The following is a 144,179-nucleotide window of genomic DNA, read 5'->3' as shown; positions in this document are numbered from 1 at the left end:
GCACCAGGGTCAAATGAACTCAGATATGCTGTGTAACCGCTCTGTTCTGGTTTCCTCATCTGCAAAATGTAGAAGTTAATAATGTAATAATAATAACATAAAATATAGAAAATAATAATAATGTCTACCTCACACACTTATTGTGACAATTAACTAAGTTAATATACATAAAGTACTTAGAACATTCTGTAATATATTTGGCATTATATAAATATTAGTTACTCTTGTTATTGAAGAAGGTATTCCAATGTTATTTAAATATTTCATGCTATTGAAAAGTTCCTCACTGAAATAATTAAAATGTGATTATGATAAGACAAAATAGAAAACTGGACCAATAGACCAGTTTAAATAAGAAAGATTAATTTTACTTACAAATAGAGCTACAAAATTCTAAGTATACTATTACCAAGGCAAATCCAGCATACTAGCAATAAGCACACATTATTACAAAATATGACTTATTCTAGGAAGGCAAGAATGGGCTTATATCCACAAATATAATTAATCTTATCAATGGATTAAAGAAAGAAATCCTTATGAATATAAAAATAAATACCTAAAATAATTTGATCAAATTTAGCTGTCATTCTTAATTTTAAGATCTGAAATTAAAAGAAACTGATTAAATATAAAATATAGATTGATTTCACAGAAACAACAATCATCTAAATAGTGAAATTCTATATCCTAAAACTAGAAACAAATAGGGATTTTTCCTGTTACCATTGTTTTCAGCCCACCCACAACATTGTCCATGCCTCTCCATGTTTTATTTTTATTGTTAACCCTTAAAAATATGTAACAGTGTATATATGACTTATTTTTCTGGGTTCTTATCCGTGTCATATCAATCTACAGAGTGTAACCTCTACAAGCAGAGAGGTTTTTGTTTAGTTCTCTGCTATTTCCTCCCAGCTTTGAACAGTGCCTGGAATAAGAATTAAGAAAGTAGAATTAAATAAATGAAGAATTAAGCAATTTATTCTGTATACTTTTGAGGTAATAACTAATGCAATAAGATAAGAAAATTGGGTTAGAAGGGATAAAATTACTTTTTAATCTTACTGAATACATATATCAAGAAAACCTAAGGTTTAAAATATAAAAATAAATAAAACTTCTAGAAATAATGAGCAATTTGGTAAGGAGTTAGATTCTTCCTCCCAGGAATTTAAATCTAGAGGGGAACTTAAATCTCCACAGAGTAAGAGGCAACTGTAATTGATTCATAGGCCCTTCCTCCTGAGATCCCGGGAGCTCCCCTAATTCATGTTTCTCAAGTATAAGAAATCAGCAGCAAATTTATGTTTCTCTGGCTTAAGTTAATCGAAGTCAGGTTTTGTCAACTGATATCAATACATTCTACCTGGTGCAATAGCTAAAACTTGTTTTTTATGCTTTTCATTAATTAATTTATTGATTTTTTAAAATTATACTTTAAGTTCTGGGATACATGTGTAGAACATTCAGGTTTGTTACACGGGTATACATGTGCCATGGTGGTTTGCTGCACCCATCAACCTGTCATCTACATTAGGTATTTCTCCTAATGCTATCCCTCCCCTAGCACCCTACCCCCTGACAGGCCCCAGTGTATGACGTTCCCCTACCTGTGCATGTTTTCTCATTGTTCAACACCCACTTACGAGGGAGAACGTGCTGTGTTTCGTTTTCTGTTCTTGTGTTAATTTGCTGAGAATAATGGTTTCCAGCTTCATCCATGTCTCTGCAAAGGACATGAACATCCTTTTTTATGGTTGCGTAGTATTCCGTGGTGTATATGTGCCACATTTTCTTTATCCAGTCTATCACTGATGGACATTTGGGTTGGTTCCAAGTCTTTGCTATTGTGAACAGTGCTGCAATAAACATACGTGTGCATGTGTCTTTATAGTAGAATGATTTGTAATCCTTTGGGTATATACCCAGTAATGGGATTGCTGGGTCAAATGGTATTTCTGGTTCTAGATCCTTGAGGAATCGCCACACTGTCTTCCACAATGGTTGAACTAATTGACACTCCCATCGACAGTGTAAAACAGTTCCTATTTCTCCACATCCTCTCTAGCATCTGTTGTTTCCTTGCTTTTTAATGATTGCCATTCTAACTGGTGTGAGATGGTATCTCATTGTAGTTTTGATTTGCATTTCTCTAATAACCTGTGATGATGAGCATTTTTTTCATATGTTTGTTGGCCACATAAATTTCTCCTTTGGAGAAGCGTCTGTTCATATCCTTCGCTCACTTTTTGATGGGGTTGTTTGTTTTTTTCTTGTGATTTTTTTTTAGCTATTTGTAGATTCTGGATATTATCCCTTTGTCAGATGGACAGATTGCAAAATTTTTCTCCCATTCTGTAAGTTACCTGTTCTCTGATGATATCACTCTCATGATAGTTTATTTTGCTTTGCAGAAGCTCTTTAGTTTAATTAGATTCCACTTGTCAATTTTGGCTTCTGTTGTCCTTGCTTTTGGTGATTTAGTCATGAAGTCTTTGCCCATGCCTATGTCCTAAATGGTATTGCCTAGGTTTTCTTCTAGGGTTTTTATGGCTTTACATCTAATGTTTAAGTCTTTAATCCATCTTTAGTTAATATTTGTATAAAGTGTAAGGAAGGGGTCCAGTTTCAGTTTTCTGCATATGGCTAGCCAGTTTTCCCAACACCATTTATTAAATAGGGAATCCTTAATAAATGGTGCTGGGAAAACTGGCTAGCCATATGTAGAAAGCTGAAATTGGATCCCTTTCTTACATCTTATACAAAAATTAATTCAAGATGAATTAAAGACTTAAATGTTAGACCTAAAACCATAAAAACCCTAGAAGAAAACCTAGGCAATACCCTTCAGGACATAGGCATGGGCAAGGACTTCATGACTAAAACACCAAAAGCAATGGCAACAAAAGCCAAAATTGACAAATGCGATCTAATTAAACTAAAGAGCTTCTGCACAGCAAAAGAAACTACCATCAGAGTGAACAGGCAACCTACAGAATGGGAGAAAATTTTTACAATCTACCCATCTGACAAAGGGCTAACATCCAGAATCTACAAAGAACTTAAACAAATTTACAAGAAAAAATCAAACAACCCCATCAACAAGTGGGCAAAGGATATGAACAGACACTTCTTTTTTATTATTATTATACTTTAAGTTCTAGGGTACATGTGTACAACGTGCAGGTTTGTTACATATGTATACCTGTGCCATGTTGCTGTGTTGCACCCATTAACTCATCATTTACATTAGGTATATCTCCTAATGCTATCCCCGCACCCCCCAACCCCACAACAGGCCCTGGTGTATGATGTTCCCCTTCCTGTGTTCAAGTGTCCTCATTGTTCAATTCCCACCTATGAGTGAGAACATGCAGTGTTTGGTTTTCTGTCCTTGCAATAGTTTGCTCAGAATGATGGTTTCCAGCTTCATCCATGTCCCTACAAAGGACATGAACTCATCATTTTTTATGTCTGCATAGTATTCCATGGTGTATATGTGCCACATTTTCTTAATCCAATCTATCATTGATGGACATTTGAGTTGGTTTCAAGTCTTTGCTATTGTGAATAGTGCCGCAATAAACATATGTGGGCATGTGTCTTTATGGCAGCATGATTTGTAATCTTTTGGGTATCTGCCCAGTAATGGGATGGCTGAGTCAAATGGTATTTCTAGTTCTAGATCCTTGAGGAATCGCCACACTGTCTTCCACAATGGTTGAACTAGTTTACAGTTCCACCAACAATGTAAAAGCGTTCCTATTTCTCCACATCCTCTCCAGCACCTGTTGTTTCCTGACTTTTTAATGATCGCCATTCTAACTGGTGTGAGATGGTATCTCATTGTGGTTTTGATTTGCATTTCTCTGATGGCCAGTGATGATGAGCATTTTCTCATGTGTCTGTTGGCTGCATAAATGTCTTCTTTTGAGAAGTATCTTTTCATATCCTTTGCCCACATTTTGATGGGGTTGTTTGTTTTTTTCTTGTAAATTTGTTTGTGTTTTTTGTAGAGTCTGGATATTCGCCCTTTGTCAGATGGGTAGATTGCAAAAATTTTCTCCCATTCTGTAGGTTGCCTGTTCACTCCGATGGTAGTTTCCTTTGCTGTGCAGAAGCTCTTTAGTTTAATTAGACCCCATTTGTCAATTTTGGCTTTTGTTACCATTGCTTTTGGTGTTTTAGACATGAAGTCCTTGCCCATGCCTATTGGCATGCCCTGAGTGGTATTGCCTAGATTTTCTTCTAGGGTTTTTATGGTTTTAGATCTAACATTTAAGTCTTCAATCCATCTTGAATTAATTTTTGTATAAGGTGTAAGGAAGGAATCCAGTTACAGCTTTCTACATATGGCTAGCCAGTTTTCCCAACACCATTTATTAAATAGGGAATCCTTTCCCCATTGCTTGTTTTTGTCAGGTTTGTGAAAGATCAGATGGTTGTAGATGTGTGGTATTATTTCTGAGGGTTCTTTTCTGTTCCATTGGGCTATATCTCTGTTTTGGTACCAGTGCCATGTTGTTTTGGTTACTGTAGCCTTGTAGTACAGTTTGAAGTCAGGTAGCGTGATGCCTCCAGCTTTGTTCTTTTGGCTTACTATTGTCTTGGCAATGCAGGCTCTTTTTTGGTTCCATATGAACTTTAAAGTAGTTTTTTCCAATTCTGTGAAGAAAGTCATTGGTAGCTTGATGGGGATGGCATTGAATCTATAAATTACCTTGGGCAGTATGGCCATTTTCATGATATTGGTTCTTCCTATCTGTGAGCATGCAATGTTCTTCCATTTGTTTGTGTCCTCTTTTATTTTGTTGAGCAGTGGTTTGTAGTTCTCTTTGAAGAGGTCCTTCACATCCCTTGTAAGTTGGATTCCTAGGTATTTTATTCTCTTTGAAGCAATTGTGAATGGGAGTTCACTCATGATTTGGCTCTCTTTTTGTCTGTTATTGGTGCATAAGAATGCTTGTGATTTTTGCACATTGATTTTGTATCCTGAGACTTTGCTGAAGTTGCTTATCAGCTTAAGGAGATTTTGGGCTGAGATGATGGGGTTTTCTAAATATGCAATCATATCATCTGAAACAGAGACAATTTGACTTCCTTTTTTCCTAATTGAATACCCTTTATTTCTTTCTCCTGTCTGATTGCCCTGGCCAGAACTTCCAACACTATGTTGAATAGGAGTGGTGAGAGAGGGCATCCCTGTCTTGTGCCAGTTTTCAAAGGGAATGCTTCCAGTTTTTGCCCATTCAGTATGATATTGGCTGTGGGTTTGTCATAAATTGCTCTTATTATTTTGCGATATGTCCCATCAATACCGAATTTATTGACAGTTTTTAGCATGAAGGGCTGTTGAATTTTGTCAAAGGCCTTTTCTGCATCTATTGAGATAATCATGTGGTTTTTGTCTTTGGTTCTGTTTATTGATGATGTTTATTGATTTGCTGGATGACGTTTATTGATTTGCGTATGTTGAACCAGCCTTGCATCCCAGGGATGAAGCCCACTTGATCATGGTAGATAAGCTTTTTGATGTGCTGCTGGATTCGGTTTGCCACTACGTTATTGAGGATTTTTGCATCGATGTTGATCAGGGATATTGGTCTAAAATTCTGTTTTTTTGTTGTGTCTCTGCCAGGATTTGGTATCAGGATGATGTCGGCCTCATAAAATGAGTTAGGGAGGATTCCCTCTTTTTCTATTGATTTGAATAGCTTCAGAAGGAATGGTACCAGTTCCTCCTTGTACCTCTGGTAGAATTTGGCTGTGAATCCATCTGGTCCTTGACTTTTTTTGGTTGGTAGGCTTTTAATTATTGCCTCAATTTCAGAGCCTGTTATTTGTCAATTCAGGGATTCAACTTCTTCCTGGTTTAGTCTTGGGAGGGTGTATGTGTCCAGGAATTTATCCATTTCTTCTAGGTTTTCTAGTTTATTTGTGTAGAGATGTTTATAGTATTCTCTGATGGTAGTTTGCATTTCTGTGGGATCAGTGGTGATATCCCCTTTATCATTTTTTATTCTGTCTATTTGATTCTTCTCTCTTTCTTCTTTATTAGTCTTGCTAGCAGTCTATCAATTTTGTTGTTCTTTTCAGAAAACCAGCTCCTGGATTCATTGATTTTTTTGAAGGGTTTTCTGTGTCTCTGTTTCCTTCAGTTCTGCTCTGATCTTAGTTATTTCTTGCCTTCTGCTAGCTTTTGAATGTGTTTGCTCTTGCTTCTCTAGTTCTTTTAATTGTGATGTTAGGTGTCAATTTTAGATCTTTCCTGCTTTCTCTTGTGGGCATTTAGTGCTATAAATTTCCCTCTACACACTGCTTTAAATGTGTCCCAGAGATTCTGGTATGTTGTGTCTTTGTTCTCATTGGTTTCAAAGAACATCTTTATTTCTGCCTTCATTTCGTTATGAACCCAGTAGTTATTCAGGAGCAGGTTGTTCAGTTTCCATGTAGTTGAGCTGTTTTGAGTGAGTTTCTTAATCCTGAGTTCTAGTTTGATTGCACTGTGGTCTGAGAGACAGTTTGTTATAATTTCTATTTTTTACATTTGCTGAGGAGTGCTTTACTTCCAACTATGTGATCAATTTAAGTGCGATGTGGTGCTGAGAAGAATGTACATTGTGTTGATTTGGGGTGGAGAGTTCTGTAGATGTAGAGGTCTGCTTGGTGCAGAGCTGAATTCATTTCCTGGATATCCTTGTTAACTTTCTCTCTCATTGATCTGTCTAATGTTGACAGTAGGGTGTTAAAGTCTCCGATTATTATTGTGTGGGAGTCTAAGTCTCTTTGTAAGTCTCTAAGGACTTGCTTTATGAATCTGGGTGCTCCTGTATTGGGTGCATATATATTTAGGATAGTTAGCTCTTCTTGTTGAATTGATCCCTTTACCATTATGTAATGGCCTTCTTTGTCTCTTTTGACCTTTGTTGGTTTAAAGTCTGTTTTTCAGAGACTAGGGTTGCAATCCCTGCCTTTTTTTGTTTTCCATTTGCTTGGTAGATCTTCCTCCACCCCTTTATTTTGAGCCTATGTGTGTCTCTGCATGTGAGATGGGTCTCCTGAATACAGCACACTGATGAGTCTTGACTCTTTATCCAATTTGCCAGTCTGCATCTTTTAATTGGAGCATTTAGCCCATTTACCTTTAAGGTTAATATAGTTATGTTTGAATTTGATCCTGTCATTATGATGTTAGCTGGTTATTTTGCTCATTAGTTGATGTAGTTTGTTCCTAGCATCGATGGTGAACAGACACTTCTCAAAAGAAGACATTTATGCAGCCAACAGACACATGAAAAAATGCTCATCATTACTGGCCATCAGAGAAATGAAAATCAAAACCACAGTGAGATACGATCTCACAGCAGTTAGAATGGTGATCATTGAAAAGTCAGGAAAAAACAAGTGCTGGAGAGGATGCGGAACACTTTTACACTGTTGGTGGGACTGTAAACTAGTTCAACCATTGTGGAAGACAGTGTGGCGATTCTTCAAGGATCTAGAACTAGAAATACCATTTGACCCAGCCATCCCATTACTGGGCATATACCCAAAAGATTATAAATCATGCTGCCATAAAGACACATGCACACATACGTTTATTGTGGCACTATTCACAATAGCAAAGACTTGAAACCAACCCAAATGTCCATCAATGATAGATTGGATTAAGAAAATGTGGCACATATACACCATGGAATACTATGCAGCCATAAAAAATGATGAGTTCTTGTCCTTTGTAGGGACATGGATGAAGCTGGAAACCATCATTCTGAGCAAACTATCACAAGGACAGAAAACCAAACACTGCACGCTCTCACTCATAGGTGGGAATTGAACAATGAGAACAATTGGACACAGGGTGGGGGACATCACACACTGGGGCGTGTTTTGGGGTGGGGGGGATGGAGGAGGGATAGCATTAGGAGATATACCTAATGTAAATGATGAGTTAATGGGTGCAGCACACCAACATGGCACATGTATACATATGTAACAAACCTGCACATTGTGCACATGCACCCTAGAACTTAAAATGTAATAATAAAAAACAATAAAAATAAATAGGGAATTCTTTCCCCATTGCCTGTTTTTGCCAGGTTTCTCAAAGATCAGGTGGTTGTAGATGTGTGGTGTTATTTCAGAGGCCTCTGTTCTGTTCCATTGGTCTATATATCTGTTTTGCTACCATTACCATGCTGTTTTGGTTACTGTAGCCTTGTAGTATAGTTTGACATCAGGTAGTGTGATGCCTCTAGCTTCGTTCTTTTGGCTTAGGATTGTGTTGGCTATATAGGCTCTTTTTTGGTTCCATATAAACTTTACAGTAGTTTTCTCTAATTCTGTGAAGAAAGTCAATGCTAGCTTGATGGGAATAGCATTGAATTTATAAATTACTTTGGGCAGTATGGCCATTTTCACAATATCGATTCTTCCTATCCATGAGCTTGAAATGTTTTTCCATTTGTTTGTGTCCTCTCTTATTTCCTTGAGCAGTGGTTTGTAGTTTTCTTTGAAGAGGTCCTTCACATCCCTTGTAAGTTGCATTCCTAGGTATTTTATTCTCTTTGTAGCAATTGCGAATGGGATTTCACTCATGATTTGGCTCTCTGTTTGTCTATCATTAGTGTATAGGAATGTGTGTGATTTTTGCACACTGATTTTGTATCCTGAGTCTTTGCTAAAGTTGCTTATCAGCTTAAGGAGAATGTGGGCTGAGATGATGGGGTTTTCTAAATATACAATCATGTCATCTGCAAACAGAGACAATTTGACTTCCTCTTTTCCCATTTGAATACCCTTTATTTCTTTCTCTTGCCTGATTGCCCTGGCCAGAACTTCCAATACTATGTTGAATAGGAGTGGTGAGAGAGGGCATACTTGTCTTGTATGTTTTCAAGGGGAATGCTGTCAGCTTTTGGCCATTCAGTATGATATTGTCTGTGGGTTTGTCATTAATAGCTCTTATTTTGAGACACGTTCCATCATTATCTACTTTATTGAGTTTTTAGCATGAAGGGGTGTTGACTTTCATTGAAGGTCTTTTCTGCATCTATTGAGATAATCATGTGATTTTTGTCGTTAGTTCTGTTTATGTGATGGATTGTTTATTGATTTGCATGTGTTGAATCAGCCTTGAACCCCAGGGATGAAGCCGACTTAGTCATGGTAGATAAGCTTTTTGATGTGCTTCTGGACTCAGTTTACCAGTATTTTACTGAGAATTTTCCCATCTATGTCCATCAGGGATATTGGCCTGAAATTTTCTTTTTTGTTGTTGTTGTATCTCTGCACGTTTTGGTATCAGGATGATGCGGGCCTCATAAAATGAATTAGGGAGGAGTTCCTTTTATTCTATTGTTTGGAATAGTTTCTGAAGGAATGGTACCAGCTCCTTTTTGTACCTCTGGTAGAATTCGGTTGTGAATCCATCTGATCCTGGGTTTTTTTTTTTTTTTTTGGTTGGTAGGCTATTAATTACTGCCTTAGTTTCAGAACTTGTTATTGATCTATTCAGGGATTTCACTTCTTCCTGGTTTAGTCTTGGGAGGGTGTATGTGTCCAGGAATTTATCCATTTCTTCTAGATTTTCTAGTTTATTTGTGTAGAGGTGTTTACAGTATTCTCTGATGGTAGTTTGTATTTCTGTGGGATCAGTGGTGATATCCCCTTTATCATTTTTTATTGTGTCTATTTGATTCTTCTCTTTCTTCTTTATTAGTCTGACTAGTGGTCTATCTATTTTGTTCATTTTTTTTCAAAAAATCATCTCCTGGATTTATTGATTTTTTAAGGGTTTTTTTTTTTGTCTCCTTCAGTTCTGCTCTGATATTAGTTATTTCTTGTCTTCTGCTAGCTTTTGAATTTGTTTGGTCTTTTAATTGTGATGTTAGAGTGTTGATTTTAGATCTTTCCTGCTTTCTCCTGTGGGCATTTACTGCTGTAAATTTCCCTCTGAACACTTCTTTAGCTGTGTCCTAGAGATTCTAGTATGTTGTGTCTTTGTTCTCATTGGTTTCAAATAACTTATTTATTTCTGCCTTAATTTTGTTTTTTACCCAGTAGTCATTCAGGAGCAGGTTGTTCAGTTTCTATGTAGTTGTGCAGTTTCGAGTGAGTTTCTTAATCCTGAGTTCTAATTTGATTGCACTGTGGTCTGAGAGACTGTTTGTTATGATTTCTGTTCTTTCACATTTGCTGAGGAGTGTTTTACTTCTAATTATGTGGTCGGTTTTAGAATAAGTTTGATGTGGTGCTGAAAAGAATGTATATTCTGTTGATTTGGGGTGGAGAGTTTTGTAGATATCTATTAGATCTGCTTGGTCCAGATGTTCAAGTCCTGAATATCCTTGTTACTTTTCTGTCTCGTTGATCTGTTTAATATTCACAGGGGGGTGTTAGTCTCCCACTATTATTGTGTGGGAGTCTAAGTCTCTTTGTAGGTCTCTAACAACTTGCTTTATGAATCTGTGTCCTCCTGTATTGGGTATATATATTTAGGATAGTTGGCTCTTCTTGTTGCATTGATCCCTTTACCTTTATGTACTGTGGTTCTTTGTGTTTTTTGATCTTTGTTGGTTTAAAGTCTGTTTTATCAGAGACTAGGATTGCAATCCCTGCTTTTTTTTTTTTTTTTTTGCTATTTATTTGCGTGGTAAATATTCCTCTCCCTTTATTTTGAGCCTATGTGTGTCTTTGCATTTGAGATGCGTCTCCTGAATACAGCACACTGATGAGTCTTGACTCTTTATCCAATTTGCCAGTCTGTGTATTTTAATTGGGGTATTTAGCCTGTTTACATTTAAGGTTAATATTGTTATGTAAATTTGATCCTGCCCTTACAATGCAAGCTGGTTGTTTTGCCCATTAGTTGATGCAGATCCTTTGTAGTGTCAATGGTCTTTACAATTTGGTTTGTTTTTGCAGTGGCTGGTACCAGTTTTTCCTTTCTGTATTTAGTGCTTCCTTCAGGAGCTCTTGTAAGGAAGGCCTGGTGGTGACAAAATCTCTAAGCGTTTGTTGTCTGTAAAGGTTTTTATTTCTCCTTCCTTTAAGAAGCTTAGTTTGGCTGGACATGAAATTCTGGGTTGAAAATTCTTTTCTTTAACAACGTTGAATATTGGCCCCCACTCTCTTCTGGCTTGTAGGGTTTCCTGAAGAGGGATCCGCTGTTGATCTGATGGGCTTCCCTTTGTGGGTAACTCAACCTTTCTTTCTGGCTGCCCTTAACATTTTTTTCTTCATTTCAACCTTGGTGAATCTGATGATTATGTGTCTTGGGGTTGCTCTTCTCAAGTAGTATCTTTGTGGGTGTTCTCTGTGTTTCCTGAATTTGAATGTTGGCCTGTCTTGCTAGGTTAGAGAAGTTCTCCTGGATAATATCTGGAGGAGTGTTTTGCAACTTGGTTCCATTCTCCCCATCATTTTCAGGTACACCAATCAAATGTATGTTTGGTCTTTTCACATAGTCCCATATTTCTTGAAGGCTTTGTTTGTTCCTTTTCATTATTTTTTCTCTAATTTTGTCTTCATGCTTTATTTCATTAAGATGATTTTCAATCTCTGATATCCTTTCTTCCACTTGATCGATTCAGCTATTGATACTTGTGTATGCTTCAGGAAGTTCTCATGCTGTGTTTTTCAGCTCCATCAGGTCATTTATATTCTTCTCTAAACTGGTTATTCTAGTTAGCAATTCCTCTAACTTTTTTTCAAGGTTCTTAGCTTCCTTGCATTGGGTTAGAACATGCTTCTTTAGCTTGGAGGAGTTTGTTATTACCCACCTTATGAAGCCTACTTCTGTCAATTCATCAAACTCATTCTCTGTCCAGTTTTGTTCCCTTGCTGGTGAAGATTTGTGATCCTTTGGAGGAGAAGAGGTGTTCTGGTTTTTGGAATTTTCATCCTTTTTGCACTGTTTTATCCTTATTGTCTTGGTTTTATCCACCTTTGGTCTTCAATGTTGGTGACCTTTGGATGGGGTTTCTGTGTGGACGTCCTTTTTGTTGATGTTGATGATATTGCTTTCTGTTTGTTTGTTTTCTTTCTAGCAGTCAGGCTATTCTGCTACAGGTCTGCTGCAGTTTGCTGGAGGTCCCCTGCAGACCCTGTTTGCCTTCTTATCATCAGTGGAAGCTGCAGAACAGGAAAGATTGCTGCCTGTTCTTTCCTCTGGAAGTTTCTTCCCAGAGGGGCACAGCCAGATGCCAGCTGGAGCTCTCTTGTATGAGTGGTCTGTCGACCCCTGCTGGAAGGTGTCTCCCAGTCAGGAGGCATGGGGGTCAGGGACCCACTTGAAGAGGCAGTCTGTCCCTTAGCAGAGCTCAAGTGCTGTACTAGGAGATCCACTGCTCTCTTCAGAACTGGCAGGCAGGAACGTTTAAGTTTGCTGAAGTTGCTCTCACAGCCGCCCCCTCCCCCAGGTGCTCTGTCTCAGGGAGATGGGAGCTATATCTATAAGCCCCTGACTGGGGCTGCTGCCATTTATTCAGAGATGCCCTGCCTAGAAAGGAGGAATCTAGAGTGGCAGTCTGGCTACAGTGGCTTTGTGGAGCCGCGGTGGGCTCCGCCCAGTTGAACTTCCCAGTGGCTTTGTTTACACTGCAAGGGGAAAACTGCCTACTCAAGCCTTAGTAATGGTGGACCTCCCTCCCCCCACCAAGCCAGAGTGTTCCTCGTCAACTTCTGACTGCTGTGCTGGAAGTGAGAATTTCAAGCCAGTGGGTTTTAGCTTGCTGGGCTCCATGAGGGTGGGATCCACTGAACTAGACCACTTGGCTCCCTGGCTTCAGCCCCCTTTCCAGGGGAGCGAGTGGTTCTGTCTCGCTGTCATTCCAGATGCCACTGGGGTATGAAAAAAAAGCTCCTGCAGCTAGTTTGGTGTCTGCCCAAATGACCGCCCAGTTTTGTGCTTGAAATCCAGGGCCCTGGCCTAGGCACCCAAGGGAATCTCTTGGTCTGCGGGTTGCAATGACCATGGGAAAAGCATACTATCTGGGGCCGGAGTGCACCATCCTTCATGGCACAGTCCCTCAAGGATTTCCTTGGCTAGGGGAGGGAGTTCCCTGACCCTTTGCACTTCCCGGATGAAGCAACATCCCACGCTGCTTCAGCTTGCCCTCTGTGGGCTGAACCCACTGTCTAACCAGTTCCAACGAGATGAGCTGGGTACCTCAGTTGGAAATGCAGAAATCAGCTGCCTTCTGTGTTCATCTTGCTGGGAGGTGCAGACTGGAGCTGTTCCTATTCGGCCATCTTGCCAGTGACAACTACATGATCTTCTTTAATTTAAAAACCAGTAATATAGACACGTTTGGCAAGTGTAACCAAAAAAATACAAAGAAAGCACAAAAATAAAACATAGGAAATGAAAAAGGAGCATCACAGCAAAAATAGCATCCACATTAGTATCATAATTGACTGGAATTCTTAGAAAAGCAGATGTTCTGGTTAATTTAATTTTCTTATTAACTGACAAAAAGAAGCTCCCAACTCTTGAGAAAATCTTTATAACAAGCATTTCTTCATGTGTTGTTTTAATAACCAATGTGAAGGGCATAATATACTGTTTCTTTGGTGATTCCAGCTTTATATTTCCATCTTACCTCATTCTGACCATTACTGAATGTTGTTATAACAATATTCTATTTTTAATCTATGTTTTTATAAATTGCCTTTTTATGTTATTAAGTTATTGAAGTTTTAGTATTTTTTTAAATCACTTATTAGTAACTATTAAAGTAATTAATCTTTGTAGCAATCTTCTACTACTTGTTATTTGCCTTTTAATTCTCTGATTTTTTTTTTAAACAAATGAGGTTTCTGTAAAAAAATCTTTTATGTAGTCAAACACGTCAATACATTCTTTCATGATGTCTTCACCTACTTTTATGCTTAAATGCAGCAGTCCCAATCTTTTTGGCACCAGGGACCAGTTTTGTGGAAGATAATTTTTCCATGGACCGGGCTGAGGAATGGTTTCAGGATGATTCAAACACATTACATTTATTGTATACTTTATTTCTATTATTATTACATTGTAATATATAATGAAATAATTATGTTACTCACCATAATGTAGAATCAGTGGGAGCCCTGAGCTTGTTTTCCTGCAACTACTTGGTCCCACCTGGGGGTGATGGGAGACAGTGACAGATCATCAGGTATTAGATTCTCATAAGGAGTGTGCAACCTATATCCCTCACATGGGGGGTTTACAACACGTTCGAGCTCCTATGAAAATCTAATGCTGCAACTGATCTGACAGGAGGGCAGAGCCCAGGCAGTAATGCAAATGATAGGGAACAGCTGTAAATAGAGATGAAGCTTCACTCACTTGCACATTGCTCACCTCCTGCTGTGCAGCCTGCTTCCTAAAAGACCACGGACTGGTACTAGTCCATGGCCTGAGGGATGAGAACCCCTGCTTAAATGGTTTTGATTATTCAGGTATTCTGACATATTTTATTCTAGCCCTAATTTCTTCTATGTTTTAGTGTTAACGTTTGATACACCTAAAATTTATTTTGATTTTGGGAATGAGCTGTGGTTCTAAGTTGATTATTTTAAAATAAAACATATTTTATAGATTAACTCCTCCATTCCTGATATGTAGTATTATCTTTATCACATATTAAATTCTCATGTCTACAGGGTTTGTCAATGGCTATCTGATTTATCCATGTATTCTTGCATCTGTAACACACTAATTTTCTTATCTTTTCTTGTTCATTTACTTTTCTGAATAAAATTTAGAATAGTTTTTGTATACCTGCTATCAAAAATAAATAAATCACTGCCATGTTTTAGTTGGAATGAAACTAAAACAACAAAAAGGGAGGAAGGGGTGAACATTTTTATGATATGCTGTTCAATATATATTTATTATATAATATTTCAAGGTCTGAGAAGTTGAATAAGATATAATCCCTGATATCGAGAAACTTATGTTCAACAAAATTTGCTAATTGTTAAGAGAGATAAGTATCCTTTGATGTAATGAGATAACAAAACTGATATGTTGGCCAAACAAAGGATCTTGGAAATCTTCTGCAATCTTCTGAGTTGACCAATTTTTTAAGTAAAAATGTTATGCAAGTACGTGTTGATGATTAAGTAGAGCAGAGATAATTTCATATCAAATAATTTAGGAGATGAGTTGAATCACTGATCAAGTTGTAACACTTGAGAATGAAATTGAGTTTATGTTTTCTAGCATGAGAGTAGAAAATAAATTTAGCAAACTGATATAGTACCCTACCACATTTAAATGTCAGAAAAAGTGGCATAAAATGTAAACACACACATACATACACAAACATACATACTTTTCTTTCTTTATCCATCCTTTTTCGACGATAAATATTATGAGTTAACTTTTTGGGTATAATAATTTAAGAAAGTATAGGCCGGGTGCAGTGGCTCACGCCTGTAATCCCAGCACTTTGGGAGGTCGAGGCAGGTGGATCATGAGATCAGGAGATCGAGACCATCCTGGCTAACATGGTGAAACCCCGTCTCTACTAAAAATACAAAAAAATATTTAGCCGGGCGTGGTGGTGGGTGCCTGTAGTCCCAGCTACTCAGGAGGCTGAGGCAGGAGAATGGCGTGAACCTGGGAGGCAGAGCTTGCTTGCATTGAGCCCAAATCGCGCCACTGCCCTCCGGCCTGGGCGACAGAGCAAGACTCCGTCTCAAAAAAAAAAAAAAAAAAAAAAAGAAAAGAAAGTATAAACAAGTATGAACTAAAAGTGAAAACGATGATTATGTCATCTAAAGATGATACAACCATGTACCCTATCTGCATCTGTATCTGTGTCTTTTGTATCTATATGTGTATTTCTATCTATCTCTTCATCAATATCAATATTGAGATCTTAGTAAATATTCTGTTTATTAGCTTGAATTTTTACTTGAGAAACTATCCCCATGTTTTCAAATATTCTTCAAAAACAAGATTTTAATACGTACATAGTATCCTAGAATATGAATGTATTGTGAAGGTCTTTGCATTAAAATTAGTATAAATAATTTTTCTAATAATTGTTTTGAGAAAATTATAATTTTCTTTATTTTGATGAATCATATATTCACCCACTATAATTCTGATTATTATTTACTATGCTAAGCAATTACTTCTAGTAATAGCTCACCAATAAACTAAGCTGCTTCTTAAGACTGCTGGTATTCAAAGACAATAATAGTATCCATTCATTCTATGTTTGTGCTAATTATGTAGGAGAAACCCAAATACTTATCATGTAAAACCAAATGACATACACACACATATAAGCCTATACATTAAATAACTCTCTGTAGAGTTCCCATTCTCTGGAGGAAATCTAGTTCTCCTTTTAGTTGGTTTTTAAGAAACTGATGAATAAATTCTTTGGAGAATCTAGAAAGCTTCTGACATCTGCTCATAATTTTAGATTTACAGAGCCATCTCTTGAAAGCATCAGTCACTGTACTACAAGGTAGAGGCAGAAGTGGACTTTCTGATAGAAAGTCACTGAAGTAAGCCAGTGGCTGATGCTTCAATGGCCTATGTGATGGCATTATTTTCTTGAAAAAGAAAACACTTTAATTAGTATTCCAGACTTGATTAGATTCAGGGATGGTGACTGTGTTATGTTAAATTATAAGAAATGAAAAATTCTGAAACACAATTCACATTTCAAAATTAAAATGAGAAATAAAACTTTATAGCTGACCATTTCATTTATTCCTCTTAGGAAAACATCTAGGGAAACAGGTCTATTACTTGGGTAGCTTGTCATATGTCATGTCCTGATTTATAATACTTTCAAGATATGATTTCATTTCTTTTATTTCTAGATTATTAGAGGAAAACCATCTTAACTATCATCCTTAGATGGCACCCAGCTATTTCCCTTTACAGATGTATACGTCTCTGCACATTCACCCTCAGCCTCCAATCTCTGTATTTGGGAATGAATCATTATAGAACATCGATTTTGCCTTCTTTAGCATGACTACAATGAAACAAATTTTATCCCTACTCTTTTATTCTGCATGTAGAAAATAAGAAAGTAGAACTAAATGGGAGATTTGGCCCCAAGAAAGTATTTCACTAAGAGTAACTGAAAAGACTTCTAGTCTTCACATGTTCTGTATTATAGAATTATTTAGAAAGTTGTGTGACTCTGGCACATGTATACATATGTGACTTACCTGCACGTTGCGCACATGTACCATAGAGCCTAAAGTATAATAATAATAATAATAAAAAGAAAAAAAATTAGCAAACCAAATCTTGAAAAAAAAAAAAAAAAGAAAGTTGTGTGACTCACAGAACATGAGTTATAAAGGTGTATTCTCATTAAATCAGTGTAAAATTCTCATGGTAAATTAAGTTGTGATTATTAGTAGCTAAAGATCTGATGAAAAAGATATTCTTGTTTATTTCTATAAATACATTTGCTAATTGTACTAATTTCTGGGTTCAAATATTTTCCCCAAATGGTTGTATTTTGTCTGTAGAAGAAAAATCTTTAAAGTTAAAGGCTTTTATGTGAATTTCAGATAAAGCATATATCTATTTGTTAGTCACAAAACAATATGAAACAAGATAATATTGCATTAATGCTTGGCAAAATAATGTAGTGCCTTTCAAGAACTTGCAAAAAAAAGTTTCTTTAGTAGGTTATCCTGTATAATACATGTTAATATACATGAAGTTATACTCGATTCTGGCAGAGATATGTAAAATCATCTTAATAGATCCAAAATAATCACAGCCAAATGCTGCTATACATTCAAATCATTCAACTTGTGCCTCCCTGTGATTGAAGGCCACAAACACCTTTCTGGTAATTGACATTGCGTGTAATTAATATATAGGGAGAAAATGTGCTAGTCAAATAGAGGAAAGTATCTGGTACCCTTAACAACTTTAATTAGTCGTTGTAAATTATTAAGTTCATGCTTTGGCTTTATACATCAGTGTTTATGAACTCTGGCAGTGTGTGACAATATTGGATTCTTATTAATTTTGGTAAACTGACACATCAAGATTCCTGGCCTGTAAATATGAAGGGTTAGGATCCATCTATCATATCTGATCTTATTGACAAGATCCTGGGCACAAAATATATAATACAGTTTTTTAACAACAATTACATCGGCAACAAAAACTCATTTTACAAACATTTTACTAGCAAAAAGCATGCTTCGGTCAAATTTACCAGAGGTTTTATGACAACTTGACCTGGTAAAACCTTGAAGGATTTAAGACATGTCAGCTATGTACAAACAATAAGTATATGAGATTGTTTGACTTTGGCTTCTCACAGCAGATGGCAACTGAAAATACAGTGAAGCTAAATCTCCTCTGATGTCTCTACACTAAGCTGTCCCCCAATTTTTTGCACCAGGAATAGATATGTTCATTAATTTCACCTACACCATAGTATATGATGGTAGTTACTAGGAAATCAAAAAGTAGAAGAAGAAACAGCGGGTGGAATCCAGGAGCTAGGAGGAATGGAGTTCATGAGGAATGGAGAAGTTTTCATGGCCACTAACTAAATAATGAGCAATTATTTTACAGACATTCCCTCTCTTCTCTCTCTCTTTTGTGCATGTGCATGCGCGCACGCGCGAGCACACACACACACACACACACACACACACACACACACACAGAGATAATCTCACATATAAGCCAAAAAAACTATGTGTTCAAGAAATGGTCTTTAACTTTGAAGCACGATATGGTCATTCAAAATCAATCACAGTGTCATTTGACTTTGAAAGAAAGAAAACAAATGAAACAAAGGTATAATAGTATCAGATTTTAGTCTAGGAAAAAAATTAGGACAGTAAGTTTATTAGCTTTAGAAACATCAAAGGCTAAGATAAATTTTTCATTAAAATTGCAAGAATAAGGAATTTATTCTTAAATTTATCTCAGAAGTAACAAGTGCTGCATTATACATAACAGTTGAGTATTCTTTTTTGTAGTTTCCAGATATTATGGAATATAAAAACACACAAAATGTCTATACAGTCAAGATAACCTGTGGAAAAATAATGAAGACAGCGGAGGAAAAGGCAAAATGTCAAAGAAGAGAAGAGAGAGAAACAAAATAATCATTTTCCAGGCTACCTAAAATAATAACTTGGACTTTCATAAAACTGGCATATCTTCTGCTTTACATGGAAATTATTTTATCTTAAGTTTCCATTTAGATGATTAAAAATAGGGTTATGAATGTTAAGTAAGTGATGATTTATTGCAAAGGAAATATATTTTGAAAGGTCGAAAAATGTCTGTAACAATAAAAGGCAAACTAAATGATTTTCTCTTTTAAATCCTTTGATGAATAGTTAGATTAAGTAAGACCTATATTATGCTTTCTTTTTTATACTCATATCTAAATAATGCTTATGACCAACTGAACTCACACTTTTCAGATCCCTGCCCAACTTGACCTCTAGAAACACTTTTTTTCCCCTTGACATAATCTGAATCTTTGCCTTTCAAATCCTTGGCTCATGTGTAATGGTAGGATCTGGTTCACTGTGATGACTTCATACTGTTTTTATATCATAACCTATTTGGACTCTGTCAGTATAAGAAAGTGTTAAATAAACATAGATTCCAGCTGTATAACACATGTGAAATTCAAATATATGCCTGACATTTAAGCAGCATTATTTGCACAGGGATGCTAATAGACTTGATGAAGACAGGGCAGAGTGGTAATGGAATGCCAAGTCAGTATTATAGTATATTTTCAACTATCTTTCATTAGCAAAAATAATGCCTCTTGCTTCCTAATTTATAAATACATTTTCATGTATTATCTCAATTTAGCATTCCATTTCTGTGATTTAGACAAATAGATATTTTTCACGTAACCGAAACTTGGAGAGGCTGGAGTGACTTGACCAAATTTACAGAGTTAGGCATAGGAATACAGCACTGAACTAAAACCTGTTGAGCTGAACTGATTAGCAAATCCCAAACCATTCTCATGTTTATTTTTCAGTTTAAGCAATAATTGTATGTTTATTTTGAAGACCATAAGAAAAGAGTGTGAAAAAACTTAAGTGAGGAAATTGAAAAGTTCAGTGGACTCACACCCCTTATCCTGGCACCTGATCAAACCACATCTGTGGCAGAAATGACACTATGTGTTTACCAGTGTCTTTCCACCTTAAACACACAGATTACATCTGCAAGCCTCCCCTCTCCCAGTAAGTGAGAACATGTGACTGAGTTCTGGCAAATACAATATGAGAAATTCAGAAATTATACATACTATTTGTTTGTATGGTCCCTAAAAATACACCCATGTGATTCTTTATTCTTACATTCTTTTACTTCTTGCTTGCCAGATGTAATAAATTAACCCGCGATCTTCAAGACACTAGGAATAATGAAACCTCTAGGTTAAGGAAGACTGACTCCATGAATTACTGCATGGTGCAGAGGCTTCACTGCCTACTTGCATTCTACTGAGGAGTCAGCAGGAAATAAATCTTTACTATGCTAAACCACTGAAATTTGACTGTTGTTTCTTATAGCAGTTAATCTAGTTTGTGTATAAGAACAGTCACAAAATCTTTTGTTTTGACTTGAATTGAGATTTTTCTCTCCTCTGTCTGCCTCTGCCTTGTGTCTTCTGTGACATTATTTCTATTTCAGCAGTCTGACAAAACTAGTAGTGTCCCAGAGCATGGGTAGCAATCCTGCTGTCTCCTTAGTCCAGCACTTCTAGAGTAAATAAAAAGAATTTAGAATCAGTTTTAATTTTTTGACATATACAATTTCTACCATGGCGTCATTGTATTTGTAATTTTTAAAACATTATCTGATTTGATTTTTACAGCAGCCATATGAACTGGATATTGTTATCCTAATTTCATAAATGAGAACATTAAGGCACAGAGACATTAAATAATCTACCCAATGTGTCACTTATAGATTGGATAGACCCAGCATTTAAATTCAGTTCAGTAAGGACCCGACACTCTTCAAAATGGATTGCAGTGGGTTCCAGCTTTCTTTAAGCACCACCCTCCCTTACCTAGGAGGAGGAAGAAGTCTTAGTATCAGGTTACAACTTCATCCTACTTCTGGAGTTATAATGTGACCCTTTTTGGAATGCATAAAAGCAGAAGATGGTTGCATATAAAAAGAATATAATCTCTCCCATTGATATTTGCAGCATCTGATTCTATGGGAACACTTAAAAGACCAATGTATTCTTAATCTATTCAACCATTTAACAATAGCAAAATATTTTCTGATTTTTGCATGACGTCTGGTCGATGTTCCAGGACAAGAAAATTGGAAAGCAATCAGTCATAACCTCTCCTTCATCCTGGACATTCCCTACCACTAAACAAGATAGAGTTAATTCAGTAAATGTCAGGTTACTGAAGAAATGTTGTCTTGTTCTGTACACATGCATTTTGTTGACTGACAAAATACTTTATTGAGTTTTCAGAGTACAGTTATATTTTAATATTCATAAGAAATACATAATACATAAATCTTTATTTCTATTGAAATTCAAGGAATATACACTACTAAAATTAACGATAGGTTGTCTAGTTTTCTCTTCTTTAACTGAATCTCCAAATTATGTATTCCATAGAAAAATATCCAGGTGATGTAGTGTTGAAAATTATGCAACTGCTAATTTACCAGATTTCAAATAAAAAATTGCCAAAAAGATGTCCAATTTACAAAACTGATAATTCTTTTTCAATAATTATTGATAATTTTAAATATTTATTTTTCTAAGGAAAAACAGAAAACCTTATTTAAACTTATTTTTAGATATCTTGAAAATAAGGCTTTATTGAATTGTTCATAATATATAATAAAAGTTGTTATTTTCATATAAAAAAATACCCTTGAGATGTCATAGTAAGCTGTAAGTCTAAAAATGCTACAATGGCACTCTAGGTAAATGCTCCACCCTCTCTTTCTATTTCAATTTCCTGGAGTTGATAGTTAAAATATTTTTAAAATATACATGATTACACTCAAAAATGAGAAAGATATCTCTTTTTAGTATGGCAACTATGAGAAAATTTGGAAGACTCAATTCAGACTGCATTCGTTGGCAATAGAAAAGCTTATTCAAAGCAAAATGACACAGAAATATTGGAGTAATAAAAAAATGAAAACAAATAAGCCAGTAAATTGTTAAAAAGTATAGTAATGTTAATATTAGACCATTTAGAATTTACAGTAAACAGCCTTAAAGGGACAGAAATAGATATTTTATATTGACTTAATATAACGTAGGAATTTTAACAGTATATTGCAGTAATGGTTCTTTATGTACCAATCAATATAGTTACAAAATACATAAGGTGAAACTAAGAAATATAAAAAAGAAGGATAAATCCACAATCATAGTGAGAAACTTTAAAACTTACTATTAGAAACTATTGATTTCATGAGTTTGAAATAGAAATACATAATAAATAATGATATAAACCATTTGTGTAACACAAGGAGCTTGATCTAATAGATATACATAGAATTTTTTAGAAGTTTATTTTCAACAGAGGATTTAGCACAAAAGAGAGATCAAAAGAAATGAGAAACAAATGACCATGTACTAATAAACTACAAAGAGACCTCAAAAAAGCCACTGAAAACAGACCTCACGAACAGGTTTTATTCACTGAAGGTATTGCAAGAAAACAAGAAATTAATCACAAAAAATAGCTCTGCTTTAGGTTCCCTTCAAATCTATAAAACTACCAAGTAAAGAAGATGCTTCTAAATAATAATTTATTAAGAAGAAAAGATACACTAATTATAAGCTATTTTCAAAGGATATTTATCAAAATGTATACTCCATGCTCATAATAGAATTCAGAGAAAAATTTATGCACCTAAAGGCATTTTTATAAAATAATAAAGATAAAATTAAAGCATAGAACTTAGAAAAACCAGGAAGAAATTAATAAAAATGAAACATATATTAATAAAATGAAAATGAAACAGCAAAAATATTTCTAAAGTTATTTAACAGAAATCAAAAGCTAGCTTTTTAGAGATATTAATAATAAAAAAATTGGAAAATATGATTATGAAAAAAGGTAAAAGAGAAACGCATTATGAATTCCAAAATTGACAATGGAACTGAGTAACATTTAAAATATCAGAGAATGAGTAATTATATGCCATCAATTTTAAAACCTACATAAAACCTACATAAAATGTATACACTTCTAGGAAAGTATGCATTTCTAAGTCTGTTCATGTGATAGTAGAATAACTGAATTTAACATTTAACCCTAGAAGAAATTGAAGCAGTACCAGGTCCAGATACTTTTTACCCAGATAGTGAGTTCTGCCAACTCTTTACAAAATAAACAATTTCCCATCTTGTACAAAGATTTTCATAACAAAGAAAATGAGATGAAGCTACCTAACTCATTTTATGAAGCTAGTGTATTCAACAGGTACCAAAATGAACACACACGCGCGTGCATGCAGACACACACACACACACCCCCCAATATGCCAATTATAAAATAAATGCAAAAACATAAAGTATTAACAAGTCAAATTTGAGTAGCATATTTTTAAAAGGAATAATTAAATAGCATTTCTCTGGAAAAAGTAAATTCCCATATTAGAATACCTATTAATATCTATTAACAATGAAACATTATTTGTTCATTTCAATGAGTAGTGACAAACATTTGCTGGAAATAGATACTCATTAGTAATAAAGACATTTAGTAAAAGAAGTCCAAAATAGAGTGTTCTTAACTCAATAAAGTACCAGAAATTTAAGTGAACATCAGATCTAATGGTGAAACATTATAAATCTTTCTAATTTGAGTTGATATTGAGATGAAGATACCCTCTATTGTTGCTATTCTTCAACATTATGCTAGAAGTCCAACTAATGAAATAATGAAAATAAAATGATATATACAGTTAAAGGGAAGAAGCAACTCTATCTTTCGTATATAATTTCAAGACAGTCTATCATTATTGCTACATGATTTCAAATTTTATGACAATCAGCAAACAAACTTTTAAAACAACTAAGAAATTAAAGTAAGTTGAATGGGAAAATACAAGATGAATATGCAAGCTTTTTCACAAATGAAGGACCATTAACAACCAATTAGAAAATATAGTAAAATGTAGTAGTTGCCATTAAGAAAACTACAGAACTATAATATTCAAGTAATAAACAGGAAGAAATACATGACCTGAACGTAGAAAATTGTGAAACTTTAATAAGATATTAAAAAAAGTAAGTTCAAGAATAAGGACAACTGTTATTGCAAAAAAACATTTAAAAGTTAATAGCAAAGTCTTTGCAATACCCATCCATATACCACTAAGATTTTTTGTGGAACCTGAAACATTGATTCTAAAATATATATGAAAGTTGAGACTTCCATATCTGGTGATATACTTAGGCTTAAATGTTCAGATTGACCTCTGGCATTCCGGAATTCTTCACAGTGAAAACAACTAAAAACATTGGATATATACGAAAAAATTTGAAAGGATATTGCAAATTGCATCTTCCAGAGAGTGACAATGGTATCTTTCATCCTACAGATCTTCTATAACGTGATCTGACATTGCTGTGAGAATTCCAAAACATTCTGAGAGGTTAAACACAGGTCCTCCTGTCAACAGTTCCACCTAAATACAACTAAGCTTTCATCTTATCATAACCCAGGTAGCAGACAATTATGCAGAAAAGCTTAAAGATGATTCCAACTGCCAGCCATTTAAGTCATTCCCCAGCATTTAGGGTGTCCCAGCTGAGACCCCAGATATTATGGAACAAATACTTTCTGCTGAATCCTGTCCAGATTCTTGAACCACAAGATTTTTGATATGAGAAAATTATTGTTGTTTTATACCACTGATTCATGGTGGTGTGTTATGCAATAAGTGTTCATTGGATCAGTTGTATTTCCACTAGTAGCAGGAACAGTAAACTTGTTTATGTCCTGAGGGTGTATGTCACAGCTGAAAACTTCAGTGATTTTCACAGCCTTCAGTGCTTTTGACAACCAGAGCTCACTCAAGTTGGAAAACACAGTAAGAATCTCTCAAACATTGAGTTGGAAACCTTAATATAAGGAGGAAGCAAAAATGCAAAAATAAATATGTTCATTCCTGTCATCAAAGGACTATGGTTGCCCTGACTCTGAGCAGAGAAAGGAAAAAAAAAATCCCTGAGAAGTGGTACCCATAAGCAAGTTTTCAAATGTTTGCAGTTCAAAACTTGAGGTCCATACACTTCAATTAAGTTTAAAGTGGACTTTATTCTTACTGCTGTCACATGCTTATAGTGGCAGTACAAATCCTCTGGTTACAAATGAAACATCCTCCTAGACCCTCCAAATTATGATAAATAATTTTCAAATACAAATTGAGCAGCTCAAAACTTCTGCTCCCAGCCATGATGAACTAACAGAAATTGGATTTAAACTTCAGCTGAAATCACTAAAAATTTGGACAACATCTATTAAACAATGGTTTTCAGGCACTGGGCATCAAGTATCATGGGACAAAAATCCCAAAGGGGGAGTAAACAAATGCATAAGGGCTATGAATGCCTGTGATTAGAGCCAAAGTTTCCAGGCCACAGCACATGGAGAGGAGACCCAGGTAAAGCCTGGTGGTATGCCTGAGTTAAGAAGATGTAGTTGGGAGTCTGGCAAAGTCAAAGCAGCTACAATTCACAGGGAAAGGTGTCAGACAGAAGACAACTACAGAGTAAGAGCTCTGGATAGATAGAATGCATTCCTCTCGAAAATTCAACTGAGTACTGATTGATGAATGAATATGAGGAAATAATCTGCATTTGAGAAATGAATCACCTGGAAAAGCAGAGAGAAAATTCCATAAGACTAACACATAGTCAGAAATAGTTTGTATTTATTCCAGCAAAAATGGAAATACAACATAGTTCCAAGAGCAATGGCTAGAACTAGGTCAATAGTAAGACAAAATTCAGAGACTAAATGCTGCTCTGTTTCTGCCTAACAAAACTTAAATCTCAAAAGGATTACACTGTTTCTACATGACAATTGTACTTCAAAAGAAAGCTCAAGAATATTTGTAGGAACACACAAAAATATCCAGAACCCAACAAGGTAAAATTAAAAATGTCTAGCATTCAATAAAAAAAGTTCAGGTATGAAAACAAATAAGAAAATATGCTCCACATAATGAAAACAAAGTTCAATCAATAGTAATAGACTAAGAAGTAATATAGATAATATAGTTAGTAGAAAAGGATGATAAGCAGTTATAACTATCTTCCCAATGATCAGGAGGGTAGAGAAAAGGATAAGTATGTTAAGGAAAGATATAGATGGTATTAAAAAGTACCAATTTAAACTTCTAAATAGAGGGGAAAATGTCTGATTAAAAATGTACTAGATGGAATTAATATTGGAAATTATGAGTGAACTTGAATATATAGCTATGAAGCAAAAAAATCGATTTGAAATTATATACAGAGAGAAAAAAAGAGAAAAGTATGAACATACCAAGTAGCCTAATGCATATGTATTTGAAGTTCCTTTAAAGTAGTGAACATCATTAAAGTACTGAAATGAAAAATGTTGACTTAGAATTCTATACCCAGCAACAATATCATTCAAAAATAAATGAAACATAAAGACTTATTTAGACATACAAAAGGTGAAAGACTTCATCACCAGAAAGCACACTTCATACAAAATGCTCAAGAAAGTTTTTTAAGTAAAGAGAAAATAATACCAGATGGCAACATGGATCCACACAAACGAACAAAGAGCACTGGAAATGGTAAATATGTGGGTAAATATAAATTTTTTCACATTTTAAAAATCTCTTTAAGAGAATATTGAATTGTTACAGCAAAAATAATCACATGTATTGTTGGGTTTATAATATATAGAGAGATAAAATACATGACAATAGCACAAAGACTGTAGAAATGGAAATATACTGCATCAAGCTTCTTTAACTATATGTGAAATAACATAATATTTCTTAAAGATAGATGGTGGTAAGTTAAACAGTTATATTATAAGCCACAAAAAAACATTAAAAAGTTACAGCTATGAAGTCAGCAAAGGAAATTAAACGGAATCATAAAAGTATTCTATAATTCCAAAATAGAAAGCAAAAGAAAAGAGAACAAAGAAGGGATTGAACGTATAGAAAATAAACAGCAAGATGGTGCATTTAAACCGAATTATATCAGCAATCACAGTAACATAAATGGTCTAACACCTCAATTACAAGGCAGATGTTGTCAAATTAGATTTTAAAAAACAAGACTCAACTACATGTTGTCTACAAAAAAGAGAACACTTGAAAATATAAAGACACAAATTGGTTAAAAGACTGGAAAATAAAACCATGTTAACACTGACCAAAAGAAAGCTGACATGATTATATTAATATCACACAAAGTAGATTTCAGAGCAAAGAACATTACCAGGGATGAAAAATGTCATTTCATAATGACGAAGGAGTCAGTTAATCTTAGAGGACATAACATATGCACATAATGACAAAGCTTTAAAATACATGAAAACTGATAAAACTTCAAGGAGAAATGCACAAATTCATAATTATAGTAGGAGAGTTAAACACCTTTCTCAAGTAATTATTAAAACAAGTAGACATAATCAGTAGAGATATACAAAATCTGAACAACTCTATTAACCAACTAGAAATAACTGAAATTTATAGAATGCTATTGAAGTAAAGCAGAATGTGCATTCTTTTCAAGTGTACATGGAATATTTACCAAGAAAACCTATATAATAAAATAAGTTTCTATACATCTTAAGTAATGAAAGTCATAGAAAGTATATTCTCTAACCGCAACAGAATTAAATAGTAAATTACTGACAGGAAATTATCTGGATAATCTCCAAATATTTGGAAAGTAAATAACATATTCTAAGTAACCCATTAGTCATATCAGAAATCAAAATTAAATGAGAAGTTTTTTTTAAATAAATGAAAATTTAAAAATGTTAAAATTCATGGGATGAAGCTTAAGTATGGATTAGAGGGGAATTTATATCATTTATCTCCTATATTAGAAAAGACAGAAAATTCTCTAATCAATGGCTTCAATGTCTACCTAAAGTAACTAAAACAAGAAGAGCAAATTAAATCCAAAGTTAGCAGAAAAATGAAATAAAGATAAAAATAGAAATCAATGAAATAAGAATCTGAAAAACAGTAGAAAAAAATAAAAATAAAAGCTGGTTCTTTAAGAAAGGTAATAAAATTAAAGCTCTAGCCAAGGAGATCAGAAAAATAAGACAAACTGCCCCTACCAGAAATATGAGACGTGAGGTCACCACAATTCTCCAGAAATAAAAATGAATATAAGCAATATTATGAACAAGTTTATCTCAATAAATTTGCCAGTGTATATAATGTGTTCAAATTCTTTGCAGTATACAAACTACTAATGGTCACTAAAGAAGTAGAGAGTTTGAATAGTCCCACATCTACTTTAAAAATTGTATTTGTATTAAAAATTATCCGACAAAAAATCTAGGCTTTGGTGGCTTCCTCAGAGATTTCTACACAAAAATTAAGAAAGTAACACTGGCAATTCACACAAATTCTTCTAGACAATGAAGAGAAGTGAATACTTTCAAACTTTTTCTATGAGGCCAGCATATCTCTGGGACCAAAATTAAATCCTGGCTCCTCCAGCCTGTGGAAACTGGGGAGGCCATGAGAGCAGGCCCCCTGGGGGCAATACACCTTAAGCAACCAGGTATCCTTGATTGTGGGAGTTCCTTGGAACATGAGCAGAAGGTGAGCATCCCTAAGAGCCAGGCCTGCCAGAAATAGGACAGTAGAGGCAGATTCAGAGGAGAATGGAACCCTGAAACCAAAGCTGTCTTTCAGTTCTCTCCTCAGCTTCTGTGGAAAAAAATAGCTAGTTATTTCTGTCTTCTTTCTCTTTTTGATTCAAATCCAATTCTTGGTCCCAGCAAGGCCCTGCAGAAGACATAAGGCTGAAACTGGTAAGGTGCCCATGGATTCCATGGAACCTCCACATCCATTTACAAATCCCTCTAGGAAGACTGGGCTAGTTGCTTTCTTCAGCCTCAGTATTATGGGTCAAGTGGGTGAATGAGTCAGGGCCACTGGCCAGCATCAAGGTTGGGCTCAGGAAAGCCTGGATTACAGCCTGCAATAGATGAGATTCCCGGATGTGATGGAGCTCCTTCAACTCTTCTACCTTATGGTTCAGTCTTTGAGATCTATATCTAGATACTATCAGTCAATTAAGAACCTCTCCTGAGAAGAACTTCAGCAACAACCAAGCTTGAGTCTCCATACACCATCTATAGAATAATGAATTTCTTGTTTCAGGACTTATAGTCAAGATACCTTCCCTAAAAAAGGAGGTCATAAATCGTGGTTTTGTGTTGGTGTGGCCCTTTTGGAATGAGATGAGCTCATTGAAAAAGATTCAGACTGAAGAGCTTGGACTTCATTTTCTGTTAGATTGGTTTGAGGTGGGAGCTGTTGGATAAGGTACAAGGCTCACTCCGGAAGACTTTGTGCTGTCGTAGTTGGATGGTATAGAAGTTCTGGCCCTGCAGCTGGAAGCTGAGCCCATAGTCCAGGATGTCCAACAGCTGGTAGATGTAGAAGTGCTGTTTGTTACTGGGTATGTCCTTGCTGTCAGGGAAGTGCGCCTGTTTCAGGCTTTCCTGGCCAAAGAGCTCCATTTCTCTGATGTGGCCTCCAGCTAACTGTTGACAAGATGACAACCACGTGGGTTGCTGCTGTTGATGGCACAGGGATACCAGCCTGAAACGTAACTTGATCTTCAAGCACTTGATGTGGAGCTATTGAGCAGATCAGGCAGAAGAAACGGGTTGTCTGCACAGGGCAGGTTTGCAGCCAACAGCATGATATGGAGGAAGCGGTTACCCAAAGCTAGTGATGTCACAAGGTAAATATACCAAAGTGGTACAGTTTCAGAAAAGGGGTCCCAGACTCACGTACAGTGGTGATCATTTCAACTCCTCCTTCAGTAAAGAACAGAGTACTATAGGGAACGAGAATGTACTAGACCGGAATGTACTGTGCAGCTCAAATTTGGTAGCATCCTTCTGAGCTATTCCTTCTCCTTCTCCCACTTTGCAACAAAAATGTTATCCTTACTAATGTTTTCCTTACTCCCACTTTGCACCAAAAATTGTATCCTTACTGATCTTGACTCTGCAGAAGCTGGATCACCAAAGTCAACCTTTGTATATCTTCTAGTAGTGAAATGATATAAGCGCAAGCTGAATAATTTGTGCAGCCCAAGACAAAATGAAAGTGTATGGCCCATTGTTTAAAAAATAAAAAAATAAAAAAAGTAAAATGTGCCATCAAAGGCATAAGATAGAAAACGTTTTATTGCTTTCTTCCAAAGTCTCTCTCAAGTTATCATGGTGTTTTATACTTGCTATTTAACGCTGCTCTAAGTAGAGAAATTAAAATTTTTCATCATGTGTGATTGTTACTGTTCACCTTCATTTTGTGCAATTGCAGTTCTAAATGAAAATATAAGAACATTTACTGATATCCAGAATCACTGAAATTACGTAGTTCATATTTCATAGCTCATATATGCATATGTATATTGTTGTTACTGAACCAGTAGAAACTGCAAAAAATACCAGCTCAAAATTGTTCTTATTTCACTTCTTGATATGCACACATTCTACCAATACTCAATGGAAACGAATGACTTTGATAACAGGCTTACCTCACATTTGCTTTGAGTCTCGCTGAACTCTTACCTATGATGGTCCATCAGAATTCTGTGCTCACGAGGCACCATTAACTCTATGTGCAAGTGAGATCACAAGAAATGGTAGAGAACTTACTGTGAATATCTCTTCTGCTCATGCACACGCTTCATTATCCCATTAGACTGAACTTACAAAAAATAAGTTCAAAGATAAAATTATTAAAAATTTCAGGACAGCAATAGTAGATCATTAAACAAACAGGGGAACCTTCTGACCATGGGTGCTGTGGGCCTGTACGGTTCTCATACCATGAAGCTGGCCCTGAGTGACAGGTCTTGAAACACAGTAAAGATCAGCTGGAAGTTGTGGCTTTTGTTAAGGGCTCAGCACTGCTTAGCCTTCTACTTAGTGGGATTGGCCTTATCCACTCTTCTACTCCACTTTCCTGTGTTCTTGGCCCGGGTATGAAAGATAGTGTTGCTACCCTCCTGGATGGGGCCATGCCAAATGGCATAATGCCAAAGCAAGTAGCAAGTTGGAGCTGGGGAGAAAACTGGGGGGTGGTGTGAAGAAGGAGCATAGGGCATTACTCTTAGAACATAATATTAAATGGATGCAACATTGATGATTCTCAGCATAACAATATAAATTGTTAACTCTAGAATAACCACAAATAAAATAATAAAACAAATATAGCTAAAGAACCATTAGAAGAACAAACTGGAAGTCTAAACATTTTTGACTAAAGCTAATAAAAAAAGGAAAGTATAAATGGAGGAGAAAAGTAAAAATGAAAAATAAAAAATACAAAGAAAAATGATACACTTATACCCTCCATATTAATAACTATATTACATGGAAATTGAATAAATATTTTTTATAACAAATCAAAGATTGTCAGACTGGAAAAAATGCAAATTCAACAATATGTTGTATACAAGAGATAGAGCTATAAAGGCATAGATAGCTTAAATGTAAAGGCACGGAAATGGATCTAGTAGAAACAATAGGCATAATACATCTAATCTAAGATTATTAATATCAGGCAAATATTCTTCATGACCAAGTATAACCAGAGATAAAAAGATCAACATTGCATAATGACAAAAGGGTTGATTCATCAAGAAATCATAATAATTCTAGATGTGTATGAGCCTAGTAACAGAACTTCAAAATATATAATGAAAAAATTAATATATAATGAAAGAAAATATAGTTTGAAGTTGGATACCGTGATGCCTCTAGCTCTGTTCTCTTTGTTTAGGATTGTCTTGGCTGTATGAGCTCTTTTTTGGTTCCATATAAACTTTACAGTCGTTTTCTCTAATTCTGTGAAGACTGTCAATGGTAGTTTAATAGGAATACCATTGAATTTATAAATTACTTTGGGCAATATGGCCATTTTCAGGATATTGATTTTTCCTATTCATGAGCATGGAGATTGTTTTTCCATTTGTTTGTGTCCTCTCTGATTTCCTTGAGCAGTGGTTTGTAGTTCTCTTTGAAAAGGTCCTTCACATCCCTTGTTAGCTGTATATCTAGGTATTTTATTCTCTTCGTAGCAATTGTGAATGGAAGTTCATTCATGATTTAGCTTTCTGCTTGTCTATTGTTGGTGTATAAAATTGCATGTGATTTTTGCACATTGATGTTGTATCCTGAGACTTTGCTGATATTGTTTAGCAGCTTAAGAAGCTTTTGGGCTGAGACAATGGGGTTTTCTAGCTACAGGATCATGTTGTCTGCAAACAGAGACAGTTTGACTTCTCTCTTCCTATTTGAATACCCTTTATTTTTTTCTTTTGCCTGATTGCCCAGGCCATATCTTCCAATACCATGCTGAACAGGAGTGGTGAGAGAGGGCATCCGTGTCTTGTTCCCTTGTGTGTGTAACTTTAAACTATACTACAAGGCTACAGTAACCAAAGAAGCATGGTGTTGGTACAAAAACAGACACATAGACCAATGGAACAGATAGAGAACTCAGAAATAAGACCACACATCTACAACCATCTGATTTTTGACAAACATGAAAAAAACAAGCAATGGGGAAAGGATTCCCTATTTAATAAACAGTGCTGGAAAAACTGACTAGCCGTATGCAGAAAACTGAAACTAGACCCCGACCTTATACCTTACACAAAAAATAATTCAAGATGCATTAAAGACTTAAATGTAAAACCCAAAACTATAAAAACCCTGGAAGAAAATCTAGGCAGTACCATTCAGGACATAGACATGGGCAAAGGTTTCATGACAAAACATCAAAAGCAATTGCAACAAAAGCAAAAATTGAAAAATGAGACCTAATTAAACTAAAGAGCTTCTGCATAGCAAAAGGAACTATCATGAGTGAAAAGACAGCCTACAGAATGGGAGACAATTTTTGCAGTCTGTCCATCTGACAAAGGTCTAATATCTAGAATCTACAGGGAACTTAAACAAATTTACAAGAGAAAAACAACCCCATTGAAAAGTGGGCAAAAGACATGAACAGGTACATCTTAAAAGAAGTCATCTATGTGGCCAAGAAACATATGAAAAAAAGTTCAACATCACTGATCATTAGAGAAATGCAAATAAAAGCCATAATGAGATACCATCTCACACCAGTCAGAATGGCGATTATTAAAAAGTCAAGAAACAACAGATGCTGGTGAGGCTGTGGAGAAATAGGAACACTTTTACACTGTTGGTGGAAATGAAAATTAGTTCAACCATTGTGGAAGACAGTGTGGCAATTCCTTAAAGACCTAGAAGCAGAACTACCATTCCACTCAGCAATCTCATTGCTTGGTATATACCCAAAGGAATACAAATCATTCTATTAAAGATACATGCATGCGCATGTTCATTGCAGCACTATGCACCATAGCAAAGACATAGAATCAACACAAATGCCCATCAATGATAGACTGGATAAAGAAAATGTGGTACATATACACCATGGAATACTATGCAGCCATAAAAAGGAATTAGATCATGTCCTTTGCAGGAACATGAATGGAGCTGGAAGCCATTACCCTCAGCAAACTAATGTAAGAACAGAAAACCAAACACCAAATATTCTCACTTATAAGTGGGAGCTGAACAATGAGAACACATGGACACAGGGAGGGGAACAACATACACAGGGACCTGCTAGGGGAGGATTCGGAGAGGGAGAGCATCAGGATAAATAAGTAATGCGTGCTGGGCTTAATATCTAAGGGATGGGTTGATAGGTGCAGCAAACCACCATGGCACATGTTTACCTGTGTAACAAACCCACACATCCTGCAAATGTATCCTGGAACCTAAAATTTAAAAAAATTAATTTTTTTAAAAAGAAAATATAAACAAATGCACAAGCATAGTTGGAGATTTAACACCTTTCTTTCAGTAAGTGATAGAACATGCTTAAAAATGTTGGTAAGGATCACTACGGCATATGTATACCTAAGTAACAAATCTGCACATTCTGCACGTGTATCCCAGAACTTAAAGTAAAATGAAAAAATAAAATAAATAAATAAATAAAATGTTTTTAAAAGCAAAAAAAAAAACTGTCATAAGATATAGACTATAATAGACATTTAGAGAATACTGCATTCCACAATTTCAGAATACACATTTTTTTTCCAAATACACTGAGAACAGTCATAAAGATAAACCATATGTTGGGTTATAATATATGTGTCAATAATTTTCAAAAATTTGAAATCTTACAATATACATTTTCTAACTACAGTGGGATTAAAAGTTAATAACCGTAAGATATTAGACAACTCTCAAATACTTGGAAACACAGAAACACAATTCTAAATATGTAACCGAAAAAGAGCCCGTATAGCCAAGAAAATCCTAAGCAAAAAGAACAAAGAGGGGCATCATGTTACCTGACTTCATTCTATAGTACAGTAACCAAAACAGCATGGTACTGGTACCAAAACAGATATATAGACCAGTGGAACAGAACAGAGGCCTCACAAATAACACCACACATCTATAACCATCTGATCTTTGACAAACCTGACAAAAACAAGCAATGGGGAAAGGATTCCCTATTTAATAAATGGTGTTGGGAAAACTGGCTAGCTATATGCAGAAAACTGAAACTGGACCCCTTCCTTACACCTTATACAAATATTAACTCAAGATGAATGAAAGACTTAAACATAAGACCTAAAAGCATAAAATCCCTAGAAGAAAACCTAGGCAATATCATTCGGGACATAAGCATGGGCAAAGACTTATAACTAAAATTCCAAAAGCAGTTGCAACAAAAGCCAAAATTGACAAATGGGATCTAATTAAACTGAAGAGCTCCAGTATAGCTAATGAAATTATCATCAGAGTAAACAGGCAACCTACAGAATGGGAGAAACCTTTTGCAATCTATCCATCTGACAAAGGGCTAATATCCATAATCTACAAGGAACTTAAACAAATTTACAAGAAAAAAACAAACAACCGCATCAAAAAGTAGGTGAAGGATATGAACAGACACTTTTCAAAAGAACACATTTATGTGGCCAATAAGCATATAAAAAAAGCTCATTATCACTGGTCATTACAGAAATGCAAATGAAAACCACAATGAGATACCATTTCATGCCAGCTAGAATGGTGATCATCAAAACGGCAGGAAACAACAGATGCTGGAGAGGATGTGGAGAAATAGGAATGCATTTACACTGTTGGTGGGAGTGTCAATTAGTTCAACCATTGTAGAAGACAGTGTGGTGATACCTCAAGGATCTAGAACCAGAAATGCCATTTGACCCAGGAATCCCATTACTGGGTATATGCCCAAAGGATTATAAATCATGCTCCAATAAAGACACATGCAAAGTATGTTTATTGCAGCACTATTCACAATAGCAAAGACTTGGAACCAACCCAAATGCCCATCAATAATAGACTGGATAAAGAAAATGTGGCACATATATACCATAGAATACTATGCAGCCATAAAAAAGGATGAGTTCATGTTCGTTGCAGGGACATGGATGAAGCTGGAAACCATCATTCTCAGCAAACTAACACAGGAACAGAAAACCAAACATCCCATGTTCTCCCTCATAATTGGGAGTTGGACAATTAGAACACATGGACACAGGGAGGGGAACATCACACAGAAGGTCCTGTCAGGGGTGGGGGGCTAGGGGAGGGATAGCATTAAGAGAAATACCTGATGTAGATGATGGGTTGATGGGTGCAGCAAACCACCATGGCATGTGTGTACCTACGTAACAAATCTACATGTTCTGCACATGTATCCCAGAACTTAAAGTATAATTAAAAAAAAAAGAAAGAGAAATGGCTGGCAGTTACACATTTGAAATTATATCAATATATTTGCATATATGACTGACTCCATCTTTCTTCCACTTATGAAATAATTATCTACATAAGTTCTTATATCTGAAGAATATTTTGAGATAATATTTTTCTAGATTTCAGAGATAATCTTGAATTCAAATCTTCAAAAGGCAAACAAGCATTGAACTATGCATTTTATAATGTAGGTCCATTCTGTCTGAGGTAGGAGGCTGCACTAAACTCTGTAGGCGGTACTTCGAAACCAGACCAATCTGAGGACTAGCTAAAACAGTTTTAGGGCAGAAGCACCTCCCCATAAGACATGCACACCTGTGTGCCATGTGAGTTTACCATTGCCATAGCTACACCCAGAAGCTACTGCCCCTTTCCGTGGCAATGAACCTACAACCTGGAAGTTATCACCCTCATCCTAGAAATTTCTGCATAAACTACCACTTAATTTGCATATAATTAAAAGTGGGTATACATATGAGTGCAGAACTGCCTCTGAGGTGCTACTCCGAGCACACTGCCAAGCTGTACCTCTACTACCGATGTATACTCTTAGTTTAATAAGAGTTGCTATCACCATCAGCTAGCCCTTGAATTCTTTCTTGGCAAAGCCAAGAACATGCCCAGCCTAAGCCTCAATTTTGAGCTTGCTTGTCCTGCATCCTTTCCATGGAGTTCATTCTACATAAGTGCTATGTAACTATAAATTCAAATAATATACAAGTCAGTGAAAATGTTTTTATGTTTTATTACTTTTCTGAGTTTTCGAAAGGAAATTTTTCTATAAGAAAAGCAAACCCATTTTCTGGTTTTTATTAAGTGGTTTAAAATATAGTACTATAAGTTAAAACCAAAACTTTCAAGCATAGACTTTGGGGATCACAGGGCTTCCTTAAATGAACTTACACAAGAAATCATTGCTTAAAGTGTTTTAATCAAAATTTGCCCTAACTGCCTCCCTGATATTGTCCTAGGATGATTGAAAGGAAATAACAATATGTGTGTTTGATCTATTAAGCAATCCAAACTACTCAGAGAGTTAGATTGGATTATTTTGTCTTACAATTTAGGGTTTAGGGCAAAGGACTGCTGAATAAGATTAAATAATATGTGTCATTCACTTTTAACAGAATCATAATTTTGTTAAGATATTTGAGCTTCATGTTTCTAAAACAAATTTTTGCAAATGATTCAAATAGATTTTTGTTTCAAATTTCAAGCGATATGCATATTCATCTAGGACAAAGGTTTTAGCACATACAATTATTAGATTCTAGTTTATATTTCAACTTGCTAGAAATGTAAGTCAATAATATATGTCTTTATATGGTAAAGAAATAAGCATATAACATACATCTGGAGGTTTTAATTTTACATTAAGCTATTTACTTCTTGTTCAGTTTCCCTAAGATATAACTATTTATTGTATAAATTATGTTTGTTCTTCATACATTCTTCTAATACACATTTGGGCCTATGGAAGGATTTCAAATTAAACATGTTCCAAGGTTTATAGTAGAACATGAGGTAAAAAATAAATAATTGAAGTTTGAATAGCATGAGACTCTTCTACTCCAAAATTTACAATATATCTCTTCTATCTACATATCATTTGTAAAAGAAATAGCTGGCACTACACACTTGAAATTATGTTCTACTTGGGGGTATTAATTAGAAATATTTAGGAGTTTAATTATTTTGAAAAACACTTGAAAGACAACTTTACAATAGTTAAATTCATATAGAGTAAGTTGGCTAGTGCCCATTTTATAGATTAGTAAACTGTTTGTAGAACAATTAGCTAGGACAAATTCATCTCATAAAAATATGTTCACAAAAGAAATGCATTGGTAGAGACTCATTATTTGCTGTTCCATTCTTACTTCGAAACAATACATACAGTTTTAAAATGTATTCCTATGCATATGTAGAACATATTTTCTACTGGATGTTTAATTAGACACCAAGGTGTAAAGTTCCAGAAATTTGAGTGCATGCTTCAAACATCTGGAGCTATACATATGGGGAGTATACAGCTGTGTTTGTTTCAATTATTACACATTTACATGCATATAATACATTTATTTAAATGTATAATATCTTACACATGTGAGAATATTCAAACAAATGCATTTGCTGTACATCTTTAAATATGTAATGAAAATGCACTCAAGTACATTCACTTTTATTTAAATCTTACAGCATTTATTTATATACTTATTAATATATAATCATAACTCTTTCTTTTTAGTCTAAAACCAATTTTTTTTTTTTTGAGATGGAGTCCCACTCAGTCACCCAGGCTGGAGTGCAATGATGCAATCTCGGCTCACTGCAACCTCTGCCTCCCGGGCTCAAGCCATTCTCCTGCCTCAGCCTCCTGAGTAGCAGGGATTACAGGTGCCCGCCACCATGCCTGCCTAATTTTTGTATTTTTAGTAGAGACGGGTTTCACCATGTTGGCCAGGCTGGTCTGGAACTCCTGACCTCAGGCAATCTGTCCACCTCAGCCTCCCAAAGTGCTGGGATTACAGGCATGAACCACTACACCTGGCCAAACCAAATATTTTTAAAAGATTAAAGAAAATGGGGACTCTGAGTCATACAAATCAAGAAAGTTTTATAGAGAGTTATTCACATTTAGCGAGCTTTCAGAAGAATTTGGATATTCAGCAGGTCAAGAGTGTAAAATTATTTGTAATTGGAATGGGTTTCTTTTATTCCAACAATTGCATCACAGTATGATGAACATTTTAATTGAATCTCAAGGCATTTGTCCAGAGGTACTTTTTTTTTTTCTTTTTTCTTACTACAACCGTATCAGACAAGATAAACCCTTCTGGGTTTTGGTTTAATATGGAAGGAAAAAGAGTTTCACTATTTTAAAGCCACACAGATAAGTAATCTGGTTAAGTGTATTAGTATAATCTCATTTAACTCTACCTTTATTTCTGGGAGAGGAACTGGAGACCAGAAAATGATTTAGGAGGACAGAAAATAAAATTACATTTTGGATTCAATTCCTGGCCATAATATCCTGTGAGATTTCAGAAAGCCTTCTGGTTAGTCTATTTATACTTGTCTCATTTTTTTTTTTTTTTTTGTATGCTACTTTCTTTCTCAAGGGCTTTTGGAAAAAGATATGATGGGGCTGGCCTAGAGGAAGGTGACTTTTATGTGAGCAAGAGAAAAATTAAATTGGAGGTTGCATAATTTTTTGAAGGAATTTTAGATTTAGTTTATCACAATATTAAAAAATGATGGCTGCAGGCACTTAGATTTGTTGAATGATTGAATAAATCTAGCCTTTCCTAGACTGTGTTTCATTGTCCATAGGCTGTGGATAATACTCTTAGTGGGTTTTGTAAGGATTACATGAGTATAATTTATAAAGCATTCAATATTAGTACTTTTCCAATAACTAATATCTTAATATTTCATTCCCATTTTGTAGATGTGAAAATTGAGTACCTGAACATAGGCTCCTAAATCCTAATTGTCGGTCATGTTTTTGCCATCTTTCCTAAATTTATTAATCTCTGGTTAATGTTAATATAAAACGATTTCTTTTCTTTTTTGCTGTTTGAATGGGCAATGAATTGATTGTTTACACAGACAGTGCACCCTTCCACTTAGGGATGCTCCTTAGGGATGATCTTGTGAATTGGGGAGTGTGTGTCTGTGAGATGGGAGGGTTCAATAATCAAAATAACATATTTTTCCGTTTTATATTTGCTAAACAAGTCACAGTCTTTATTTTTAATTTCTACAGTCACCTCGTGAGACAGGTGTCAGAACTCCGGAGTGGCATCAAAATGAGGGAAAGGCCTCAGGGTCAGCCCCTTTGCGTCCTGGACAGGCGTAGAGGCGGGAGAAAGGCCGACCAATCCGAGAGCAGGCTGAGGCCTGGTCCCGCCCCTGGGGGCAGAGCCCCGCCTCTTTTCCGCCTCACCCTTTGGGAGTAGGGGTGTGCGGCTGGCTCGTCCCGCCCCTGCCCCTGAGTGACAGGACCGTGGACAGCAACATTTCCCACAGGACACGAAGTTTGTCGGCCCTTGCCTTGGCAGAGCTGAGGTGTGTGTCCGGCGAGTGCGAGGGGATTGGGGAGACCCTGCCCGGGAAGCTCGGGGTCCGGGAATGAAAACGGGCGCATCTCCTTAGAGAGCCCTAAAGCATTTAGGAGACGATCGTTCCGTCCCTGGGAGCGGCACTTGGGCGGGCTGGGCGGAGGGAGGCTCTGCAAGAGAAACCCGGAGTCCGGGAAACCCAGTAGGTACGGTGATCACTGAAGGACCCGTTCCCGTTGAGCAGGGCGCTGGCTGCGGGGTGGGGGATGGAGGGTGCTGGATTCGGTGGGCGTGGCCATTGCGGTTGCTAAGGAACGCGCGGTTCCCGCCCTGCCAGCGTGTCTGGCGCCAGCCGCTGGGCCCTGGACACGTTAGTCCCGCCCACCTCCCAAGGTCTTCCACGCGGCTCGGGATTGGCTCCTTTGTGCTGTCCGATTACTCGCGGCCGCTTACTTCTCTGTGCAGCTCTCTGGGTTCTGCAGTTCCCTTTTGGGGCCCCCTTTCCCATGGTACTCCTCTTCACTCTTTCTCCTGCTTCCTCTTATTAATGAACGAGTATTTGCATACCAAAACATTTGCAGAGAAGAGATTCAGACAGGACTAGGTGGCTTTATTGGTGGTGGTGAGGTTGTGGGGTGGGGGTATTTTTCTTGGAGCTTGGTGTATTCCTGAATCCATCAGATGTTGGTGTCCGCGTCGATGACTAGGAAAAGGGGATTGGAGATTAGGTTTCTTCTATTTGGAGTTCTCTGCTGCTTGTTTAAGCTTAATAAGCCTCCTGAAGAAGTTGAAACAATTTATTGCTAGAGGAGCCCCAATGTATAATCTCCCTTTCATTCTCTACTGTGGAGAGGTGTGCTAAACCTGTAGAGCTCTCTAATGAACTATATGGATACCTGTGGCAAAGTCCTAATTGTGGATTATAGTTTATTACCTATCCAGGTCCGTTTTGGACAAAGAAAAGCTGATTACTTTTAGTACATGTCACTGGAATATCATTACTTGATACTTAGAACTTTTTTTTTTTTATACTTAAGTGAATAATCTTTTATAACATTTTAATTTGTGGCTAAAAAGAATTGTGGTTGTTTTCACTGTGGCTCTTTTCCTGATTTCTATATTCATGTAGAAATCTGTAAATAGAGTTCATTATTTTCTTTGGTCTGATTCCCTATCTAGCTTTATCAATAAAAGTGGATATCAGTAGTAGATATAAAAAGTTGTTATTGGATAAGGAAAAACTTGAAGAGGTAAAGAGCTATTCCTTTTGTAAAATGCATAAATGTATATAGGAGTACCTGTTATTTCGTTAGTACTTGTAATTTTATTTGAACTGTTTGGTACTTGACTCTTTCTTTCTTTACTCAACTCTGTTCATTTCTGGTAGAGAAACAGGGATAAAGACAAATGGCTTAGAGAGAGCAAACTTTCCAGTCAAGTTAATTATCTATGTGGAAAAGGTTGAAGATTTTTCCTTTTTTTGAACAATATACTTGAGCATTATAATACATTGCCATCATTCACAGTGACTCAGTATAATATAGTACTGAATCTCTCTGGGCAGAGGAGGTATATCAGATTTTTTTTTCGGGATGGGAAGGTACAGTTTTAAAAAGAACCTCCCAGTTTCCGATTCTGCTTTGTCTGCGTTCCTAGGGAGTTCATTTTCTGCCTCCCCTCAACACCGTCCCCTTTATCGATAAATGGAAAACACTGGCTTATGTAGAAATTATCTGTACAGTTTTTTCAGTGCTAAAATATTCTGGATAAATTAACATTTGAAAATAAATCAAGTGAAACAAGACATCTCACAAAATCAAGGCAGAGGATATCAGTAGAAGACTCAGAGGCATACCTATGAATCTCTAAAAATAATTTTAAGCTAAGGAAGGAAGAACACTTCAGGGAGATATTTGCTGTCCAACACATTCAAGAATACATGGCTTCTATGGATAGGAGAACTTCGTGTAAAAATAACAGACAGTGATGAAGTGTCAGAGAGAAGATAGTAAGAGAAAACAAAATGAAGAGAAACTGAAAATATGAGAGCCGTATCAGTTTTCTGTTCCTCTTATAACACATTACCCCACATTTAGTGACTTAAAACAACACAAATTTAGTATCTGACAGTTCCGTGGTTCAGAAGTCTGATATAGGTCACTTTGGGCTGAAATCAAGGTCGAGACAGGGCTGCATTCCTTTCTGGAGGCTCTAGGAGAGATGGTTGGTTTCCTTGTCTTTTGTAGTTTCTGGAGGCTGCCCACATTCCTTGGCTTATGGCCCCCTTCTTCCAACGTCAAAGCCAGCAACATTGCAGCAATCTGACTTATTTTGTTGTCACATCTCCTGACCACACCTGGAAGGGTTATCTACTTTTGAAGACACATCCAGATAATTCAGGACAGTCTCTCCATTTTGAGGTTCTTCATTGAATCATGTCTGCAAAGTCCCTTCTGCAATCTAAGGTAACATATTTGTAGGTTATGGGAGTTAGGACTTGGACATTTTTGGATTGGGGGAACATTATCTTGCCTATCAAAAAAGCATTACAAAATCTATATTTGAGGCAGTAACAAATAGAATTGATGTCGTTGTACAAAGTTTAGTCAGTGTAGAGAATAGATTTGAGAGGTTATTTTAGTTAAAAAATTGGAAATCATAAAAGGATGATATATGGAGAATAAATAATAGAGTCCACTGTGTGGGTATTTGGAGTCTCTGAAAAAGAGACAAGAAGATAGATAGATAGATAGATAGATAGATAGACAAATAGTTGTTCCTGAAGAAGAGAACAGAGCATTTGAAAGAAAAATAATTTTAAAAATAAATAGGAGAGAAAACTTTCCTGAGCTGAAAAAGACCTATGAAGGAAGAAAGGGCCTTTTTTATGTAAGGCATGACAACTTAAAGAGATACAAAAATCACAAAATTGTCAAATTATGATGATAAAGAAAATAAATGTTTTCCATATCAAGAAAGAAAAGAAAAAACCATGTTATTAGGCTGGCCTCAGACTTCTTTTCTGTAGTACGAAATGCCAGAAAACAACAGAGCAACATGTTTATAGTTAAAAAACATTCCCAGGCAGTTTGTAATTCTTGTATGATGGCAACAGAAAACCACTCTTACGTATACAGTCCGTCCCTGATTTACGATGGTTTGACTTATGGTTTTTCAACTTCATGATGGGTTTATTGGTATGTAACCCTATCATAAGTTGAAAAGCATCTGGACTTAAGATGGTTTGATTCACAATATTTCAATTTTACTATGGGTTTATTGGGGTATTAAATGCATTTTCCATTTAAGATATTTTTGACCCACGGTAAGTTGAGGAGCATCTGTATAAAGGAATCTAAACTACTTCATGTTTCCTTTTGAGGAAAAGACCCTAAGATACCAGCTTATTATGAGATAATGCAATATCAACACAAAAGCCATTTTGTGTGTGTGTGTGTGTGTGTGTGTGTGTGTGTGTGTGTGTGTGTATGCATGTATATAACTGATGGTATACCCCAGGCTTTAAATAATTTTGTTAAATATAGCTAAAAATTGACTGCTAATATAAAACATTGTTTGCATGAGAAGATATATACTACACAGTTAATTCAATAAGAACGACCTAGATTTAAATAAAATTTTGTGAACTTCTGACTCATTTATGCCAGAGAGGAAACCTGATAATCCAAGAGTATGAATAGATTAAAAAGTATCCCCAAACCATTGATTAGCAAACTATGACCAGCAAGCCAGATCTGGCTCACCTTGTGTATCCTATGATCCGTGAACTTGTAATGGTTTGTACATATTTCAAAGGTTGAAAAAAATCAAAAGGATAATGTGGACATGTGGAAATTATGTAAAATGCAAATTTAATTGTTTATAAAGTTTTATTAGAAAACAATCACACTAATTTGTTTACATGTTGTCTATGGCTGCTTTTACAGTACAATACAATACAGCAGAGTTGTATAATTGCCACAGAGGTGCACATGAGGCACTTACATTGCCTTGCTCTGCATCTCAGCACACTAAAATCATAGTCACATTGTTATAATTTGATTTTCCCTCTTGACATCCAAAACCTATAATATTTGTATCTAGAAAGCAGAAGAAGTTTTCCAACTCCTGACCTGAATTGTAAGCCATAGTGTACTTTCCTTTTCAGTTCAAGGGACTCAGATTTATTCAATTTTTGCCCTTCAGTGTTCGACTTACCCCAGCGTCTCTTTGGTCTTATATGGGTTAAGGTTAACCTCAGGAATCTATTATTATTTGCATTTTATAATCTACATCTTCTCTTTTCCATCTCTATTCCATAAATGAAACAAAATTCATGTAAATATTTTACAGTTTTATTTCCAAAGATGAAAATCAGGTAATATCTCAATATTATAATAAGAAATAATGGATACTATTATATGCCAAAATTCTAGATGTTTATAGAGATAAGTATGTACAATATTTAATAAGTGAGTTACATATCAATCAGATAACCAAAGATTTGTCCAGCAGGTATAGGTGAATTGTACAGAGAAAGTACGTAATTGATTGAAATGGGGTCTTGAAGGGTGCCTATGAATTCAAGTTAGACAAGGCTAGGGCTGAGCAACATTGAAATAAGTATAACAAGATTTGTAAAGCTATTAAGCTGTCAATGGGTTCTTGTGATTGGAAAATCAAAAGAAGTTTAGTGATTGGGGCCTAATCTAGAGAAAAGTGGCTAGAGTTGAGGCAGTATGAACCTGCTGGCAAAGGCTGAGGAAGCTCTTATATGACATGCAAAACTATCTGCATCTTGGAGGCAATGAGGATCCATTTCAGGTTTTCAAATGGAGAGCAACATGATCAAATTGGTATTTTGAAATGGTTCTGAAGCTTTTTCAAATACTGTACCACACTTTCTAAAATTCTTTAATTCTATGATTATACTTTCATGGAATAAAAGTTGTATTGAGGTATACATAGGTTTTCCTTTAAGGGGGAATATATAAACAATCCCCTAGTTACCCTAGGAACTTACGTGGTAGGTAAACTTATGTGAGCAGGCTGTTAAATAAATGTAAATAATTAAACATTTTTAGAATATTAAGAAGTTACTTATAAAGTAAAAATGTAATCTGTTCTGGCTTCTCCTGAGTAGATAGAACTGCTTAAAGACAAAACATAATGTATATGCTTGCATACTGCACCACTTTTATATATGGCTTATAAAAACTTTATGAAAGTTTGAGATGATAGAAGTTTAGTTATAGACCACTTGAATATATTTAGATTTTCTTTGCTTAGATATTTAAAACCAATGTTTAAATTAATGCTTTGCATTTCTTCTAATAAAATTAATATGTTTGTTTGGAATGCCTTTGTAAAATTTAACTGAAAACATATCCCCTTTGAACCTTGATTTAGATATATAATGAAAATAGTTACTCAGATGATATTGTCTCATATTTACGTAGACCTTTATATTTGACACATTTTCATAAAAATACTTCATTTCATTCTTACTTCACATATATATGTGTATATATGTGTATCTGTGTGTGTATGTATACATAAATATACATATATTTTATGTACATACATTAATTTTATGTATACATACATGCATATGTATATTTATATACATACTTACATAATGTATATATGCTTATGTATACATGTATGTATACGTAAAAAGGCTCTTACTCCATTTTACAGAGGTAGAGTCTGTAGTTCTGGTGAGTGGTCTGAACATACTCTAATACATAGAGGAAAGAGAGTAAGCTCTATAATCAGATAGATTTGAGTTCTAATCTCTGCTCCTTTCCCTGTGAACTTTGCATGCTTGGGCAAGTCAGTTAATCATTAGGAAACTCAATTTCCTCAGTTGGGAAATTGTACCTGTCATACAGAAATGTTATGAAAATTTGTGATATGTGGTGTGCTTACTGCAGTGTTTGCCACAGTAGTTGCCAGTCAACAAATGCATAGCTGCTATTATTACTAATATTAACAATCATCATTAATAAGGCTCCCAACACCCATCACTTGCATTTTCAAAATCCAAAAGTTCTTGAAAATTAAACTTTGTCAAGTTTTTTACAAACTTAATTGAGACAAAAAACAGACTTGAAATGACATGGGACTATTTAGGTAATTAATTGGCATAAGATTTTTCTATGAAGTATTAATGTGCCTCCCCCACATCCTTTGAGGAGTGGTAATTATGGTAGATGAGATTTATTACATTTTTATAATCTAAAATCATTCAAGACGTATCTGGCCCAAACATTTTAGATAAGGACTGTAGAGTTGTATTTTTATGACACTTGTATTTTAATAACAGCTTTATTGAGCTATATTTCACAATCATAAAGTTTATCATTTTAAAGTGTATAACTCAGGAGTTTTTAGAATATTCCCAATATTGTGCAACTATCTAATTTCAGAATATTTTCATTATCTCAAATAGAAATTCTGTACCCATTATGTCAGTTCCCATCCCTTCTGCCTCTGCCCCCTTAAGCAACCACTAATCTATTTTCTTTCTCTATTGACCTTCCCATTCTGGACATTTCATATAAAGGGAACAATAGAAGTTATGTATTAAGTGGACTTTTGTGACTGACTTCTTTCACTTAGATACATGTTTACAAGTTCATCCATGTTGCAGCATTATCAATATTTCATTCTTTTTAATATTCCACCATATAGATATATACCACATTTATATACCTGTTCATCATGAGTTATTTCTACTTTTTGTCTGTTAGAATAATGCTGCTATGAACATTCGTATATAAGTTTCTGTGTGGAGATGTTTTCATTTTTCTTGGATATATACCTAAGAGTAAAATTGCTGGTCACGTGGTAACTCTGTGTTTGGATTTTTGAGGAGCTGCCAAACTTTTCAAAGTGTGGCTGTATCATTTTACATTTCTACCAGCAATGTATGAAGATTCCAATTTCTCCACATTCCTTATCTCCACTTGCATTTTTTTAAAATAGCCATCCTACTAGGAGTAAAATGGTATCTCATTGTGGTTTTTATTTGGATTTTCCTAATGACTAATGATGTTGAGCATCTTTTCATGTGCTTTTTGGCAATTTGTATGTCTTCTCTGGAAAATTGTTCAAATACTTTGCCCATTTAAAAATTGTATTATTTGATCTTTTATGTTGAGTTGTGAGAGTTCTTTATATATTCTGAATCTAAGACTTTTATTATATATATGGTGTGCAAGTATTTTCTTCTATTCTGTGGACTGTCTGCACTTTTTTGGTCATGTTCTTTAAAGCATAAAATTTTTATTTTAATGGAGTTCAATTTGTCTGTTTTTTATTTTATTGCTTGTGCTTTTCGTGTTGTATCTAAGAGACTATTTTCAAACTCAAAGTAATAAAGTTTTATTCCTACGTTTTCCTTTAAATGTTTTATAGTTTTAGTCTTTGCATTTAGTTCTGTGTTTCATCTTGAATTAAATTTTGTGTTTGGTGTGAGGAAGGGTCCAACTGTATTATTTTGTAGCACCTTTGTTAAAAAGGATTATTCTTTCATATTATTACTCTTGACTTGTATTGTTAACACTATTTAAAAGTAACCCAAAAATTGCTATTTTTAATTATCTCATTAGAATTAGTAAAGTAAAGCTTGTGTTCCCAAATAGTTGGGGTTAAATTTTGAGTTGGTATTATTACTAGACCCCAGTTTGGAAATATTTAAATTTTATACTCTTATCCATATGAGAGCAATTGCAGTGTAAAACTGACATAAGTTCATTGCCTGGCATTTAATAGGTATTCGGTAAGTATTCACTGAACAAAAATGAATAAATCATGCATTACCTGCTTATTATTCCATGTTGTTTTTAAAATGTGCATTTAGAAAGTAACATACACTTAAACATTTATGACTGAATAAATATAATTGTTTTTAAAGTCAACCTTGTGCAAATTAAAATAACAGAAAATAATTTTATATCAGTATCTTACATTTATGCTTGACTTTAGAAAACAGTGGAAGCATCTCCTGCTACTTTTCAAATAATTGTTTAAGACACACTGGGTCACATAAATTTAAATAGATTCTTCTGTTACAGTACTTCTCAGAGACTTCATAATAATATGAAAATGTGCCTTGTTAAAATGGGGCATAATATGCAACATTTTCCAATTATATTTGGCATAGAAATGTATTCAGATTGAATAAATAACAGAGTTAGCAAACCAAGAAACACCTTTTGGAAATGATTTCCCTGTGATTTAAATTTGTGGACAATCAGGGAACTGGAGATCATCCATTTACTATTTCTATATACTTTGTTTTGGATTTCAGTAAGAAAAATCACCAAGAATATTATTTTTGGTATTTGGAATTGAATTTGCCAGGAATGCAAGCACTGCTACCTAACTAAAGACCTTGGCTTTGGAAACATCTTACCCCTTGGCAGCTCTCCAGAGTTTAGACTTGGCAGCATCAAAGACACAACTCAAGGTGTGTTTATTTGATTTAACATTTTGCAAAAGGTGTTTTGATTTGTGGTTTGTTTTCTTTTACTTTGTACTTATTGCTTTGGGTTGTTTTCTTCTGGCAATGAACCTGGGTTCCAAGCATAGGTTTTTCTTATGGAAGGCAGTATTACAATAAGGAAATGTTTTTACTTGTATTTATTTTGTGATATTTCAGCAAATCCAAATAAATGAAGTAACATTTATAAAGGTATACATTTATAACTGATTTATTTGTTAAATGTTTAGTATTATCAATTGTCTATTAAAGATTTGTTGCTACATTAAATGCTTGGTCTGTCTTGATGTTCAGTATATTATTATACTTTGGTATATTGCAATATTTTGGTAATTATTTATTGGTTTTAGTCACTGTTCCTGCATATTAAGTAATAAACAGATTAATATCATCATAAAATATCATTTACTCAGCAATATTTCTTAGTAAATTGATACATCCATTTTTCTCATGTATTGTGGAGAGAGGAAATATGACATAAAATGGAAGAATATGGGCCTGTGTTTATCTCTGACCTCATCGCTTACTGTTCTTTCCCACTCCTCACTCTACTCAAAGCCTTTGAATAGCTCTCCATTTTACTCAACATCAAATCTAAATAAAGCTTTTAAACTGTTCTAAATGTCTCTACAGTACTTGAACCTTTGTTACTTCTCTAATTTCATGTCTAACTCTGCTCATCGTCATTCTCTTGCCCTGGGCATACTGCCTCCCTTTTTGTTCTCTGAACATGCCAGGCATTTTCTCATCTCAGAATTTTTGCACTTGCTATTTTTTCTACTGAATTGCTCTTCATCCATATATAGCAATTGTATGACCAATTTCCTTACTTTTCTTTTGGTCGTTATTAAAAGTTCACCTTCTAAATAGAGTCTTACCTGATGACCATCCAAAGCTTTATATTCTTTCTTTGCTCTATAATTTTTATCACTCTCTATTAAACTATATGTTTACACTTATTTGTCTTGCTTATTATCATTATCCTTCATAAGAATATAAGGCATATGAAGGCAGGAATTTTGGTTTGCTCTGTTTTCACTCTATCTCTGGTAACCGGAGTGGCCCCTGGCCCTTGATGAGTGAATGTATGAATGATCAATGAATCCAGTAAATGTGTTTTAACTACTTACTATGAGCTAGGCATTAACAGTTCCTACCTTCAGGAGTATAGTTTAACAAAGGAAATGGATAATTCCAGCAGCCATTTTACCATAGTATTGTGTTATAATAAAAGTGTGAATAGAATGCTGTCATCACTTGGAGAAGTAGCATTTAAATCAGACTATGTTGTACTTATGAAAGGCTTCTGGGGAAAAGTAACCCTTTGTATCAGTCAGAGGAGCTCAGGTTATGCTGTAGAAACAAGCAAGCCCAAATTTCAATGTCTTAACACAACACACAGACTGCATATCCAAAATGAGTTGGTAGGATGGTTCTGGACCCAAGATATTGAAGATTTTATCCAAATATACTTTCATGATCACTGCAGCAGTGGGAAGGGAGTGTGGCTTGTTATGCAATGGCATTTAGAGTTTCGTTGGTCAAAGCAAATTGCTAAATTTTGAATGGGGAACTATGAAGTGCAGTATTGCTTTCTATCCAGAGGGAAAGGGGAATTGTAAGATTAATGAGTTGATTTAATGACTGTCATACCTTTGTACTGATTTGAAGGAGTGTAAGATGTCCAGACAAAAGATATTTAAAAGCATTTTCAGATGATACACCTAGGTATAGTTTTTTTTGACATTTATCCTTTTTGGTGTTCTTTGAGCTTCTTGGATTTATGGTTTGGTGTCTGACATTTATTCTCAGTCATTATTGTTTCAAATATTTCTTCTGTTCTTATCTCTTTTTCTTCATCTTCTGATAGTCCCACTATGCATATGTTATACCTTTTAGAGTTGTACCACAATCTTTGGGTATTCTGTTCTCTCTCTCTGTCTCTCTGTGTGTGTGTGTGTGTGTGTGTGTGTGTGTGTGTGTGTGTGTGTGTTTTATCTTTGTTTTCTGGTTTTGGCGGTTTCTATTGATTTACCTCAAGCTTAGAGATCTTTCCTCAGCTAGTGTTCAATCTATGAATAAGCTCATCAAAGGCACTCTTCATTTCTGCTATTGTGATTTTGATCACCAGCATTTCTTTTGGTTCCTTCTTAAGATTTCCATCTCTTTGCTTACATTCTCCATCTGTTATTGCATGGTGTCTACTTTATCCATTAGAGCCCTTGGCATATTAATCATATTTATTTTAAGTTTCCAGTTTGATAATTTCAACATCCCTGCCATATCTGGTTCTGATGCTTGCGTATCTCTTCAGATTGTGGTTTTTTTTTCCCCTTTTAGTATGCCTTGTAATTTTTTCTTGATAGCCAGATATGATGTACTGGGTAAAAGGAACTGCTGTAAATAGGCCTCTAGCAACATGGTGGTAAAGTATGGAGCTATGTGGTACACTCTGTAGTCCTATTATTAGGTCTTAGTCATTTAGTGAGCATTGGCTTTTGGACTGTGAACTTCACATGTGTTTCTCAGTTTTTCCCCACCTTTAGTGAAGATGGGACGCCTGGAGTTGAGTATTTCTCTTCCTCCACATGGAAAGCTAGAGTCGGCTAGAGTTGGGGGTTTTCCTTTCCCCAGATCAGTTAGGCTCTGACAGTACCCAGGAAGTTAGCCTTGGATTAACTAGTTTCTCCTGAGGACAGATCTTGTTAAGAATGACAGAGTGCTTTAGTGTATTTCAAAATGGTTCCTTTTCCCCTCCCACTGGGATTTTTCTCAGGTATTTACTGTGAGAAGCTAGTCGAGCTCCTGGGGGTAAAACTCTCAGAGTGTGGGAGTCCTTCTCTGTCTTGGTTCCCCTAGAGTTTTTCATGCAGACTTTTTCATCCTGAGCCTCTAGCAATTTGTCAATTACAGTTCAGGTTTTTCTACCACAGCACTGGTTCCTGTGATGCTTTCCTCTCACGGGTTTCTGTCTGGTAAGCTGTGACTCTCTGCATTTGCCTATTTCTCCAACCTTGAGAGTCAGAATTGTGCTCTGTGTCCTCATTTTTCTTAAGAATCCAAAAAGGGTGCTGATTTTTCAGTCTGTTTAACTTTTTACTTGGAAAAGGGATGGAGTGGTGACTTCTAAGCTCCTTACATACAGAAATGGAAACTGGAAGCCTATGATAGATTTTTTGGATGATTGATTTTTTAGTAAAAATTTTCAGTTGACCCTCCATATCAAGGGGTTTTGCATCCATGAATTCAGGCAATTGCAGATCAAAATACTCAGGATAAAAAAAAAAACAATAAAATTAGCCATACAACAATAAAAAATAACAGAAAAATACAGTAAAACAATTGTCTACATAGCTTTTACATTGTGTTAAAAGTTATACATAATCTAAAGATGATTTAAGAATACAGGAGAATGTACAACATAGGTTAATGCAAATGCTACACCATTTTATGTAAAGGATTCCAGCACCTGTGGATTTTGGTTTCCACAGGAGTCCTGGAACCAATCCCTGATGGCTATAGAGGGAGACCTATATAATGTTATACTAAAGTTTAATATTCAAAAAGAAAATAGAAAAGTAGAATATTTATGGAAATTTTCTTAAAGGTTTTGGAAGATATTCGTTGGAATGTACTATGAGGGCTTTTCTAAAATTGTGTTTCTTGTTTGCTATTATGTGTTAGACCTAGGGTTACTTTAAATATTTGAGATGCTAAACTTATCATGGGAAATTAAAGGTTTGAGACTTTTACGGCAGAACCAGTTTTATCTAAAGTCAGGCTATTGCTCTAGTAAGAGGAACAGTATTAACCTGCACAATGCATGTAGTGGATATATGAAAGGAATTGTGACTTACAGACTTAGTAGAAAAAACATCAAGAAGTTTACAACTCCGGAAGAGAATACAGAATAAAGAATTGTGGAAGTGTCTACCTGAGAAATTTTTTCTTAGACTGAAGGATAATTTGCAAATTTCTACAACGATTAGAGATTAAGTTGCCAGCTTTAAAAATGGGGACTAGTGTGTAAGCCTTTTGTATGTACATACGTACATGCACTAAGTATGTAAATACATACATATTGTGAGGCTAGGTTCTCACAGTAAATATCTGACAAAAATCCCTGGGGGAGGGGAAAAAGAACCATTTTGAAATACACCACAGCACTCTGTTCTTAAAAAGGTCTCTCCTCAGGAGAAACTAGTGTATATAAAAAATTTACTTTCTAAATGTAACTGTTACTCTACTAATCCAGAGTTTCAAACATGTGTGAACAATAAGATAGCATACATAATTTGGCATTTTAAAAGTTATCCAAAGATACTTTTGTAGAAGCCACTTAGCTGATGATAGAAGATATTTAAAAGATCAAATAATACCAGAAATTGTACATTGTATATGTAATTAAGTTGATATAGGCTTAGTGTATTCTGAGAGCATTCTTATATCCTAAGAATCTTAAATAAATGGAGCTCAAAAATGAATGTGAGATCATCAAGTTTATATTTTTTTCTTTTTTCTTTCCTTCCTTCCTTCTTTCCTTCCTTCCTTCATTCCTTCATTCCTCCCTCCCTCCCTCCCTCCCTTCCTTCCTTCCTCCTCTTTTCTTTCTTTCTTTCCTTCCCTTTCCTTCCTTTCTTTCTTCCTTCTTTCTTTCTTTTTCTTCCTTGACTGCATACTACCTCAATAGTAATTGATTACATCAGCATCATGTAATGATGATGATAACATTTATTGAGCACTTACTGAGAAGCACTTAATATAAATTAACTATTTAATTTAACCATTACAACATAGCCATGTGAGATAGGTATTCTTACTGTACCTATTTTGAAAATGGAAAATAAGCCTATCTTAGTTAATCACCAAAAAGGATCAAAATCAGAAAGGAAACAAGTAGGGAAGAGTTAACCTACCCTTTATCAGGCTCAGATTCTCATAAAATATAGCATTAAAAGAAAAAACTTAGACAAATTAAATTTAACAAGTTTAATTGAGCAAAGAATAATTCTCTAATCAGGAAGCCTCCCAGGCCAGAATAGGCTCAGAGAGAGATTAGCATAACCACGTGGTGGAAGATTTATGGACAGAAAAAGGAAAGTTATGTAACAGGAAACAGAAATTAGGTTCAGAAACAGCCAGATTGGTTACAGCTTGGTGTTTGCCTCATTTGAGCCTGGTTTGAACAGTTGGCCACCTTTGGCCAAAACTCAGTGATTGGCACAAAAGTCGGTTGCAGTCTGTTTACACATGGAAAGGTTACAGTTTACTGTGCACAGAGAAACCATTAGGTCAAATTTAGAATATATAAGGAGGCAGCATTGGGCTAAACTTAACAATTGCTTATATTTGAAAACTCAAAGCATTTTCAATTAAGTTTACAATAATTAAACATCAAATATGTAAGTTTCAAATTAACATAATTGTCTTTTGGAGAATATTTACTCAAAAATGTCTACTGAGTATATACTATGTGCAGACATTGTCCTTATTGTTTGAGATTCTTCAGTGTACAAAACAAAGATCCCTTCATTCTTGTTCAGGGAAGTGAGGAAATAAACAGTGGACTAAATTTAATATGAAAAAAACTTTTAAATATTTTAAACTAGCTGATAGGTATAAGGTAAAACAACTTTTCTGTTGCAATGATATGATATTGATAATCATATTGTTGCAATGAATTCATTGTTGCAATGAAATGATAATCTCATTGTTCATTTCATTTCATAATATCTACATTAATCATGAAAAGGAAGAAATATTGATTGCTGTAAAATGATCATTTGTTTTAAATACTTAGAGATTAAATGTTGTTGACCATTACTGTGGCGAAATTTCTCTCTCTCCTTCCTGTTTACTGAAGATGCAGCATTCCAAGTAAGCAATTAAATGTCATTTGCCATTTGTAGAGCAACTTTGTTTTCTGTAATTACAGACCTAGGTGGTCCATAGCTAAAACAGAATAAAAGTGAATTAAAAAATAAAAAAGTGGTCCTAGGATGTATTTTTCCTATGAAGGACAAATTTAAGCATAATCTTTGTGCCTTTATTACAAATGCTCATGATTAAAAATTCAGTTTTGTTCTTTTTGTCTGCAGTATATGGGTGTGTTTTTATGTGTATGAGAAAAAGAATAAGGGAGAGAATGAATATGAAAAGGAGAATTAATTATGTCAGGGCTCCCTATGTGCATTTGTTTCAGTAGCCTTTCAGAATCCTATCATTGTAATTCAGGGAATTGACTAAACACATATATTTTTAAAATAGAAGACGCCATTTTTTTCCTGTCTTATTTTTCTTCTACCGTCCCTCAAGTCATCTCAGTGTTATTATATTTAATATTCCTTTACGTTAGATGTAACCATTATAACCCTCTGGACTGCTCTATTTGGTAAACCATCTTGTATTAATTCTTTCTTGTGAATATTTTAAAGAATTAAGTAATGGATGTAGTTTATGGGCTTCATTATTGAAATAGTAATGATGTGGTACAGTGAAAAAATTAAATGTTCAATCACAAGGATTAAAGAATGAAGAATAGTGAAGGGCAAAAGAAAAAAGAAGGCTTTTTTTTTTTTTTTTTTTTTTCCTGAGGCGGAGTTTCACTCTTACTGCCTGGGCTAGAATCCAATGGCGCAATCTCAGCTCACTGCAACCTCTGCCTCCTGTGTTCAAGTGATTCTCCTGCCTCAGCCTCCCGAGTAGCTGGGATTACAGGCGTCCACCACCCTGCCTAGCTAATTTTTTGCATTTTTAGTAGAGACAGGGTTTCCCCATATTGGCCAGGTTGGTCTCGAATTCCTGACCTCAGGTGATCCACTCACCTCAGCCTCCCAAACTGCTGGGATTACAGGCGTGAGCCACCGCGCCCGGCCACGAAAGAAGGCTTTAAGATAAAGTCCAAACTTAAGTGTACATATATATATAAACACTGTTGAGAGAGGCATAGGAAGGATTTTTGCAGAGGATAGAATCTGTATTAAAAGAAAAGTCCAGTCTCTTAATAACTAGATTTTTGTACTGTCAGAGATAACATGGAGGTCTTTAGAATAGGCTCTAAAAACCTTTTAGAAAAAGTAGAGGTGACACATGTAGTTAAAAAATAAATGAGCCGGGGGCGGTGGCTCACGCCTGTAATCCCAGCACTTTGGGAGGCCAAGGCGAGCGGATCACGAAGTCAGGAGATCGAGACCATCCTGGCTAACATGGTGCAACCCCGTCTCTACTAAAAATACAAAAACAAAAAATTAGCCGGGCGTGGTGGCGGGCGCCTGCGGTCCCAGCTACTCTGAGGCTGAGGCAGGAGAATGGCGTGAACCCGGGAGGCGGAGCTTGCAGTGAGCCGAGATTGCACCACTGTACTCCAGCCTGGGCGACAGAGCGAGACTCCGTCTCAAAAAAAAAGTAAAATAAAATAAAAAATAAAAAAAAATGGTAGAGAGTATGACACATAAAGGAAAAATATGGTTCAATCAGAGATTATTATTATGGCTACTAATGTGAAAAAATTAGAAAACAACACTTAAAAATATTAATTGCTTTAGGCAGTTTATTCATTGAATAAAAGTTGTTTGCTTTCAAAAAATCCCGTTTACTGATCTGAGCTAAATAGGGCAATTTTAAAGATAGGGGTTCAGAGTAGTTCATAGCCTTTTTATTACATTCATTTTTAAATGCCTTATTTGAAAGGGAATGTCCTGGTTTATGATTTTCATACTTTTTCCCTTTTAGAAAGAGGCAGATGGTATGAAAACTGGACTCCCTTATTTAAAGGGAATGTTGATATTTATAACCAAGCTTATCTCCAGCAAGATTTGTTTTTTGCAGCTGTTCCAGGTTGGAAAAAAATATTATATTAAAGCTCTGGCTTGTTTTTCTTTCCATATTTAGGGGGGGAAATCTTCAAAATGTGAAAAAATGATGTTTGATTTTAAACATGAATGCAATGTAAACTGTGATTTTTTCCGTCTATATGTGAATTTTCTGTTTGTATGCTGTGATATTACTCTTTTTGTTTCACTGATCTATTTCCTAGATATATCACACTTGAGAAATAATTTGCTCATTATTTTCTATATATCATCAAAGTATCCTAGGAAATGTAGTAGACTTCCATTAAGGCTTAGCCTTTGTTATTAAATAGACCACTTTCTAATTTTCCATTTTGATATTTTAGTCATTTTTTTTCTGCCCAGAGCATATTTTCACTGGGAAAGTAACTTTATTTTTAGTTCTTAGTTATATTATTTAAGATATATATTTTTCTTTTTATTTTCTATTCTTTGCTTCTATTTTTAATTAGAAATGCTGCTTTTTTTCTGGACGTGTTTTAGTACTTTTTAAAATAACTTAATTGATAATTAACTGTATTTTATATCCTAAATTGAATACATATAGCTACCTCTTGGGGCACATGCTAAAACTAGAATGAATATCCATGCCTGCACGTGCATATGATCTTTGAACAAATATGTATCTATATACATACCTATATGGTACATAAGGAGGAAAAAACAAATGTAAGTTGGTCACTAAGCTGTCCACGGCTGCACGAGCAAACACATCGACTCTTGCTTAGTCTTGTGAAGCATCTCCAGACAGGCCATACAGGACAAGTCAGTTAGATTGAGGAAGAAAAATAATTTATCTGCCAACATCTTCCTATCTCTCATTTCACATTGGTCAAAGCTCACCTTATGGTATGTTACTGTCCCTATACTTTCAGATTATGTCCCCTGACCCCAGTAGGCGGTTGTTGGGGAAGTTAGATCCTACACCATATGCTTTGTGGCTTCACTGGAATCTGGAGGTGGCAGGAGGAACTGAGTTTCCATGCGTCAGGGTGTAGATACTGCTGTAGCTGTGAAAGTGGTGATAGGGCTGTGCCTTCATCTTCACTACAGAGGAAGCCACATCAATCAGTGGTGTTGGAAAATGAGTTGAAGGTAATGGCCAGTGCTGTCCATTGGGCAAGTGACTGAAAGTCCAGTATGTAGTGAGTTGGGTGAGATACATAAATTGGGCCCAACATAGGATAATGGGTAATGATTGCATCTGGCCAGCTTCTTTAAAAATTATTTATCATATGTAAATATGCCTTTGACAGTACCTACACCACAGTTAGCACTCATTATCTATTTAATTTTTTTATTAACTTTGTTTTATTAAGATATAATAAATATACATATTTATAGGGTACAGTAAGATGTTTTAATACATGTATACATTGTGCAAAATCAAATCAGGGCATTTAGCCAGCATATCCATCACCTTATATATTTATCATTTCTTTGTGGTGAAAACATTCAAAATTCTCTTGTCTATCTATTTTAAAATATGCAATACAATATTGTTAACCTTAGTTATCCTAATCTACAATAGAACACCAGAATTTATTCCTTCTAACTGTAACTGTGTACTGTTAACCAAAATTTACCTGTACCCTCCTCCTTTTCCCTTGCTAGCCTCTGTTGACCACCGTTCTGCCTTCTACTTTTATGAGATCAACTTCTTTAGATTCCACATGTAAGTGAGATCATGCTGTAGCTGTCTTCCTGTGCCTGGCTTATTTCTCATAGCATAGTGTCCTCAAGATTTATCTATGTTGCCATGAGTGCCAGGATTTCATTCTTTTTTATGGCTGGATAGTATTTCATTCTATATATATGCTTCATTTTATTTATCCACTTATTTGTTTATAGACACTTTGGTTGATTTCATCTCTTGGCTATTGTGAATAGTACTGTTATAAACATTGGAGTGCTGATACCTCTTTGACAAACTGATTTTATTTGTTTTTGAATATATAAACAACAGTAGGATTGCTGGATCATATAGTAGTTCTATTTTTTTTTTTTTTGAGGAACCTTCATACTCTTTTCCATAATGGCTGTACTAATTTACATTCTCACGACAGTGTGTAAGAGTTTTCCTTTTCTCCACATGCACACCATTTGTTACTTTTTAATTATCTTTTTGATAATAGCCATTTTAACAGGTGTAAGTTGCTGTCTTGTTGTTTTGATTTGCATTTTCCTAATGATTAATGACATTTTCATATAACTGTTGGCCATTTGTATGTCTTCCTTTGAGAAATGCCTATTCAGGTCTTTTGCACATTTTCAAAATGGGATTATTTGGGGTTTTTTTTGTATTGAGTTGATCAACTTCCTAATATAGTCTGGATATTAACAGATGCGTAGTTTACAAATATTTTCTTCCGTTCTGTAGGTTCTCTCTTTACTCTACTGCTTGTTTCCTCTGCTTTTTCTTCTTCTAAAAAACTTCTAGCAGAATCCCATTCGTCTATTTTTTGCTTTTGTTGCCTGCACTTTTGGGATCTTACCCAAAAAAATCCTTGCTCATTCCAATGTGTGTCCAATATAGTGTTTTCCCTGTTTTCTCCCAGCAGTTTTATTGTTTCGGGTCTTACATTTAAGCCTTTAATTCATTTTGATTTAATTTTTGTATATGGCAAGAGATAGGAATCTAGCTTCATTCTTCTGTATGTGGATGTCCACTTTTCCCAGAACCATTTATTGAAGAGACTGCCCTTTTTCTATTCTGTGTTCTTGGCACCTTTGTTGAACATCAGTTGGCTGTAAGTGTATGGATTTATTTTAGGGTTCACTATTCTGTTTCATTGTCTCTCTGTCTGTTTTTATGCCAATGCCATGCTGTTTTGGTTACTGTAGCTTCATAGTGTATTTGAAAGTCAGGTAATGTGAGGCCTCTAGCTTTGTTCTTTTTTTACTCAAAATTGCTTTGGCTATTCAGGGTGTTTTCTGGGTCCATATGAATTTTAAGACAGTTTTTTTCTACTTCTATGAAGAATGTCATCGGGATTTTGACAGGAATTGCATTGAATCTGTAGATGATTTTGAGTAATATAGACTTTTTACAATAGTGATTCTTTCAATTAATAAACATGGAATACTTTTCCATTTATGTATGTCTTCAATTTTTTAATCAGTTTTTAAAAATAGTTTTCACTGCAGTGTTTTCACCTCCTTGGTTAAATTTATTACTAAGTGTCCCATTTTTTTTTTTTAGCTATTGTAAATAGGATTGTTGTCCTTATTTCATTTTTAGATAGTTTGCTTTTAGTATATATAAATACCACTGATTTTTGTCAGCCAAGCATAGTGGCTTATGCTTGTAATCCTAGCACTTTGGAAGGCTGAGGCAAGCAGACTGCCTGACCTCAGGAGTTCAACCAGCCTGAGCAACATGGTGAAGCTCTGTCTTTACTAAAATACAAAAAATTAGCTTGGTGTGGTGGCAGGCACCTTTAATCCCAGCTACTTGAGAGGCTGAGGTAGGAGAACTGCTCAAACCCCAGAGGCAGAGGTTGTAGTGAGCCAAGATTGTGCCACTGAACTCCAGCATGGGCAACAGCGCTATACTCTGTCTAAAAAAAAGAAGAAATACTACTGACTTCTGTATGTTGAATTCAAATCCTGCAGCTCTAGTGGAATCTTTAGTATATTCTCCATATAGGATAATGACATCTGCAAATGGGCACAATTTAAATTATTCCTTTCCAAGTTGGAGGCCTTTTAATTCTTTCTCTTGCCCAATTTCTCTGGCTAGGACTTCCAGTACAATGTTGAATAGAAGTGGTAAAAGTGAGCATCCTTGTCTTATTCCAGATCTTATAGGAAAGCTTTCAACTTTTCCACATTCAGTATATTAGCTGTGGGTTTGTCACATACGGCCTTGATTGTGTTGAGGTGCATACCTTCTATATCTAATTTGTTGAGAGTTTTTATCATAAGGGGATGTTGAATTTTGTCAAATGCTTTTTCTGCATCTGTTGAAAAGATCATGTGGATTTTGTCATTCATTCTGTTAATGTGATGTATAATATTTATTGATTTGCATACGTTGAACCATCCTTGCATCCTGGGGTGAATCTCACTTGATCATAATTAATTATATGGGCTCTTCCTAGTATTTTGTTGAGGATTTTTGCATCTATAATCATCAGAGTAGTTTTGTTTTTTTGTTCCATCCTTGTCTGATTGCATTATCAGAGTAATTATGGCCTCGTGGAATGAGTTTGGAAGTATTCCCTCCTCTTCAATTGTTTGGAATAATTTTAGTAAAATTAGTATTAGTTCTTTATTAAATGTTTGGTAGAATTCAACAGGGAAGCTATCATGCCCTGGGATTTTCATTGATGAGAGGCTCTATTACTAATTTAAGCTGGTTAATTATTATTGTTCTGTTCAGATTTTCTATTTCTTCATGATTCAATCTTGGTAGGTTGCATGTTTCTAGGAGCTTATCCATTTCTTCTACATTATCCAATTTGTTGTCATACACTTGTTCATAATTATCTCTTGTGACCTTTTGCATTTTTGTGATTTCAGTGCAATGCCTTCTTTTCCATCATTAATTTATTTGAGTCTTTTCTCTTTTTTTAAAATGTAGTTTGGCTAAGAGTTTGTTAATTTTGTTTCTCTTTGCAAAAAACAACTAACTCTTCATTTGTTGACTTTTTGTATTTTTTTAGTTTCTGTTTTATTTATTTCTGCTCTGATTTTTATTTCCTTCTTTCTATTGATATAAGTTTCATTTTTTCATTTTTCTAGTTCCTTGAGGTGCAATGTTATGTTGTTTATTTGAGATCTACTTTTTTGATGCTGGCATTTATTGCTCTAAACTTGTCTCTTAGAACTGCTTTTGCTGTATCTCATAGGTTTCGATGTGTTGTGTTTTTATTTGTCTCAATAAATTTTTAAATTTCCCTTTTGGCTGGGTGCAGTGGCTCATGCCTGTAATCCCAGAGCTTTGGGAAGCCAAGGTGGGCAGATCACCTGAGGTCAGAAGTTCAAGACCAGCCTGGCCAACAGGGAGGCTAAAATACAAAATAAATACTCCACTAAAATACAAAAATTAGCTGGGTATGGTGGCAGGCACCTGTCATCTCAGCTACTTAGGAGGCTGAGCCAGGAAAATTGCTTGAACCTAGGAGGCGGAGGTTGCAGTCAGCCAAGATCACACCACGGGACTTCAGCCTGGGTGACAGAATGAGACTCTGTCTCAAAATAAATAAATAAATAATAAATAAATTTCCCTTTTAATTTCTTCATTGACCCATTCATTTTTCAGAAGGATGTTGTTCAATTTCTATGTATTTGTAAAGTTTCTAAAGTTCTTCTTGTTATTGATTTCTAGTTTTATACCATTGTGGTCAGAAAGATACTTGATATTATTTTAGTTTTCTTAAATTTATTAAGACTAGTTTTGTGGTCTAACATGTGATCTATCCTGGGAAATGTTCCATGTGCAGTTGAGTAGAATGTATATTCTTCAGCAGTTGGTTGGAATATTCTGTAAACATCTGTTAGGTTCTTTTGGCCTAGAGTGCAGCTTAAATTCAATGTTTCTTTGTTAGTTTTCTGTCTGCATAATCTGTCCATTACTGTAAGTGGTGTGTTGAAGTCCTGTACTATTATTGTGTTGGAGTCAATTTCTCTCTTTATATCTACTAATATTTGCTTTATTTATTTGGGTGCTCCAATGTTTGGTGCATATATATTTACAAACATTACATCCTTTTGCTGGAAAAGCCCATTTATTATTATATAATGACCTTCTTTGTCTCTTTTATGGTTTTAAAATTTAAAGTCTATTTTATTTGATATAAGCATAGCTACTCCACTCTCGTTTGCTTTCCATTTGCATGCAATATCTTTTTGTGTTACTTCACTATCAGTTTGTTTGTGTCCCTGACAGTGAAGTGATTCTCTTGCAGACAGTATGCAGTTGGGTCTTTTTTTTTTTTTTTTTTTTTTTGATTAAATCTATTCAGCAACTCTAAGTCTTTTAATGGGAGAATTTAATCCATTTACATTTAAGGTGATTATTGATAGGTCTGTACATTTGAGAAGACAGCCCTCGCTTCTCACATTTACAGGAGTTCTTTGACAAGGATAGAATTTCATTATTTTGTCTAGCCTGTGATTCATGAAGGGTCAGCTGGTGATGACCCTGAAGAGAATTTATGTATTCTCTAGTTGGCTGGGCCACTACCTTTGCTGTAATGTCAGATAATGCTACTCTCTGGGTTCTGCTGACTGGTGAGACCACTGACCAGGCTCTCCTATTAGGTGGAGCTGCTGGCTGGGTACTGCAGCGGCTTCTGGTCAGCCCAGATATAAGACATATTCGTTGGCTGGGTAATTCTGCTATTTGGGATCTGCAGTTGGGCAAGGGTGCAGGCTGCAAGGTTAGGTGGAGTTGCTGCTCTGGACAGGTGGGACCTGAGGCTATGCTCCTTAGAAATGCATGATAAGGGTTTGCTTCCCTCTGGGTGTGGTACACTGGGATGGGCATTAGGCTGAATTGAGTGGCTGTTTGACCTCTCGGATCAAGCAGGACTAGTGCCTACATTTCTCCCGAATGCATAGAGGTGGGAATCTCTCTGCCTGAGTAGGGTTGTAGGGTGGGTTTGTTGGCTGCGTTGAGCCACACTGCTTGCCTTCCCAGGTCAAATAGGTATAGCCCCTTTGCTTCTCTGAGATCTGTGGAGGAGGGCATCTCTTTGCCTGGGGAGGTTATAGGGTGAGCTTTTTGTTTGTGTGGAGCCATTGCTTACCTTCCTGGGCAAAGCCAGCGTGGCTTCTTTCCTTCTCTGATATCCCTTCATGTCTCTGACATCCATGAAGCTGGGAGTCTTCCTGCCTTATGGAGTCATTGGGTAGGCATTTTGGCTGTGTGGAGCTGCTGTTTACCCTGCTGGCTCAAGCCATTCTATCCCCTTTGCTTCTCTCAAATTCACAAATAAAACAATTCTGTGAGCTCACACAGAGTGGGGAGATATTAAGGTTTGGACCACTCAGAATGGCATGTCTTCATAATCAACCAGGGCATTTAGTTGAGACCCCATTGGGGATAATGTTTTAGAAGTAGGCTGATCTATCCCTAGATTAAAGGTTGCTTAGATGCAACCTAGAAAAAACTTAAATAAAACCTGAGCATACTGATTTTAACTCTCTTTCTCCTCTCAACAAAAAGCCCCAAATGTTTTAAAAGAATAAAATAACATTTAGACATTAAACAATGTAACAGTTGCAGTTCCATTATCTGGTAAAAATTACTAGTCATGCCACAGAGCAGGAAAGTGTGATTTATAACCAAGAGAAAAACAGTCAATAGAAATAGATGTATAAATGATAGATTTGGTAGAACTACCAGCAAAAAATGTAATCAGTTATTATATTTTTAAATATTTAAAGAAAAACCTTAACATAAGAGGAAAATAGAAGATATTAGAAAGAATCAAAGGAACTTCTAGTGGTGAAAAGTATAATTTTTGAGTTACAAATTTCACTTTATGGTATTAACAGCAGATAGGACACTGCAGAAGACAAGTTCAGTGTGCTTGAAGATATTGCAGTAACATTGACCCAAAATGAAAGGCAGAGTAAATAATTGCCCCTCTCAACAAAAATTAACAGTGCCTCCATTAGTTATGAGACAATACATGGTCTCATATATGTGTAGATGTAGTCTCAGAATAGTGGCAGGGGCAGGGGAAGAAAGAAAAAGTATTTCAAGAAATCATGTCAGAAGTTTTTCCAAATTTGATGAAAATTACAAAACGATACATCTAAGAAGCTCAGAGAAGCCTGACCAGTATAAAAGTAGACAGACAGACACCAAAGCACATCAAAATTAAATTGGTGGAAACAATAATGCAAAAATCATTGAAAGTAGCAAGTATGGGTGAGGAATATAAACTAAAGACAAATTTAAAATGGTTGGTGATGGATGTGTTAGTTAATTTGATTGTAATAATCATTACAAATTGTGTACATATATCCAATCATGTTGTACACCTCGAATATATATATATATCTCAATTAAAAATTTTAAAATATAAAAAGGTAAACCTAAAGATAAGTTTGAAGACTGTTCCACAAAACTATCCCAGTCGGTAGACAAAGGAGTGTTAGCTTTCAAGTACTGTAAGAATAGTTGTGACCCTAGAACCCTAGAATTCTATTTGAGGAAAAATATTCTTCAAAAATTAAAGACAAAATAAAAGTTTTTGTCTCTAAACAAAAACTGAGAGAATTTGTTGCCCAAAGACTTGCACTGCAAGTAATGTTAATGGACTTCTTCAGAAAAAAGGAAAATGAAACATCACACAAGGAACAAAGAATATTGGAAATAGTAAATATGTAGGTAAATACAAAAGGCATTTTTATCATTTTTAAGGTTTTGAAAAAGATATGTTGACTCTTTACTGCAAAAATATTATCAATGGTTTATATTGATAAAAACCTAGATGTGAAATATATGACAATAATATCCCAAAGGATAGAGGGTTGAGATTGGAAGTTTACTGTTGCAAGATCTTATATAATATGTAGAGTAGTATAATATTATTTGAAGATAGATTATGAAAGATTACATAATATGTATTATAAATTCTAGTAACTGCTAAAAATGTAAAACAGAGGAATGACTAATAAAAGTGAAGATGGAATAAAATACTAAAAATTGCTCAATTAATCCCAAAGAAGCAAGTAAAAAGGAACAAAGAAGATGAGGTAAGAGCAGATGAGACAAATAGAAAATAAATTGTAGGATGATGGATATAAATGCAAACATATCGATAATTACATTAAATAAAATGATTTTAATTGTACATTTAAAACACATATTTTCAACTGGGTAAAACAAGCAAGACCCAGCAATATACTGTCAAGAAATGTGATTAAATAAATAACCCTGTGCAAGCGATCTTAATTGTACTTCCTCATTCCTGCTATATAACCACAGAATTTGGCATTTATCATTTGGGTGCGTGTGTGTGTGTGTGTTGGTATAGGTATATTTTTCCCTAAATAATATTGACTATTGATTTTCATGTTTTAAGTTGTTTTGTAAGTGTATAAATACATGTGTCTTTGTTCACACATTTTAACTGCTTTATATTTCACTTATAATAAATTATGTAGAAATACAGTGTTTTATTTTTCTTTTTTGCTGTTATTAAAAACATTTTCAGTGAGTGTACTTACTAGTGTTTTTGCGCACATATAGAATTGTTTCCCTAGTTCATATAACTAGCAGTTGATTAATGGTTCTTGTATGTACATAATCTTTAATTTTACTGGATATTGCCACATCGCTCCCTCAAATATTTTATTAATTACTATTGTAATTATCTTACCTTATTGTAATAATCTTACCTTATTGTAATAATCTGAGCTCCTATAACAGTTCAATAAGTAGTCATGCATCTGCTTTTAGAGGTATTCCATAGTATTTATAGCTGCTTTATAGATTTTGTTGCTACACTAAATTAGAATTTTATATATAAACTTTATATATCATAACCTGGCTGAGCTCTTATAAATAATTTTACACAGATTCAAATATTTGTCTGTAGTTTCTCTCCACTTTGCCACCTGGGAGTCATATTATTTGTGAATCATAATGTTTTCTTTTTGCTTTCCAATCCCCTATGCTCTTTCCCCTTTTGTCTCACTGTGCTATCTGGATGTCTCACTACAATGTCTTTGTCTTGCTTATGATCTTTAAAAGAGAACTTTTAATTTTTCTCTATTAAGGATAATCTTTGCTTTGTCTGTTTGCCTATGTATCAACAGGGTAAAAGGTTCTTTTCTATTTCTATTTACTAAATTCCTTTGCTTTCTCCTTCCTGCCTCCCTCTGTTCATCCTCTATCTTTCTTCCTTCTCTCTCCCCCTGTAATAATGAATGGGTATTGAATGTAACTTTTATTTTTCTGTATTGATTGAGGTCTGTCAGTATTTTCCTCCTTTAATCAGTTAACAAGAATACTATTAAGATAATATCTAATGTTAAATTGTCCTTTCATTTTTGTGATTAGCCCAGCTTCATCATGGAAAATTTTATCATTATGACTATACATACTGGATTTGGTTGTCTAATATTATGTTCAGGATTTTTATATCTTTGTTCATAAGTAAGATTGGCTTGTAATTTTTCATTCTCATAATGATCTTGCCTTGTTCTCATTTCAAGATTCTATTAGCCTTATGAAATGAGTTGAGAAGTGTGCCAATTTTTAGGCTTCAAAATAGTTTAATATTTTATATACCTGATAAAGCTTGTCGTAGGGATTATGTGTTCCTTGAATGGTTAATAAAACTTCCTTGTTGACCATTTAATCTTACCTGTTTTGTGTGTGTGTGTCTTATTTTTTAAGGGTAGATTTTTAAACAGTGATTGACTTAAAAAAATATAGTTCCATTGAATTTTATTCTATTTGATCTCTACCTTCTTCAGCTGCTATTGGTAAGTCTGTTTTTTAAGAAATGTGTTTTAATTTTTAAATTTATTGATATGGCATTTTTAATAGAATCTTCTTGTTATATAATGTTAATCTCTGCTGAATACTGAGTCTTTTTTTGAATATCTAATACTGTTTGTGTATTTTTTCTTATTCCGTCAGGACAAGAGTTTGTTCCCATGTTATTATTTTTCAAAGGCTCAGTTTTTGTCTATGTTGATCATCCCTTTTGACTCTTTTTTTTAATTTAATTATTTATTGCTTTTAGTTTATGACTTTTTGTGTTTGAAGGACTTTATTCTTTTTCTATTATTTCCTTTTTGGTTCATTATTTTTCAATCTTTTGTCTTTTCTAATTTGTGCTTACTTATCACTTTAGCTACATTACTAATTTTTCAAAACTTTCTGTTGATGCTTAATACTGTACATAAAGGAACGTGCACAAAACAGAATATGTAGATGGTGAATTTTCACAGAATGGACACGCTTTTAACCAAAACCCTGATTATTTTATTTTAGCAATAATTTCTAAACATTTGCTGTTGAAGTGTTTTAATATTTGTAGTTCACAACATTGATCAAGTTGGAATCTTTTATTACTCTTGAACAGTTTATTTAAAAGTACATTTTTCGTATTTTCATTTGCTAGCTTTCCTTTGTTTATTATTTTTTGTGAGACTGAATACTCTTAAAAAGGCCAACAATTAACTATCAAGCAGAATTTTGACATCTTTTCAAATGAAATACCTTATGAAAGGCATTATAGATTTGATAGAGTGGGAACTAGGGAATAGGAGATGGAAGATAAAAAGCTGGCACAAAGTAGAACTTCTGGTCTTTTGTTTGTATTTCAGTTTAACTTGGGAAATTCTTTTCTCCATCAATCCATTGTAACAGGAAATCTACTTATGCTTTTTCGTATTGTACTATTCCGTCTATTTTTACTTATTTATTTGTTTCTACATAGTAGAGTTATATTAGCTAATAGCCTAGTGCTTATTTCCATTAACCTTTTTCCACGTTGTTTTCTCAATTTTTTAAGCTCAAAATTCTTTATTGTATTTCTCTAGTGGAAAAATTCAGTGGTATTTTAAAAGCATAATTTGCATCATAGTTGATAAATATACGTTATAATACCACAATCTGTTTGAAAACTAGCAGTCTGCAAATACTAACAAAGTGCTAATGCTATAATCACCTGGGACTTCAATATAATGAATGCGTTTAGTACAACTTCTATGAAATTGGATCTATAACAGTTGTTTTTATACTTTTGACATTTAATTACTAATAAAACTCTTTTAAATAAGTCATACAGCATTTTGAAACTATTACATTAGAAGCAAAATTTCCATAAAGGGCCTTCTTATTGTTGCCTTGAGCTCTTTGTTTCCTCTGATATACTTAAGCTTATTTCAGTGCACATAATTTCCATTAGTTTTAAGATATATATGCTTAAAAGTTATGTACTTATTGTTAGTTCTGTCTTAATATTTAAGGATGTGTTTCTCGGCATGAAAATAATTACCCTTAGCCTGATACATGTGCTTATGTATTCTATGTTTTTTAAACTGGAAGAGAATTTAGCAATTGTGTAAGAAAGGAAACTGATTGACTTTGTCAATGTCATCTAGTCTTTCATTGAAAAGACATGGCTAAGGTTTTATGTCTTCTTGTCTGATATATTTCCCTACTATTCTTTATTTTGTCAAGGGATAAACATTGAACGTCTTTTGGAAACTATCCATGTACCAAACTAGAACTTGATTTTTCAGTTCACCATTGAAATAGCCACCATTACAAAAATAATAGAGGAGGTTTTTATTTCTTTCACACTTTCTCTCCTGCTCTCTCTGTGTGGACCTGAGTGACTTTCCCTAGTCACTTAAGGATTTTTTTGTTGAATTTGGAAACCTAATTGCTTGAAATTGATAATACACATAGAAATGACTAAAAATTAGCATAAGCGATGCTTGCCGCTAAAATAGATCAAGGAGGTTCAGTGAGTGATATGTTATCTGTGTATTTTATAGTCAGAAGTGTGAGAATCATTGTGTTTAAACCTTAGACTAAGTGATGAATCAATATACAGAAACGTGATTTCACGATATATATCTTGAATGTTAGCAATCTGATATAGACAAGCTATATTTTTAAATGTATAAATACCTATGTAAACATACAGTATGTGGCTACACATAGGAATGATGCTTTTAGTTTTCTATCTAGAATCTTTATGCCTTATCTTCAAAGAACACTGGTTTTATTCTTTTATCTACCTGTTTTGCAGACAGTCATATGTTTAGGAGAAACAGACCCCATGGCCAGCTTCAGCAGTAGGTGTGGTTGGTTTAAGCACAGTCTCATTTTCCTTGCCATAGTGTGGAGCATATGTCTGTAAGGTATAAAATAAGGTGATAGATCTCTATGGGGTATTTAATATTTGATATTACCATTATCACCAAGTTGGTCTATATGAGCACAGGTTATTTATTCTGTAGATTTAATTCAAATCGGTTCTTATCCTTTGTTTCATAGGTGACTCACAAATTTTAGAAATATTAGGTATTAATTGTTTTATAAAATATACAAAAAATTAAACATGAAAACTTTACATTGATAATAATGTCTGACAGGTTTCCTAATGTTAGGGAGGAAAGCTACAAATATAAATGTGGAAAAGGCATCGTAGAATGAGAGCTGTGTGATGTTGGACTGGAAATTGGAAGTATTGAGCTCACACCAATACATATATTTCCTAGCTCTCTCTCCTTAGAAGGCCTGTGAACAGTATCAGTTTATTAGAAATGAGCATATCTTGTCCCCAGATCTTGCTTTCTAAAAAACATTCTCTACTAAAGGGGAACTGGGCCCCTTAGAGAAATGGCAGGTTCCAGGGCAGGAGCAGGGAAAACACACGCTAAACCGTAAATATCTTATGTGTCAGAAAATAAAGAGGTTCTTAAAAAAGGACGGTGATATGCCAAAAGGACACAAACCACCTTGAATGAAATTTCACTGGCCAAATCCAGGACAATTTGGGAATCAAAATTTTAAAAATGTTATACATTAATTCTAACTAATTGAATAAAAAAATCTATGAGTACATGCTGCTATAAACACATATATGAATAAATAAATGGAGAGAAGGAAATGCTTTTTAATAAAGTAGGATACTAACTAATAAATATGGAAGAAATGAGGAAATTATAAAATCGTCACATGGCACCTGTCACAATATAATTAATTCTACCAAGAAACATCAATAAATGCTAACCAAGTCATGGCAAATTTGATGAATAGTATATTTACATAGTTTCAAAGCACCTCCACACCAAATACTTGTTAATTACAAAGGGGAAAAGACTAAATTCTCTCTCAGTGGAGAAATTAGGCAGGTACCACCTTAATCAAGGGATCCAAGTTAACACTGTCAGAAGAGGATAGCATGCAATGAGAACACTGTATTGGTCAGTTTAGTTAAAACAAACAAAAAAGGTAGAAAACAGGAGAAACTTGCTAGTTAAAAGAAAAATGAGAAATTCACATTGATTATGCTTTGTTAGAATGATGCTAGATGTATGATTGAAGAAGTTAGGGGTAGGTATATAGGCCCTTGGAATATATTTGAGGGAATGAGGTACCCAAGGAGGGCATAATATATAAAGTGAATGAATTATGGGGAACACGGGAACACAAACGCCATAGTTTCATAGGCAGCTAGAGGAAGAATGCTAGTGAAAGAGGTAAAGAAGAAATTGAAATGTAGAAGGAGAATCAGGAAAGTGCTGACTTGGAAGCCTACGGCTTGAAGTTTGACGACAGAGTATTCAGTAGTGCCATGTGCCAGAGGATGATTTTGTAAATAGGGACAGTCTATCTCAGCATAACCTACTATTGTGATATTCTCATATCTATTTCAGGTATTGCCTAAAATATTAATCTGTTTTCTGAAATGCAGTATTTTAAAAGAAGACTTGCCATTCTTTCCTTGTACTGCAACACCTTATGGGTGATAAAACTAACTGAGCTATGGTGTATGGTAAACTGTCCTTGTGTGCTTCATAGTTGGGGCAAGGGCTGTCCTGGATGGTCCTGGTTTAAGTTTATCTTGATGTAATGAGTGGGGCCCTCTTTCACTCTCAAAAGTGTTCTGGCTTGGATGGTAAGTTATATGGTCATCCTATTATAGGTCTCTGATGACAGGATATTCCTTTATCACAAGCTGGGGAAATGATTGATAAGCATGTCTCTTAGCCAATTCTTGATATCTTTTATTCGTTAACCAAAATGCTTATTTCATTCTGTTATAATCCATTTTAATTAACTTTCCAATAATCTAGGCCTCTATTTCCCAAACTTTACATGAAACAGAGGCTTCATGGGATGATAATGTGCATTGTTTGAGAAATCGGGCAAATAACATTGGGTTATGTGACTTATGTAAGCCCCCTCTTAGATTGACAGAGCACATGTAGAGACTCAGAAAAGTTTTTCAGTAGACTTCTCAAACTTATTAATAGTAGTTTTATCCTAAAACTACCAAATTTTGGGAACTTGGTTCACATATTGTTTCAATGTAAAATGCATGTAATTTAAGAAAAATAAAAATTTTAACATTGGATAAAACAAACTTGGTTATTAGTAGTGATTTTGATAAGACTTAAAGTGTATCAGAACATTTCATTTACACTAAACACAGATATATTACTCAGAAATTCTTAGTCAAATGCAATTAACATTTGGGCTAAACATAAAGGCAGTGTCTTTTTTGCTAGTAAATTTTTGTTTCAGAAAAATTTATTGAAAATTCTGAATCATAAGAATTCACTAATATTCCATTAGAGCCAAGAAAAGGCCATTCATATAGAGGATTTATGATAAAAGAAATTACATCCATTTAGTCAGGAATTACAGAGATAAAAGTAGATGCCATCTGAGATGTTTATGTCTAGAGCTTATTGTTTTCCTTCATTTTTTAGCCCAGTTTTTGGTACCAGCTGGATGAAATAAAGTTTTTTTATTCATGTGATAATTCAAACAATCTTGAGTTTTATTTAATTTTCTTAAAATAATCCAATTTAGAGGGATTGTAAGCATTGAAAACTCAAGGTTTGTGACCTTTAGATCATAACCCCGTTTTCAATTACTCTTTGTCTCATCAGGAAAAGCAGTCTGAAGGTTTGTTGGGTAATAGTCAAGTGGATATGAAACTGCCCTTTGTGAACCTCAGAATCCCTGAAGCTAATGATACCCTTGCTTCTTCTCATTCCTTTTGTCTGATTAAGCTCTTAGCGTGCAGTGGTATAAGCTGCTTGCCTTACTGGCTTTACATCAGAATTGTATATGTTTGTTCTTTTTACATGTTTGGATATGTGTCTCTTCTTGTATCAGTACTTTGTAATCCTGAAAACAGGGTCTGCAGTTTCATTTGTTTGGTACCATATTATTGTAATCTTTTTTTTTTTTTTTTTTTGGAGACCTAGTCTCGCTCTGTTGCCTAGGCTGGAGCTCAGTGGCTCAATTCCGGCTCACTGCAACCTCCACCTCCCGGGTTCAAGCGATTCTCCTGCCTCAGCCTCCTGAGTAACTGGAATTACAAGCGGGCACCACCACGACCAGTTAATTTTTTGTATATTTAGTAGAGACGTGGGTCGGAGGGTGTTTTACCATGTTAGCCAGGCTGATACCAAACTCCCGACCTCTGGTGATCCGCCCGCCTTGGCCTCCCAAAGTGCTGGGATTACAGGCGTAAGCCACTGTGCCTGGCCCATTGTAATCTTTTTAAAATTTATTTATTTATTTATTTTTATTTTTTATTGTAGTTTAAGTTCTAGGGTACATGTGCACAACTTTTAGAAAGCTTTTAAAACTTTTAGAAAGAGCAGTTTACATAAAAAAATCTTTATTTAAAGGATAGTGTAATTTATGCGATTAATTACTTTTTAGTTTGACTACTAAGAGTTACATTATAGACCAATCCTAGCTTAACTAACCTATCTTCTTTTACAAATATAATCCAGAAGATTAACTCAAGTACATTTCCCATACTGTTGAAGTCAAACCCTGGTCAATCATAACAATCATTTTCGTACTTGAAAAAATTGCTATTTAATAGAAGTTATCTCCCTCATGTGGCCTTTCAGATTTGAAGTGCCTATCGCTTTTATATTTGTGAAAAGTTTAGAATTTAAAAATATAATTCCATCGGACCCAGCTAACGCAGCACACCCCTCCCCCAATGATGAGCATTGTTGATGATGCTTACAAGGCAGCTTTTTGTCTATTCCGGGCAGTATAAATTTAATGTGTTGTTTTCAAGTGTGTCATGTGTCCAGATGCCACAACAATCTGTGCATTAAAAAAGCATTAAAATAAAAGTAAGTAAAATATTTGTGGGTATTTTTTGGTGGGGGCTGGGTTATTTGTGACATAATTATGTTTAGATTAATTAATTCTATTAGGTTTTAGGAAAAACAAGTGCTTTGTTTTCTTATTTCTTGTTTTAAACATTTTGCAATGTAGATTTCTAATGCTTCTCCACCCTTGTCAGCCACCCCATACCTACTTCTAGATTACCTATTTTTGTTAATGACATTACCATCTGTCTAACACAATATTTGCCAAGTATGGTCCACTAGCCACCTGAATTTGAAAACTGGCAGGGAGTAAGTGCTTATTCAAAATGCTGCTTCCTTGACCACTCCCCAACATTATTGACTGGGTATTTTTGAAGGGTGAGGCCTGGACTTTGTATTTTAGCTAACTATCACTAAAATTGAAAAACATTGTCATCTTCAGTTTTTCCTCTGCCTCATTGCCCCCATCCAAGCTGTTCCTATATTCTAAAAAGTAAAACACCAAATAGAACTTCCTTTCTACTTGTTGCATTGATTTATCGCTTGGTAGATTACTTTTGGAACTTAGCTGCATTTTTTTTTTTCTAGCCTATTTAGTTAACTTCAAACCTCCTAGTCTTTCTAATCTTATTAAAAAGTATCTGATTTGGTTACCTCACTGCACTAAATCCTTTTATGTTTTCCTACTGAATTCAGAAAAAGTCTAAAGTTTCAGGGGATCATTAGAAACGTCCACAATTTGATCATGCCACCACAACCAGGCCTTGCTGGTCCACCAGAGAGGCTGAAGGGCTTCACAGTCCCTGCTCAGGCCTCCCATCTACTTGCAGCTGTGTTTCTCAAATGCTAATATGCAAAAGAATTGCCTGTGACCTTGTTAAAAAGATAATCAATGGTTCTCAAACTTTAATGGTGACAGTAATCACACGGGAAATTTAAAAACAAAACAAAACAGGAGATCCATATACTTTAGCCCCTAAGATTCTGATTGAGTAGGACTGTGATGGGGCCCAGGAATATGCATTTTCATGAGTATCCCAGACAACTCTAATGGTGATTTTGGACCATACTTTGACAAATGCTGATCTGGACCCTCCAGTTGCTCCCAGTGAATAGGTGGTACTAACTAGACTCTTGAGATCTGAGGCTTTCTTCTGTGGTGCTGAATTCTAGCCAGCTGAACTTTCCTGGAGGGATTGGGACTCCTCCATTTACCAAAGCTACAGCTGACTCCTGGAGAGGCCTGAGTACTCATTGCAGTTTTGAGATAAAGGTAGTTCAAGATACTACACATTCCTGTTAACTTTTTTCACTGCCCTACCTGACCCATTTGGTTATAGGTCCTCCACTAAATACTTATGCCCATATTATTCTGTATTATCTTTGGTTTTTCATGGACTAATCTCCTGCTATTTCCTTCCCTCTCTATTTTTTTATATCCCCCTTGAACCCAGTTAATCCCAAACACTTTATTAATTTTACCTCTTGACATTAATTGGAACTTGATTCTTCTTATAAACACCACTTTCCTGAAGCCATCTTAAATGGAAACTGTTCTTCCATTGTTCACATACCTGTGGATCAAGAGGTTGATTTTTATCATTTTATTTTTTTATTGCCACTTCCAGAACATTTACATTTCCTGCATATAAAAGCAAACAAGACAAATCAAACAAGAAGCCCAGCTCCTTAGTGATGCATTCCATTTGACTGTAGGGTCCTCTACCTCTCTCTTTTGCTGTTTATCTATGGACATCCAGGTCCCTTCTCAGTCTTTCTAACTCTGAGTCTTTCTTTGCTTCCTCACCCATATCCTGCTACTATCCTGGATACTCTCATTATTCACATGTATGACATATGCATTATCCTGGTCTTTCAGTTCCTTAACGTATCTGCCATAATGTTTTCCTACCACTTCAGTCCTTCTGGACCAAAACTTACCCCATCTCAATAATAATATTAATCGCCTCACACTCACACTGACTAGTGACCTTTAATAACCTTTCTTCTCTAGTAAAATAACTAATTTTTCACTCCTAGTATTTGGTTTTTGGTTATTTTTTTACTCCCAAATCTTGTTATTTGGTTATTTTTTACTTTCAAATTTGGTTATTTAACTTTATTAAGTCCAAAGATTGTTCCACTTTCTGCTTCACTCTAAACCACTACTGTCTTCACTTCCTTTTCTACCTTTAGATGCCGTGGAACATCAAGTCACCCACTTTTTACAGTATCCTAAAGTTTTCTGTCATGCCTATCTGGGAAAACTTAAATTCTGCTTACTCTAGCAGACTACCCTTCTGTATGTCAGCACTAAGTAGCTAAGCACTCAGAAAGAAAAATATTATTTGCAATCAGATAGTCCAGTGCTATAATAGATTCATGGTTACAATTTTTTTTTGGTCTCTTAGTGTTGCCCGTAAATCCTGTTTTCATTTTTTATTTTTATATTTTTTAGAGATGGGGCCTCAACTCTGTTGCCCAAGCTGGAGTGCAGTGGCATGATCAGAGCTCACTGCCGTCTTAAACTCCTGGCCTCTAGAGATCTTCCCACTTCAGCTTCCAGAGTAGCTGGTATTACAGGCACAAGTGACTGCACCCAGTTAATCCTGTTTTCTTTAGACAACTCTTTCCATTCCTCCACAGCATTAATTCCAGCTCTGCAATTGCAAACCTCCAAACTTCCCACCTTTCATTTCTCTCATAAGGAGATAATCTTGCCTTCTACTTCATAGTGAAAACAGAGCTACTGCATAGATATCCCTTTACTTTTGGTTACCAGACCTCAAGTCTTATGTGTAATTTTGCCTGTTATTTTCTCTTTTTCTGTTAAAGTGACTCAGGGACGTAGTGTGCTATGATTATTACTTGAAATGAATACTGGATTCTATGCTTTCTTACTTTTTTTTTTCTGTATTTTCACCCTCTCACTTTCTGGTTGTTCCTCCCAATTATTATTTAGACCAACTCAAATTTTCATCTTTAATCCGAAACAAGCCCTAAAGAGTAAAAACAAAGCATAACAAAAAAAATCTCTTCCTCAACCTCAGTTCCTTTCTACTTGCTATGCTATCTGTCTCCTTCCTTGTATTTATTTTATAATGGATTGGTCTGTAATTTTCATTTCTGCTTTCTCACCTCTCACTTATTCTTTAGCCCATAGGAAGTATTTTTTCAAGTATTTTCAAGGGAGTAGAAGTCACCATTGTCAAGTGATGCTACAAAACAAATAACACTGATGAATGACCATTTAAGTACAGAGACATCATTGTTTCTTTTTCTCTGCATAATATTGTTGAGATTTATCTCTATTGCCTATGTTCAGTGTTTTTTTTTTTTTTTTTTTTTTTTTTGCTGGGTAGTATTACACTGTATGAATAAACCACAGTTTATCAACTCTTCTGTTGATCAATATTGGGGCTGCTTCCAATTTTTTTTTTTTTTTTTTTTTTTTTGTGAGATGGAGTCTCGCTCTGTTCCCCAGGCTGTAGTGCAGTGGTGTGATCTTGGCTCACTGCAAGCTCCGCCTCCCGGGTTCACTCCATTCTCCTGCCTCATCCTCCCTAGTGGCTGGGACCACAGGCACCCGCCACCATGCCCCCAATTTTCAACTATTACGAACAAAGCAGCCATGACCATTTTTGTAGAAAGTATTTTTGTAACCGTATACATTTATCTCTCTTACATAAATATCTAGGAATAGAAGTGCAAAAATTGCTGGTAGTTAACTTTGTAGGAACAGTCAATTTTATAAAGAAGTTGTACCAGAAATTTCAGTTGCTCCACATTCTCTTCAATATTTTGTATATGAAATATTTTTTATTTGAACCATTCTAGTAGATATGTAGTAGAATCTCAGTTCTAATTTTAATTTGCACTTTGCTGAGTACTACTGGTGTTAAGAACTTTTTCATGTGCTTGTCATCTATATATCTTATTTGCTGAAGTTTCTAGTTCCTGTTCAAGTTTTTGGCCCCTTTTTAAATTATTAGGTTGTATACCTTATATTATTAAATAGTTTTTTAATGCATTCTGGACGCAAATTATTTTGTCAGATACATATGTTATGAATACTATCTATCTGTAATAACCTATTTTCTTATTGGTGTCTTTTGATAAGCAAATATTAATTTTGATGTAATCCAGTTCATCCTTTTTTTCTCTTTTATGATATATCCTACTATGTTTTCTTCAATAAATATTTGCCTCTACAAAGTCATGAATATAATATTTTCCCTAGTAACTTTGTTGTCTTAGCTACTTTGTTCAGTTGTATGATCTATCTTCAATTAATTTTTGTGTATGATATGAGATGGGGTTAAATATTTTTGGTTGTTTGTTTTGTTTTTCATGAGGAAATATATTTGTTCTAGCACTATTTCCTAATACTGTGTTTTAGTTCCATAGTTTGGCTGGAAGGTGAGTCCCAACAACTAAGATTTCTTTTCTAGAACATGACTTTTTAGGTTTACACAGATAAGTGTCCTGTACTTACTTTTTGTATAAATTTTCATATCAATGTTGGCAAGTGATCAGGATTTTAGAAATCATCTTTTCGCATATTTCAGTTTTTAGATATAAAGGAAATTAGTTTGTCAAAGTGTAGGTGAACTGGGCACTTTGATCTCTGAAAACTGTAGAATAACAACTGTTTAGCTCTCCAGTTTTATACAGTAAGAATTTGTTCCTCAATGTAATAACTTGTCTCAATGACAATATGATAATACTATTAATATGAGTAATACATATAATTAATTGAAATAGTTAATATGACTTATAATATTGAAATAATTAATATTACTTATAATACTGCATTTTAATATTATAATTGTGTGTACCTTGTCCACTTCACACTTGATAGTCTTTCAAAAGACCTTTTTTTTTTTTTCATTTCCTTAAGTGTGGAGAACTATATCTGAAGATCTGAATCATCAATGATGCCTCTTAGGCAAGATCTGAATGATTACTCAGAGATGACGCTTGTGTGCAATATTAACAATATATAGGTTTCACAAGTAGGGATGTATTGAAAGGACATTTAAAGCAAATTGCAGAACATAGTAAATTCCTGGAAACATGAATGAGCTTGTCAAAGTCAAGGAACTAAAAGCTGAATTTCCTAGTGCACTGGAACATGAGAAAGGAACACATGACAAATTCAGATCATTAATGGTTCTTAATATTAAGGATTTTTGCTTTATCTAGGAAATGTGTCATCATTTCAATGACTTAAATATGTTAAGTGAATGAACAAGTTTAAATTTGTAATACTCTGGAAATGGTTAATGTGCGATAAGATCAGGGACAAATATCTTCTGTGTTTATGATATCCTCAGCATCTAGCATGAGGTTGTATTTTCATGATTGATTCTCAACTTTGATCCAGCCATAACCAAATACCTTTTCTGCCTAACTATAGCTTCATGTTTAACGAAGAATTTCCTTAGTAAGTGTATTTCTTTCAGCCTTAAAAACTAAGATAATTATTTTTTCTGTGGACATGGGTTGAACTTTTTTTAATAACCTGTGTTTTGATGTGTATTTAAATGTCACAGTCTGGATTTAATGCTTTTTCTGGAAGCAGAGACTATGTGAAGGCTTCAGATTTCTTACTTTTTTACTTGTTCTTTCTGGATTTCATAAAAAAGGTATAAATGAACAATAAAATAACTTGGTCGGAAGGTGATTGAATATAATACTACCTTTGTTTTTAAAGGTCACATATTATGCTTTAAAATACAGTTTGCAAAATTGCTCTGGAAAATTCAGGTTAAGAAAGCATACTAAAAACAAAAATGCTATGTTTAATCTTAAAAGTCCTAATGAGTGTAAAGTTTAATTAGATAAAAATTAACTGAATTATTTTAATATCCAATTTATGTATTAAATAAAATCAGCATTTTTCTTCTTTAAATATGTGTTATCAAGTTTCAAGAATGTTGGAAACTTCTGTGATGATTTAATCTGAAATCATTCCTACAGCAAAATTCATAAATAATAAATATTATCTTATTAATCCATATTTCAGTTTAGCTAGGCCTCAGAGCAAGTTAGTTCCTCAGGGAATGCAGTGTTCTTTACAAAAGAAGGTGATGAGACATAATCTCCAAGGAATTAAATTGTGAAAACAATCTTGGTATTGTACATGCTAATATAAGTCTGTTATTCCCTTTCCGCATCTATCACAACACATTTTAAATTGTGGCTGATCTTGTATGCAAATAGCTGTCTTATTAGAAATTGCGGCTGTATGTGCTAATGTCTCCCTGGATTTCTTGGGAGTTTGCTATCTAACCATCAAAGCAATAGAAATGAATGATGATTACTGCAAGGCTTTGAAGAACAAAGAAAAGTCAGAACATTTTAAAGATTCTACATGTCTGAGTCATTGACAGTTTGTACCATACAGATGAATAGGTACCTCTTTGGGTCATTTAAAATAGCCTCAATGTGTTTATTAGTAAGGCAAAATGCTTTCTATTTTTTTGTGTGTTTCTTGCAGCTAATAAAATGTAAGTAATTTATGTAAGAATGTGTTCTATAAGCATTTTTTGTTTTATCATTTGGCAAAACGTTATTTTACTTACTATATAGAATATAATTATTTCAAAGACAATGAGAAAGTTTAAATTTTGAAATTTTGATTAAATATTACCAAACCACTAAAAATAGCTAGAACAAAAATTTTAAACCAGTTTTTCTCTAATGTATCTTGGTTGAAATTCTTTTATAGCTTTTATATTCAGTGATTATTATACATATAAAATGTCCGTTCATAGAGCATAGGCCCCTCTAAAAATTGATTCTTTAGATTTTTCCGTGGCATAATTTTTAATGTAAAGTTTATTAACATATAAGTAAAATTCAGCTACTTTGGTGAAAATATATTTCTGATAAACCTCTTACTTTTTTATTTTCTGTAGGTAGTGAATGAATAAAGTATTGACCTCTGAAGTGTTATCTCTGCTGGGATGTTGGCTTAAATGACTAGAAAGGAATTGGGGGAAGCATAATGAGTAACCATTTTGGCAGATATAGCCTCAGTGATTTGCTTTAAAAAAAAATTAAGCATAGTCTGTAAAGGCAAAGAACAAAAACTAAATTGAAAAGGGAATAATATCTTGAGTGTTTATTCATTTAATCCAACTTCTCTCCTAAAATGGAGTGGTATCTTCCCTAGCTACACACAATTAAGATTAAAATAACTTGATTCCTATTTACAATTAATAAATGCAAAATACTATGCAAATAGGATTGCTATATGAATAAATTATAATATATCTATTGACAATTTTTATGGTGCTTGTCTTGACAGAATTATTTTTAATGTTTTGAATTATAAGAAGTAAGACTATAGAATTAGGTGCTGTCTTGGTTTTATTGCTAGAATTTTAAAATGTTTTCTTAGATGTAATAACTACATGGTTTATCAGAGATGAAAATTTAACTTATTTGACTTTGTCATAATTTGAATATTCCTAGATATTGCAATAATACCATAAATATGAAGATTATTATGATTAGAAGAATAGGTTTTTAGCTGAACTTATAACCTTATTACATATGGATAAAAATTATTAAGTTGGAGATGGCTTTCACTGTATTGGGTGGGATCATTGTTAACTATCTGTATGACAATATATATAGATAAACAATACAATTTTGTCAGGACAGATTTCAAATGCATTTAGTGTTTTAGAACCTTAATAAAGCTCTTTAGAAAAATTACAGTTTGATAATTGCATCAGTTTATATGGAAACATCTGTACTTGTTTGTTTTAGTTTCAGTGATGACAACTATTGTAACAAATAAATGCAAAAAATATATAGTACTGCAAATGCTGCAAATTTATTTTTTCTTATCACAGCAATATGAAACAGAAAAACAAGCTGGTTGGATAGCTGTCCTCCATGCAGTCATTCATGATCCAGGCTGTCATCATCTTCATCACATCATGTTCAGAGTTACCCTGGAGGTCATCTCCATTTCATCCAGATAAATGAGTATGCAAGGAAAGTTTTATAGGTCAGTTCTAGAAGTAGGAAACATTAATTTACTCACATTCTGTTGGTTGAAATAAGTGATGTGCCCACAACTAACATCAAAGGAGGCCGGGAAATTAGTCAAGTGTACGCGGAGGAAAAGAAAAAGGAGAACATGTATTTTAGTGAGTAGCCAACAGTTTTTTTAATAGTTTATCTTTCTGGCATGGAAATAACTATGCACATTATTTTTTTCTGTCTCCCCAATAGAGAGAACCTAAACATCTAGCATTTATTGCTTCTAGCTCCAAGCCAAGGATCTCAGGCTAACACACAGTCCTCTCTCAGTTTGCCTGTGACATTTTTCTACTACTCCCCAGCATCACAAAACCCCCAAGAAATAATGATTAAGCAGTGGATAACTGCTTTATACCTGCAATAATCATTCCCATTTATAAAGGGAAGAATGGAAAACAGCCACAGGAGTCATTGGTCCAATGTGGTGATAAAACCTCTGCTCACGAGACCACTGAGAAGATCCACTGTACTGATGTAGAAGTTTCAGTTTATGGTCTTTTTGTCCATTCTTCATGGCTCTCCCCTCTGGATGGTTCTTCCTTTCTAGTTGTGTGTGAAGTGGATGTTATAAACTCTATAGAGTTTGCCTTCCTTGGGTACTGCTGTTTACTGGTTTAAATGTAGAGGCCCAAAAGTTGGCTTTCATTCAAAGACTTTTTTAGATTATGTTTCTGGTTTCTTAGTAAATATAGTTCCCTCACATTTTAGTAACCTTCTTACCATTTCTACTCAGTTGCATGTGCCAATAAACACAGTGCAATTTCTTTCCTAGACCTAATTCTCATGTCCACTGTCTTTCTGTGCTTTAGAACTCCTAGGCTTCTCTTTTTCTACCCAATAGTGTCTACTTTGAAGTGATCTGAAATAATAGGCTCAGGTGAGACAGTGAAAACCCCTAGTCTGCTCTTTGTCTCTCTCTCTCTCTTTTTTTTTCTTTTTTTTAAGCTGATAAGTTTTAATGGGTCTTTGTTCTTCAAAGCCTGTTTTCGTTTTTTTCCTGTTAGTTCTCAGAAGAAGTTGGCTTTTCCAACATTTTTAGCCCCAAATTACTGGACTTTCTATTCTCTATGTTTTTTCTTGTGACATGACCAGTTCTTGTCTGACTTCATCTTCATCTTGTAATGCCTTACTAGAAGGAATGAGGAAAAACTTGCAGACACCAGTTTGAAGAATACTTATGACTAACACTTATATTCTATAAATAATGACATATTGTAATTGAGGCTAGGAAATATAGTCTGTGCTAGGAAGAAAAGGAGAATATGAATGTGGTAATCAGGTTGTACTCTCTGCTGCAATATTTAAATTCAATAAAAATCATAAAACTTACAGAGCAGAAATAAATTTTAATTGTGACCAAAAATACAAAAAAAATCAACAAAACAAAAAGTTGTTTTTTGAAAAGATAAGTAGAATTAACAAACCTTTGCTTGCCCAAAGAAAAAAAGGAGAAAACTCAAATAAAATGGGAAACAAAAAAGAAACATTACAACTGATACCACAGAAATACAAAAGATCATTAGCGACTACTAAGAACAACTATATACCAACAAATTGAAAAATCTAGAAGAAAAGAATACATTCCTGGGCATATAAAACCTACCAAGATTAAACATGACAAGACAGAATAGTTGAACAAAACAAAAATGAATCATGAGTTTGAAGCAGTAATAAAAAATCTTCCATCAAAGAAAAGCCCAGGACCTGATAGATTCATTGCAGACTTCTACCAAACAGTTAAAGAAGAACTAATGCCGTTTCTACTCAAACTATTCCAAAACATTGAAGAGGAGGGAATACTGCCAAACTCATTTTACAAGGCTGGCATTACTCTGATACCAAAACCAGACAAGAACACAATAAAAAAAAGGAATACTACAAGGTAATATCCCTGATGAACATAGATGTAAAAATCTCAACAAAACACTACAAACCAAATTCAGCAACACGTTCAAAAGGTAATGCATCATGATCAAGTTGGATCACCCCAGTGATGCAGGGATGGTTCAACATACACATATCAATAAACGTGATGTATCACAACAACAGAATCAAGAATAAACACCATACGATTATTTCAGTAGGTGCTGAAAAAGTATTCAACAAAATTTAACATTCCTTCATGATAAAATTAATCTTGTTAAAATTTCTCTACTACCCAAAGTGATCTACTGATTTAATGCAATCTCTATCAAAATACCAATGACATTCTCCACAAAAATCCTAAAGAACAATCCTAAAATTCACATGGAACCCCAGAAGATCCCCAATAGCTAAAGCAGTTCTGAGCAAAAAGAACAAAGCCAGAGAATCACACTATCTGATTTCAAATTATACTACAAATTTATAGTAATGAAACAATTCGATACTGGCATAAAAATAGACACATAGATCAATAGAACAGAACAGAGAACCCAGAACTAAATCCACACACTTAGAGTGTACTCATTTTTTATAAAAGTACCATGAAGTTACAATGTGGGAAAGGATTGTCTCTTTAATAAATGGTCCTGGGAAAACTGATTTCTAAATGCAGAAGAATGAAAGTAGATTCTCTATCTTTCATCACATACAAAAATCAACTCAAAATGGATTAAAGACTTAAATGTAAGACATAAAACTATGAAATGACTGGAAAAAACATTGGGAAAACACTATAGGACATTGGTCTGGCAAAAATTGTGGGAGGGTAAGATCTCAAAAGCCCAGGCAACAAAATCAAAAATAGACACGTAGGATTACATCAAGCTAGAAAGCTTCTTCACAGCAAAGAAAACAATCAACACAGTGAAGAGACAACTTACAAAATATGAGAAAGTATTTGCAAAATATTCATCCAACAAAGGATTGATACCCAGAATATATAAGAAGCTCAAACAACTCAATAACAAAACACAATTCAATTAAAAATGGGCCAAAGATCTGAATAGACATTTCTCAAAAGAAGATACAAATGGCCAACAGGTATATGAAAAACATTCTCAACATCACTAATCATTAGGGAAATCCAAATTGAAAGCACAGTGAGATATCATCTCATCCTAGTTACAGTGGCTACTACCAGAAAGACAAAAAATAACAAGTGTTGGTGGGGATGTGGAGAAAAAAGGGAATGGTCATACACTGTGGGTGAAAATGTAAATTGGTACAACATTATGGAAAACAATATGGAGGTTCCTCAATAAACTAAAAATAGAACTACCATATGATCCAGATATCCTACTCCTGGGTATATATCCAAAAGAAAGGAAATCAGTATATGGAAGACATATCTGAACTCTCACGTTTATTGCAGCATTATTCACAATAACCAAGATATGGAATCAACCTTAGCATCCATCAGTAGACAAATGGATAGCAAAAATGTTGTCTCTATACACAATGGAATATTATTCAGCCTTAAAAATGAAACGCTGCCATTTGCAGCAACATGGATGGAACTGAAGGTCATTATGTTAAGAGAAATAAGCCAGGCACAGAAAGACAAATATTGCTTGTTCTCACTCATTTGTGAGAGCTGAAAAAGGGGATCTCATGGAGGTAGAGAGTAGAATAATGGCTACCAGAGCCAGGGATGGGAAGTGGGTAGAAGGGTAGAGAAGTTGGTTAAGGGATACAAAAATACAGTTAGATTAGAAGGAATAATTTCTAGTATTCAATAGTACAGTAGGAAAATTATGATTAACAATAATTTGTTATATATTTCTAAATACTTAGAAGAGAAGAATTGTTTTGCTCCCAACACAAAGAACGTGTAAATGAGGTGATGGATATCCCAATTATTCTGAACTGGTCATTACTCATTGTATACAGGTATCAAAATATTACATATATCCACCCAAAGTAGGTACAACTATTGTATATCAATAAAAATAGGTAGATTAAATCGAACAGTGCATATAATGTAATAAGCATGAAAATATTAATAAATGGTAGTAGTTTTTATTGTTTACATTAAGAGGGGCAGAACTAGAACTGAAATTCATCTGCTTTGTATGTATATGTCAAGCTTTTTAAAGTAAAATAAAAAATACTTGAGATTCAAACTTTAGCCTTACTTTTAATGTAACGTAGTAAGTATATATCCAAACTATATATACTTGGAAATAAACATGTTGCCAAAAGCATGCCAAAAGCATGCCAAAAGCCCCAACCTAAGTAAATACTACATGATTTTCATATTTACAGATAATGTTATTTAACAATATGGTTTAATGGAACACTGATAGTACTTGATAAGATGAATGTTATCAAAAACAAATGATTGAGAAATTTAATTACCAGCAATTGTATCATTGATAATTTATTTAAAAGAATTTTGTTTTCTTTATGAATATTTAATGGAAATAAGTCAAAGGTATTTGTACCCATTGCTTTAAAAATGAATTTTATGGAATAAACTATTTCTGGATTTTATAGATACTCCTTTTAAAAAAAATTTTCATTATAATTGTTTTCTTTTCAGCAGGCATTTTGGAGATCAAAGATGGGTAGAAAAGATGCTGCTACTATAAAACTTCCTGTTGATCAGTACAGAAAACAAATTGGTAAGCAATGAATTATCTTTGATACACTCCTATTAAGATAAAAACACAATTATGCATATTAGGAAAATAAATTTTCTCTAATACATATGATACACAGAAATATATGAGTGAAAAAGGACTTTATAGAGTTTTATGGAAGCAAAATTAAATGCAGTCCTGCTTACCAGTAAAGATATGAACTTCATGTACTTACGATTTTTCAGTGCTCTTATAATTTTAATTAATTTAATAAAACAAAAAATAAATATTATTCTTTAGGCTGAATGCTTTTATATAATCAGCATTTTTGATTTTATAATCCATTAAATCATTCCTTTGTATACATATTATAACTTTTAATTCTGTTGACTATTATTGGCAATAATTTGATAACTTCAAAATTCTCCTGTAAAATATGCTAAATAAAGTAGAACAAATGTTCTTTTATATGGAAACCTGAGTTCAGAAAAAAAGAAAGAGAATTCTCCAGGGGTCATATGTGAAAGAAGGATTAAGGAAGACTGGAAATAAGGATTTGTAGATGGAATTGAGACTCCCCAGATATACTTGGACCCTCAAAGAGATACTACCCTAGTAGAACGGTGGACTAGAAAAGCTCACTTAGCACAGGAAGATAACAGGAAGCTTATCTATTTTAAATTAGGCTCTAGGTGCAGGATTTTCTTTTCAAGGGTACATGGAGTATTTCTAAAAAATTACCTACCTACATACTAAGTCACAAAGAAAGTATCCCAAGTTATAAAGAATCAATATCCTATAACTGCATTTTTTAATCAAATGTAGTAAATTAGAAATTAGCTAGAAGCAAAAGGTAACTTCCCCTTCTTCACCCAACCCTCTCCTTTAGTGCACTTTTTTTCCATCTCTACCATTGCTTTGGAAATACAAAATAAATTAATAAAAATAACACTTCTAAATAACTAAAGGATAAACAAAGAAGTTACATTAGAAGTCAGAAAATAAATATAAATAATTGATACCAAAATATCGTATATATCTATTTCGTAAATAAGACACAAAAAGTACGCTCTGTAAAGCAAAATATATTTCTGAAAAACAAAAGACATGCAAACAAAGTAAAAAATATTTGGAATACATATAGCCAATTAAGAATTTTTATAGTACAGGCCGGGCGTGCTGACTTACGCCAGTAATCCCAGCACTTTGGGAGGCCGAGGCAGGTGGATCACAAGGTCAGGAGATCGAGACCATCCTGGCTAACACGGTGAAACCCCGTCTCTACTAAAAATACAAAAAAAAAAAAAAAATAAGCCGGGCATCATTGTGGGCACCTGTAGTCCCAGCTACCTGGGAGGCTGAGCCAGGAGAATGGCGTGAACCTGGGAGGCAGAGCTTGCAGTGGGCAGAGATCATGTTACTGCATTACAGCCTGGGTGACAGAGTGGGACTCCATCTCAAAAAAAAAAAAAAAGAATTTTTATAGTACATATTTAAGGTGTACAACATCACGTTTTGCTATACACACACATATACACATACACAGACACACAGTAAATGATTACTACAGTCAAACCAATTAAAATATGCATCATCTCACATAGTACCTTTTCTGTGTGTGGTAAGAGTCCTAAAATCTACTCTCAGCAAATATCCAGTGTACAATACAATATTATTAACTGTAGTTCTCATGTGGTATATTAGATCTATAGTTTATTCATCCTACATAATTGCAACTTTATACCCTTGACCTACATCTCTGCATTTCCCCTTCCCTCCAACTCTGCTAATACCATTCCACTCTCTTTTTCTACATATTTGACATCCGTTTTTTAAGATTGAAAACATAAGAGAGATCATGCAGTATTTTTCTTTCTTTGTCTGGCCTACTTCACTTAGCATAATGTCCTCCAATTTCATCCATGTTTTCCCAAATGGCAAGACCTCGTTTTTAAAGGGTGAAATATATTTTTATATATGTATAAAATAATTTCTTGATCCCATCATCTGTCTGTGGACACTTAAATTGTTTCCATATCTTGGCTATTGTGAATAATGCTGCAGTGAACATGGTATCTCTAAAATGTGGAGATTTTATTTTCTTTGGGTATATGCCTAGGAGAGAGATTGCTGGGTCATATAGTAGTTATATTTCTAATTTTTAGAGGAATCTCCATACTATTTTTTTCCATTTCTACTAAGAATATACAAGGATTCTGTCTTTTCTATATCCTCACTAACATTTATTATGTTTTTTTTTAACATAGTCATCCTAACAGGTGTGAGACATTATCTTATTGTGGTTGGATTAGCACTTCTCTGATAATTAGGGAGGTTGAGGACTTTTCCATATACCTGTTTGTCATTTTCTCCATTTTCTTTGGAGAAATGTCTGTTCAGATATTTTGACCATTTTCTAGTCAAGTATGTTCAATCAAGTTGTCTTTTTTACTATTGTAAAATATAAGTTCCTTATATAATTTGACTTAACTGTTTCTCAAATACATGGTGTACAAATATTTTCTCCCATTTTGTAGATTACCTTTTTATTTTGTTCATTGCTCCTTATGCCATGCAGAAGATTTTTAGTTTAATTTAGTCTCACTTGTTTGTTTTTGCTTCAGTTGCCTATTCTTTAGTGTTACTTCCAAGAAATCATTGCCAATACCAACGTCAAGAAATAAAAATGAATTAAAGGCAAATATAAGACATAAAACTACTAGAAAAAAAGAAGGAGGACATTCATTCTATACCTAATTTATTGAGAATTTTTATCATGAAATGGTGCTGAATTTTATTTTTTGTTATACCTTAAGTTCTAGGATACACGTGCAGAACGTGCGGGTTTGTTACATAAGTATACATGTGCCATGGTGGTTTGCTGCACCCATCAACCCGTCATCTATATTAGGTATTTCTCCTAATGCTATCCTTTCCCTTACACCCCACCCCCTGACAGGTCCTGTTGTGTGATGTTCCCCTCCCTGTGCCCATATGTTCTCAATGTTCAACGCCCGCTTATGCGTGAGAACATGTGGTGTTTGGTTTTCTGTTCCTGTGTTAGTTTGCTGAGAAAGATGGTTTCCAGCTTCATCCATGTCCCTGCAAAGGACATGAACTCATTCCTTTTTATGGCTGCATAGTATTCCATGGTGTATGTGTGCCACATTTTCATTATCCAGTCTATCATTGATTGGCATTGGAGTTGGTTCCAAGTCTTTGCTATTTTGAATAGTGCTTCAATAAACGTAAGTGTGGATGTGTCTTTATAGTAGAATGATTTATAATCCTTTGGGTATATACCCAGTAATGGAATTGCTTGGTCAAATGGTATTTTTGGTTCTAGATCCTTGAGGAATCACCACAATGTCTTCTATAATGGTTGAACTAATTGGCACTCCCACCAACAGTGTAAAAGTGTTCCTATTTCTCCACATCCTCTCCAGCATCTGTTGTTTCCTGACTTTTTAATGATTGCCATTCTAACTGGCATGAGATGGTGTCTCACTGTGGTTTTGATTTGCATTTCTGTAATGACCAGTGAGGCTGATCTTTTTTTCGTATGTTTGTTGGCCACATAAATGTCTTCTTTTGAGAAGTGTCTGTTCATATCCTTTGCCCACTTTTTGATGGGTTTTTTTTCTTGTAAATTTGTTAAAGTTCCTGGTGAACTTTTTGTTAAATGCTTCTTCTGCATTTGTTGAGATCATTATGTGATTTTTATTCTTCATTTTGTTAATGTACTTTATCATATGAATTGATTTTCATATGTTGAACCATCCTTATAGCCCAGGGATAAATCCCACTTGGTCATTGTGTATGATCTCTTTTATGTGCTGTTGAATTTTGTTTGCCAATATTTTCTTGAGGATTTTTGTTTTATGTTCATAAGAGAATAGTGGTCAGCAGTTTTCTTTTGTTGTGGTGTCTTTGGCTTTCAAATCAAGGTAATGCTGGCTAGCTTTATAAAATGAGTTTGAAGGTGTTCCCTCTTTTTCCGTATTTTGGGAGACTTTAAGAAGGATTTTTTTTAATGTTTCATAGAATCGAAGTCATCCAGTACTGGGCTTTTCTTTATTGGGAAGTTTCTGACTATTGATTCAGTCTCATTTGTTACTAGTTTTCAGGCTTTCTATTTCTTCTTGATTCATTCTTGCTTGGTTGCATATTTTTAGGAACTTACCCATTTCTTCTAGTTTATTCAGTTTGTCGGTGTGTAATTGTTTCTAAATGCCCCTTATGATCTTTTTCATTTCTGTGGCATCAGTTGTAATGTCTGCTATTTCGTGTGTGATGAGTTTCATTGATTTTTTCCACATTGTTTTTCTATTCTCTATTTCATTTATTTCTGCCAGAATCTTTACTATTTTGCCTTTTCCTGGCAACTTTGTGCTTAGGGTTGTTCTTTTTCTGATTTTTTGAGGTATAAAGTTAGGTTGTTTGAGATATTTCTTTTTAAATGTAGTTGTTTATTGTTAATAAACTTTTTTCTCAGTACTACCTTTGCTGCATCCCATTAATTTTGTTATATTGTGTTTTCATTTTCATTCCTTTCAAAACGTTTTATTTTCCATTTGATTTCTTTTACTGAATGATTGTTCATGGGTTCCTTGTTTACTTTTCATGTATTTGTGAATTTCCTATTTTCCTTTTGTTATTGATTTCTAGTTTTATTCTATTGTGCTTATAAAAGATACTTGGAATGATTTCAGTCTTCTTAAATTTGTTAAAACTTACTTTGTGACCTAGCATGTGATTTATCCTGGAGAATGTTAGGGTGCACTTGAGAAGAATATGTATGCTGTTACTTTTGTTTGGAATGTTCCATATACATTTGTTAAGTCCATTTGTTCTGTAGTATTGTTTAAATCTGTGTTTTTTCTTGAATTTTTTGTCTCAATAATCTATCCATTTTTGACTACTGTTATGGTATTGCTTTCTATTTCTTCAGTTCCATGGCTGTTTTGTGCATTTAGATTCTTTGATGTTGGGTGCATATATATATATGTCTACACACACATATACATATATATGTACACTCATATATACATATATACTTGTGTATGTAGATACGTATATATGCATATACATGTATGTACATATATACACACATATGTATGTATATATGTATGTACACGTATGCATATATGTGTATTTTTAAATTTATAATCGTTATATCTTCCTGTTAAGTTAATTCATTTATCATTATGCAATGACCTTCTTCATCTCTTGTAACAGTTTTTGGTTTAAATTCTACTTAGTCAGATATAAGTATAGCTACTCCTGCTCTTTTTGGGTTACTATTTGGATGGAATATCTTTTTCCATCTCTTTACTTTCAGCCTGTGTGTGTGTCATTAAATCTAAAGCTAGTCTTTTATAGACAGCATATAACTGAACCATTTTATCCATTGAGAGACTCCATATCTTTTGATTGGTGAGTTTAATATATTTACATTTAGAGTAATTTTTGATAGTAAGGGCTTTTTATTGTCATTTTTTGTTAATTGTTTCCTGTCTGTTTTGTATTTCTTTTGTTCCTCTCTTCCTTGCTTGGTATGGTCTTTGCAATTTGATAATTTTTGTTGTGATATACTTTGATACTTTCTACTTCTCTCTTCTGAATCTAATATTAGTTTTTTTGTTTATCTTTTCTGTATCTATTATTAGTTTTTTTCTTTGTGGTTATCATGAGGCTTCCATAAAATGTAACAGTCTATTTTAAGCTGATAATAGCTTAACTTTAATAACATTCAAAAGCTCCACTCTTACTTTTTCTCAAATTGATTTTTAGCCTTGTTTCTTGTACCGACAATGTTTTGTGTATGATATCAGTTTTTGATATTAGTATTTCCTGTCTGAATTAGTATGCAGTCAATTTTGTTAACATTCCCTGTGCTTGAAAGGAATAGGTATTCTCCAATATTAGGATTCAGTACTACTTATATTAATTATAGTTTTCAACTCTATTGTGTACTTTTTATATATTTTAGCTGTCATTTTGTGAAAAATGAGAATTAAAATACCCTAAGACTATAGTTTTCAATTCTTGTAATGCTATCAGTTTTTGCTTTATATATTTGAAGCTATGTTTTCATTGCTTAGCATTTGTAAATTGGTATATATTTATGATGATTTCCCCTTTTCTATTATATAATGACTTTTTTATTTATAAAGTACTTATGAAGTTTCTGTTTAGACTTCTTTTTGTTTTATATTAATATTGGTAAAATACTTTTTGTTATTTTGTTAAGTATTCTGGTATTTTTCTTATCCCTTTATTTTAATCTATAAATTAATGTTGTGATTGATTTTTTAATATAGCTGGAGAATCTTTGTTTTCAAGCAAGCAAATTTAATTCTATATAATTTACTATGAATTAAAAATCTTGATATATTTTCACATTTTCATTTATATTTTTCATTTGTAGTGATTTTTCCTTTGCTAATCTCCGCTCTAACCTTTTTTCTTGAAACTTTTTGACTATGTTTTCTTTTTCATTCTTCAAATTTTCAACATTTTCCATTCCTTTTTTTCTTTTCTTTTCTTTCCTTGTTTTGGGAAAGGGAGAGGAGATTCTCAAGTTTTCATAGTTGACTTAATAAAGTATATTAATATCCTTATTTAACCTAGACAATAAGGATTTTTAAACTTCTAAATGTGATTACTTTCTCCTATCTTTCCCATATTTTTTTAAATTGTACTTACTAGAATTTAAATATTCTTGAAGACAGAAGCTCCATCTAATTTTTTTTGGCATCTCTAATGATGTTCACAGAAGGTACTTAATAAATATTTAAATAATCAATAAAGCAACTGTCCTAATTCTTAGGTGATTACAATTTTATATACCCTTTGTTTAACCTAACCTGTTTACATTGAGTATTTTATCATTTTTTTTGAAATAGTAAGCCGTATGTTTAACTAAATTGAATACTTACTGAAATATGTTGTTGTTTAATTTTTCTTACTTTTGCGTTTCAGGTTCCCTGTTATTCTTTTTGTTGTTTGTCTTTCTTTTACTTCTCTACATCCCCATGGGTACCTTGGATACAACCACTTCTTAAATGTTTGTGGACTTTTTTGTGTACTAATTGCAAACTCAAGGCTGATATTATTTGTAATATCTTCTATTGAACTATAATTCCCCTCCATGTATAACTTTTTGCTTGGTTAGCGTTTTTAATATGAATTTTCTTGGAAATTAATTTATATTTTATGAGCAACTTGGTTTATCTTTAGCAGCTCTAAGCTTAGTGCTTGTTTCTTAGTACTTAATGTGGTGTTAAATGATGATGTGTTTTCTGTAATGGTATTGTATGACAAGCTGTTACGTCCAAGCATTGAAAAATTATCATTGGTTTGAATTGTTTCTATAACAAAATTAAAATGAAAAATTTGCACGAGATTTTTATTTTCAATGATGAATTTACCAGCCTGCTCTCCATGTTCTGGATATCTCCAAATAATTTTGAGAAAAGTTTTACTTTTTGCATAGTTTACTTTGTAGATAATACTTACTTTTTTTCTTTAAGGAAATTGTTATCCTTTGCACGATTTATTAAATGTAAAGGTACATTATGCTGATGGTAATCTACTGGATTATTTCTGGCTTTGTAGTTATTTTCATTTTATCAATTTGATTGGTTAATGTTTTACCTAGTTATTTTCCTTTGAGCATTTGTAATTTTATTCATCTTGAAGGTGTTAAAATGTAGGCCATTTGTTTACTGACATAGTTACGAGAGTTTTTTTTAACAAGATTCCATACAAAAGACTATTGACCCCTAGTCTTCTAATGAGTCTTCTTTAGATATTTGTAGTTTGCAATATAATAACTAAAAATTGTGTTTATATGGCAGTTGCAAATTTACTTTATATGACAAATTGTGTTACTTTTATATGTAACTTAGGTAATACAAGAAAAGTAAGATTCCAAGTAGTGTATTGCTCTTTGATGAAGGGAGGAGGGATTTGAAGCATTTGATGAGATTTATTCTAAAAATGTTGAAGGAAATATAAAAGTCTTTATTGTTGATTACCAAATATTATTTGCCAGTATTTTTGGCATGCTGTAAATAACTCATCTTCCAATAATTCATTTGAGTAATTAAATTTAGATTGCAAATTTTTCTTTTCAAATATTTTGACTCTTATCTCTCTGCTTTTCTATTGTATCTTAATTGGTGTGGTCTATATAAATGGACAATAAATTATATATCTTTGTTATAGAGATCAGACAGTGAATAGAACTTGGTATTCATCCCAGACAGAATTATGATTGAATGTATTTGCAAGATTAAAGCACTGAATTTACTTTTTTCTAATTAAAGGCAATTAAAGATTTCTAGACACAAATAAAAGACAATGAATTGAGGAATAAGTGCAGGAGCAAGTCCATTTGCAGGTGAAAAGATGTGCCTTTGAAGCAGAACCAGCTGTATTTTCATTGAAAGAATAACAGTTTAGGAAGCTTTTCTGCATGTACTTGCTTGATAGCATAATGTACTCATAAGCAGCTTATGCAGTATTCAGAAAATAACAGTGCATTAATTTTTAAAGCAGCAAAGGCAGAGGAAGAGCAGTACTGCCACATGATGATAATGAGTGTGGCTAGTGTAAAGTCGACTGTTGAGAAAGAAACAGTGAGCTTCTAGAAAATGAACATTTATAAAACAATAACCAGATATTCACGTGATAATGAGCTTGAGCAGCAATATCAACAAAGGGCAAAGATGTAGTCTTGTTTCTGGGCAAGGGTATGGAATTGAACAGCAAAAAGCCAAAAGCAGTAAAGTAATCTATTTTTTTTTTATTTAAACTAAGGAAGCTCCCATGAAAAACCATGTCAGAGTTAAAATGATTGCTTTAAATATGAAATAATTTCTGGCATAGATAACTTTTTAGAACATATAAATGACTGTATCCATCCCTAAAATAGTGTAATATGAGGAATGGTAAATGATAACAATAAGGTATTTAAATAGTTATTATTTTTATTAAATATGTTTTTATATCTATCAATATTAATATTTGTTTTAGTAGATATCTTTGTATGTACATAAATGTGTGTTTTTTTATAGGGACAGCACTAATGCCAGAGTTAAACATGTTTTATTCATACTGAATTATAAGCAAAGGAGCTTTTAACACAGATAATATCTACTAATTAGAAATTATAACTTAAAATGGCTTTTAAAGTATTTTGTTTAAAAAGCTGACACTACACAGATAGTCTGTATTGTATATGCAAGTAAAATTATGAATTTGTGTGCTACCATCTTTGCTATCAAAAACTCCAGAAATAATTTGAAAATTCTTTTATATTAATGTTTACTTTTTAATAACGACTTTGCTTTTAGTTAATACTCATAATCCCTGTTTAAGACTTGAAGCTGGAAATTCTGTTGATTATGTACCTTGAGTTTTCAAGTATATATTTTTAAACCATATTTAACAGGAGGACACAGAGAAGAACTAGTTTAATTTGTTAAATTTGCTTGAATTGGTAGCTATACACACATTGTTAAGTGAATCTTAGTCTTATGTAATTGGAAGAAACCATTCACAAATGTAATCTTTTAGGGCATGAGAACGATGTTTAAAATGATCCCAGGCAGAAGTATCCATTCCACTTTGGTCTTAGTTTTATAGGATGTGAGCCACAGATGGAAATAGCCATGATTCCAGAGAAAAACAAGAAATAGAAATGATGATAGAAAGAGAAAGTCCTTCAGTGTCAAAACTTCAACTTATGTCAATCCCTACAAAAATGTTTCCTTTTCCCTTATCTTTTGGAATCAATCAATCAATCTCAATCTCTTTCTCTCCCATTTTCATGTTATTTCAAGATGGATTTCTGTCACTGACAATGAAAATAATTCTGAAAATGATCTAAGGATATCTCCAGCATCCTCCACAGCTACCCAAACATATATCCCAATCAAGCTTGAGCTGCTGTTCACTAAGTCTAGGATTTTTTTTTTTTTTTTTCTTTTTGAGACGGAGTCTCGCTCTGTCTCCCAGGCTGGAGTGCAATGGTGTGATCTCAGCTCACTGCAAACTCCGCCTCCCAGGTTTACTCCATTCTTCTGCCTCAGTCTCCCGAGTAGCTGGGACCACAGGCGCCTGCCACCACGCCCGGCTAATTTTTTTTTTTTTTTTTTTTTTTTTTTAGTAGAGGTGGGGTTTCACTGTGTTAGTAGTCTTCCTTTTATTCTATTGTGATTTGGCCTAAAGGAAGAGGAAGAAATGTTTTTAAAATTTTGATAATGGTGACTTTACAGGGAAATTGTTTGTATGGGGGAGATGAGTGTTACATTCTAGGAGCAAGCAAAGAAATATAGGTTCAGGCTATCATTCTCAGTTCTCTAGTTGGTCATAGTAGTTGTAACTTATGACTTCCCTTCTTAATTCAAGAACCTTAGTTTGCTGAGGGTCTTTGCCTTTAAAAATTTAAAATTGTATTAAATTTTATGATTCGTCGAAGTAGTACTTGAGTTGTCCCAGGAATTTCCTTACCTCTTCCCATATTCCTTTTGGCACGCGCTGTGTATTAACAAACCATTTCAACGGACCTTGATAACCAGCATAAATTACCTCAGCCAACAATTTGATTGCCCATTTTACTAGTTTGCCTGTAGGTATGTAGAATTCAAACTGCCTAGGTGGCTGGCTCAGCTTTCAATTCAGGAGAACTAGTATCATATCTTTTCTTAGGTTACCTCTGTTTCCAGGTAAACTGAACAAAATATACTACTCAAATTTTGGCCACTGGGACAATTTCCCTTTTTCATTGTCCTTTGGGTTCCTCTTCAACGAGAGCTATAATACCATAGCAGTCTATTTCTAGCTGGTGTGAGAATATGATAAAGATCTATGTACAAATGTTTTTAATGCTAAAATACCTAATCTTATAGTTTATTGAACTAGATAACCTCCAGTTCATGACTGGGAGCTCAGGCCAGATGATCCCTGAGTCTCATGACAAGGTAGTCAGTTCTCCATCCATTTGGTAGCAATCCAGGAGTTGTTTCTTAGCAGATGCTACTTGCTGAAAGGGGTATGGCACTGTTCCAAAACCCTAGAGACTGACACTTTTCTTTTATTCATACCTGCTGAAGGGTTGCTTCTATGTCTCAGTTAGCTAACAGTACTTAAGATTCCATTGAATCTACCATGTCATAGACTCCAAGAGATAGAGTATCTGTCACAGCAATCTACTGGAGAAGCTTAGATTGTCCCATGCTCTACTCAACTCTAGGAACTTTTCAGGTCCCCTACATAGGTAAAATAAGTACTATAGGTTTAAAAAACAAGAACATGAACAACCATGTATCCATCATCCAAGTTAAAAATTGAAAATACACCAGTAGCTGAGAAGCCTTTTATATACTCCATCGCAATTGCAATGCCCTCCATCTTTCTGAGGGATAACCACAATATTAATTTTGTATTAATTCTCTTTAAGTATTTGCCACTTAAATTTGTGCCAATAATCTATCATTTAGTTTTGTCAGTTTATATAGGTGATCTTTATATAAATGAAATCATGTTGTATATATTGTTATAAAATTTGCTTCTACTGAACATCATGTTTTAGAGTTTTATTTTTGTTCATGGCTGTTGATATAGTTCATTCATTTTCTATGCTTTATGGCATTCCATTATTTCCATATACTGGTATTTTTCTTCTAGTCTCCTGATTTTGGACAGTTATAGATTATTCTCAGTTTTTTTTCTATATTTTTAGACATGTCTGTTCATCGGTTTACATGTATAAGTTTCCCTGCAACATATACCTAGTAGAAAAGTGTTGTATCATAAGCATGGATGTGTAACATAATCAAGTTGTGAGTGTTGTTTTTATTTTTTAAGAAATTGAGCCTATGCATCATGCTTGCTGGTGATGGTAATGGTAAATAGGGTGTGGCAAGTTAACCTTTAATTCTGGGAGACAATTGCAACATGCAGACCTCCATAAATTAGATTTAGGTAGTAAACCTCTTTTAAAAGAATGTTTATTATTGTCTCTCTTATGTATATATCTGAATGAGATGTCTCAGACACCTTCCACGGCTTCTCCAAGACTTACATCATATCATTGTCATTGTGATATACTGTGGGGTTGTGAAGCAGTTAAAATCTCTGGGAATCATATTTTTAACACTGAGATGTGGAGTTTATCTACTCCTGCAGTAGGACTGTAAGTATACTGCTGTCTTTTCCAGTAAGGACAGACAGCCTCTTGCAGTATCTGTGATCAGGCCTGAGAAAAATGCATTGGCTTGGTTAATTAGCTAGTTATGACCAGGTGCTAAGGACTTCATTATTCTGCTACAGTAAGAAAATTCTACTATAATTTTAAATTTTCAGTAGTATTCAGTTGGTTTCCATGATATAATTAATCACAGTGAGGAAATAAAGAGGCCAGTGAAAATAATCAGTATGACTGCACATATAAAGTTTTTCATCATATAGTCAACCTCTGAAATTCCCCCAGGAGTATACATTTCCTTTTCTTTACCATTTTAGTAAAGAAAGGGAGTAATAGTTCTACTTCACACTCATTAACAAAAGAGCTATTAGATCACATATTGGGGAACCATGCTGGAGATCCTGTCTATTTCCATTATCATTTGAGCCCATGTATTCAAAAATTGGAAAATGAACATAGGGTCTGTTCTGCATCACGGAGTCTGCCATTAGGAATTGATTTTTTTTTAATCAACTTATCTGTTAAACTCCCTCTAGGAGTTAGTGTTTTTTGAATCTTTGCACTTCGATATTTCCAATATTTGAAATTGCTTCTATCATCTACCCACATGGCTTCTTTCCTAACTTCATTTGAGTATAAGCTCAAATGAAATCTTATTAAGGAGGACTTCTTTGACTGCCATATCTAAAACAATACGTATCTCGCTTTCATTGTCTACCCATTGCCAACTGTATTCTTTTTAGTGCTTTTTATCACCTGATAAATTGAACAATTTTTGTTTGTTTATTATTTGTCTTTTATACAAGGTTTGGGATAACAGACACTTGACCTGTTTCTTTTACACATTAGTTATCACCCTGAACGTAATACTCATTTCTGTACTTTGTTTTGATCACATACTATTGAGAAAAATTTATTGATACAAATAAATAGTTAAATATGATAACTATGTTATTAATAGTATAGATCTAGCAATTTCAGGATACTCTTCAATTAAACTGATCACAACATGAGAAAAGAGTAATAGGAAATTTTATTCTGCAATAGAATCACAGGCACATATAGCCTGCAGTTTTTATTATTAGTATAAAATGTCAGCAACCAGAGTATAATAATCCTCCTAACTATGCATGTACCTTTCACATTTTATTGCAAAACTATTAGGCTATAATAAGAACATGCAGCAAGCAGGGACACCAATATCTTGCCTGGCATTTAATTATCAAAAACACCTGTACGACAATAGTATATTCACTTGTATAATTCTTTATATGTAGACATTTAAGTGCCTGAATTATTTAAAAAATCTACTGTCTGCATAAAACTTCCATAACCAATGACAAATGTCAAAGCTACTCTTAAATGAGCACAGCAAAGTCAAGTGACATAAACAATAATTAGCAAAGTCAACACTAAAAATAAATACACTTCTTATTTCCATTACATTAAAATGTGAAATGTATTGGATTACTAATGTTTTAAAAATGTTAAAATTTTAAACATAATTTAGAATATATTTAAAAATAGGAAATTGAATAAAAATTGATTTGAGTTAGTCTGGAAAGTTAGGTATATATTTTATAATTTCTAGGGCAACCATTAAAACATTAATCTAGAGTCAAAATCACAATACATAATTTAAATGGAATACTAAAAAGTGTTCAAGTAATACAATAAGAAGGAAAATTAAAGAGCAACAAAAATCAAAGGGAACAAAGAGAAACAAAAAAAGTTAGACCTTAATGAAAACAAAGCAATAGTTTTATTAAATGTAAACATCTAAACATACTAATTAAAGGACAGATTTCACATTGAGATAAATATAGGCTATATATAAGAAATTAACCTCATGAGCAAAATGGCTGAACAGAATCCTCTAGCCATCATCCCCTCACAGGAACACCAAACTGAACAACTATTCACACAAAAAAAGCACCTTCATAAAAAGCAAAAAACAGGTGAACCGGTACCTGGCTTTAACATCGTATTAAAGAAAGAGGCACTGAAGAGGACTTAAAAGACAATCTTGAGTCAGCTACACCACCCCTTTCCCGTACTTCACCATTGGCCATGTGGTGTTAAGAGAGAATCTGTGCACTTGCATGAGGGAGAGTGCAGTGATTGTGGGAATTTGCATTGGAACTCAGTGCTGCCCTGTCACAGTGGAAAGCCACACAGGGAAGAACTTAGCTGGTGCCCACAGAGGGAGCATTTAGACTAGTCCTAGCCAGAGGCAAGTCTTCTATCCTGGTGGTACGAACCTGAGTTTCAGCAAGCCCCATCACCACGGACTAAAAGACTCTGGGATCCTAGATAAACGTGAAAGGCAGTCTAGGCCACAAGGACTGCAATTCCTTGGCAAGTCCTGGTACTCTGCTGGGCTCAGAACCAGTGGACTTGGGGTGCATGTCATCAGAGATGAAAAAGGAGGCATTACAAGTGATATTTCAGAAATAAAAAATACAAGCTACTTTGGGTAACTGAATGCCAATAAATTAGTTAACCTAGAGGAAATGGATAAATTCCTAGACTCATACAACTCACTAAGATTGAACCATGAAGAAATCCAAAACCTGAACAGAACAATAACAAATAATGAGATCAAATCTATAATACATCTTTCAACAAGGAAAAGCCCAGAACCCGATGGCTTCACTGCTAGATTCTACCAAACATTTGAAGAAGAAATAATACCAATCCTGCTCAAACTTCCAAAAAATAGGGGAGAAAGGAATACTTTCAAACTCATTTTACAAGGCCAGTATTACTGTAATACCAAAAACAGACAAGAACACATTAAAAAAAAAGAAAACTACAGGCCACTCCTGATGAACATTGATGCAAAAATCCTCAACCAAATTCTGGTAAACCAAAGTCCAACAACACATTAAAATATTATTCATCATGAGCAAGTGGGATTTATCCCAGGGGTGCAAGGATGATTCAACATACACAAATCAAACAATGTGATACATCATATTAATAGAATGAAGGACAAAAACCCTATGATCATTTCAATTAATGGTATAAAAGCATTTGATAAAATTTAACATCCTTCATGATAAAAACCCCTCAAAAAAACGGTGTATAGAAAGAACATACCTCAACATAATAAAAGCCACATATGACAGACCCACAGCTAGTATCATACTGAATGGGGAAAAAGTGAAAGCCGTTTCTCTAAGATCTGGAACAAGACAAGACTGCTCACTTTCCACCCCTGTTATTCAACATGGTACTGGAAGTCATAGCTCGAGCAATCAGACAAAAGAAAGAAAGAAAGGACATCCAAATTGGAAAGGAAGAAGTCAAATTATCCTGGTTTGCAGATGATATGGTCTTATATTTGGAAAAAACAAAAGACTTTATGAGAAACTATTAAAACTAATAAGCAATTTCAGTATAGTTGCTGGAGTTGATTTTTGTACAAAATCAACATACAAAAATCAGTAGGATTTCCATATGACAATAGCAAAGAGTCTGAAAAGAAAATCGAGAAAGTAAGCCCATTTGCAATAGCTGCAAATAAAACAAAATACCTAGGAATAAACTTAAGCAAATAAGTTAAAGATTTCTGTAATGAAAACTATAAAACAATGATAAAAATTTGAAGAGAACACAAAAAAAGGGAAAATATTCCATGTTCATGGATTGCAAAAATCAATATTGCTAAATTATTTATACTACCCAAAGCAAACTACAAATTCAATGCAATCTCTATCAAAATACCAATGAAATTCTTTACAGAAATAGAAAAAATAATCCTAACATTTATATTAAACCAAAAAAGCCTCAGAATTGCCAAAGCCATCCTGAGCAAAAAGAACAAAACTGAAATAATCACATTAACTGACTTCAAATTATACTGCAGAACTGTAGTAACCAAAACAGCATGGTACTCCTATAAAACCAGACACATACACCAATGGAACAGAATAGAGAATCCAGAAACAAATTCTTACATCTACAGTGAGCTCATTTTTGACAAAGGTGCTAAGAACATACATTAAGGTATGGACAGTCTCTTCAAAAAATGGTGCTGTGGAAACTGGATATCTATATTCAGAAGACTGCAACTAGAACCCTATCTTTTACCATATACAAACATCAAATCAAAATGCATTAAAGACTTAAACCTCAAACTATGAAACTACTAAAGGAAATCATTGGGGAAACTCGCCAGGAAATTGGATTGGGTAAAGATTTCTTGAAGCATAGTTCACAAGCTCAGACAACCAAAGCAAAAATGGAGAAGGGGGATTACATCATATTAAAAAACTTCTGAACAGCAAAGGAAACCATCAATAAAGTGAAAGGGACAACCCACAGAATGGGAGAAAATATTTGCAAACTATCTAACAGAGGATTAATAACTGGAATACATGAAGAGCTCAAACAACCCAATAGGAAAAAATTTAATAATCTGAGTTTTGAATGGGCAAAACATCTGAATAGGCATTTCTCAAAAGGAGCATACAAGTAGCAAACAGGTATATGAAAACGTGCTCAAAATCATTAATCATTAGAGAAATGCAAATCAAAAATACAATGAAATATCATCTCACCTCAGTTAAAATGGCTTTTATCCAAAAGGTGCAAGAACGAATGCTGGTGAGGATGTGGAGGAAAGGAAACCCTCATACACTGTTGGTGGGAATGTAAATTAGTACAACCACTATCGAAAACGGTTTGGAGGTTCCCCCAAAAACCTAAAAATAGGGCTACCAGATGATCCAGCAACCCTACTGCTAAGTATATACACAAAAGAAAGGAAATCAGGATACCAAAAAGATATCTACACTCCTATGTTTATTGCAGCACTATTCACAATAGCCAAGATTCAGAAGCAACCTAAGTGTCCATCAATAGATGAATGGCTATAGAAAATGTGTTACTTATACACAATGAAGTACTGTTCATCCATGAAAAAAGAATGAGATCCTGTCATCTGCAACAACATGGATGTAACTGGAGGTCATTATGTCAAGTGAAATAAGCCAGGTACAGAAAGAAAAAGTTGGCATCTTCTCACTTATTTGTGGGAGCTAAAAAAATTTAAACAATTGAACTCATGGAAATAGAGAATAAAAGGATGGTTACCAGAGACTGGGAAGAGTAGTGGGGAGGGGGTGGAAGGAGTGGTAATGGTTAATGGGTACAAAAATATAGTTAGTAAGAATGAATAAGATCTAGTATTTGATAAAACTTATTGTACATTTAAAAATAATGAAAAAGGCCAAGTGCAGTGGCTCATGCCTGTAATCCTGTGTAATGCCTGTGATTTGGGAGGCTAAGGTGGGCGGATCACGAGGTCAAGAGATTGAGACCATCCTGGCTAACATGGTGAAACCCCATCTCTACTAAAAATACAAAAATTAGCTGGCCATGGTGTCATGTGCCTGTAAACCCAGTTACTCAGGAGGCTGAGGCAGGAGAATCACTTGAACCTGGGAGTCAGAGGTTGCAGTGAGACGAGATTGTGCCACTGCACTCCGGCCTGATGACAGAGTGAGACTCTGGAAAAAAAAAAAAAAAAAGTAGTATAATTGGATTGTTTGTAACACAAAGAAAGAAAAATTCTGGAGGATATGGATACCCCATTTACCCTGATGTGATTATCATGCATTATATGCCTGTACCAAAATAGCTCATGTACCCCCATCAATATATATATATACCTATTATGTACCTGCAAAAATTAAGTAAAAAACAAAAAAAGAATTTGAAACATTCAGCCTGAAATAACTGATAGATTACCAACACTGAGCTTTTAAGCAGCAACATCTGTTTGACTCAGCCATTGTATCCTATTTTATGGTTATAAAAATTGTAAATGAATGAAAATTAATGTAAAAATCCAACATACTAACTTTAAATGTGATGATAGTAAAAGTAAAGCTATGGAGGAGAAGTACTTCTTGAATGGAAAGTAAAAACCTCTGAAAATCTGCTTTTATATAAAGCCAATGAGAACACTGGTGAAAACTATCAAAATCAATGTTTTCCAGAAATCTGAAAATTAACTAAAATCTTAAAACCATCCAAGGAGTGTTTATTCAAGAAAAACAGGTGAATCTCAGTAATATCTGCAATCTTTGTGGTGTTTTAACTTGCCTTAATGCCATCTTCTTTTCTTCAGCCTTGCAACTACAGTAGTTATGGAAAACGTTAGTGTAGTAGCCACTGGAGAAGGCAAAATGCATTTGGAGATATGCAAAGCCCCCATCCTCAAGACTTGTCACAATTTGACCAGTCTGGACACTCACTGAAAATCCTCTTTCTCAAAACTTGTCTTTATTTGACTTTACTTAGAGCTAACTCTGTGTGAAGAGCCCTTTTTCTGTGGCATTTGACAAAAACAATGAACAACAAGTGTTTAACGTTGTAGCTGCCTGAAGCATCATTACTAGTTGGGGTTAAACATGAGACTGACCAAAGAACTTAAAAGCAAAAACAGGGGAATGACATGCCCATAGAATTTTTTAAAAGGTCTGACAGATTCCTGAGAATCTAGAAGGTCATGTGCATGAGCAGGGCTATATCATGCCCATTAAAGATGTGAGGAGCCTATAATCTTTTACCTCTTGGTGGACTTAAGGCTCTTCACAAGCAGAAGTGAAGGCTAAGGCATGACTATAAACTTATGTTGTAGCACGGAGATGTACCCCAACGCAAAAACATACACATATACCTGCATGTACATATACAGACACACACACAAATAGTCACATAGCTCCTCAGCAAAATTAAGAGACTTAGTGGTTCAAAGCATTTAAGGAAATATCTGTCCAGTCATTACATGATGTCTTAGTCCATTTTGTGCTGCTATAACAGAATACCTGAGACTGGGTAATTTATAAAGAAAATAAATCTGTTTTTTAAAGTTCTGGAGTCTGGAAAGTCAAAGGTCAATGCATCATCCTAATGGGGAAGAATAAAGGACAAAAGAGCACATACAAGAGAGCAAGAGGAAAGGGACCAAGCTCATTCTTTTATCATAAGCCCACTCCTGTGATAACTAATTCATTCATGAGGGCAGAGCCCTTATGACCTAATAATCTCTTAAAGGTCCCACCTCTCAATGTTGTTGAATTGGAAATTAAGTTTCTAAAACATGAACTTTTCAGGACACATTCAAATTATAGCATTCTAGCCCTGGCCTTCAAAGTTCATGTCCTTCTTACAATGCAAAATACATTCATTCCATCCAATAGTCCCAAAAGTCTTACCTCTTTCTAGTATCGACTCAAAATTTCAAAATCCAAAGTCTCATTTAAAATCACACATGGGTAAGACTCAAGGCATCATTCTTCTCAAGGCAAATTCCTCTCCATCTGCGAGCCTATGAAATTAATCAAATGATCTACTTCCAAAGTACAATGCTGGGGCCGAGCGTGGTGGCTCATGCCTGTAATCCCAGCACTTTGGGACACCGAGGTGGGTGGATCACCTGAGGTTAGGAGTTCAAGACCAGCCTGGCCAGTATGGCAAAACCCCATCTCTACTAAAAATACAAAAATTAACCAGGCGTGGTGGTGCATGCCTGTAATCCCAGCTACTCGGGAGGCTGAGGCAGGAGAATCGCTTGAACCTGGGAGGCAGAGGTTGCAGTGAGCCAGGATCGTGCCATTGCACTCCAGCCTGGGAGACAGGAGTGAAACAACATCTGAAAAAAAAAAAAAACAGTGCAATGTTGGCACAAGCATACCACAGACATTCCCATTCCAAAAGGGAAAATTAGGCAAGAAAAAAGGAGTAACAGATTCCAAGCAAGTCCAAAACCCAACAGGGAAAACAACATTAAATCTTAAAGCTGGACATAATATCCTTTGACTCCATGTCCCACATCCTGGTCACATTGGGGCAGGCATTGGGCCCTCAAGGCCTCAGGCAACCCTCCCCATATGGCTTTACTGGGCTCAAACCACCCAGCAGCTCTCACAGGTTGGAGTCTCTTGCCTGGTTCTTTCCCAGACTGTAATTGCACACTGGTAGCTCTATAATTCTTGAGTCTCTGAGGTGGCATTTCTCCTGTGGCTTCACTAGGCATTGCCCTAGTCAGGGCTCTCTGCAGTGGCTTCATCCCTGCAACAAGTTTCTGCCTGGGTCCCCTGGCTGTCCAGAACATCTTTTGAAGTCTAGTTGGAGGCCTCCACGGCCCCACAGCTCATGAAATCAGTAAGTCTGCAGAATCAGCCCTACATGAACCCTGCTAAGACTTACCCCTTGTGTCCCCTGGAGCTGCAGCACAAACTTCACCTGGGCCTGCTTAAGCCACAGCTGGCATGGCTGAGGGGTGCTGTGCTGGAATGTGAGAAACAGAGTCCCAAGGCAACTCCAGGTAGTGAATACAGAGGTCCCCTGGAAGCCTCTCTGGAGACCTTGCCCTTAAGATCTTCTGGATCTATTTTGGGAGGGGTATTCTCAGAGGTCTCTGAAATGCCTTTGAGGTCTTTCTCTCATTGTCCTGATGAATAGCACCTGGTCCCCTTCTCACCCTAGTAATCTCTTTAGCAAAGGGTTGCTTGGTCACACCTTTAGTATTCTCTCCTCAGCACACTTTTTTTTATTCTTTACATGGCCAGGCTGAGAGTTTTATAAATCTTTTCCTCCTATTTCTCTTTTAATTGTAAATTTTACCTTTTAATCATTTCTTTTTTTGCACATCTCACTATATGAGGTTAAAGGCAGTCATACAACTCCTTCAGTAATTTGCTTAGAAATTTATTCTGGCAGATACTTTAGTCCATTGCTCGTACATTCTGTCTTCCATATAAAGTATTTGACATGGAAGCAATTCAGCCATGTTCTTTGCCAATTTATAACAAGGATAGCCTTTACTCCAGGTCCCAATAAGATGTCTCCCATTTCCATCTGAGACCTCATCGAAATGGCCTTTACTTTTCATGTTTCTATGAACATTCTGATTATGACCACTTAAATAATCCCTAAGAAGATTCAGACTTTCCTTACAGCTCACCATTTTTTTGAGCACCCCCAGATCACCTTTAATGCTTCCTTCATAGCAACACAGGGTTTTTCTAGCCTGCTCTTTCAAATTCATCCAGCCCCTCCCCATTGCACATTTCCAAAGCCACTTCCATATTTCCAGGTGTTTGTTATAGCAGCACCCCTACTTCTTGGTACCAGTTTTCTGTCTTAGTCTATTTGGTGCTGCTATAACAAAACCTTTGAGATTAGAAAATGTGTAAAGAACAGATATTTATTTCTTACAATTGTGGAGACTGGGAAGTCTAAGCTTGAGGGGCTTGCATCTGGCAAGGGCCTTGTGAATGCATTATCCCATGGTGGAAGGCAGAAGAACAAAAGAGCATGCACAAGAGAGAATGAGGAAGTAAACTGAATTTATCTTTGTATTATGAACTAACTTCCATGATAACTAACCCACTCTCACAATAATGGCATTAAGTTATTCATGAGGGCATAGTCCTCATGATTCACTCTCCTCTTACAGATCCCACCTCTCAAAACTGTTGCACTGGAAATTAAGTTTCCAACATGAATTTTGGGGGACACATTAAACCACAGCAGATGACCACTCAGGTAACTGTGCAGAGATGTCAGTGACCATATACTATTGAATACAGTCTCTATAGAATTAGTTTAGTAAAGTTACTAAACAAACGGATTCTAACAACAACAACAAAGAGCAAATAACAGTAACAACAAACCTCAGGGGCAATCTAGTTTGCAGAGTTTCCACATTACATTATCAAATATGTTTGATTTTCAATTTAAAATTATGAAACACATAAAGAACTAATAGGGTAGTTCATACACAGAAAAATGCAGTAGAACCTGTTCCTAAAGAAGCTCAGACATTGGACTTGATTGAGGTCCCAGATTGGCTTCATAGGCTTGAATTACCAAGTTTTTCTCTCCACATACGATTTAATGAGCAACTGTCAAATAGCTACTTTGGTTATTGCATCACTGATACAACCAAAATCGGAATCACTTGTGTCCAAGAAACAGTCTACATATAAAATCTAGATTATGTAACTGTTTTTTTTTTCCCCTAGGTGTAAGTACTCAGAAGTCAGGGACTTCTATATTTTATATTTTTTACAATCATGTGGGCATAGGTATCTTTCTTGAAGCCATAAATATTTAAATGTTGAAAACCTCTTTGGGTACAATGGAATGATCTGGCTTTAGTTATAAAGAACTTAGCAGACACTCCTGTAAATGTTTTCACTTAGCAAACTAAAGCCAGATTTTGCAATATACACTTTTGGATATCATAGTCGACAAGGAGAATGCTAAATTTATGACAGATGCACTGCTTGGAAAAGTACCAGGTATACAATAACTTTTAATACAGTCTTTTTATTATAAATATATTTTCAAATGGTAATATCAACTTGAATACAAATCTGGAAGTATTATTCTCTAAGAATATGAGAGTTGAATTGAAATAGAATACATTATTTAACCAAAGGTTATATGGCAGTTGAAGTAGAGTGAAAAATTCTCATTTTAGTATTGACTCTTAGATATTTGAGTGTGTTTTATGACAGATACATTATCCAAAATATTTCATATCTGTATAAAAAGTATGAATTAAGATAATCCTCTTGCATCTGTTTATTCCTGCTGCTCACCCTCCCCCGACCCCCCGCCATAGCATCAAGAGATTATTATAGGGCATATACAGGATAAAACAAGAAGTTACTTTGTAATAAGTCTACAATCTTCAAATATCTTTTAGAATTCTTGTTAGAAACTTGCTTGCTAACCCTGACCGGAGACCTTTGATGTGTCACCATTTTCATTGTTCTGAACTGTTTATAGCTCAGCAGGAATAATGACATGAATAGTTTGACTGTAGAGATGTGAAATTAGAGTGAACACTTGTCAAGATTTTTTTCATCAAAATTAAATATTGCTAATTTAAAATGGGTCAGAGTAACATTTTTCTCTTGTATTTTGTTCATTCCATTATTTGAATTTAGATCATTTGATACATATTATGACAACTGGCTCATTTCTAGATCATCAGACCCCATCATCAAATAATATTTATTAAGCTTTTGCATGCTCATTGATCCAGAGATATTGCTATACAATAGCAGTTAAGGAAAGAGAATACAATCCTTTAAAAACAAAATACCTTGCTTTCCAGCCAAACAAACACTTTTATGTGTCTAATGGACACAAATATAGTGTTTCTTCACTACACCCATCCATTTGACTCTCATTTGACTACCATTTCTAGTTCTAAAACTCTGTATGAAATTTTAAAGATACTTTTGAATCATTAGCAGACACATTAAGATATATTGCACATTAAATTTTTATGATATACTTGAGTTTAGACCAACTGCTTTTCAATTTATTTCAATGTGAAGAAGGTGTGGAAATTAAAGTTAGAATTCGTATTATTTAGATGAAGGGAATGTAGCGATGAGTTTTGTAAAGGAACTGGTCATCGAAAGGAAGGGGAAAAGATGAAAATAAAGCATAAAAATAAGAATATAAAATAGCCAGAGCGATTATACAATCATGTATTAACTCCTCCTGAGAATAACATTATATTTTTATGTTTGAGGCTCATTTTGACTCAGTTCCTAGTTAAGAGTTGGCTAACAAGAAGTATATCATTGTAATGAATGCTTTTACTGTTCTTGTTCTTGTTGTTAAACCTATATTCTCCCCAGGCTGTGTAATCCACTTTTGTTACTCTGCTGGAGTCACTAGATGATACACAAAGGAAATTTTGCGGCACTAACTCAGTTTCGCACATTTTTGGCTATGAAATGTGGAAGAGGTTATTGAAACTAATATCTAAATGTAGCTATCCTATAACTTCTATCTAGCCATATTAATTTTGTTCTCTATTAAGAGGAAATAAAAGTTAAATATATATTTTTCTAATGAATTCAGGGTGGGGCTAAACGTTAAGTATTTATAGATTTCTTCTTTAGTCTTTTACTTAAAGGAAACTTGGGGATATTTCTCACTTATGTTTTGAATGCTTAACGTATCCATAATAAAATACATTTATAATGAGCTGTTACTCTTAGGAAGACAAAATTAACTTTACCTGTTAATGGGATCTTACATATACTCATTTACTTATGCATCTGTTTCCAAATGCTTCCAAAAGTTTTATTTTCTTTACTTTAAATTTTGTGTTCTCTAAAACAAGTTTTTATCTTTTTTGACATTCACTATACAGCAAATCGAAGATGTCCATCAGTATCTTCTTCCTGAAAAAGTAAGAGAGAAGGAAAAGTTGACCTTTTGGTGACAAGTTTACGGTTACCACAACTGGGAACTACTTTGCAACTCCGTGTCCCTGTTTCACTGTATTTAAACATTCTTTGACATTTCAAATGATTGTTAAACTTAATTATATATAAGCATAACTCATTGTCTGAAACTATTTCTTTCTAGGTAAACAGGATTATAAAAAAACTAAACCTATTTTACGAGCAACCAAATTAAAAGCAGAAGCAAAGAAAACAGCAATAGGCATAAAGGTAAACCTCTATTTGATAATTTTAAAATTTGATATGTGCATGCCATTTCATTTTCTAAAACTGGATTGCATAAATGTTGAATCCTAAATGTTTTATGACATTTCACAATCTAAATAGAATGACAGACTTGAAGGTTTTTGTAAAGAATTTGCTTAATGGAAAACATCCTTCCTATTCTGATATTTTGAAGGGTCTTAAAACAGTGTCACTTAAGAGAATCAGTTATACTTAAAGGTGCAATTTATTTTCTCTCTAGCTACTGTGTGTATTATTCAGACAGTTCAGTGATGTATGTGGCCTTCATCAGAAATTTCTTTCGTTTTTCAATAAATTTCATTTTATCATTGTTTAAATTATAGTTGTAATTATATATACTGAGATCATTAATCATGTAATTTTACTCTACTTATCTTATTGTTGTCAGTACTCTCTGATGAAATTATAATGACATTCCTAAACTTGTTCTTTCAGAATACCAGTGTTTTATCTGCTTAAGAGGGATAAATGCAACTGAGAATGATGTTAGCAGATATTAATTTAATGTGCTAACACAATGAAGCTCAACAAATTGCATTTACATTATTGCCCATGTCAATCTTTTGCCAGGTATTTAGAGTTGAATTAAACTATTAATAGAAGAATTAATTTGGCAACTCTACTATCAAAGGTGTAAAATAAAAATGACCAGTACATATATTTTATTTAAATATTAACATGTTAAAAGGAGATTTTGGGTTTTATCTGGCAGATGAAAAATCAATTTTTCTAAGTTATAGCTTACAGCAAATGCCAAGGTATTACTACCAAGCTGTAACAGCTGTTGAACTGCCAGATGATATATTTGGTTGTCTTCCAGAATTTGCTATTATGATCATGAAACACTGCCTTCTTTTCGCTCCTGATTGCTGATTTTGATCAAGCATTGCCGTGTGATGCAGTATGTTTGCACAACACCATCTCTTCCATGCTGTGTGTCAGTTTTTATTGAAAAAAAACTAAATTGCCTTTTTGTTTAAAAGAGAGAAGATTCATCTTTTGAAGTATTTTTCTAATTTCATGTGAAATTTCATTCATTAAAAAAATTCTTTATGATGTGACTTTTAAAAAGCAGTGTTGAGTTTTTTTAAATTTTACATTTGGCTACTTGATGATCATTCTTGAAGCGAGAACATTGTCTGTCATTACCCTCAAAGGCAATATATCATTTACTTTTATCTTTCACAATACAGTGGGATTTTTGTTGTTTTAATTAGTTTGTTTCTTAGAAAAATATGGGGTAACAAAATCCTCTTGTGGTACAATATGATCAGAAGTTAAATATCAGGATTTGAGAAATAGTGCAGCTATTTATTTATTTATATGCCACCTTTATACAGACACATCTTTTTTATACATTTGCTCCTATAATTGTTGTTATTCTTTAAATTTGAAGAAATAATAATGTTCCCAGTATGAGATAAGGTCTACCTTATAGTGCAGTTATCTAGTGTCTTTTTAAAAACACTGTAGAATTTGCCAATCTTTCTATGAGAAAACGTTTTTCTTAGATTTTATTTAATATTTAAAGTATCAACAGAAAACTTTCAAACTGACAGCAGAACATAGCTCCTTTTTAATAAGCTAGCACATCATTTTGATTTTTAAACCTGTGGAAAACAAAAACTTTAACCTTAAATATTACTTACTTTGCTTGACAATTTATGTGGAGAGCCTATTAAGATGATATGAAACTTTTTAGAATCAGAACCTTGAAGGTGTTTTACATTTCAAATCTGGCATGCTAATTAGTTTGCCCTGTCAAACTTTGATTGCCTTGTCATTTTGGCATAGGATTTTAAATAACAAAGTTTCTTTCAGCAATTGCCATTTAATGCTTTTTAATTTCCCCAGTGAGTGATTTTATCCAAATTGATAATGTCAGAGAAGCAACTAAGGACTAATGAACATCAAGCATATTGTACTCTTACCTAGTTGATATAGAATGACCATAATATTGTAATATCTTATCATTTTACTACATAGTCTTTTGAATGAATCGTAGATATACTCTTCATTTAATTCAAATCTATAGAAAATATGAACAGATGCATGGATAGAAAAATAATAGCAATGAGAATAGCACTGAGCTCAGGATAAGGAGGCCTAGAATCCTATCCCCTTTGCCTCTTCCTTTTGCCATGATCCAGCTAAGTCTAAGTTGGCACGTTTATAAAATGGAAATTTTGCCATGTACCTCATAATGTTGTCAGGAGGGTTCAATAATACACTAGAAACATTGAACATTGAATTGAATGCATAGAAGTCACTTATGAATTATTAGCTGATTGAGAAAACATTTGTTTGAATTAGCCATTCCCAGTTTGTGTAAGTAAGTCTCTCCTTCAGTGTTTGTCATCAGCCTTAAGATACCCTCCTAAAGTGTGCATCGTGTTGCCGTATTATATATTACAAAATGTTCTTAGATTGGCTTTGGAGGTAGTATTATGGATATTAGTGTTATAAAGTTTTAAAAACATTACTAATTTTGATATCCCTGTATAAAGATTATATAAATTTTACTCAATCTTTCATTATTTATAAATTACGATAAATATTATAATAGTATAGCACCTGTGAAAAGAAAGATGAATAAGACATGATCATCTTATACAAGAAATCATTTATAGATTTAATTACCATATCAAATCAACAGTACTGATTGAGAAATCATGGGCTAGAGATATGCAGAATTATACAATAGGGGCTTAACCCTCAGAGGCTTCTAGTGCTTTTTGTAAATGTATGTTTAGTAATAGCGTTTTGAGGGAACAGTTAGCAATTTCCATATAAGATATTAATACATTGTTCTGAAATCTAGACTTGATTTCTATTGAGAAGGTACTTTTTATTTTTTGTGTTTTAGAAATACAAAGAAAATGCCATAATTTATGGCCCAGTAATGCAATGAGTGCCGCCTAAAAAATGTTTGCACAACTAAGTTTGCTATTTAGTTGCTGCTCAATTAAAAGATTATTTTTTCAAGAATTACAGCATCACCTAACTTTTTTTCAGAATGCAAATACCGATTTTCTAGCATTTAGAAGGAAAGGATTTACATTTGTTAATGAGTTTTTTTTTATTTAAAAGGTTTATATGAAAAGCATAGTTATAATGAAAGAATAAGCATCACAAGTTTAGTTTTGTTACATAAATAAAATATTCAAGTGCCAACCAGATCCTGCCCACAACCCCTTGGGATGAGCCAGCTTGAAATATTATGTTTGTTCTTTTTTGTTCTTTTTGATTTAAAGCTAAAAATAGCCAAAGGGGGCAAGGGAGTCATAAATGCCTATAGGTCTCTAAGTTATGGTTAGTGTCACCAGCATCCTGCAAGCATTATTTTCAAATTTTACCATTGTTTCAACTTCCAGACATTCAGCCTCTACAATGCTTGTCTCCTCAATGAAGAGATAATTTTTGAAGAAAATTATTTCCTATACCTTTCCACCTAGTACCTTTAAGCCACGCCCACACTGTACATTGAACAGATGTAATGAATTAATGGGTCTTCTGAAGTTATGTTCTATGAATATTCTCTGCTTCCTATCCCTTAAATGCCTTTTCATGCCTCTGGATGTTCTGAAAATATATAGTGAAATGATACAGAGTTGTTTTAAGGACAAGGAGTTGAAAAGCAGCAATTAGAACTGATTATCAATAAGATATGAATCATGGCCTCCAATCAAGTGTACAAACTTAATTCTTGCATTAAGCTTGGGTGAATGGGGACTGCTGTTGAACAGTTTTGTTGTCCACTATACAGAACAGATGGAGTTTGCAGTTGTGTGTCACTTGTTTATTATATCCTCTTAAAATTAGTAGCTGTGCAACCAGATGGGTCTGGGAACACAGCTGTGGATATAAGAAAATAAATGAAACCTGTCTGGTGCTGCAATGCCCTTTTGAGATGCCAAAGTGTTTCAACTGCAACAAAGAAAATATTCACTTTCCTTTGCCATTATATTGGTATATTAGATTTAAAAAATGAAACCTTACAAAAATCTTTGACACTGAGTTTTTCAACCTCTTGGTTTTTATTAATATTTGTTTTCATAGTTTGGACATCTAAATAAATGTAATTATGAAGCTAAAAATCTATATAAAATATCTATTTATAAATTCAACATTCATGTAAAAATTCCATGTTGATTATAAGCCAAATTCATTTTAATGTTTTTAAAGTTTATTATCACTGACTTTACCTTCTTGTGAAATGTAAACTATATTCATGTAAATGCAAATGAATTGCTTCTCTGTAAATCAGTGCCAGGTAAAGGGCATAATATACAGTAGAAATTAGAGTATAGTGTTAAGCCCCTTAGGATACTGAACTGGCATTCTATTTGCTTTTTTTTCTTTTTTGATTTGGCCAAATGATATGTTAATGTTAAGAAAGTTCTGGAAGGTATACACACACAGAAATATACACATACACATACTTTTTGAGAGATAATATGATTTTTATCATAATATATGAGTAAATTTTTTATCATTATTCAATATAGTTGATTAATTTAATCCACATCACATCACAAATGAAAAATCTGGGCCCATCTTTCAAAGTTGTGATAAAGGTACTGTGTTATGCTTCATGAGTGAAGAGTACTTTGTTTTGTTCCTCTGCAATGTAAACTATAGACTTTAGAATTTAAAAATTAGAGTTTCAACAAAGTCACATTTAATGAGGATGTATACATCTAGATATAATCTAGAGACCAGTTACAACTGTTTCTTTACAATGAAAAGGAATGATAATTAAAAAAAAAACTGTGCCCAAGTGCTATCATTAATATTGAATGTATTGAAGCCACAAATAAAGTTAAACACACTCAAATAGAAAACAGATCAACTGTGTAGAAACAAACTGCACTGCTTGTATCAAACATCCTGATATCCAAACTATAAAAATATATTAAAATGATACATTTTTAATATTACTATTAGGAAAAAACAAATTAGCTAGAAATAATAATACCAATGACTCACCCACTGGTGTATTTGCCATTTCATTGGGACTTGCCAAGTACAAAACAAGTTTCTTAATGGCAAAAAATGGTAAACAAAAAGGATATGATTATTAGGTTCAAATTATTCATTCTAGACTGTGGAATAATATGGTTATTTCATCTGGTGAAACTAATAACGTTAACCAATCTTTTTTCATCAATTTCAAGTCTACTTTTTTTTCTTCCCAGGAAGTTGGCCTTGTACTTGCAGCCATATTGGCACTACTGCTGGCTTTCTATGCTTTCTTTTATCTCAGACTCACCACGGATGTTGACCCAGATCTGGACCAAGATGAAGATTAGCTAGGCAACAATCAATGCGTGAAAGAGAAATAACTTTACGAAAGCACCTTTTGGGACCAAAACTTTCAATACTGAAACTGTAACATCTTTAATTCTTTCTGCTAATATTTTCAGTTTGCAGACATATAATTTTTAATAGTTGCATAGGATGTCAAGAAAAGAACCTTACCTAGCAATGCAGTATAGTATGTGCTACTGGATACTTTTATATATCTTTCTGCTTTGACAGCCACCCTATACATGATACATTTAGATGAAATGGAAACGAGATCCTAAATTTTTCAAATGTCATTGCCAATTTATGTGTATAATTCCATCACTTCCCGATGACTAAGTCTATTTTTGTTCTATATACATCATAAGTTAGTATATATTCTTATTTACAGAAACATACTCAAATCACATTAAGAAAGAACAAAAAGTCCTGGGAAATTTTTTATTTTACAACAAAGCCCTGCTTTCTTTCTGGACGTATTTTATATCATTAGAGAGACTATCTGCACATACATCTACCGTAATCTTTTTCCTTCTTTGCCAACTGTTCAGTGCACATGTGCTCCATCAGAAATGGCACCTGGATGACAGAAGCTCAAAGAGTCACATATGTCTCTAAAATAGAGTTCTTTTCCTCTTGGGCTGTCTGAACTGGTGTAAATAGAAGTTCAGTTGATCTTGGTTTTAATTAACTTATTACTCTATTAATATAACCTTGGAATTCTATTTTAATTATGTTGTTCTGGCTGCTTGTAGTATCAGTTTTCCCCTCTTGTTAGGGAGATATGTAACAATCTGTCATTTAATTGTGCAGTCTTTTTCACATAACAGCAATAGCAAAAATCCTACCTACTCAGAATCATCTTCTTAGGTTGTCTCCTAAATCTGAACAATACAGTTGTTTTATAAAATTACATTTTGCCTCTTGAGAGTTAATCAATTAGAACTCTTTAGGGAGAAAATAAATAATAGAAGAAAATATATGCCTCATATTTCATATGTAATTATCTATTGATATAATTTTTCAATGTATTTTGTATTTGTGGGAGCATAATGACCTGTACATTCAATATTTTTACTGGTAATTCAATTTTTAAATGTGTTTTTACAATGCTTGAACACATAAAGCTTAGAAAACTGGAAAATACGTGTCCGCAGAAAGAGTTATTAGCTACTACCTTATGTAAAGATACATAGAAAATGAAATTGTTAGAAACATGTGCACAAAGTGTTTTATATTATATACATTGTATTTATGAAGAATAAATAAAATATTAAGATTGTTTTCCTACTAGCCAAGAGAAGAATCCTTGGGAAATATCTGAGGAGTATATGGGGCTTCATAAGCACTGTTTCTAAAAGATATTCTTTGGTACTTTTGCAAAAAGTCGAATGTGACTGTGTAGCACTATGTTCTGTAGAATTTTTTTCAAGTAGCATAATTTATTTCATTGGTGTGAAAACAGCCAAAGGTTCCAATATCCTCACAAATCATTTATGCCAAACATCTGAGGGCAAAATTTAGCCAGTGTTATTTACTAGATTCTTCCCTTTGAACTCACAAACTCAAGAGACAGACCAAGAGTTCTTATATACTCACCACAGCGGACCAATCCAAGTGGCATTTTTAGGAAAGGTTGCAGCATTTAATGCCATGTGGTAAGTCTGTTCGTCAAGTGGGTGGCAAGGGAATATCCAAGCTGGCATTTTGGATATGATGGGCCTTTTACTTTCCTGAGTGACATGCCACATGTCAAGAAATACTGCTCCCCACACCCCCCACTCCCATCACATTTACGTGAACAATTTTCATTTAGTTATTTCCCCTTCCATATGGTGTTAAAAACAGTCGTATTAAATAAAGATTATTTCTAGTTTTTAGTGTTAATTTAAATGAGAGGATATGTAATAATTGCTTATTAGATACTTATCCAAATGAAATATAACAGAGTTTACAGTACATAAAATAGCTGATTATGTTCTTGGAAATGTTTGAAAATTCATCATCCTGAAAAAAACTTTACCATTCTGTTTTACCCTTGAGGTGTTTTTTGGGGAAAAATGTTTTTGATAACTATTAATCTAAATATAGTATAATTATAGGCAAATTTCACTGCCTAGTTTTATTGATATCCTGAGTCTACAGCTAGTCTGTTCGTATGACTGATTGATTTATGATAGCTCCGGAGAACCATAAATTTCAAAGGCTAAACTCTCTGATTTTAGTAAATAGCAGGTAAAGTGACACAATATATGTTTACACAACACTGTTTTCATGAAATGCAAATTTTGCAAAACTCACATTAACTGGGAAGCAGCCAACCCTCTGTAGAGAAATCCCAGATTGGAAGTCTGGTTTGAATCTTTGAAGACAGAAAGGTGATATCCGGCCTGCTGTTTTAAAGGGACCACACTTTTGAATACCTACTGGTGTTTGGCATAAATCTGAGACTGGCACCAGACACAAATTTTAGACATGGGTATTTTCCCTCCAATAATTCACTGCTCAGAGTAATTTAGAAGACAAAAACAGAAAAATCATAATGATTTTTTAAATGTTAGAATATGTTTGTTAACATACTCTGCAAAACAAATTTCAACTAATGCAATAGACTTAAAATATAGCCTATGGAATACTGTGATTGAAGTTTGAAGGCTTGCTGGTTCTTATTTTGCATGCAAGTTTAGACAAGGTAAAGAATGTATAAATTTATTTGAGACGAGATACAGTGTTGTAAAAATATAACCTCATCTAGAATTTCTTTTAAAACAACCAAAAGCCTATTTTAGTACAAATGTAGGGTGGGTAGTTGTTTTAAGGTGGCAAAATACTTCAAGATTTTCTATCTTTTTAATTTTTCATGAAGACAGAAGAAATACTTTTACCCCAACCAATGACTGTAAGATCTTGAGCATATGTTTTTACTCATTTCTGTAATTGCAGTAGTGTAGTCATCTGCATATAAATTTAATAAATGCATGTTAAAATTTAAGTTGATGCCTTTTAGTCCTCTCAGAGTCTGTCACAGTTTCTTTGTGTAAAGTAAATGATCAAAAAATGTTTGAATTTAATAAATAAAACTTAAAAATCACAATATCAATCAACTCGGCATTTACCATTTATGGTCCTTGGTTGTACTGAGATATATATGTGTTTCATCCTGATTCTCTTTAAATCAAGACAACTAGCATTAAGGTCGCTATAAAATAGAAACATTGCTCTTTTCTAGGAATCAAATATGCTATTTTTATCTTAGAATTTATTAAAAACTTTACTCAGTGTTTGAATTCAACTCAGCATGCATTTTCACTCCAAATGAAAATAGAACTCAATTTTCATTATAATGTTTATGTGACTACTAAAACACTATATTTTCCAGGTTCTAAAATTGTATAGTCAATGATAATTCAGTAGAGCAAATTGTGCTATACGTCAGCGTCAGAAATAAACTTCTAGAAATTAAACTCAGCCGATTTTAATGTATTTCATCCATAACATAAAGTTGTTGAGCCAGAGACTACCTAAGATAATTTTGTATTCTCTCCTCACCAACAATTAGACTTCTTTACACTTACCTGGGGCTTCTCTGGGAGATTCCTACCACTTCTCGCTTAGCAGCACTGCCTTCTTTTATTAGAATTGCTCCAGTGTAGCCTGGATAGAATGCTGTTTGCTAGATTTTGTTCCACTTAAACCATATTTAGAATCAGTGCAACCCACGGTTAAAAAAAAAAATGTAGCAGATGAATTCAAGCTACAGGAACATTCTTACCATTTTGTTGATATTTTAGCTATAAAGGTAAGTATAGAGGGAACTGGGAGAGTCATGTAAAGAACTATATCAGTATGGAAATATCCATAGTGGGTCAGCAATTGAGTTAAACAATTGAACTGTAGCCACATTCAGCACAGTGCCTCCTTGTTATACAGTTTTTCTATCCCTAGCAACAGATATGTGATTCTTATTTCAAGAAAAATAAGATACGTTACATGCCAGAAGATTTTTTGATGACAGTACTCCCTCCTATTCTTCATTTTTTAAAACAACAACCAAATTGGTGGGGAGGCAGCCAAAATTTGAGGTACCAATGCCTCTCGAACAGATGTCGCACCATTATTTTTTAGCTCGTTTAGATGAATAAACATGTTAAACTGTGAAGTATTACATTTTAGATTTTTTCATTAAAAAAAGAGACAATCTGTTTACTGTCCTAATTGAGACAACAATCCTTGTGGTTGCCAGTTTTGGCAGTCATAACAATGAACTATAAATATTTGGACCAATCAAGTAAATGGTGACTATAAAGGCTATAGCATGTGTAAAGTTCTGTTTTCATGGGCACCCATCTTAGTATGGCATTTTTTTCCCTGACTTCTTCAAATACAATTGTTTGTGTGAAACTGAAGTATCATGGTAAGCCTAAAAGAAATTGATTTCAATATCTAATTTCTTTCTAGCTTATCATCCTTTTTAGTGTTCAACTATCCATCTGCTTGTAACAAATTGCTTCTGCAATTACTCTGTTGAATGTGACAAAGCAGGTCTTCACTGGATTGCCTTCTAGGTATGTCCTAGGATAACACAAAATTCAGAGGGATTTTCTTTTCATGTTGATATAGTGAGATTGAAGATATCTTGAAAGTCTCTTAAATTGCAGCAATTTCTAAAATAAGATTTTATAAACAATGTTGGATATAATTCTTGCTGTAGTGGCCATGAGGTGGAGTTTATAATCTTAGTGCCTATTAGGATGCTTTACACTAAACAACAGTGTGGAAGTTGGTAAACTAAAGAGAAATACCCCATACATGAAAATCTTTTATGATGCTAGTTCCCAAACATTTGTGATCCAGATAGGGAGTGCCCTTCTAGGTAGCTTAAGAGTGCTTTTGCTCCCTTCTCCAGTTCTTCAACTTCTACCCTATTTGCCTTAATTCTAAGTTCCAGGCAGTCTCTCTTCTCTCAGTTTTTTTTTTGAACCTCACTTCTACTTTAATAGGTTAGCACTCTCACGTACTTACTATGTACTTACTGCAGTAACTACCTCTACCCTTTTATTTAGACTCATCATTGATCCTCACCTGCTTTTTCCACTCTCTCTTACGTCTTGCTTGCTTTTTTAATCACTAACCACATGTGTTACACAAAAGTAGAGAGAATAATGTAATAATCTCAATCTACCCATTACCTAGTTTCAATAATTATTAATATATCCCCACTCTTTTGCATATTTTTGCCATTTTTTTATACTGAGGTATTTTAAAGCAGACTTCAGATATGATGTCATTTTACTGTAAATATTTCAGTATGCATCTCTAACTGACAAGAATGTTGGGATTTTTGTTGGTGGGTTTTTTGTTTTGTTTTGTTTTTATATTACCAGAAAGCTATTAGTAGAATTAAATACTTATTTCCTAATATAATCTAATGCTGTCAATATTTAGATGTCCCTAATTATTTCCAAGATGGCTATTTACAAGAGATTTTAAAATTAAGTCCATGCTGAATTTGGTTGCGTGTCTCTTAAATTTCTTTTATTCTGTAAAAAAATAATCCAGGCCATTGAATTGCTGAAGAAAACAGCAATTTTGTTTGCTGTTTACTTGTCCTTTTGAATGTCCAGTGATCTAGATTTAGTACTTTTCATTGTGTTAGTCATTTTATTCCTATATTTTTCTTATTTTCTATAACCTGATAATGAGATATTAGGCTAGGTTAGGTCTAGGTTTTATGATTGTGGTTTGTTAGTTCTTAAGCTGAGAGTATTTCGTAGTACTTAGTGAGTTACATAATACTTGTTGGTCTCATTTGTGATGTTAGACTTATCAGTGAATTGATGTGCTAGTAATGTGACTTCCTGCAAAATAAGGTTCTTTCATCAACATCACCTTTCTTGGATTCATTATCTCATTAGGCATTGCAAAATGGTGATTTTCTTTCATTCCTTCAGCATTTATTAAGTGGAATTATTATTTTTAAAAATAATCTTCTTTATCAACTATTTGATCATCTGAAAATACAGCTTATACAGGAGAGGAAGGATAAATACTTGAGTCTTTCCCTTTCTTAAATTTCAGATTAATGAATTAGCACTCTCTAATGGTGGCCAATGAAGATTTGCCATTGTTATTGCTGTTGCTGCTTTTATTATTATAATCTAGTTATATATTTTATATATATGATGTGTTTCAGCCCATTGCCATCATCATTCTTTTCAGTACTGAGATGAGAATTCAATTATCATGCTTAATGTTAGAAGTATTCTCATTAAAATCATGATAGTTTAATGCTTTTACATTGTTATACATTTTTCTGAAAGTGATAGCCAGTGTAATTCAGTTTTTAAGACAGCAGGAATAAATAATAAATATGGCAAAAAATGGAAAAAACTAAAATTTTAAGATTATGTGGTTGACTAGAAAACTAAGAAAATATTGTATAAGATTTATATAACATGTTTCTTTGGATAATAAGTATGTAATAATCAAGTTTTATTGTTCTCTATATAAACACAATAATTAGAATAATTAGTTAAATATCATAATAGAAAAACATGTTTAACCATTGCAATTAAAATTATGGACTATGTAGAAAAAATTAGCAGAAATGTATGAGTGTTTATTGAAAAAAAAGCTCTACAAGATAACACAATGAAGTTTTAATTAAAAAGACACCAACTGTCTCCATGGATAGGAAGGTTCAACATTGTAGAAATATAAATTTTCCTCTATTTTGTAAACAGAAAAGGGAAACTTGATCTTCAATATATTAAAGTATATTATAAAGTTATAGTAACTAAAATAATGTCATAGTCAATGAAAAGTAGACAGATCAACAGAAAAAAATGCAGTGTCCAGAAACAGATCTAAATATAAATATTCATTTAATGCATTATATATGTCATGCAGATGGAAAGACAGATTATTAATTAAATGTATTGGAACAATTTAGTATCCTTTTAGAAATTAAAAGATGCCTATATCATGACTTAAAACAAGATGAATTCTGGTGGAATTTATGATTTCTTTATAAAAAATGAAACCATAAAAAGTATTAGAAGAAATTGTAGGTAGATGTTTTTAGAATCTTTTTGTAGGGAAAATTATTTCTAGGTGTTGATTCATGAGTTAGAAATCATAAAGGAAATACTGTTAGATTATAACACATTAAATTAAAATCTATCATGCAGCCTGGTACTCAGTGTTAATTAAGGATGTGAAGAAACAATCTCTTTCATTCACTGCTTGAGGGAATGATAATCTCACACACTTTCTGGAACGCACTTATGTTTCAAAAGCTTTGCATTTCATATATACTTTAGAAATTCGTCTATATGTGACAATGACAGTAGTATGCAAAAATGTGTTAACCGCATCACTGTTTATGACCAAAAAAGTGAAAGTGATGTAAATATCCAATTTAGGAGTAGGTGAAAACGCAGTTATAAAATATTAATGTGATGCAATTCTATTTTCTTTAAAGATACCGGTCTCTGTGTGTTTAACTTATGGGAGGACTAGAAGTAAAATGTTTTGTTGAGCTACAACTTGAGTCCATATACCTAGCAGATCTGCCTGCTAGTTTCCATTACATTCTATATTCATTTATTCAGTATTCACTCATTCATTCTATATTTATTTGTCCGATAACTCTTGCCCTTCTAGATGCTAATATGTCATCTGTCACAATTCCACAGCAAAAGCACTATGGAAAAAGATGGGTCTGCTTTATTCACTGAAAAATTAAAGAACACTTCAAAAAGGAACTGATACTTGAGTTTATTCATTGTTCATTCAAGAAATATACTGATTGAGCACTTGCTACATGCCAGTCACTGTCCTTTGTGCTTGCAACAAATCAGTGAACCTTAAAAACAAAAACACAACCTACTCCTGCTCTTATGATGTAATCTTGAGAGGTGATTGTTTCATCAAACAGAAAAAAAAAAAAGTATGAGACGATATTCCAAGTAGGGAAAGCCACACTTGACTTTATTTATTTCACAATAGTTATCAATTTGTTTGTGTGATTCTCCCACTGGACTCTAAGATCCTTAAGAAAGGAACTCTGGGGGTTTTACTGCTGTATCTCTGATGCCAAGCATTGTTCCAGACCCATAATAGGCACATAGTAAATATTTTTGAATAACTAATACTATACTTCATTCCCTAGAACAGAGTTTCTTGATGTTGGCATTATTGGCATTTGAGGCCAGGTAATTATTTGTTGTGGGTGTCTGCCCTGTGCATTGTAGAATGTTTAGCTGCATCACTGGATGCTAGTATGCAGCTAGATGCCAGCAGTACCTCTCCTGCCTGTTATCAAAACCAAAGATGTTTCCAGACATTTTCAAATGTCTGTGGGGTCGAGAATCACTCCTATCTGTACTGTTGAGAACCACTGCCCTAGCACTATGAAATTATGTGAAAACTATGGAACAATTCCAGTGAATATAATGTGGAAATCGGGAAGAGTAGAATGAGACTTTCTTTTCAGTTACTTTGAGTCTTTTATTAGAGGCATTGTATTTTATTTTTTGTTCAAGCACTCTTAATTCTATACTATTTGTTGATTCAATTCCTATACTGACTACCGTGCTTGTGAGAGATGGGGGACATCACATGTAACGATGAGAGATGTCTGCATTTAACCCACCTTGCTGGTCACATCCTAGCGGTACTGCAACTTTGCTTTGTTTTCAAAAGAAAGGAGGAAAGACTTTAAGATGTTGCTTTCATCAAATAAGCTAGTGTTTTTTCAAGAAATTTTAGACACACTCTAAGACAAAACTCTTAATGCAGTTTTTTAAATACCTTTTATAATGTAGAATTTTTAATACCTAATATTTCATCTTGAATTGCAATCCCCAGATGTTGAGGGAGAGACCTGGTGGGAAGTGATTGCGGTTTTTCCCATGCTGCTCTCATGATAGTCAGTGACTTCTCGCGAGATCTGATGGTTTTATAAATGGAAGTTTTTCCTACGCTGACACATGCATTTCCCTGCTGTTATGCAAAATGTGCCTCTTCTCCTTCCGGCATGATTGTAAGTTTCCTGAGGCCTCCTCAGCCATGCGGAACTGTGAGTCAATTAAACCTCGTTTCTTTATCAGTTACCCAGTCTCGGGATGTCTTTATAGCAGTGTGAGAATGGACTAATACAATAGCTAAATAATGTCTTACAATCGATATTTAATTCTTAGAGAGTTTTTGAAACTTTATAGTGTAACTTTTTCATGGATGCACTAATCATGTCTGATCTCCATTTTATCTTCATTTTGTAATCTGAAATGATTCATATATAAAAGATGCATATATTGTATATATATCTATATGTCAGTGAAATAATAAAATGAATACCCATGTATCCAGAGCCCAGCTTACCAACATTTGGTATTGCTTGGCTATTTTAATTTTTGCCATTTTGAAGTGTGTATAAAGATATTTCATTTTAAAATTTTTATTTTCTTTATTACTGTTGAAATTGAACATCTTTCAATATACTTTATCCATTTATATTTTCTCTCTGAAAGCTCTGTTCATATTTATTGCACATTTAAAAACTTTTTGAGTCTTAAAAATGAGTAAGAATTACTTATTCTAATACTAATCTGCATCAGTTTCGTGTGTGTATTTGTGTGTCACAAATATACTATTAGAGATTGTGTCTTCTATTTTCACTTTCTTTGTGGTATCTATTAATAAAGTTCCTAATTTTAATGTAATCAAACACATCAATGTTTGTCATTTTAAATAATTATTGAGATTTAAAGAAACGCTTCTAGCCCCAGAGTCATGAAAATATGTTTGTATTTTTTCTTACAGTGCTTTTGCTCTTACACTTAAGTCTTTAATCTCATCTGGCATTGATTTTGTACATGGTGTGAGGTTTAACTTTTTTCCATTGGCCTAATACTGGCTCAGTGAGGCCTACCCTAATTACCCAGTGTAAAATCATAACTTCTTCACCCACCCTGGGACATCCCCCTTTACCCTGCTTCAATTGTCTCTCGAGCACTTCTTGCCACCTTCATGTTACATTCACATTCATGTTAGTTCTATGTTTCTAACATGAACTAACATTCGTGTTAGTTCATTCATGTTAGTTCTATGTTTCTTGTGCCAGTACCATTTATTGAGTTGCCCCCTCCTCTCCATACTGACCCCCTTTCCCACCTCAGTCAAACATCAAGTATAGATGCTGTGATCTGGACTCTGTATTCTGGCTCATGATCCAAATATTTCATCGTTTATCTCTGTGTCATCACCACATTGTTGTAATAACTGCACTGTTATAATCGTCTTAATATTATAGGACTAGTCCACCACCTAATTCTGCAGAAGTGACTTGGTTATTTGTGATTGTTTAAACTTCTATCAAATATTGGAAATAGTGTTTCTAGTTCCCTGACAAACCCTTTTAAAAAATTTTTACTGAAACTCCATTAAATCAACTTGGTGACAATTGTCACATTTAATATATTCAACCTCCAGCACAGTGAAAATGGTATCTTTCCCTAATTAATTAGGTCTTTTTAAAAAAATTATTTAAGCAAAGCTTTAGAAGTTTCTTCATGAAAGTCTTGTAACTTTTTGTTAGTTATTCGTAGATTACTTTTAATATTTATATATGGTAAATATTTATTTTTAAACTATATTACCTATTTGTTGCTAGTGTATGGAAATATAGAGGACTTCTAATCATATAAAATAATATTATTAACTAAGTTATTAATTCTAATAATTAGCCAGAAGATTCTTTTGAATTTTGTATGAGGACATAACATTGCATTCAAGTAATGATAATTTTGTTTCTTACTTTCCATCTCTAGTATTGTTTATTTTCTTCCATCCTTAGAGTTTGATCTAATAAGTTCAGTACCTTACTGGACAGAAATGTTGATGGTGAGCATCTCAATCTTGTTCATGCCATATCCTGCAAGTCTTCATGCAAGTGTCATCTTCTTAGTGAGGCCTAACCTATTACCTGTTTAAAATTGCAAATTTCCAAACATTCTGGGCCTTCCCAGTCCTCTTAACTGTTTTATATTTCTCTGTAGCAGTATTACCATCTGACATAGTCATATTTTATGTGCTGGTTTATTATTTATCTACCACCATCATGAGGCATGGACTGACTTCCTACCTAAGTTATTTTGAGCAAATAATTGAATGAATAAAAATATATTTATACCTTACACTGCCAAATTCTTTATTGTTACGTGTAGTTTTTCCATTGATTCTGTATGGATTTCCAAATGTGCTATCCTGTCATCTGTAAATAAATAGTGTAAGTTGTTCCTTTCCAATTTTTATGTCACTAATTGTTACCGCTTATCTAAGAACATTGAGTAATTAGTGCCATCAACATAATGTTAAATGATTATGGAGATAGTGGCCATCATTACTCCTGACCTTACTAAGAATTACTGTGTTTTACTACTAAATAAAAATCTGGCTTTACTTTAGGACTGATTCTGTGTGTGCCTATGTGTGTGTGGGGTGGGGTGGGGGGGAATATATACATATATCTAGTCAAAGGTATATAATTAGTTATTTATCAATTATATAAAATACAAAATGGATTATAAATTATCAAATTATCAAATCACATATATAATTTATCATATATAATTTATAAAATTTTATACAATTATGTAATATACAAATAAGTGAATATATAATTGTATGTGAGTAATATAATTAATAAAATTTTACATACATAAATCTGTATTTATATATTTTATATAAATATGTAGTACATAATATATAAATACATAAGTTACAGATAATTCATGAATACATAAAATAAAGGCATGAATATATATATCCAGTGTATGTTTACATTAAAGAAGTATCCATACATTTCTATTCTCTAAGTTTTAGTGAAATAGTTGTTGAATGTTTTCATCATATATTTCAGCATCTATGGAAATAATCACATTATTTTTCTATGTGAAAGTCCCACTATAGGGATACATTTCATAATATTGTACTGTCCTTGCATTACTGGTATCAATCTTACCTGCCTTCCTGTGTTACTTTTTTTATGACGAGGTGTGTCTGCTAATTATTTTTTATTTTTGCATCAAATTCATATATGATATTGTTCCTTAATTTTTTGTGATATATTTTTCAGAAGTGAGCACCAACGTTGCGCTTGTTTTATAAAAAGAATTTAGGAGTTTTTCTTCACTGTATACACTCTGAATCAATTTATGATGTGTTATTTCTACCTAGGAAAAGTCATCTATGTCTTGTTATTTTGTGAAGTGCTTCTTCGATATTTTCTCTCTTTCTTCCTTGGGAATTGGCCTATTTAAATTTGTATTTCTACTGAGGTTAATTTTGGTAAGTTGTATTTTCCGAAGAAATTATCTATTTCACTTAGGTCTTCAAGTTATCACTAAGAAAAGTAGCCTCTTACTAGCTTAGAAAAGTATTCTCTTTTTATTTAAAACATTTTATCTGTATCAATAGTTATTTCCCCTTGTCATTCTTATGTTGTATATTTGGATTTTCTAACCTTTTCTTGATTAATTTATCTAGTGGTTTTTGTTTATTATTTTCAAAGAATAAAGATTTTTAGTTTTCGATCTAATATTTTTATGGTTTTTAACCTACTGTGTGCTTTTCTTGGTTTTAGTATTTTGCTACATTTTTATTTTCTTAAGTTGAAAATGTAATTTACATTTTAAAATTATTTTATTTTACTGATCTAGATGTTTAAGATGTTAAATATCCTTTCATATATCTGTTTTAGTTTATTTCAGAAATTCATTAGTCAGAAATTCTGTAATTTCTGTTTGGATTTTCCCTTTTATCCAAGTGTCATTTAATAAGAAGTTACATATATATTTGTGCTATATATGTGTGTGTGTGTGTTTTATATACATATGTGTTTTATCCAAGAGTTCTTTAATAGAAAGTTTTATATTATATAAAATATATTTTATTTTTATTTATACAAACACACATATACATATACTTACAGGTAGAAGAGCTTTATGTTTAAAATTTAATTTTTAAGTTTAAATTTTACCATAGTGTAATTAAAGTTGCTTGCAATATTTCTGTTTTATGAGGTTTGCTGATGTTTTCTATTTGACCTAATATGTGAACAGTTTATGGGAATGATTCAAACTGAAGAAAGGGATACAGTCTATTATAAGGAATATTGTCCAGTTTTGATATAAAAAATCAGACTTATTAATTATGCTTTATAGATCTTCTATATCCTTACTTATTTTTTTTCATTTGACTTGTTTCTACTGAGAGTCATATTTTAAAGTCTTCTTTTATTATGTTTTTTTCTCCTTGCATCTTCTGTAGTTTGTGCTTTTCGAAGGTGGTGACTCTGTTATTTGCTGTGTTGATATTCATAACTGTTACATCTTTGAATTGCAGCTTTAAGTGTTATAGAGTATCCTTAATGCCTTTGGCCTGAATTCTGCTTTTTCTTATATGAATATTGCAGTTCTTCCTGTTTTATTGTTTAATTTTCCTGCTATATCCTTTCCCGTCCCTGTGATTTTGGCCTTTTTGAATCACTGTATATTCTCTGCCCTTCACATAGAAAATAAAGTTGGGATTTGCTCTATGAGCCAATTTGAAAATTTTCCTTGCAACAGATGAATTAAACCTATTCTTACCTTTTGATGTGGCTGATATGTTGGTATCAATTCTATACATAAATTTATGTTGCTGCTACTATGGGTATTTTGTTATATATACTGTGTTTCTCTGTTTAGTGCTTCGTTGCTATTTAAAAAACATTTTGGTGTTTTTGAAAGTGGGTAATTTTATTCTAATGGTTACTTTAGTATTTATACTTTTATTGCCCTTAATATACCTTTTTTTAAATAAATTACCTTTTACTATGTGGACTGTAAATCTTACATTATACCCTTTTACTTTCATCTATTAGTTATAAAACAGCCAATAATCTTATTCTGCTTTCTCTGCAGTTTAATTTTTCACCCTTGTAAGTAACTTGATCTTATTGCCTGTGTACCTTCAATGATTTTTTTTTCTTTAAATTCTAGTTGTTTTCTAGGAGCCGTCTCAGACTTTCTTACTTTTGAGTTTTCCATGCATACAGTGGGGCCATAGAATACGTAAAAATAAGTTTTTTTGGTCCTGATTTTAAGATTATAGTTTTATATATCAGTTATATTAGACTGTTTAATTTTTCTCCAGAGACTTCAATTATATGTGTGTTAAACATTTTTTGCATATCTTCCATTTCAAGCATCTTTTCTTTGACCCTTTTATTTATTTATCTCATTTTTATTCTCTTTGTTGTTTTTCTGCTTTTCTTCAAAGCCCCTTATTAAACTTTCAGTAGAATCTGTTATAAATCTGGGGTATCTTTTAATTTATTTTTTATTTCTGAAATGGACTTGTCTTTTCCTTCAATTTCTTTACTAAGATCAATCAACTTTTATTGCATTACTTCCTCTTTTTTTCCACTTATATTCTTTGTTTTAAATTTATGATTCTAGTTTATATTTATATCCATATTGACATCTACATATCTATATCTAATTTCCAAAAGCTTGTTTGAGATTTTCTTAATTAAACTTGAAATTAAACTGAACTAAAAAAAATTGTGTTAGGATTCGCTATTTAATAAATGGTGCTGGGAAAACTGGCTAGCCATATGTAGAAAGCTGAAACTGGATCCCTTCCTTACACCTTATACAAAAATTAAGTCAAGATGGATTAAAGACTTAAATGTTAGACCTAAAACCATAAAAACCCTAGAAGAAAACCTAGGCATTACCATTCAGGACATAGGCATGGGCAAGGATTTCATGTCTAAAACACCAAAAGCAATGGCAACAAAAGCCAAAATTGACAAATGGGATCTAATTAAACTAAAGAGCTTCTGCACAGCAAAAGAAACTACCACCAGCGTGAACAGGCAACCTACAAAATGGGAGAAAATTTTCACAACCTACTCCTCTGACAAAGGGCTAATATCCAGAATCTACAATGAACTCCACAAATTTACAAGAAAAAAACAAACAACCCCATCAAAAAGTGGGCGAAGGATATGAACAGATACTTCTCAAAAGAAGGCATTTATGCAGCCAACAGACACATGAAAAACATGCTCATCATCACTGGCCATCAGAGAAATGAAAATCAAAACCACAATGAGATACCATCTCACACCAGCTAGAATGGCGATCATTAAAAAGTCAGGAAACAACAGGTGCTGGAGAGGATGTGGAGAAATAGAAACACTTTTACACTGTTGGTGGGACTGTAAAGTAGTTCAACCATTGTGGAAAACAGTGTGGCGATTCCTCAAGGATCTAGAACTAGAAATACCATTTGACCCAGCCATCCCATTACTGGGCATATACCCAAAGGACTATAAATCATGCTGCTATGAAGACACATACACACGTATGTTTATTGCAGAACTATTCACAATAGCAAAGACTTGGAACCAACTCAAATGTTCAACAATGATAGACTGGATTAAGAAAATGTGGCACATATACACCATGGAATACTATGCAGCCATAAAAAATGATGAGTTCATGTCCTTTGTAGGGACATGGATGAAATTGGAAATCATCATTCTCAGTAAACTGTCACAAGAACAAAAAACCAAACACCGCATATTCTCACTCATAGGTGGGAATGGAACCATGAGAACACATGGACACCGGAAGGGGAACATCACACTCTGGGGACTGTTGTGGGGTGGGGGGAGTGGGGAGGGATAGCATTAGGAGATACACCTAATGCTAAATGATGAGTTAATGGGTGCAGAACACCAGCATGGCACATGTATACATATGTAACTAACCTGCACATTGTGCACACGTACCCTAAAACTTAAAGTATAATAATAATAAAAATAAAATAAAATAAAAATTGTGTTAGACTATTCTTTGGTTTTGTGGCAGTTTTCTTCTTTTTTGATAACATTTCAGTGGCCGAAGTATTTTGACTTAAATTTTCTGTTTTCTTCTTCCATTAGCTCTGTATGTCATTGGCTTTTTTTTTCTTGTTTTCCTATTCCTGGGCATTTTGGGGGTAGGGGTAGGGTTCTCACCCCAGAAATCCCTGCTTCTGTCAGTATAGTGAGGTCATTTCTTTAATGAATGTCATTGTGGTAGGGGAGAAGCAAAGAGCTGGCATGACCTGTTACTGTTTAATTTCTGAAAGATCCTCAATTATCTCCTCTTCTTCTTTCTTATTTCTCCTACATCATCAGGACATAATTCTCTCTCTACTTTTATGATTCCTTCTAAGAAGGAATGCTTTACAAAGCTACTGGCTGCTTTAATACTACTCACTTTTAAACATCTTTCCTATACCAAGTGTTGTGAACTACAAGATACCATACCCAGAGTTTTTCCACTTAGTATTGTACTTTCGTTCTCTGGGGTCTGTGCCTTGTCTATGTGCTCTACATTTTTATGATGTGTCTTAAGTTTCTCTCTTTCTTTCTTTTCTTTTTCTTTCTTCTCTTTCTCTCTTTCTTTCTCTCTCTCTTCTTCTTTCTTTCTTCTTCACCCACAGGCTGACAGTTATGTCAGGAGGTTTGTTGTGATGTGACATCTATATCTGTATTTATAGACAAACTGATGTTCATAGGATTTTCTATTTCCTGGTAATACTAAAGTCTTGAATCACTTGTAATTTCGTCTGCACTGTTTTTTGATATTATCATCTGCGGGGAGGACTTGAGGAGAGATTCAGGTTCAGGAGGGCACTGTTTTTCCCAGTCTCAGAATTTACTTGGAAAGAGAGTTTTTGAATCAATTGCTTTCCGGGTTGACTATATGCAGTAAAATCACCTTGGCATTGTTTTTTATATAATTTTTATGTTTTGCATTTAAAAAGTTTTTTGAGGCCTTAAGCTGTATATCCATAATTGAACTCAATACTTTATGTAAAGGGGGGGGTCTTATACTTTTGATTTTCACCATACTGTCTGGTATAATAACTTACACATGATAGTTTCTCAATAAATATTAATTACTTAATGTTAAGATTATTATTTATTGAAAGTATTTTATGTAAGAAACTGGAAGCAAAGCATTTGGGTTATTCATGTTCCTTAAAAGTTTCTTACATTGAAAATATTGAGAAATATCTTCTAAAACAAATAAAATATAGTTCTTTTTTAAAGCAGCCATATTTTGAGGAAAACATGCATCTCAGAACATATTCTCATGAAAAATCTGGAAATAATAGAGATTAATTTCTCCAATTCTTATTTTTGTCAATACCTACTCTATACAAAAAAAAACAAAAACAAATGAAGACCCATAAATTTTATTCTTTATTTAAGCATGTGTAAAAAATAAGGCAACAAACAATAAGAAAATATAACACATTATTTTAATCTCTGCTATTTATTAATTCATTTAATTTAAATGCAAATTATATGTTTTAATAATCATAAATTGCTTGGCATCAGGTTGCTCCTGGTAATGAGCAGTTTGAGAGATGGCACTTTTTTGAAATTCTAATAAAGCATTCCACGGAGCCTCCTTCCTTTGTGAACATGGCTGTCCCTTGAAACACTCGGAAATACAGAGCTGAAATGATTTAAAACCTCAGAAGAAGGTTTTTAAGGTTGGAATTGGAAACCACTCTTGGTTTCATGGCTAGATCTGAACATTGAAGTTAAGAAGCAATTTCAAATCAATCGGTAGAAAGATTTTACTTCTGATCATGAGCAAGAGGCCCTTTCTCTGGTAGGTGTCAGGAATCATGTGATGGACACTAATGATGTCTGCTGCCTTTTATCATCTGTCAGGGACAAGTCACATTTATTTCCACACAGACAGTAAGAACATTTAATGAAACAAAACAGCATTATTGAGCTCCAGGTTCCCAATTCTCTTTGATCCTAGAAATGAGGCTCCAGGTTCATTAAATTGTGGCTTGTGGAGGTACACCACAATTATAGTCTACTCAACCAAAAATTATAACAAGATCCCAAAGAAGGCTCACATACACTGACCCGCTTGTCTCTACTTTAAAAGTTCAAATCAATTCAGCAGATCACAAGTTTAGATCGTATGTATATGCAGATAGATAGATAGATAAAATTATGTATAGTTTCGTTACTCTTTAACATACAATTATATGTTCATTATTCAAAAAATACAAAAGCTAATAAAAAATAAACCCAAATTATATTGCCCAGATATATCCTCTGTTAATATTTATATATTTGTGGTTTTGCTCTTTAGCCTTCCAGACTTTATGAAACCTTCATATTCATTTAAAAATATGTAAATTATTTGTTCCCTGTTTTCTGTCTGATTACAAGAACACCCAAATTTTGCTTTCTTAGATCAAAAGATACATAAATATAGGCAGATGCAAGCATAGTGTATTGCTAAATCATTTTTTTTTTGAGACAGAGTCTCGCTCTGTCGCCCAGGCTGGAGTGCAGTGGTGCAATATAGGCTCACTGCAAGCTCCGCCTCCCGGGTTCACGCCATTCTCCTGCCTCAGCCTCCCAAGTAGCTGGGACTACAGGCGCCCGCTACCACACCCGGCTAATTTTTTGTATTTTTAGTGGATGCTCTATTCTTTTTAATATAGTCATTCACTCAACCAATATTTATTGCGTTTCTACTACATGCAAGATACTTTTTAGCCATTGGAAATACAGCAGCAAACTAAAACTGATAAATTTCTATTACAGGGCTCACGTTCTGGAGAAGTAGGTAAACAGAGATATAAAATTAAAAAATGAAAAAAAGTGCATTCAAATATAACACACATTTTATTCCAGGTGGTGAGAAATGCTATTTAGAAAAAGAAGACAGAGAAGGGGGAGATCAGCATTTCCATTTGCCCCACTTACTCTGCCACAGCCATAGTTCAGACTTCTCTTGATTTCTCCAGATACGCTTTGACCTCAGGGGCTTTACAATGACTCTTCTATACTACACACTCTTTCACCTCTTTCTAATCTTTCCTCAAATGTCACCTTCTTTATTGAGGTACCACCCTACCTACCCTATTTAAGATTTCAACTTGATGCCCCTGTCCTGTCAGAGCACTTCTAAGCCACTTGCCATAATATTACCTCTCTACTACTCAATGCTTATCACTTTTGAACATCCCATCTATTCTGCTTGGTTATTATGCATATTGTCTATTTTCAGTTTCCCTCCACTGGAATGAAAGACCCACAGGAGCAGAGATTTCTGTCTAGTTACTGTTGTTTTCAAAGTGCTAAAACTAGTGCCTGGCATACAGTAAGTGCTCAAAGAATACTTGTTAGTTGATTAAAGTAGAGATGTTGAGTAGATGGTTGAATATCTAAGACTTGAGTTTTGGGGAGGAGTCCAGGCTGGAAATGCAAATTTGGGAGTCATATAAGGCGACATTTTCAGCCATAAAATTTGAAGAAATCTGGGGAATGAGTAAAAATAGAGAAGTCCTATGAAAAAGTTTTAAAAATCAGCAAATTAAGCCCAGGACATCTCTTAAGTTTTATGTGACATCTCTTGTTTTACCACTCTTTTAAGTACTATATTACAAGATAACCTCTGTAATTCTGCATCATAAAAGGATTTTTATTATAACTCGTTTCATTAAAAGTATTATAAAGATTCTAATTTTTACAAAATTAGCCACATGCAATATTGTAGCACATAAACTGCACTGCAGAGCTGTCAATGAGCAGAGAATATATTGAATGCCTGAAGATGCATAATCTCTACTTTAGATACCATTGATCTAGAAAATAAGATTCAAAAGGACCTCAGATTGAGATCATCCAAAGAAGACTCCATTACTTTCTTTCTCTGTTCTCTTCGTCTTCTAACATTTTTTACTTCTATCAATGGCACATCTTTCTGTAAAAACCTACACAACTCCTCTTCCTTCTCTCTCAGCCAAATGCCAATCCGCGGTGGCTTCACGTCCTGTCCATTTCACATCTGTGCTCGCTTTTGAATCCTTCCCTATTCTTCCTTACTGTGAGCATCTTATTTCAGGCCTTGAATGCTACCATTTCTGTCTTCTCTTCTAACCGAATGTCACATTCTCTATTAAGTTTCAACTCCATTCACTATACCTCCTTTTCATCTTCCTTTCATTCCCGATCTAGTGTATTTATGCTTATATTCTTACATCTCCACCACATCTGCTCTAGCTGAGCTTACTAATAATCTCCTAAATGCCCAATTCAATGGACACTTTTCAGTTCTTACTTTGCTTCTCTGGCATTTGATACTGTTTGCAACTGCCTTCTGCTTGATATCTTTCCTTCGTGTGGCTTCTGTCATACCATGTTTTCCTACCTTTTCACTTTCCTTTCTGATTCTTTACATCCTCCTCTATGGCCTCCCTTTTTTTCTCTTTGGCCCTAAAATTCAGTGGTTCTTAGGGTTCAGTCTGAGGACCTCTTCTAGATCCTCAAAGTCTTATCTACATGAACCCCTAGTCCCAATCTAATTAGCCTCCTCTATTCCTTGATGCTCACCTATGATTCCCCTCTCTGCTCTTGGATCATTCTGTGCCTACTTTCTAGGTTCCTTCTCCATTGTCACTAGCTACTCAGTCACAGATCTCTAGTATTGGTGCTTCAAGACTCAACTGAAATTACATTTTCTCTTTCTCATCAGAGTATTTCAACTGTACCTTTCATAAGGCACTTTCCACAACCCATTAAGCATTAGAATTATTTCTGTAGCCTGCTATCTTTCCATGGGCTGACTCCATGTCTAATTTTTTCTTTCCTAGATTGTCATTGTATTGTAGCTGGGACTCAGTCAGTGGACTGAATAAAGAATAAATAAATAGGAATGCACCTCATATTACCATAGCACAGTACTAGTCACTAGGAAATGGTCATTTAGTTAGCAGCCTCCAGAACTGCCTAGCACACTCCCAAATTAAGGACTGAAAAACGAATTTCTTGTCTGGTTGGGTGCATGGTGCTTGACGAGGCATCTCAGTGAGTGGTGGGTACAGCACAGATTCATGGGGAAGTACTTTTCCACAGCTCTAACTGGGCACCAAAACATGCAAATTATAGTGGTCGTGTTTTCTTCATTATTTTCAGTGAGCCATTTATGTGTGCATCAATACTGTTTTTTCACATGATTTTATAATGTTTTAGGCATTCATTATGCATGACTTCACAGTTCTCTGACTACTTTGGCAGGGCTCACTCTGAAATAAAATTAACATTAATGATTATTAATATGATTTTAATGGAGCATTATATTAACATGTGAGAAGATTAGGGCTTATTACTAATATTCTTCGTATGATAATTTCTTTAACAGTTTTTAAATTTATTATGCTATTATATTGGCCCCTTTTCCTTGAGCATTGCTTAAGTTTACAACTACCAAAACAACTATGTTTAATTAGCAAGGAATAATAATAGCAACAAAAGCTATCATTTACTGAGCACTCTGTCACCCTAGGCCCACTGGTAAACACTTTAAGTGTATCATTTTCTTTGATCCTCACAGAACCACAGAAAATAGATAATATTGTTATACCCAATTTACTTTGAGGAATCTAAAGCTTAGATAATTTTTTTCAAAATCATATTCTAGAAGTAATGGATCTTGGTTGCCAAATAAAAATGTCTGACTCTAGAGCCAGATTTTTTTAACTACACTTATTTAGCTTCTAAATTGCTCTTTCAGTAAGAGATATATTTGAGTAGGTCATACTATTTCCATTTAGTTTGCCAGTTTTTATATTTAACGTCTAAGGTCATGCTGTACTATGCTCTAGAAAAAAAAATAAATGTTCCCAAGTAGAGAATTTGTTAAACACAGTGTGGTATGTAGTATAGTTTACTGCATTTCCATAATGTTTTATTTGAGAAACATTATCTCAAAAGAAAATGAGCCCAAGATAGGTTTTTGTTAAACAAAGTTGACTTCATTTTAAGTACTTACAAAATGTATTTTAAATAGTCCATTCTAGACTCTTGCCTGGAGTCAAGTTCTCTGACCTGCTTTTGTATGTCAAGACTAAGTTTACCTACCTCTAGTCTTCCAAAACTTGAATTATTCATGATTTCTTAAGAATACCAAGGGTAGACGAATAAACTGATTAAGTTTCCTAAAGTTCTAAATAAGTAATATATAAATGCTAAGGGACAATTGAGGCAGACAAATTCTTACAGTTTTCTTATAAACTTAGGGCTTCAACTTCCTTTTACCAGCATTTGTCCTGCCTTTCCTATACGAAGATGATTCTCCTTGACAACGAAAGCAGAAAGCTCAAGGGGCCTTATCAGATTGGTTTTCTACTTATTGTCTGTCAGTGTTATACAATTGGACCTCAGCAACAGGCAAACCTGGACCTTCCCTCCCTGACCTTTCTCTTATTTGGAACATAAACAACTAAAACTTTTTAATATTTGTCTTTAGGAATTTTCACCCACCTCAATACATTTGGGGGCTTAGAGTCACTGATGGTATTCTTTAGAAATCACTGCTACTTTCTTGGTATGTACTCTTCTTTAATATTCCCTTTTGCATTGAAATCTACTTGAAAGCTCCCTTTGGGGGGTATATATAACTTCTAAATTGGTGATTGTGGATACATTTTGAATTAACAAACCCGTTTGAAAATCTCATGAATACTCTGGGCTTTTCTTCCTGGAATAATGCACCTATACATTCATGTTTCACATAAGTCTTCACTATGAATATTTTGAAGACTACCTTCATCAGTTACTGCCTGAATTTCTACCATGTGCTTAGGATCTATCTCATTGTTGGTTTGCTTGTTTTATAATAGGTTTGATGATGGGTTTGATGATGAATTTTATAATGGGTTTATGATGAATTTGATGGGAATGTCAGCTCCCCTAGAGCAGGAATGTCGTTGGTTTTGTTAATGTTGTTCCTCACCACTTGACCAGGATAATGCCGGGCACATAGTAAGTACTTAATGAATATTTATTGAGTGAATCAATAACTTAAACAAAATTGTAGCAGGCTGTATGTCCTTAGTAATGATTCTTAATCACAGTTATTAAATTATCACTTCAGAAATGAAGCACAAGTGAAGAAAGCACAAGTCAAGTAAAACCAGCACAAGTCAAGTAAGGAATTTTCTGGAACGTGCCTTTTAGCTGATTGTCACTTGTAGCAGATATTTAGCTCATTGAAAATTCCCATTACTACCTAAGTTTTGTCATAACTTCCTCAGAGATGCCTTCCTTGACAAACCTAGCTAATGTTAACTGCTTCTGTCCTAAGCCAAGAACTCTGCTATATTAGTCTGAGTTTCTTCACAATCTAAAATGACTTTATTTATATGTTTAATTTGCTTTTCATCTCTTTCCCCCACTAGAGAATAAGTTTTCTGAGAGTAAGTACTTTGTCCTATTTAATACTCTATCTGTAGTGCCAGGCACTAACAGGCACTCAACAAACATTTGTTAAAGAATGAATGATATGTGATGCTTCCTCCACCTAAGACCTCAGTTCTGCTCACACGTGCTAACACGTGCAGATCTTAGTATCACAGAACATGGAGCCCTACTTCCTTCCTCTCTAGAGGGTCCAACTTTAGTCATCTTATTTTCTGGGAACAATCTTGACAGTATTTTTCAGATTCTTCTCCCCTCTTTGTTTGCCATACCCTAAAAACTACTTATAATTCTGTAGCAGACACTTATAATCCTCCAGCAGGCATCTTCCCCTTTATCTTGCCAAACAGAACCCAAAGTTTATTCAGGTGTTTATCCATACTCCTCTCTGTAGCCATTGTTTCTGGGGAGGTCAGGCCAGTTCTATCTCCAGTCTTCATTACTTTGAGTAAACTATATGGTCTCATTCCCCTTTCTGGTAATTGGCTTGAATGTGGGCATATGACTCAATGTTGTCCAGTGAAATGGTGGGGTGGGATTTCCTGAAGTTTCAATGAATTGATAACCATGTAGCTTTACCACCATATTCTAAGCTTCAGAGAACTCTAGAGAGCACTAGAATATGAGTGTAAGACAGCAAGAGTAAAAAGAAACAGTGAAAAAAACATGATATTGAGACAATATGAATTAATGAAGAGATGAGGCAGAATCTAAAAGAGAGACTATGAGAAAGAGAATATATGACAAAGAATAAGAGAAGAGTATTTTTCTACTTTCCGCTTACCATTAAATGACTATATGATAAAGTTTTATTCAATTTTTAAAATTATATTAGAGACTCTAAATAGTTCGTCAAACTATTTACTGATAGAATTTAACAAACAAGCTATCTCCTCAGTATCCAGAATCTTGGAGTTTCTATAGTAATATGTGTTGTTGTTTCTTGGTGATGCTCAGCATCTAGTTGCATGACATCATTATACACTCCCTGTGAAGAATGCCTAGGAATGGCCACAGGTGTCTGGCACATTCTGACTATGGCCAGGAGACCCATATCATTAAGACAATGACCAAGAGTCATCTTGCTTGACTGTGTGTTTGAAATTGAAACAAGAGGCAAAACCAACATAAGTGCGGTTAATTTAAGGCACTTTCTCTCTATTTATTAAAGCTAATTGCAAATCTGGCTTACAATTAACAATTGCCAAAAGGATTAAAATGTCCATGGCACTTGACCTACCGGAGTGTCCATGGCATTACCCCTAGATTTAATGTTTCCAGGAGTGGGTTTCATTGCCTGAGATGTTATGCCTAGAAATAGCCCTGCTGTAAAATAAGTATCGACAATACCGTGGCAATGCCAAAGCAATTTATGATTTTTATAACAGTCTATACTAGTGGCTAGCATTAAAACAATACAGCTGGAGACTAATTAATGGATGCAGGTAGGATCTTCCATTCTGTAAGAGGGAAGTTGCCTGTTCCCTTACCGGCTGCTGGCTGTAGCTCTCATACTGATAGCATGTTGTTGCCAGTGTTGCCACCTCATTAGAAAATTAGCTTTTAATTAACTTTGGAAGCTGTTGCATGGGTTTCAATAGGAGGCATACATTTGTACACATCTTGTTGCAGAATTAAACTGCGCCTTCATGTTTCTAATGGGCCTCTCCTGCCTTGCGGAAAAGCAGCAGTCTAGCCGCTTGCAGGCAGCCACTCCGTGGGTAGCAGTGGCCACACAGCTCCAGCCTGCTCCCAATTACAATGAGATGTCCTTTAGTGCCCTCATGAGCAGCCCCTTACTCCAAGGCCACTTGAGATATTAAGCAGCAACAGAGAGGACCACAATCCCAGATGCTCCCCTTTTATTCTTCTGACCCCCAACCTGGCTTTAATAGCACATAGTCTGGAAAGAATGTGCATTACCTCATTTTTATATTTCAGCATCTCTGCCTTAGCACAGTGGTGATAAACCTACAGACAAGATAAATAGCTAGATTATCACTCTTCTCCCCAGGGTAATGTCGTGCTGTCAATTAGGCTAATGCTGGTTCGGGTTCAGCTTTGGCATGCCCTAACACCAGGGAAGGCTTTTTGCCCTGCATAGCTGCAAAGCCCAAAGACGGATTTGAAAAGTGGCTATGACCCTAGGGTGGCCAGCCAGCAAAGAGAGAAGTCGAGAAGCCTGATGATTAATCACCTGCCACAACAATGGGAGGGTGAGGAAGATGAGGCCTAGGAGACCAGATCTTTTGAGCTTTGTTATAATTACGCATTGCCTCTTTCAATTCTACTTGGTGGCTTAAGAGGAGATATGGGTGCTCACTGTTTAAGAAGTGAGTCTCCATTCTTTACTAAAAATAAGCGTTCTTTTGTCATACTTTTTCAAAGCACTTACTCTGACATCTCATTTGATTTTATTACCAGTCTCTGAGGGACTTAGGGCAGGTGGCATTTTTCTTGTTTTGCAGATGATGGAGTTGTATAACACAGCAAAGGTTAGTGATTTCCCTGTGATCACACAGCCAGCTGTGATGACACCAGAATAGAAGCCACATAATCCAGCTATTGTAAATCTTTACTTGTGGTTCTCCTCTGCCTTGTACTTGCACTTCCAACTACAGAAACTAAGTTATAACATCTTAACACAGTATTTTTATAATTTTAATAATTACGTAGGAGACAAACCTAAAAAGGAACTTTTCCTGGAAAATACAGCCTGCTAAACAACAAAGTAATTTATTGAACACCAATATAGAAAGCATAGTTATAGCTCTGATTTTTTCTACAGTTGGGGGCATATAGAGATGACCTTTACTTAGATGCCAGTAGAAAGTGACAGACTGTGCAATGTTGGTATTTTTCCATTTGAAGACAAGTTCTCTGCAGTGTGGCGGTCAGATTATGAATCAAGTGACACCATATTCTGTTTTGCCTGCACAAATCCCAGATTTCAGCTATTCCAAGTATTCCATTGGTTTTAGCATTTATCCTGGATATAAATGGTGTAGTTGGATAGTAAATTTTATGGCACCCCAATTTTAAATCTAAGATTTATTTTCTAGCTGTCTTGTCCCACTGAGGAATCCACCATTCCACAGTTTAACTTTTTGGAGTTTTCAATAAATACTTTATTACTCATATACTTCCAGTGCTTTCCTGCAATCAAATGACAGTGGTGATAAAGATGGATGTTTAGCAGTCATTCACTCTGTGCCAAGTGCCAGGCTTTATAAAGTACCTGCATTATTATCTCTTTTAATCTTTTCCAAATCCTCTGAGGTGTTTACCATTGTTACTCATATCTTACATAGGAGGAAACTGAGACTCACAATGAGTAAGTAACCTGCTCAAGATTCAATAGCAAGTAAGTGACAAAGCCAATATTTTGACTCAAGTGTTTCTAGCTTCAAAGCCCAGACTCTTAACAGCAATGATTTTTCAGTTGGCAAAGTCTCAAGCCAGATCCTCAGTCTATTCTCCCTTATGTTTGACTCCTACCAATGGTGAAAGATGAGGAGTCCCGTCTCAGACCTCCCAGGCAATTTTCCCTAGCTTTACACAAATAATTGCTTCTCATGAAATGCACATTCCTGAGCTCATCCTCAAAGACTCTAATTTAGTGGAACCTAGACATTTCCCTTTCAATAAGCTCCATAAGTGATTCTGATGCTAGTGGTTTCTCAACCATATTTTGAGAAACACTGATCTATATATTTCTAAGTATTTATTGTGTGTGAAAAATTGGGTCTGAATAGAGATTACCAGTGGCTGAAAAAGTAATGGATAGATCCTCTGTATCACTGAAAACTCCTGAAATGAAGAATAGTAAGGATGCATATTAGGCACCTACTTTGCACTAGACACTTTGCATATATTTTATTGCATTTAATCTTTATAGGAATCTTGTTAGAGGCATGTGTGTTTGTGCGTGTGTGTGTGTGTGTACATTTTACACTGCTAAGGGACCTCTGGAAGGCTATACAGAGCACTACTCAGGGTGATCCCACCTGAGGGTTGAGAATGTCAGAGTATTAATTCTATTTTCCTCCTCACCTATTTTCTTCCCAAGCTTTTCCAGCCTTCCTTGTCCATGAGATGAGAATGCCCTTGTGATCAGAGAAAGCCCTTGGGCAAAGGGCTTCTATATTAAAGGTAGGTTCTGGTTTATATTTGTATTATAGCCTACACATAGATTTATTTTTCTGTTTTTAAAATTTTAATTTCCACTGTTTTGTTGAAAACATATAGCTTTTTTTGTCATTTGTTTTGTTTTTTAGGAAAGTATCACCCTGTGTACATTGTGCTAGGTTTTTACCTTCAGTGTACAGGATAAACTTAAATTTGAAATCCTAGGTCTCTGAGGACCGTGAGATAATGAAACAGGGGAATCTGGAATATTGAATATGGTGTTTCTTCTTCATGGAAAAGGGTGGGAGATCTGTGCTGCATCCACTGTCTTGGACACCCCAAAGGAAAGCCCAATCTTATTGATACAATGAACTGACAGGTGAGACCTCACAGTCTCCATCAATCATGCCTAAATCAGCTGAAATGCTGCTATTGCTCTTTGGGGAGCAGCAGTTCAGCAGAGGAGCTGCCTCCAATAGACAGTGAGGAAATCACCTTTGCTAATTGAGCCTTTCCTAAGAGAATTGACAAGTTTGTGCTAAAAGCAGATGGCCCTCTCCATCTCTCCAGGAAGGGACAAAATGGATGGACAAGAAGACCAATAGATATTGGATCACCATCATGTCCCTACCTGCATTTACTGCCCTCACAAATCCATATGAAAGTAGAGTAAACTTGCTGGGCATGGTAGCTCACGCCTGTAATCCCAGCACTTTGGGAGGCCAAGGCTGGTGGGTCACCTGGGGTCGGGAGTTC

The 144,179-nt window shown here is 34.3% G+C and overlaps 1 protein-coding gene across 12 annotated transcripts; it reads left to right on the top strand.

Moving 5' to 3' along the window:
- The first annotated feature begins 39,998 nt into the window (after nt 1-39,998).
- TRIQK (triple QxxK/R motif containing) lies at nt 39,999-119,412 on the top strand. 12 transcript variants are annotated; one of them, XM_054560840.2, is made up of 7 exons: nt 40,013-40,158; nt 42,398-42,616; nt 48,469-48,627; nt 81,185-81,342; nt 85,843-85,924; nt 110,520-110,605; nt 115,840-119,048. In XM_054560840.2, exons 5-7 carry the CDS (start codon nt 85,864-85,866, stop codon nt 115,951-115,953), a joined length of 261 nt encoding a protein of 86 aa, XP_054416815.1. In that variant the 5' UTR covers nt 40,013-40,158; nt 42,398-42,616; nt 48,469-48,627; nt 81,185-81,342; nt 85,843-85,863; the 3' UTR covers nt 115,954-119,048.
- The last annotated feature ends 24,767 nt before the right edge of the window (nt 119,413-144,179 follow it).

This window comes from Pongo abelii, chromosome 7 (genome assembly GCF_028885655.2).
Source record: "Pongo abelii isolate AG06213 chromosome 7, NHGRI_mPonAbe1-v2.0_pri, whole genome shotgun sequence".
NCBI classification, from domain to species: Eukaryota; Metazoa; Chordata; class Mammalia; order Primates; family Hominidae; genus Pongo; species Pongo abelii.
This window is presented reverse-complemented; position numbering and strand designations above follow the sequence as displayed.

Excerpts from the sequence above, each read along its gene's own strand:
- TRIQK (XM_009243925.4), top strand. The coding sequence starts at position 85,864 with ATGGGTAGAAAAGATGCTGCTACTATAAAACTTCCTGTTGATCAGTAC. Across the intron at positions 85,925-110,519 it reads TCAGTACAGAAAACAAATTG|GTAAACAGGATTATAAAAAA; the intron begins GTAAGCAATGAA and ends ATTTCTTTCTAG. Across the intron at positions 110,606-115,839 it reads AAACAGCAATAGGCATAAAG|GAAGTTGGCCTTGTACTTGC; the intron begins GTAAACCTCTAT and ends TTTTCTTCCCAG.